The sequence below is a fragment of the Onychostruthus taczanowskii genome, unplaced genomic scaffold (genome assembly GCF_017590055.1).
Source record: "Onychostruthus taczanowskii isolate IOZ18803 unplaced genomic scaffold, ASM1759005v1 scaffold5, whole genome shotgun sequence".
In the NCBI taxonomy this organism is placed as follows: domain Eukaryota; kingdom Metazoa; phylum Chordata; class Aves; order Passeriformes; family Passeridae; genus Onychostruthus; species Onychostruthus taczanowskii.
This window is the reverse complement of record NW_024502568.1, coordinates 1276723-1418679: the sequence shown is the minus strand read 5'-3', so window position 1 is coordinate 1418679 and position 141957 is coordinate 1276723. Positions and strand designations below refer to the sequence as shown.

General features: G+C 41.4%; 7 protein-coding genes across 14 annotated transcripts in view; 3 read left to right on the top strand and 4 right to left on the bottom strand.

Annotated features, from left to right (window-relative positions):
* ANTXRL (ANTXR like) overlaps positions 1-12559 on the top strand; it is a 56893-nt gene extending 44334 nt beyond the window's left edge. The window contains exon 18 of the mRNA XM_041415647.1: positions 8516-12559. Coding sequence (XP_041271581.1) covers positions 8516-8746 — 231 coding nt within the window. The 3' untranslated portion in view covers positions 8747-12559. The remainder of the gene's footprint in view (positions 1-8515) is intronic.
* A 9760-nt stretch (positions 12560-22319) lies between these two features.
* Positions 22320-35140, top strand: LOC121341754 (annexin A8-like). The gene is made up of 13 exons (XM_041415558.1): positions 22320-22496; positions 22608-22654; positions 25924-26014; positions 26278-26372; positions 27459-27572; positions 28315-28405; positions 29000-29079; positions 29684-29743; positions 30245-30338; positions 32091-32186; positions 32432-32490; positions 33334-33456; positions 34772-35140. Exons 2-13 carry the CDS (start codon positions 22634-22636, stop codon positions 34826-34828), a joined length of 981 nt encoding a protein of 326 aa, XP_041271492.1. The 5' UTR covers positions 22320-22496; positions 22608-22633; the 3' UTR covers positions 34829-35140.
* A 21623-nt stretch (positions 35141-56763) lies between these two features.
* NPY4R2 (neuropeptide Y receptor Y4-2) lies at positions 56764-67053 on the bottom strand. Its single transcript, XM_041415943.1, has 2 exons — positions 66922-67053; positions 56764-61121 (listed from the first exon to the last, which is right to left on the bottom strand). The coding sequence occupies exon 2, from the start codon at positions 61003-61005 to the stop codon at positions 59872-59874; it is 1134 nt and encodes a 377-aa protein (XP_041271877.1). The 5' UTR covers positions 61006-61121; positions 66922-67053; the 3' UTR covers positions 56764-59871.
* A 13621-nt stretch (positions 67054-80674) lies between these two features.
* Positions 80675-84022, bottom strand: LOC121341706 (beta-microseminoprotein-like). Its single transcript, XM_041415484.1, has 4 exons — positions 83981-84022; positions 82846-82954; positions 81512-81617; positions 80675-80804 (listed from the first exon to the last, which is right to left on the bottom strand). The coding sequence occupies exons 1-4, from the start codon at positions 84020-84022 to the stop codon at positions 80675-80677; spliced, it is 387 nt and encodes a 128-aa protein (XP_041271418.1).
* Positions 84023-90852: 6830 nt separating this feature from the next.
* On the bottom strand, positions 90853-94626 carry LOC121341705 (beta-microseminoprotein-like). Its single transcript, XM_041415483.1, has 4 exons — positions 94557-94626; positions 92731-92865; positions 92234-92336; positions 90853-90982 (listed from the first exon to the last, which is right to left on the bottom strand). Exons 1-4 carry the CDS (start codon positions 94624-94626, stop codon positions 90853-90855), a joined length of 438 nt encoding a protein of 145 aa, XP_041271417.1.
* Positions 94627-96279: 1653 nt separating this feature from the next.
* Positions 96280-100603, bottom strand: LOC121341937 (beta-microseminoprotein-like). The gene is made up of 4 exons (XM_041415914.1): positions 100499-100603; positions 97897-97996; positions 97480-97582; positions 96280-96623 (listed from the first exon to the last, which is right to left on the bottom strand). Exons 1-4 carry the CDS (start codon positions 100499-100501, stop codon positions 96494-96496), a joined length of 336 nt encoding a protein of 111 aa, XP_041271848.1. The 5' UTR covers positions 100502-100603; the 3' UTR covers positions 96280-96493.
* A 6115-nt stretch (positions 100604-106718) lies between these two features.
* LOC121341669 (WASH complex subunit 2A-like) lies at positions 106719-141749 on the top strand. Of its 8 annotated transcripts, none has more exons than XM_041415406.1 (31): positions 106719-106834; positions 106929-107033; positions 107455-107619; positions 109131-109196; positions 109901-110074; positions 110736-110829; positions 111211-111269; positions 112051-112098; positions 113380-113484; positions 114006-114093; positions 115284-115352; positions 115739-115851; positions 116634-116706; positions 117534-117590; positions 119484-119648; positions 120250-120383; positions 122131-122223; positions 122739-122843; positions 123761-123877; positions 125278-125441; positions 125870-125972; positions 126741-126836; positions 127942-128124; positions 129700-129828; positions 130039-130134; positions 132335-132451; positions 134034-134096; positions 134781-134993; positions 136736-137338; positions 137949-138123; positions 141266-141749. In XM_041415406.1, exons 2-31 carry the CDS (start codon positions 106929-106931, stop codon positions 141400-141402), a joined length of 3909 nt encoding a protein of 1302 aa, XP_041271340.1. In that variant the 5' UTR covers positions 106719-106834; the 3' UTR covers positions 141403-141749. The 8 variants fall into 8 exon arrangements, with proteins under 8 accessions (XP_041271340.1, XP_041271335.1, XP_041271339.1 ...); XM_041415401.1 differs by having other exon boundaries at positions 126741-126926; positions 127936-128124; XM_041415405.1 differs by having other exon boundaries at positions 125870-125981.
* The last annotated feature ends 208 nt before the right edge of the window (positions 141750-141957 follow it).

The following is a 141957-nucleotide window of genomic DNA, read 5'->3' as shown; positions in this document are numbered from 1 at the left end:
AGCCATTTAAGGACCTAGAGAAGCATTGGTGATAGCTGTATATGTTTCCAGACTCTACACAAAGAGGCAGCCTGTCTGAGTGGTGGGCCAGGATCTTACAGTTTTTGCTAAGGCAAGGAAAAATAATAACCATTTCCACCAGGAATCTGAGTTTCCATCATTATTCTGTGCCCTAGTCAGGTGAATAACATCATGTACACTATAATCCCAGCTTGCTCTTGAGAGACAGTCAAATAATTCACTCAGGAAGGCATGATGACACTTAATTGCAGTTTGAGCAAGATCCGTTACGGTCCTTTGTGCCCTAATTTGCTACTCCCAGCAAGCCACCAATACCTCAAGGCTGAGGGTATTGCACCCAGCAAATGTTTGTTGCCTTTGTTGCTGTGCTCCAAAGCCCTCCCCATTCTAGGAGATGGACAAATGCAAAAACCTCTTCCCTGGAAACACCAAAGGAAAGAGGAAAATCTTCTGCAAACTAACTGCTGTTGTGTTTTTTTTTTTTTCTTGAACCACATTTTAGTCTGGTCAGCATTCAAGTGTGGAAATGTGTGGTGCTGTGGTTAAAACAAGGGATGTGAGTCACAAGTCCTCAACTTGTAAATACCATTTTTTTTCTCCTGCATAACCTTGAGTAGATGACATGACCTGATGGTGGCTATCCTCGCTTCCTCTACTCTGGGACCCTCATCCATAAAATCTGTCAGGAAAGAGGAAGGGAGTAAACCATATGTGAGTGCAGGTTTAGGTTAAGATATTTTTCTGAGGTTTGGATGGGTTTTGGTCTGGTCATACTTTAGGATTCATACTAAATGTAAGGTGTTACCTGATAGGCCTTAAGTTTGGTTATGTCCAGTGTTACCCTTCTGTTCCCTTTGTCACTTTTGCTTTTGTAGGGCTCAGAATCAACAGGCTTTGTTATGGATCTGCACTGTGCGTTAGCTCAGCCACAGCCTCAGCAAGGTCCAAGACATGTGATGTTTTGTGCATTCCTGCAAGATATCTTGTGACTCTGGCCATTCTTTCAGGAGATGTCTGTAGCCCATGGCTGCATTTCCTTGCTCAGGCACAGCTGGAAGCAGATTGCAATTTCCTGCTGAATGGAGTGTGATGCATATTATTTGAATAGCCCTGTCTTCAGTATTGGGGTGGGCTCTTCACATTGCTTTCCTTGTGTGCCTAAGCTGAAAAAGTGGTATCAGGCATGAGAGAGCTGGATGCTGGGCTTGTGTTCAGCCAAGTTTATTTTGCTGAAGGGTACTGGTCCTAGCTTAAAAGTCTGATTTCCCTGGCTGAGCTATTCCTCCCTCAGATTCCTCGTTATTGTCCACTTTCTCCAGTGGTAAATTGGAAGCAGCCCCTTGTCTTCAGTGTGTTCCTGCTGAACAGACTGCTCCCAGCAGACCCATCCCTTGTTTGAAGCAGTGCTGTGCACAGCTGGGACTGTGAACTGGGGAATAGTGTCTGCAGATGTGTGTCTGGGAAAACTGTCAGTACTTGATTGTATTGAACTCTCAGTATTCTGATAAAAGAAGCTACAGTAGGCTGGGATAGTGCAGCTATTAATCTAAGTGCAAAACAGCTCCTGTTTTAATTGCCTGGTAGAATTGAACACAGTTTTTCCTATTACTGTCTTTATTTTGATTTAAAACTGTTCCTTTAGATGGTCTGTAAATGTTTTTTCATGTTAGTAGAATTAGCTGAAGTTGAAAATATACCCTTGAAAAAGTCAAAAGGTGTCAATTTCAGACACCTTTTCTGTCTGAAACTCAAAGATGATTTGAAATGAACAACATGTGTTCCAAGCCTGAATTAAACTTATTTTGACATACTTGTTTTACCTGAAAAATTAAGACTTTTGGGTGCTGCTGACTTTTCCTTAGTCCAGCAAGTGAACTGAAAGATGACTTTTATTGCTGCTGTTATGTGCAATGCATGCCATGCGTCTGTTTATGAGTTTGCCCTGGCAACCTACCTCCCTTGGTCCCTGGGGGATCCCTGGATGGGATTATCACACATTTAGTGTCAGAAGAAGAGCTCCTGTGCTCTCTCATCCCTTCCCCACCCCATAAATCCTATTTTCTCAGCTATTTGGCCCCCACAGCCAGGGTGTCTGAGGGCATACTGGACTTTGAAGGGTTTTTTTTTCTCCCAGCTTATTTACAAACAAGGCTGGTCCCACTTGGCCTCTATGAGAGCTTTTTGGGCAGCAGTTCGGCCATGTCTTGGCCAAGGCAATAGGTTTTGTCCTGAATGTGTCAGCAGCCTAAGGAATTGCTTAGCTGTGTGTCACTGTCACCATGTGCCCAGCTCCTGGCCCATGTGCAGGATCTCGTTGTTTGGGACTCGGGAGTCAGAGTTCGTGAGGCAGGGATTAACTTCCTGTGCTGTGTCCCCATGGTGCTGCTCCAGTGAGCCAGGGTTTGTGGGTGGTTTAGTTTGGTTGCTAAAAGGAGAAAAATCAGATAAGAGAGTTTTTGTGGACTTTGTGAAGGATTCACATCTACCTCAGCTGCTTTTAAATATCACTATATCACTGCCCCTTCCTGGGTCAGGATATGTATCCTGTTTAAAGTTGGGTTACCTCCCACATCTTAAAGCTCAGCCTAATTCCTTTTGCAATGAGCAGCACTTTGGGTGAGCCCAGTAGGTTACACCTCTTGGTAGCATCACTTTGCTCATGCTGTGCTGTAAACAGAGTTTCCTGCTGCTGCTAGGATCATCCTTGTGCATTTGCATTTTGTAATTTTCTATTTGAATTTATCTGATGTGCCTAAGGGCATTACAGGGTCCTCACTGTTACAGCGAGTGATTCACAGCCCACAGTGCAGTGATTTCCTTCCTCTCCAATAACTCCGTCATAGAAGTGAGGGAGCAAAAGTGATAGGAGTTTAACTTAGGAAGAGGCCAGGTAATGCACTGGGAAAAGAATGGGCTGAACGTATTTTCCTTTTTAAAAGCAACACAAAAGGAAATAATTACATTCTTATTGCTGGACACTGCCACTTTACTGGACCTTACTTTCAAAACCCTCTTCTCTTCAGTCAACCCCATTTTCTCTTATCTCTTCATGGTTTTGGATTACCATCATTATAGGTGTCAGTCCTGAGCTGCCAAATATCTTCCCAGATATTGTTATGTATAAGTGAGGACGTATTAAACTGGAAGATACGCATGAGAGTCAGATTATCATGCAAACATTTTAACTTGATGATATTTAATGTTTTGATTTGAGCCCTGATAATCTAAAGTGGCTTCATATAAAAATTAAAGACAATTTCATAAAATAATTGTTAATGGTTAATGAAATAACCACCATATAATTAATTTTGATGATTATAATTTAATAATTAAATAATATAATTGGAAAATAATTATAAATTACATATTTATTAAATTGAAAGCGTGACCAGTCACCTAAGTGGTGACATGGGAATATCTGGCATTTCCAATACTTTATTTTTCAGCACAAAAACAATATCTGAGTCCCAAATGTAAGAGCCGGAGTTAATAAAAGTTACTTGTATGTGCCTGAAAACCAGGCAGCCTTGGGTTTTACGTGACAAACTGTTTCAGCAGCTCACTAATTTCTAGCCTGTCTGCTGCAGGGTAATCAGTGCAATTCCCAGGAAATCCATGAAGGTTTTAATGAGCCATGACATGTTGAGTGCACAGTCAGCGTGAAGCAGTGCAGTGTGAGGAAGCTTTTGGCAAAGGCTGATGCTCACAGATCCTGGCTCCTGAGGAGCCAGCTGCTAATCCTGACACTTGCCCAGGGAACTCAAATATTGGGAACTCTGTACCACCTTGCTTCATCTCTTTCACTGTACAGGTGTTGTATCCATAATCTACCTCTGATAAATAGATTTGCCAAATGAGTTTCCCATACTGGCTGGTTTAGGATATTCTGTTTAGGTGTTTCTGCTAAAACACTCTGGTTCTTTATTAGAAGACAGGGTAGTCCCTAATTTTGCCAAAGTTCAATTTTTCCAAAAGTCACTGATCTTTAAGGGTGTCTGTCTCATTGTTTTCTGGGTCTGTGGATCAAAGCCTTGACTTAGCTGAAGTGATCGTGACTTTTTGTATATGCTCCCTCTTGTGGTTTTGTAAGTAGCATAAAATCTGAATCTGTTCTTCTGAGATTTAGAGCTACATTTTTATACTAAATTATTGAGAGATATTTAGGAAGTGAAGCTACATGCTGATGCACCAGGTCCATAGCAAGCTGGCAGACTCATGCCAGAGATAAACATAGGTAACAAAACTGGAGAGAGAGCCCAAGGAAATTACATTCATTTTGGATTTCAGCATCCTAAATAACACTAACAATAAATAATTATTTAATAATTAAAATTTCAATAATATTATAGAACTATGAAAATTATTATAAAATAAGAAATAATAATTTAGTACTTCCTTACTGGGAGCAACTTCATTTTTAATTTGGTAGTCTAGTGTTTTGAATGGCCATGCTCAAACTTTAAAGAACTTACTTTAATCCATTCTAAAATGCAAGTATCATATTCTTAAAAGATCAAAGACAAGAAAATTTAGTGAACTAAATTAAGCTAACTCTTTTTTCAGTCACACACCTCTTCAAATCCAAATTGCAGCACTCCATAAGCCAAAATAACAGGGAATGGAAAATCAAGCAAAATTTATAACAGGAAGGATGTCTTTTATTAGGTCAACTAATGCAGCTGAAAATAAGAAACAGGCATACTTTTGTGTACACGAATACTGACATGCACAGAGATGAAACTGGAATTGATTTTTGCTAAACACCAATGCATGTATTAAAATGAAGAGAGAAGAGACTACTACTGGCAGATGGCCTGGATTTTTAAAATTCTTTTTCTGAAGTGCTGCTAGTATCATGGGTGAACAAGACTTCCCCATGGCACTCTTTGAATTGCCTGGATTCTTTTAACAGTCATTTCTGTCAATTGAAAACTTGCTGAGCAGTAACTAAAGATTTTGGGGAAATGGGTGCTGGGGAATGATGTAGTGAGCACTGTGATGAAGATAGCCCAGCAACATGATGCGGTGGCTTTCAGGAGGCTCCTCCCTTCCTCCCCCCCTTAAACCACACACAATAACACATCCTAGGTGGTCGAAGAGACTTTGCCTAGAAGTACAAAGTGCCTGAATTGCACATGTGATTGTTACACTGGAATAAAAGCTGGAGCTGGGACAAGGGCAGATCCCACTGCTTCAGTATTTGTACTTTTTGAAAAGCCAATTTGGCAAGCAGCATAACGAGACCCTAACAAGTGGATGGACATATGGGGAGACAAAATAATAGTGCATTAGGAAGGGGGTGCAGATGTGATCTGCAGCAAGGGCGTAGCTCCATATGGCTCGTTGCTGACCTTCGGTTGGTGCCTGAATGGCTGTACGCGGTGCGGGTCGCGCCGTCAGAGCGGGGCCCGGCCAGCCAGGGCTGGGTTCACACACATCATCTGCCTCCTGGAGCACAATAACGCAGCTACCGACAGCTGTGGTGCCTGAGATCATCCTGGTACTGCTGCACCTTGCAGCTCTGACACCTTCCCTGAAACACTCCGTGAGTTCCATGCTTCTGGAAAAATGTATATCATTACTACTACTAAAGTGGTGGTGATTAATCCCTGTTAATCCTCTGTGCAGGAAGAGCAGAGATAAGTGTGCAGGATACTTAATTTCTGTCTGTGTTCCCAGGGTTTAAAAGCCCTTATATGCTTTTGGAAAGGAAATTACTTAATTCTTTCAAGCAGAAAATATTAAAAATCCTGTGGTTAGCATGTTTATTGGAGAAACATCATGGATTTTTTTTATTTTAATAAACTAACCCCAGAGGGATGTGCATGTTAGGTAGAATAACAGTGGCACTCGGTTATAAGGAGACTGTGATGGGTGGAGGGCTTAATTCTTCAACCTAGAAATCCTTTGACAAAATACACTTGATAAGTCCAAACTATCACTTATGATTTATTATCATTTGTTCTTCCCTTTCCCTTTTCAGCTGTTAATCCTGACACTGACTTAGGGTTTGGCCCCATTTTATCAATGGCTGCTTGAAGTGCTCAGGAGGATTTGCTCCAGTATTCACCAGAAGTCTTTGATATATGAGATTGCAGGCTAACACTGATAATCTTTTGTGAGGAAGTGTCACAATACATACATCGATCATCCAAGCCTCTATCTGTCAGACTCTCCCAACTCAACCGTATTTTTCATGACACAATGCAGCGCATGGCCTTTAAATTACCCATCTGTCTGACAAATCAGTGAGTGTGGCAGAAACTGGCAGCAGTTTGACGTCGCCTATCACTTTAACTGAAGTGAAAGTAATGCAAACAGATTTATGGGATCCCCTTTGATTATAGACTATGAATATATTTGGAATTGATGTTTGTGAGAGAGACACAGAGGGGCAGGAAAGGCTTGTAGGCAAAAGCACTAGTGTTGGGTTTGCAGCTTAGCATTTACTATGAGGGAGATTGTTCTGTCCTAAATTTTTCCATGCCCATATGGTACATCTCATCTGAGCCCCTCTGACCTTTTTCCTTTTTCATTTTTTTTTCTTTTATCCTACGTGATTATTTAGCTGCTCTAAATTCATAACTTTATAAATATCAAGGCTGAGTTTCTCAAATGAATTTGATGTTCAGCTGTTAAATGTATCTGTAACATTCATTGCATGTCAGTTAATATGCTGAATTTCCAAGTGGGCTCTGAATACAGTAGAGAGCACAGCAGAAGACAAATACCTGGCAAGGATGGCTGCTTGCTGCAGAGCTGGTGAGGGCTTGAGTTCTGTGATGGAGTAGAGCAAAGCATTGACTTGGCTTTTTTTGATCCAATGGTTTATCTTTGCAGAAGTAACCAAGGCCTTGGCTTTTGCCTTTTGCCTCCATTCAAAGGCTCTGGCCCCAGTATAGTATTGCCATGAACCTGGTTCATAACCAAAGTCTGGCATAGCAAGCCTGGATTTTTAGGAAGAGAATTGTATCCTACTCGTTGACACTGTTGTTTAAGTGTAGTGGTGAATTTTGATGCTGGAAGCTGTGACAGAACTACTGAGTGTGTCTCGTGTGTAGGCAACAACATGCCCATTCAAACAACTTGTGTCTGCAGCTGAGCTCTGAAAGCCCAGAGCCATTCAGTCCAAGTAAGTGGTAGGGTGGTACCCTTTGGGTTTTAGGACATTTGCAAAATCATTTTCTGAGCTCTGGAGCTTACATAAGCTTCTTTTGAAATGCTGCTTGCCTTTCTTCAGAGAAGCCGTAGACTTAAGTGATTCCTCTCTCTTTAAAGAAATAGTTTTTATGAACAAAGGTGCAGGCATTGGAAGTCACTCAACAAAACAGTTGAGGTTCTGCTGTGATGGCTTTTGCCTAGTTTCCTGAGTAAATTGTGATTTGTGAGTTTGCCACGGAAACTCAGCCCATTTTCTAAACACCTTCAGAGTTTTCTCATGCCAGACAGCACTGAGCCAAGAGAATCAGTGACTGATGTGGGTTTTTGTATTCCTGCTGCCACAGCTATTGGTGGATAAGTTTTCTATATTCGGAATCCTTCTCCTGAATTTGCTCCGGGGATGTTGTCGTAACCTTGAGCTGAATTTAGTTTGTTGATTCTAGCGTGCAGCCTATCTGAGGTGCCTTACTGAGGTTGCCATGTAGCTTTTGCATTACCTAGGAGACTCTAGCTGCTTCCCACAAGAGAGGCTAGGTGGTCTTTGGGGTCTGTCTCTCTCTCTCTTCCTGTCTGGAGCTTGGTTAGTGGGAACCTATGCAAAGCTCTATTTTGGCTAAAGGAAACCCTGATGTATGTGCGTTTAGCCCCTAGCTGACTGGGACATCCCCAGTGCTTGCTTTTTTTTCAAATCCAAGCTACTCCTGGTTTAAAATTTCCACACACAGTGCCTCCATCAGGTCTGCCTGTCTGCATCCTGCATCCATCCTGAAAACACACTCATTGAAAAGCCCTCTGTGCAAGTCCCACACCTTGCTGGTGTTTCTGAGGGGGGCCACATCTACACTGGAGCACAGAAGACACATGTACTATCCCAGTGTAATGTTCAAAGCACGGACATCAGCCAGGCTAGGATCTCTTTGAAAATGAGAGCTATGGATTGTCTTTGCTAATTTTGTTGCTCTGGTATAATCCTGTATGAGCTTTTTTCAAGCACAGCTTTGCAGTCAGGGATCCCCCCAAGGCAGGCATGACTTGGGTGGAGCTGTTGTTTTACGCATGCTCTGCTCTAGTAGCACAGCAGAGAGCACATGTGAGCACAGTTCCAATGTGGTCCTTTTTGGTTTAAGCCAGTCCTAGGCTATTGTCTACAGGCAGTAGCTCTGAAAATCAAGGAAAGTATGAGCTTTAATACATCATGGTTTGAATGTAATTTCTAGGACCCAGTCAATGATACTGCAGGAAATGTAGCCTGACCTCTCTGCTTATAGTACCTTTGACTAGCTACTGAGTAAAAATACCTGCTTTTCAATAATTAACTTTTCTTCACCTCTAGGGAAGATGCATAAACTTCACCCGTGTGAAATCGGATGGGACCTCTGCCCCTTACAGCCCACCACCGAAGCTGCCATCGCGCGACAACGCTCCCCTCAACAATGCTCCAAGGAATCCTTCCTCTCCTGTGTCTCTGCAACCTCCTTCCAGGCAGCCACCTCCTGGACCACCTCCATCCCGAGCCCCTCCTGGACCTCCTCCTTCACGCCCACCCCCACAGCCCATGGCTTAGAGTGCAGCAAAACCTGATCAACACATGTCTCTTTGCTGAACACAGCATATTTATTGAGTATTGGTTTACAGTCAAAGATATCTGAATTTGTTGCTGGTCAGCAAAAAGAAAAAAAAAAAAAAAAAGGAAAAAAAATATTGCCAAGTGTCAATTTTAGTGTATGAATATATTTATACCACACGTGCTGAGTAAACATTCAGTGGAAAGATTCAGAGCTATGGGGTATAGAAACAAACCAAAATTATCATCTAGATACAGTAGCAGCTTTTGTGTGTATACTTCTGGAGATCTATTTAGATAGGACAGTTGTCTGACTTGGTGTGTCAGATCATTCATTAATAACTGTAGCCGGTACTCGTGCATCAGTGGCTTTGATAGCTGCCGCCTACAAGTTGGTTCAACATAGTTCTTTGAGGAATTTGCTTTTTTTCCCCCAACAGTACTGCATCCAGATGTTAATATGGATCAACAATTGCAAAGATAACTTTCTGCCTTTGGTTCTGCAAGTGGAATTTCCATGGAAGTTTTAAGAGGCCTATAACAGTAATGAGGTAATATAAGACTATGTGCCAATAATCTATCATAGAAGAGGGATGTTTTTTTCCCCCTGGAAAACCAGTTTTGAGCCTGCCATCTCTGCATATGTTTAGACATGGTTGCATAGGATAACCACTAAAGGTGAGATACTCTATCTAAAAATCCAGATTTTGTACAAGACTTGAGTCCGTATTTGTCCCAAGTTCAGAGGAATTTTGTGAAAAAAAATTTGGTTTGGTGTTTAGTTTTTTATTTACAGAAAGAGTAGTCCAAAAGGAAGCAAACATACATGGAATTTGAATGTAGATGCTGTAGTAAGCAAACAGAATGTGTTATTTATATCAGCAGCAATGAGGGACTGATTCTATTGCTATTTGATTGGATAAATTTTGTTTTGATCTTACTGCCAAGAAGAATTCGATCCTTTTGTGATTAAAACATAAATTCCTCTTTGAGCAGCTCTTTCTTTAGACAGTTCAGATCCCACTAATATGTAACCCTGCAGTCTACCTGTGGCTGAGAGGCATGGTGTGAAGAGTGAGTATGAGCTTCTATCCCTGTTTGACATGCTTGGCTGCTCTCCCGTGCCCTCAATTCTGGGTGTCATCAGAAGGCGATGTGAGCGCCCACACAGAGGTGGAAATTTATGACGCGGGACTGGGCCAGCCCATTATTAGTGTTCACTGAGCAATACCTGAGTGGGTTGTGCCCAGAGCATTCCCTAGTGAATGAAAATAACACCTGAGCTTGCTTTTTCTCCACCACTGCCTATTGTATTGGAGAGGGAACCTATGCCAGTCTGCTTTGGCACTGGCTGTGTTTTTAGGATAGTTGTAGAAATAATGATACGTTGCAATATGACACAGCATATACCTATTTCTCCATCTGTGTGTGGGTGTGTAACACATCACAGTAGTTATTGGCACATAAGTCTAGGATAAAACGCTAACTGTATTGTGCAGTTGCTTCAGATTTAAGACCTTTTCATGCAGTTGTTGCAGGCATATAAAGTTGTACTGGTACCAACAGAAATCAAGCTTAATGTTTCCAGTGGGAGGCCCACTTGCAGAACAGCACCAAGCTCTCATCAGTCTATGCTGATCACTGTGACATGCCGTGTGTATACAGCTGAGGCTGTCAAACATGACTCAGAAGAACCACAGAGCCTCTTTCTCCTCTTGCACTGCTCTGCTCTCTTGAGCTTAGCTCTTACCTCATGTACATTGGTGCAGGTAGTGGAATCATGGTTGTGAGTGCCAGCTGGCCTTGGAGCTGTTCCTAATTTAGGCCAGAGCCAGCAAAGCACTTCTGCATGTGTTAAAATGTCCTGCAGGTCAAGAGAAACTTCCTTATGCTCTGTAGACCTGTGACTTCATTGTGATCAGAAAGGAGAATTGGGATGCACTCAACCCTATCCTCATTCTTTTTAGACACTTGAATAGGGTCTGCATAATTTGGTTCACGAGAATGGATTTCTGTTTGGAGGGGAAAGAAGAGTATGTGTGTGTGTGTGCCTGTGCTTGTGTCTGGGAACTGCAGGGTTTTGTTTGGTTTCTCTTGCTTTACAAAAATTGCTTGAGAGTTGCACTCCTGTGAATAGAAAGGCCTTTTGCAGCCAGTGTGACACAGAGTCATCGCCTGTCTCTGTTTCTTTCAGCTGAAAGGTGACACGAAAACAACTCCTACTTTCCACTGCAGTTCTGGTGAAACTGTTTTTACCCCAATGAAAGGAACTGGATGACTGCAGTGAGAGGGCAGGAGGAAGGGCGGGGGAAGATGCTTTGCAAGCAGAGATCATTGATGGGCTGGTAATATGGAAACCCTGAAATAACCTTGCTGGGTCTAAGACCATTTATAATGTGTATGTACAGTGAATCTAACAGCTTCTCACGTTGGTTGTGTGAGGATAATTAGCCAGCAAATGCTAACTAATTAAAATGGCAGAGAACAATAAAACTTTTACCTATGCCAGGACAAAACAGGGCATTAGAGCTTTAACTTCTTGTGGGGCTGCAACAGACCACTGCTCTGTAGATGCTGTCTCTTATCAGCAGGCAGCAGTGAGACTGAAGCAGTGACTTCGTGGGTCAAGAGTTAACTTGAGCTAATGAAAAAGCCTGGGAGACAGATTTTGTCTTGTCTTGCACCTGTAGAGGTCTTGGGAGAGGTGAGTAGAGTTGGCGATTTGCCCTCACCTTCATGTTGGTGGAATTTGACTCCCTTCCAGTGACAGCAGAGGTGTTGGCTTAGGCAGGGCTTGTAACAGTCACGCATCCAACATGCCTGTTTTTTGCAGTTGAGGAGAATATTGGTCTTTGCTGGAACAGTCAGTCTTGCAAAGATAACACATACTAACAATTCTGTACAACTTGCAAGTGGAGCAGGAATAGGAACATCTTAGGCTTTACCAAATCCCAGGTGAATGGATTCATGTATGATACAGCAGGAACCACCATGGATTTGAGAATTAGATTTGGCATAAATGGAGTTTCCTGCTTTCTCACTCTAAAAAAATTAGGCATTTGGTGTGTAACTCAAGTTTTGGCTGCAGCCTCTGTGACAAGAGCACTGCAGGTTTAGTTTGCTGGTAAAGCAGGAAGGGAAAGTGAACTTTTTTGCCTTAAACTGAATTTTCTTTGCAAAGGTGGGAGCAGTGAATATGCTGCACTGGCTACAGAAAGGCCTTTTGGTTGTACAGAAATGTACCCATTTGCAGTGATTTAAGGCACTGTAGCAGCACAGTAGGAGAAAGTAGTTGTTATTTTATCGTCTGTTGAGCTTGATCCTTACCTGATATAAATCAAAACAGACCAACTGAAATCAAGGCAGTAATAATTGGTGTCCATCAGCTGAGAAATGTCTGAAAATAAAGGGACAAAATCCCTCTAACAGGCCTGTTGTTTCAGTGTTTGCTTTGGCATTCTTGTATATGCCAATTGTGATTACAGTTATTACACTGCTAAGAAATGTTCTCATGTGGGAATGATTCCCATGTATTTTCCAGTGTATAGCACCATTTGACTTACAAGAAGTGAATATCTAATGCTTCCCCAAATCCTAGAGGAGTATGTGGATTCAGGAGACTTTGGTCTCACACTTAGTACAGATGTGAAATGACACAAGGTGCAGAGCAGCGAGGAGGGAAATTCAGTGTGTTTAAACCTGATGCAGAACCACATTGATCAAAGCACATTTATGGCCATTTTTCAAGTTCAGTGCATGTGTTGCCATCTGTGGGAGTAGCCTACAGAGCAGACGGTCCTAAATAAGGAAAAATAAAAAGGAAAAGAATCGGCTTCTCATGTGAAAGAGCAACATAACAACGAATGACATTATTTTGTGAACTGTACCAGTTCAAATGCATGTGCACCTGGTGCTCGTAATGCTTTTTGGTCTTGTTGGTCTTCAGACAACATGATCAGTAATATACTTTCTCTCTTTAATCATTTGCTGTTTTTATTGTTTTTACTTTGGGTTTTTTGTGGTTTGTTTGGGTTTTTTTTTTAAGAAACATTTCACTGAGTAAACAGCCCTACTTCTGTAAATATAGAGTTTAATTTGGAGGAGACAGCACACTTCTGGATGTTACTGCTGGACAGTTATTTATTAACAGGGGCTCAAGGTGAATAAATAGAGGTGGCTCAGGATACATGCATGCAAGTGTGATAATGCAGTATAGCATTTTCAGTTCTCTGTAATTTTGGGGCAAGGGGAATTTTTGGGTCATCCTAGTTTTTTTAGAAGTTTGTTACAGATATACCTTTGAATAATGCAATAGAGATTCCTAGCATATAACATGCTTGAACAAATGTGTAGATTACGATAGATTTTTTTATTTGGGAGATGAGGAGAAGGGTTGTGAGGGAGAAATGTTTTAGGAAATGTTTTCGTTTTTATGGGGGCAAAATGTAGTGTATTCAATTTCTTAATTTTTTGTTTGTTTAGAAAGATGTAGTGTTTTCAGAAACAGTGGGGATGTGGACTGATCCACAGCTGGGGCATGGAGATGTGGAACAGAGGAAGCAATAAGATTTTTGAGGGATAGAGAAGCTTTACATGGGGGTGTGGGTTTGTTACTGGTACATGTGGTACAAATTTCTGTAACTGACATGCTGCTTCCATGTTATAATCATGTAACTTCATGCATTTTAGGCACATGCTCCATTTTTCTGAAAAAACCTTGCAAATGTAATGCCTGCATGCAAATGTGGGAGATGTAGCCAAAATCTTGTAATCCAACATAATGTAGTCTTAATGGCTTCAGAATCAACAATAAAAGTGCTTACTGGTTAAACACTATAAAGAATTTTATTGCAGGGTCATTTTAAGAGGTGATAAGCTTCTCTGTATCTTCTTTCTAATCTGCTCAGCCACCTAATAGTCAGGAGAAGAATGTGGAGTTGCGCTGTCAGAATTACCATCCTTGACTTGCTGCTAACTTAATTAGAGACAAGAGTATGTTCTGTGCCTCAGTTTCATGTTTCTAGGCTGGGAATTTCGATCTTTGTCTAATTCAAAGGTAAGCCATTGTTTGAAACCAAGTAGAAATGCTGAGTAAATTGAACTGGACTCGGGGTTCAGACATTCATTAACCCATGGGGTAGAGCCTGAAATAATTGCTGCTATCTTAAAGAGGAGTCATAGAACGCAAAGACATTAAGTAAAATCCATGCAAGATAAAATGCCAGAGCACAAGACTTTAACAAAGAGAAATTCCATGGGAAATCCTACACTTCTGAAAACACTGGAGTCACCAGGCTTCAGACAGAACTACAGATTTTCAGTCCCTCTCTGCTTCTGATGTTTCCTCTGTATCTGTTCCAGCCCCATTGAGGAGTGGGGGTGGAGGGCTGGTGGACATAAGGCAGGCAAGAAAGTCAGCAGAGGTAGGCCACAAAAATCTCCAACACAAGCAGGCTGCAATTATGGGTAGGCAAGGCTGCTGCAAAGCTGCTGAGCTGTGGTGCGCACTCAGTGTGCCCAGCATGGCAGCCACAGCCCTGTGTGCAAGGGAAAAGGAAGCCGGTCTTTGCACACACATAATCCCCTGAGCACATGTGAGCTTCATCTGCAAAAAAAAAAAAAAAAAACAGTGGGTGCTGAATTTTGGGGCTCTGGTAGCCACGTGAACTCATTGCAGCAAAGCAGGTGGGAGCTGCGTGGTGCCCTCTGGGCAGCTCCAACTGCCTGAGCTGCTAATGGGAATTGAAACCCTCAGCCTGGAGCTGTGCTGTTCCCTCATGGAGGCAGGGGCTCTGACAAAAAGCCTGGCTTGCTCTCACTCTGCACCCCAAGCTGGCAAGACAATAGTCACCCAGTATGGTTTTGTGGCCTTCGCTCTTTTTTGTTCTTCCATCTGCTTCTTACTCAAAAAGCAGGCTTGGGCTCTTGGAAGAGATCAGATAAACAAAAGTGGTCCTGCAGCCAAGGCTCTAGGCATTTTTATGCTGCATTAACAAAAACCCTACATTGGCTGCAGCTGTGGCTGCTTAGGTTTACACATGCCTGAGACAACAAAATTCAGACTTGACCTGAACTTTCCCAGAGACTGGGAATGCTCAGGTCCAGGTCTTTGGTTATAGAATTTTCTACAAATAGCCTCTAGTGCTGATTTAGAATTTTTCATCAAATGTATTTCACAGTCTCAGGAGTGGCATTTATATGTTCACATATACCAACCTCTACCCTGTCTGCGTGGAAGTCAGCAACAAGAATTTTTTTGGCTTCAGCAACCTGAGCCAGGAATGGAAAAAATGCTCTTTTCCCCTCTCCTCTCATTCCTTGAGAAACCACAGGCAGAGCATGTTGCCCATGCTGGAAGTTGTCTGGCCTTTGCTGTGTGAATGTGCTTTGCTCTTTGGGATAGGACTCATCTGAAGTTTCATCTGTTTCTATGACAAATTTCCCCTTTTCCTGCACATCAGAGGACTTTCCTTTTTACTGCACAGGAGGCTGCACTGGAGTTTCCTGGCCAGGTAACATCACTGATTTCTGACTGCAGCTCGAACTGTGAGGTTATGTATGATATGAAAAAGTTCTCCAAAAGAAAGCTTTCCTGCTGAAAACTTTTGCCTGTGACATAGATTGAGAAATCTTTCGTTTTAAGCTTTCAGAAATGCATGATTGCATGGGTCAATACTTCACTGAAGGTCCTTAGATAAGCCCATCTGTGTCTCAGCCACAGATGGTGAGTGAGAGGTGACTGAAGTGAGCTCTCCTCACACCAGCCTATCCCTGCCATAGATCAGCTGCCTTGCCCTTCATCCACACTGAAATCCTGGATCTTGCTGAGCCTTTGGGTCATGATTCTGGAGTTCAGACTCTTTCTTCAGGGTAGAAATAGGTGCCCTGCAGAACCACCCAAGGTCCTGTGACCCAGAACACCTCACACTTTCCCCTCTAATGGGAGAGGGAAAACATTAAGAGCATGAGTTTTCCCAGTGAACACAGGAGAACAGCTGTCAAGCCATAGTCATGCAATAAACACCCATGTGTTTGCCACAGGGTACCAAATACAGCAACTCTTGCCTTACTCATGATGCCTCATGCATTGTTAGGGTAAAATACTTAGTGCCCTCAAATTTTTGTAGTCTCTGTTTTTTCCAGTACATAGAAAGATGTTTTGAGGAGGAAACAGGAGTCTCAAGATTCGCCTTCATCATCGAAGACATATTTGGCCAACCAAAACCAAAGGAAAAATATGTCAAGCATATGTGGCAGCTCAGTCTCTTCAAAAACACAACTGTTCCTGCTTTGTGCCTCTTTCCTTTTGCATCAAGAATATCTTAGTTATCAGTGAATGTGCCTGGGGGTAGAGGTTGGTCCTAGTTCAGCTTTTTTTGTTGTTATTTTTGTTTTGGTTTGTTGGTTTTTTTTTCCCCTGGATTTCTGTTGCACCTCTGTAAGGTGTGTTTGGATCATCAGTGATAAAGGGATTTCAACATATCAGTGAGGCTGTTGTTTCCAACTGGGAAATGCTGCAATGTCCTCAGCAGCCAGTGCCTTCAGAGGTAGTTAAAAACCCTTGAAAGCCATCAGCACAATGGTAGACTTGGCTCTGCTATAGCTCACCAGGAAACTCCAGCTCCAGGAATGCAAACATCCTGTACCTGAGGCATCAGGAGTGACAGTGTCCTATCTACCAGGACAGTGAGAGAGACTCTGGTGAGGTCTGTCTCTTCCCAGGCTAGCAGGTATGGTCAGGGACTACTTGTGCCTTGAAGCACTTACTCTTCTCTATGGAAAAAAGTGGGCAGGGAGAAACTCTAACTCTGCAGGCTCTGGAATTTCCCAGCTCTCTCTCTCTGTTTCTACCAATATTAATCATTTGTATTGCCTAAGTAACTCACAAATGAAAATGTGAAATATCTCAGTTCCCTCCAGGCCATACACAGGAGCAAAGGAGCAGCCCTGCCTCTAACCCAGGCCAGCTGGACCCAGCATCACCCTGGGAAGAGAAGGCAGGATGCTCCCAGGTGCTCTCAGGAAGTGTCTCTGCCATGGTCTCCTGGAAGTTCTGTCTGGAGGCTGAGGGGCTGAGGTTTTGCATCCCTCATGGATCCTATTCTCCTTTTCCTGAGCCATGCAGGGGTGGTGCTTGTCTGCTACCCAGGGGTCGGAGCTGCAGCCTGCTGCTGCCAACAGGGGCTCTGAGGGGTTGATGGAGCACCTTGGGGCTCACAAACTCTGCACAGTTGTTTCTGTGGAGTGTCTTTCCTTCCCTCCTGTGAGGTTGGTGCAGGCCAATCAAGTTATGGCTGTTTCTCTGCCCTCCATTTGTGCCTCAGTTTCCCTTCCTGCAAGGACAGAGCCCAGCTCTGGCTGTTGGAACACTACAGCTCAGCCCTCCTGGCCAGGCAGTTTCAGCAATTGTAGCTATGGTGACTGCTCTCAGACTTAGCAGCTGCCAGCTTTCCTCTCTGGGTACCTTTGCAGCAACCCCTGGGGCAGAGGCAAGAGGCTGGAGAGGCTCCTGGCCAAGGAGCCTCTTGTGTTTGGCATTCTGGTATTTTTGGTAGTTCAGGAGCAGCCCTAACTTAACAGCAGGAAATAAGAGTAAAACTATCCTGTCAGTGTATCTGCAGCCAAGGAAAGTGCATGATGCCTCTCCGCCAGGGCTGGCCTCAGCAGCCGTGGCCCCAGGACAGGGAAGGAATACTTCATGTCTCCTTGCTTTTGTTTTCCTTTGGCAAGATTTTAAGATGCCTTTTCTACATCCTTCAAGAGAGATCTGGATACCCATTGCAGTGTTACCTGTGTGACTGGCACGAGCACACTGACTTGAGTGGGGTGCTGCAATTCTGCAGCACTGGGAAGAGAACCAAAATCAACCAAGAGGCCATGGATGTTGCTCAGCTCTGACATAAATAACTTCACTGCCATCAGTGAAGTGTATGTTGCTGCCTTGCTACAAACAGCTGGACTCAGACACATCCAGGAATGTGAGCAAATTTTTCTTTTTTGCTTTTCTGTTATGTTGCTCTGTGTGAGTCTGCCTCCATCACAGGGTCATTTCAAACAGCAGGACTGCATTTAATTGTGTACAAACACCTGTACTTTTTCCATCAAGAAGCACACAAAAACCAATTCCCATAGAGGCAGCTAGGTAGATGCACAAAATACTTTACAGCCAAGCATTCAAAGACTTGCTGAATGCTGCCTACCACCCTCTGCTGGCATGTGAGCTCCTGGCATCTGTCATGTCCCCATCAGACCCAAGAGAGCTGCCTCTGACCATTTTTATTCAGAGGGTGCTTACTTTGTTGGCCTTTAGGGTTAAACAAGTACAGCAATTGCCTGCTTTGTGTGGGGAACGGTTGTTAGAGCAACTGGGAGGAATTCCTTGGCACCAGCACTAGCTAAGAAAGGAATGAGAAGAAAAATGCTCAGCCAGAGTCAGTGCCAGAGCAGAGGCAGGGCAAGTGTTGGTGCCTTGCCCTGACTCTCCCACCTGCAGCAGAGTGTCCCTGGGCAGCAAAGCTGCTGGGAAAAGCCAAGTCCACACCCTTCACTAACCTCTGGGCAGAGACTCCACAGCACAGGCACCACTGACACTGAGGTGCTGAGGAGAATCTAGCCCTGAGTTTTTACCCTTTTTTGTTCCTTCTGTAATTGAACACGCCCCACAACATGCAATATGAAATTTCTTTTATGCTTGGCTCATAGCTGCTTGTAGTGGATCTTCAAAAATTAAATTGTGATAATGATTTTCAAATGGACATAAACCTATTTTGGGGTCATTTTCACTGTGAAGTATGGTTCAAAGGCACCAGAAGAAATGGCAGGGTGAGTAGTGACCTGACAAATAGTACAGTTTTGGCAGGACTCTAAGAACTTTGTTTTTGCATTACAGATGCTCTCCTTGCTCTAAACTGCTGCCTTCCCCATCTGACCCCTTTCCCCACCCAGCTGACACCTCATTCATAAACAGACAATAACTTTGTTTGGATATGCTTGCTGGCAAATTTACACAGCTCTACATTTAGAGATCTGATTTCAGGTGAGGTCATTAAGAGTGCTAACAGGAAGAAAAGGAAGAACCGGAGGCAGGGGGGTGGTAGAGGTAGGGAAGTGGAGCAGCAAAAGGTAATGCTTGGTGTCTGCTCTTGTTTACACAATGGCTAAAACCTGCAGGATGAAACTCCCATGGTTTCACAGTGAGAGTGTGAGCCTGTCTGCAGGCATGGCAGCTGCTGCAGCAAGGGGCTGGGCTATGACCCTGGAAGGTAAGGCCAAGTGCTGTTAGTAATGGCTATAAAGCTAAAAGACTTGCGTAAGGGTAATGTTCAGATCTGGAAAACACAATACTATGTGAGTTTGGTCTTTTATACATTAAAAAAAAAAACAATTCTGACATTTGCTGAACTGGGTCCTCATCAGAGCTCCAGCTCTACGTGGCTCTGCTTACTGGGTCGGAGAAAGGTATCCATTTTGTAGCCTTGTAGCAGAATACCCCCCTCCTGTTTGGTCTAAAGGCTATGCTCCTCTTCAAATTTAAGTACTTATGCGGTTATAGTATTATTGCTTTGCCCAGCAGTATATCTCTGTGTTTGTTCTGCCTTTTCCTCAATGATTCCAATTGATTTCCAAGTTCCTGGCTGAAAAAAAATCAAACAAATGCATACTTTGGGATGAAATTCCCAATGGACTGTGCTGTTTTGTTAGTCTTGAAAAGATTTTATTAGAAGTGAAAGCCATGAAAGGAAATTGCTGAGCATTTGAGAACCTGGTTTCCACAGGTTTTCATGTTCCAAAGAAATCAACTCTTGGTCTGAAACTTTCCAGGCATAGGGCCAGACTTCACAAACTTCTAGATGGAAAAGGGGGCTGCCTCTATACCCTAGAAGACTTTAGTCATCCTCAGTCTAAATTAAAGCATCCTCTATACTGCTGTCATTCAACCTACAACAAACCTGCCTGAGATTAGTGGTAGCAAAAACTTCTTAAATTGATGTCAGTCACGCATCTTTCTAAGGCTATTGGTACCTTTTAAACCTGATTATGATTTCTATTCCCTTTGTGCTGGCTGAGTACATATTGGGGCAACTCCAAAGTCAGTGATTCAAGCTTGGAAAGTCCCAGGGTGGAGTCAAGAAAAGCTAAGTGTACCGGTCCCTGCTGCATTTTGTCTAGCTGAAAATTTATTTAAACTAAATAGGTTAAAAATGCAAACCCAAAGCAGATTATGGTGTAAGATGCTGTTCTGCTGGAGATTGCTGCCCACTCTTACTGGCTGACAGCTGTGCTGGGTGTGTCAGCAGGTGTAGGGATTCTGAAAGCCTGGAGGAGGCCTGTGGATGAGGTCTGAGAAAGAGCCACTGTACTGACACACTGTGGGTGCCTGCAGCCATGGCGTGACTGACCCACAGCCCAGGCATTCCTCCTGCAGACAGATCAGAGATAGGCTGCATTTTGTGGGGTACCAAAGTACACTGCGGTACAAGCACACACAATCACTGTCTGAGACAAATTCTAACCACCTTAATATTATGTTGAGCAGACTTTCTCGACAGTCTGGTTTGTGCATTTGGGGTTCACCTTCCAAAAACAGAGTAGTACCTGAAATGCAGGTATGGCCCCTGGGCTGGGGGGCAGTGTCAGGTTGAGAAAGCTGAGCTTGAGAGAGTCCATGCCTCACCTTCTGCACCTTTTCTAAAGAGCTGCATGTTTCTGAGGGTAATCACTGAGCTATGTGTGAGGTTGTGCCTTGCTCTGCTTACTGGTGCTGTAGCAGCTGTTGTGTCTCCGGTACACCGTAGTAAAGTCCATGAACCACAGATAAGCTCTCTCACACAGCACAAGTGCTAAGGGGGGGACAAGAACTGCAATGAAGACAAATCTGTTCATGTTTACAGCTGCTCAGGTTAACTATGTTTGCACAAGCAAAAGGGGTACTGGGCTGCCTTCTGCTCCACTAGCCTGTGAGTGACGAGTGCTCTCGTTTAAATTAAGTCTGTGCAGCCTTGCTCTGAGTCTTGCAGCATGTTTCAGGCCTTTCCTTGCCTGTCCATATTGATTAAAACCTGGCTAGTGTTTCTATGCATTAAAATGCCCTGGTTTGTCCCTTCACAGCCTTTTTATTTCATGATGGCAAGAATGACCCCTCAGACATTTTCCCATTTGCTGTCTGATTTGGTCTCTGCTGCCCTCTGTGCCCTATGGCTGTTTGCTGTAACTCTGTGATTTTCTGCCTAGAAGGGCTTCTTTGTCCTTGGAGTCCTCAAGAAAACTTATCTCCATGGCAAGCTGACCAATTCTATGCCAATAGAGGGAAATGTGTGCGTAGGCATCAGATATTGGGATCCGGAAAAAGCAGAGGCACCCTGGGTGCAAAGGCACTTTGCCACCCCTGGAGGAGGAGGCCTGAAGGGACCACTCATGAGCTCTCATTGCAGTGTGCTGTTGGTCAGCCTGCCTCTCACATGTGAGTGGGAACAAAGCCAGTGCAGACCCAGCAGCATGTTTGTTATACCAAGGGCAATGCCATTCCTCCTTCCCAACTTGCCCTTGCCATATGATGGATGTGTTAGAGGCTAGGGCAGCTGGCCCAGCTCATTCTCTTGGGAATAGCCAGGGCAACTTCCCAGGCCATCAGGGGCATTGCTGAGTTAAGTGAAATAGCAGTCTGTGGGAGAGAAATAAGAGAGGCCCATAGTTTGGTGTTTACCCAGCATCCCACGTGGGCATGTAAAAGTGGAAGGCACAAAACTCCTATATAGCAAGTGTGAAGATATAGCTCGTGGGAATGTTTCCATCAGGGCAGCTTTCCACTGCAAATAAATAAATAAATGCTGGCATGGGTAGATTCTGACAAAAGTCTAGACAGGAAAATATTGCTACAACCATAAGGTATTTCAGATGATTTCACAGAAACATTTCACCAAATTAAAGTATGAGAAACTGTTCAACTCAGTTATATTTCATTTGAAAAAAGAGAAGTTTTGCACTCACTGCTGTCACAGCAGCTACTGCAAGCCCTATGACACTCAGCTGGGGTTGTCATTACTCAAACTTGTTAGCCTTAGATGTGTTGGCTCTATGTTATCCTAGAGAACATTTGTGACTCATGCTGTGGAAATGTAGGATGGGGGGACCTCCTAAGTCTCTGTACAATCTGATGGAGCTCCACTGTAAGGTGTAGGACATGGATGATGTGGGGTTTGGCTGGGTATGTGGTTTGTTTGGTTTGGAAATGTTTTGGTTGTTTGGAGTTGAGGTTTTTTAAATAAGTTTTTGAAGGGAGGTAGAGGAAGGTATGTTATGTTTCTGGAGTCCTGTCTGGCAGTGTTCCAGATTAGCAGAGATAGAAAGAGTTGGTAATAGTGAATGGCTTATTCAGTTATAGCTGAATTCATCTAGTCTCTTTCATGCTGAGAAATTACCTGGTTGTAATTTGTACATTGTATCTGTGCCAGAGGCCAAAATGTTAGCAGGGAAGGGCGTGTATTGGGAGAAGCAGTGGAAAAATTACAATGAGTCAACAAGGTTGAATTTAGGTCTCCTCACAAGGGAAGCCTCGTTTATTAAGCAACTCTATCTCTCCCTGTGAGATCATATGTGAAAAACAGGTTGAGCCATGTGGGAGGGTGTTGCCCTGTGGAATTTGTAGATAAGGATGCTTTATACCTGCGTGTGCCTGAGAGGCCAGTTACATTCTGCGGCTTCCAGAGGGAACGAGCCTCCAGAGGAGTACAGTTATTCCATTTTTCTTGTGGTAAGTTTATTGAAAAGAACTTTTGTTTCTTCCTCTCCTCCCCATGACTCCCTTCAAATCTCAGATTCCCAAACTTTGAGGTGTGATATGTGTGGTTTTCTTCACCAACAGACCCAGGAAACGCTACTGAGACCGCAATGGCATGGTGGAAGGCCTGGGTAAGTAGAGGACATACTGACACTCTGAGGGTTTTTGGCACTATAATAAGGTAACTTATAAGTTGTATCAGGCACTGTGTGGGAATGAACAGTTTCCTTTAAATATGAGCAAGACCTTAGACCTTTTACTGTTCTTCTGGCTGTAAAATAGCATTCAGCACTTCAAAAACACTGATGAAGGAGGGTGTTGATATGATTGCTGGCTATAGAAGGAGGAGCAGATCCTAACTGTGTCCTTAGTTGAGAGAGGTGCAGGGGGTGTTTATCTCTCTGTATTCATGGGGAGATGGTACCATGCAACAGCAAAGTTACAGAGCTAAAGTCTGCAAGCTGTGAGCTCCTTGTCTGCTCCCTTGTCCTGGGACAGTGAGTTCAGGGCACTGGCCTGTCCCCATTTTTGGTCCCCTGTTGCGCTGGCAGGCTGTGGTCACAGAGAAAGATATGGTCAAGCCACAATTTCTGTCTTTGGTGGGTTTTTAATATTGCAATAATAATGTGTCTTGAACAGCTTGTCTCTTTGCCAGGAGCCAGAAACGCTGTATATGTTCTCTTGTAAATGCTTGTGGCTTTGAGAGGAATGTGGCAGGATGGGGAGAAGCTCATGGGTGTGCTGAGGCAGCACCTGGGGTCTGGCTCAGACCAGGCAGCAGGTAGCCCTGGTGATGTGCCAGCCATTGCAGCTGCCCCATCAGCCTCTGTGGGAGGCCAGGTTTACTCCCAGGTCTCAAAATTTTATTTTTTTTTCACCAGAAAGATTCAAATTGTAATCTTCCTTCTGAGTTTTCTCTGCCTCCTTATTTCCATTGAAAGTTGGTATAATAATATGGATGCTTTTCCTGAGCTTGGAGTAGCTCTCACTTATTTTTTTTTTCCTTATGGATTACCTATTCTCTTCTACCTCCAAGCTGGAAATAATTTGTAAATTAGAGCAAGAAAGAAGGTACAGTGATCTTGTACTAGTTGTAGGGGGTGGAGGCATGAGAAGAAAATGAGAGGTCCAAAGAAGGATGGGGAAAAATTTTGGTTTTCTAAACCCTTAATTAAAAAATACAGTTCAAAAGCAAAAAGAATGAAAAAATGTGAAACTTTTTCAGAAAATATTGACTGAACAAATTGCAAACAGTAACTCAACCTGTCCTCAGATCCCAGCTTTTAAAAAAAAGGCTATTATTTAGGTTTGAAAATATTTTGGTAGTAAAACTTTTATTCCTTCTTCCTTTCATTTATAGGTAAAACTTTTCACAGCATCAGCTGTAAGGTATACTGCTTCTGCTGCTGTCATGCCAATTATTTCTATTTACATGAGTACAAACGCCTTGAGTAGTTTCAGTTAGGGAGTTGTAGGATTAATTCAGCTAGGAAGCAAGACCAAAGTGAACAGGGGTTCTCTGAAAAGCTGGTGCAATTGTACTTGTACTGCAACACAGAGAATGTGCACAGAGAATGAGGTGCATGAGTGAGTCACAAATGTGCTACTCGAGCCAGGAAGGGCTGTAACTCTTTATCGGAATTAGTACCAAAAAAGATCATTGTTTAATTTGTTTCCACTGCCTCCAAATGAAAGCTCAGCTTTGTACTCCCTCTTTCACTGAGTCACCAGGCATGGGTCCAGGATGATTGGGGGTTTCTTCACAGGGCCCTTGCATGCAGCTGGAGAGGATTGACCATCCTTTTTACAGCAAACTCAGATGGATGAGTCTAACCCGGCTGCCCAGGGAAGCTGTGATGGTGCTGGCCATCTTGGCAGAGGGCTAGAAAAGGAATACTTGAAATGGTCCCCCCAGTTCAGCCAAATTCTCCTAGGCCTATGACAAACTGTTGGAGGTGGCAATGCCATCTGCTCTGTCACTTTTTTCTGCAGTGACAGCTTCCCCTCAGCCTTAAACTTGCTGCTCAGTGACCATTTGGATTCAGAGCTGCATCTCCTGTGAAGTTTCCTGTTGACACCATTTGCTTCACAGCTGCTCTTTCTGCTGGGAGCAAGGTGTGGTACTGCAGGGGTGTCTCTGTGCTGGCTGTAAAGCAAACTTTTCCAAGTCTTGCTGATTGCTGAACATGCTGCCTCTCTCAATACTCCTCATTGTCAGTGCTCCATGCAACTGTGCCAGCAGTATCCACTGCTTCTCTTTCACATGGGAAGTAAGAACAGAAGGGATTTGCATCATAGCAGGAAGATGATGGTGGTCCATGTTATGTAAGTCAGGTGGGACAACCCTAATGCTTCCTTCTGATTTTTATCTCACTGTGAAGCCATCCCCATTAAAATATTCATCAGGTCATACTGATATCATTAGTTTAATATTAACCCTGCCTCTAAAGGCAAATTTATGAGAATATAGTAGTTTCCAACTTAAATATCCTTGCTTCTGGGAAGAAGAAAATTGTGTCTATTATTGTAATAAAGTGATGATGATTCTTCATGCCTACCCACCCAAATACTCCCCTATTGACAGGACCAGCTTGTGATAGATGTGACAATATATTCAAGCCAGTTCCTTGACTACCAGCTTTGTTAAATTATGCCTGGATTCTGGTTGATGGTCCTACTACCTTGTGGTGACTAAAATAAGTCTCAGTGTGTCTTTTACACCTTGGGACTGATACTGTCAGCACCTTAGGGATTTGTTAGGAGGATTATTGTGCAGCTGTATCTGATTCTCAGTACAGGGAAGAATATCAAACCTGCACACTTCCAGATGGATTTCTTCCTTCAAAGTAGTCTTTTGGCCCAACTCCTTTCAGTGGTGATGCTCCCTTCTTGAAACCAGCTGTGCAAAAGTGCAGCAGCAGTAGCTGCTGAAAAAAATGGTCTGTGAGAGCAAGACAATTTCAGAAATTCAAAAAGCTGTCTAAAAACTTCCCTGCACCAACCCCCTGAGAAATGTAGTATGGTACAATAGTGTCCATGCTATGAAGGTCTGTAATTAAGGGGTGAATAGGAAAGTCCAGTCTATTACAGTCTGTGCTTTTTCTGCCAGACTGCCTGACCTCACAATGCTTGCAGCACTGTCAGCCATGCTTTGCACTTCATGTTCCTGCCAGCAGCAAAGGCTGGTACAGGCAGGTGGGAACAGGAAACTTGTGTTCTATTTTCAGAGAAACTTGTGTTCTCTTTTTGCTCTGCTGAGAAACTTCTGGCCAGTCTCTCCTATTTTCTGTGACTTCACCATGTGGAGGATATAAATATCATTAATGTACTTTTCAAATACTTTTTCTCCAGCTGGTGAAAAGCAGTGGTGAAAAGCCATGTATTTTTCTTCTTCTTTCAGAGTGAAGCAGAGGGCAGGTCCGTGGCAGGTGCTTTAAATTTTAATGCTGCACCTGATGCTCAGACTCTGTACAAGGCCATGAAAGGGCTCGGTGAGTTGACTCCAACCATATATGTAAATTCTATGGTCTTATAATTGCTAAGTTGAAATCAATTCCTTAGGAAATTTGCTTCCAGAGATATCACTTCTTTTTTACTGTGAAAAGCTAATATTAAAGTTTCCTTAGTATGTACTTAAACTTCTGCACAAAGGCAATGAACCAGAGAAGGTTGTCTGAATATTCAGATTGGGATTTTGGACCAGTCTCTGCTTATTCTGTGCACTGTATTTATGATTTATTGTTGCTTTCTACAGGGACTGATGAACAAGCTATAACTGATGTCCTAACCAAGAGGAGCAATCTGCAGCGTCAAGAGATTGCCAAATCCTTCAAAGCACAGTTTGGAAAGGTTCTCCCAAAACAAAGCCATATTCAATCACTGGTTTACTGCATGCAGGATGTAATAAATGGGCGTACAGTTCATCCTGAAAGCACGATGCAAACTATATGCAGGCCTTCTGCAAATAAGTAGACTAATATCTATTTATAAGGCCTGTGATGAATGTGTAAAATTAATGTTTGACCAGGAAAAAAATGTTTTTCTCCTAAAGATTAAATTCTTTAAAAAGGCATTTTGACCAGAAATACTTTTGTAAAATCAGTCTTAATTTGAAGTGAAGCTTCTTATTGATTTGAAGCTGTAACAAAAATTGATACTTGTCTAAGTGACATGTTGAGTAAAATATTGGTCTGTTTCAGGCCTTTTTAAATGTCAAAAAAGTTCAATTTAAAGACTTACTTAATTACACTTGTTTGGAAGTTCCATGGTTATTGACAACTATGTTTTCCTTTGTCTCTCTTCGTTTTTTTGACAAAATCTTACTTTTATTGGGAAAGTCTTTTCACCAGCAGACTGTATACCCTCAGCCCTACTGTGAGTCTTCCAGGAAAGGGGACTGCCATGCAAAAGCCTAAGAAAGGGAAGCAAATATGGGGGTGGTGGGTATGGAATAATGGATAAATAGAGTGCTTGCATCCCACTAAAACAGAGAGAGTCATACTCTAGGAAAACCTGCATTATAGTGAAAGGGAAGTTTGAAGTGTATCTTCAAGCAGACTGCAGTCCTGATTCTGCAAATGTCCTGGGTGCAAGTCTATATGCAGGCTTTGGGAATCTCTCTGAATCTACACCCTTGCTCAGTGCAAGGCCTTCAGCTACCTGGTTCTGCTCAGTGAGTTAAGCAGGGCGGAGGAAGATTTGCTGCAGGATTAATTATTGAGAAAACTCGAATATCAAGAAAACAGGGAATGTGTAAGCACCTAGACAAACCCCATTTTGGAGTTAGGTGCCCTTTTCAGTCTCAGGACCTTTTTTAATGAACTATCAACAATGCTATCATTCAGCTTCATTACTTGGGCCATGGGGATGGAAGCGGCATGTGCAATGATCCTGTGAGTGTGTTTATGTAACCATGTGATGATGCACATTTGACAGGATCTGATTGAAAGCCTGAAGTCTGAATTGAGTGGCAATTTTGAGAAGCTCATTGTAGCTCTCATGTACCCCCGATTCAAGTATGATGCTAAGGAGCTGTATGATGCCATGAAGGTAAGCAAATTGCATGCTGATATTTAAGTAGTAGCACAAATACAGTGCTAATTTCCTGTAATTGTGCAAGTGTTAATAACTGGACTGTTACATGGTTAAGTTTGTTATTAGCAGTAGCCTTTGAGAAATACTTAATTGTACTATTAATATTCTGGGGGAAAATGCCGCTTAAATATTTATGGCTGTAAGAAAGTTTCTGTGCATATGTGACTCATAGAGCCTGGGAAGGCAACAACAAAACTAAATTCACACCCAAACCTGCTGCCCTGATGCCGCCAGCTGAGCTATGAAACCTTTAAGGAATCAAGGAGTGGTGGTGCAAGGGCCAGGCTGGGGTCGGCTGGGATCCTACCTATTGATAATCTATCTTTACAAGTTTCAGATGCAGAGTGGCCTGTTAATATAGTATAAAGATGGACTGAGTAGCCAAGCACTGGTCTCCCTGCGTTCCTTTAATGCTGTCTGTTGTCAAAAATCTGACTCCAGAAAAGCATTGAGGAAATGCAGGGTTACATAAAATCATCCTTTACAAATTAGGCACCTTGGTAAAAGAAACCATGTTCAACCCTAATGTGTTTTGTGTCTCCAGCTTTCATCACGATGGTTTCTTACATCTCAGCACACAGCCTGACTTTGCTGCCATCCAGCTCCTCCCTTCACCATACTTCTCTAACAGTAAATCACCCTCCAGGACTAGATGCCTTTCTCCACCTTTATTTCTCCACTGTGTTTTCTATTATAGGGCGTGGGAACGAGGGAAAGTGTTATCATAGAGATCCTGGCATCTCGGACAAAAGCACAGATCAGGGAGATAATCAAGGCGTACAAAGAAGGTAAGTGCCTGAGGCTCAGAATTCTGTGGTCAGAGCACAACAGGAACAGCGCACTGTCAGCAAGAAAATGGCTTTTCTAAAAGAATTTAACTCTTAAATCAACAAGCTCTGCTTTCAGCTGGCAAACAGAACATGGCTATGCTGAGATAATTTGAAAATCCCTTTCTAGGTCTTCATCCAGCTGCAGCCAAGGGTCAGCAAATTACAAATTTGGTTCAGTTCGGGTACAGAGTATTGACAGAACATAGACAAAACTGTAGCTGTGCACTTGGCTTTTCTCCCCATTAAATAGATGGGAATTTATCAAATATGTATTTGTAAATATTTTATCTTGTTCATCCCTTCAGCTATACCTCTAAAATCAGCTCTGAGTTTATTTCTTGGGCATCAGGGGAGCTAGTGACTCAGCTGGATGCAAATGCTGACCTGGGCATCACAGAGGGTGTGAGCTGCTCTCAGCTCTGCTTTTTTCTTTAATGACCCTCTTGCCCAGCGTCAGGCTATTGTGTGGGCTTGGGTTACTGGTAATATCTTGACTGTATCACCTAAATAAATAACAAATCCTTCTCTTATCCTTCTCTTTCCCTTGGGCAGAATACGGTTCTGATCTGGAACAAGACATAAAATCGGAAACAAGTGGCTACTTAGAGCAGATTCTGGTTTGCCTTCTTCAGGTAATGCTTGAGAAGAGAAATGAGGGTATAAAGATCTTCACATTTTTCCCACCTTTTTTTGAGAAACATGCAATAGGAGAGTCAGTACAGTCATGATCACCAGATAAAGTGCGGAGACAACCATGTCACTTGGACTGGATCTGTTTCAGCTTTGATGTGACTGAAGCAGGGAAACATCTCTCCCTCAGCAGCAGTAAGAGAGCTGGGAACTTACAGCCAGCTCTCCCACAGAGAGACACCTCACTTTCACACGTGTGTAAAGCCACTGTACTCTACAATGGTCTTAAAAAACACTAGGATTCACCACTTTTCCAGGGTCTGTGCCCTCAATGCTGAGTGCATTTACCCTACCACATTTTTGGAATTTTCCTGCCTGGTAGCAGAATAACCAAACAATTTTTTACTCTGCTTCATATGACTGATTTCAGCACCTTTCAGTGAAGGAGTTAGCACTTGTGTTGTCTGAAATATTAGTGCTTGAGTACTCCACAGAAATAGATAGCTGAGAGGATAATTGATCTTTGATCAGAATGAATGCTCTCATCCTTATTTATGGAAGAATCTTCATGAGATATAATTGTTACCCTTCTTTTTCTGCTCATAGGGTGAGAGGGACAATGCCACCCTCTATGTGGACACAGCCCTGGCTCTTCAGGATGCAGAGGTACTCTCAAATACCTGAGATCACTGATATGCCTGCATTCCCACTTTCTTGAACTTCAGAGTACTTCAGTGTCAGCAGAGGGTTGGAGTCACAATAATTTGGGGTGGGGTTGTCTTTAAGTAACTTGGGGTTCTTCAATTTTGCCTGAACTGTTGAGCTCTGCCTTTCCAAAGAGGAGGGATGAGGCCTGGGCTTTGGCTGATCTGCTTTTGATATGGGTATGGTGGAGTAGAAGAGCAGATAAAAGGGAGGAAACCTCAAGTATATTGTTGGCTGTTCCAGCTGCTGCAGGAGGAGTAGAAAGGATGGAGATAGTGGATGTTTCACTTGTCTAGAAGACAGAAAGGCTTTCATAACCAGCTGTTCTAGGAGACTCTGGTTCACATGGTGGTTTCAGTTACTCCAAACCCCTTTACTCCAGCCATGCCTTCAGCCAAACTCTGTTGTTTTACCAGCTGTACACACAGAAGAGCTCGCTAACAACTGTGTGCTAAATTACAGGCTCTCTATGCTGCTGGAGAGAAGATACGGGGCACTGATGAGATACAGTTCATCACCATCTTGTGCAAAAGGAGTGCCACTCACTTAATGAAAGGTATGGAGCAGAGCCCACATTACCATCACTACACTCCCAAGCCTTCAAAATCAGAAATTACCCTAGCCAAGAAGAAGAAGTGGGGCTATAGATGAGAGACATGGTAGTCAGAAATAAGTACCTGAGCCTGTTTTCTAATTCCTGGTCACCCAGTAACCAAAAGCTCCAGCAGGTTTTGTGAAAGATTATGAAGATTTAGTTGTGCTGAAAATCAAGTGGCCTTTCCGGGAGTCCCTATACAGTGGTGATAACTGGGTAGCTGTTTTTATAAACCCAGGGAGTGACTAAGTACCATTCTAACTAGGAGCGTGTGGTGAAAATACACGTCCCCTTGCATGTTGGTTCCTCTGGGGAAAAAAGAAAAAAGTCACTACAAAAACAGCTGGTTATTTGGTGCTGGAGAATCACAGGGTGCAGCCTGCATTTCTGCCCCAGGTCCTTTTGTGGACATCAGAGGCTGCTGGGAGGGAAGACACAAGCCCTGCTCCACCTGAGACCTCAGCTCCCCACTGTCCATGCAGCAGAGACCAAGCCTTGTCATCTCAATGCTTTTGAGGCATAACAGATTTTGTTATGCTGGCTGAATCTAAGCATATCAAGAACTGTGTGAATCAGGGGGACCTGAACTGATACATTTAGTCAGAGATAAATTAGATATGCCTGAGCATTTTCGAAGCTGAGGTCCTCTGCTGTTTCTATGCCCTGAAAGTCAGCTCCCCCTTGTGTTTCAAATTCAATCTCCCAAGGTCACTTAAAAAATAAACAAGACAAACAAAAATAGGTGGTCTCTATAGTATTTGTCTGTGTCTGTCTTTAAGAATTGAATTTCATCTTGTTGTGATAATGCAACCAGTCTTTTGAACCTACTGTGGCACTGAGCAATTTCTTCTGTGACACAGCTGCCTGTACCTATTTGTCTTTAAGATCTGAGTGTAATTATTGCAGCTTTGCAATAATTTGTTTTTAATAGAAAGAGTAGTTTGAGTTAAGAAGTTTGTATCCATCTGTCTATTCTGTATTGTTTCCCCAAAGTGTCTTGAGTGTTAATGATCTTGAATGCTGAGCAAAGTTTCTTAAGATGTCTATTGCATTACATAGCAGTTTTCCTTCTTTGTTAGTCCTAGAAAGCTAGGAATAAAAACAGATATCTGTGTTTCTGAGCCTTGGAGTATCCAAAGTGTGTAAGGCAAGCAATGGCCCTGTTGCTGATCTTTTGTTACTGTGGGAACTCAAATCTTAGAATCTGAACCTCTATTTTGCTCATCTTTTCTCAGTTGTTTTTATTTTAAATTGTGGTTGAAATAACTTTCCCCAAATGGTATCATCATTTTAAAGTCCATGAGCTGTGAACTGGATAGTCCTACATTTAAGTTGATTTTATCTTGGCTCCTGAAGCTAATGACATCAACAACCAAAGACCAAAGGTGTGCCTAACTTTGTTGTCTGCTTTATTTCTTGGTTAAAGACAGCTATAAAGGGTCAGATTTCCACAAAAACTTGAGTGACAGAAATTACCTGAAGTCAGGGAATTAAGAACCATGAATGGTTTGGCTTTTTGTAAATGTTAACATCCATCTTTGTAGCTGATTTCTGATGTTGCCTAAAGCCTCCTGAAGCTGGTGCAAATGTGGCTATTGCTTTTGCAGGATCTGTGTGTTCATATTGCCACACAAGTAATGCCTGTAAATATTGCGCACAAAATGCCTTGAGGGTTACTTGGTAAAAGATATAAGTTCTTTGTGTTTCAAACAGTGTTCGAAGAATACCAGAAACTGGCTGGTAAGAGCATAGAAGACTCTATCAAGAGTGAAACTCGTGGCTCACTTGAGGATGCCATGCTGGCTATTGGTAAGTAGTGACCTTTCCCTTTGCTTTGTCAGAGTCTGCTGTGTTTTCTTCTGCAGCAGTTGACTTATATTAGATGGGTCTGCTTTATAAAGGTGTCTGGTATGAAGTAAGGGGTACTTCCTGGATAAGATAAACTCATATTCCAGGAGTACACTGAATTAATGGAAAGCATGAAGGATCTCAGTCACCTCCTGCGCCGGGCTAGAATTACCATTGATTCTTACTGAACTTTTTTGTATGCCTAGTGAAATGCACCAGGAACATCCATTGCTACTTTGCAGAGAGGCTGTACAATGCTTTAAAGGTAAGACTCTTCATTGCAACACACTGGTTTTCATACAGTCTTAACTTGTAACCTGGCTGCCACCAATTCAAACTAGAAGAGCCAAGGTTTGGTAAAATTCAGCAGGTTTAGTGCAATTGTTGCAAGTAATAGCAGAATCCTTTCTAACACCTTGAGTAGAAAAGTACCCTTTAAACTCAAGATAACAAGGGACTCTGGCTTTTCTGCCTTAAGAGCCTGCAAGGAGCCCAGTCCCACTTTCAGGAACACAGAAAAAAGAGGCTTTTCTAGGAGGTTGTTTATGGTGAAGACTTGCCTTCCATTTAAACAGACTGGAACACAGTATTTTCTTTTTAGGAAGCAATTCTCTCAATGGCAGTATAAAATGAGAGTTTCAAATGGGGACACATAAAGTGTTTGCAGATTGTGCCCCTGTAATACTTAACTGGTATGTACAAGATATCAGCTCTCCAAACCTTTTGGAAAGCTGAGATAACAGTTTTGTTATCAGTGTGATCTTAATTTTCCTGTGAGTGATTAAACAATATTGGTTGAAGCCAAACACTACCTGGAAGATTCTGCAGAGGGACACTGTATTCATTGCCAGCTCCCACCTCTTTAGCATATTTGCTTTTGCATTTGACATGTGCAAAACTTGTGCACACCTCCACGGTGGGCTTGTGGTGTTGGCAGTGGCCCCTGGGAGGGGTGTGAGGATGGGCCCTCCAGAAAGAGATGCAGATGTTCCAAAGAAGAAGTGCCAAGTGGTGTTTGAAGGCTGACTCCTCTTGCCCTGGGCTAGTTTGCACAACTTATCCTTTGAACACCCAGTACCATCACAGACTGCTGTATCTGTTGTTCCAGGGGGCTGGCACCGATGATGGGACTCTGATAAGGGTGCTGGTTTCTCGAAGTGAAGTTGACCTAAATCTTATAAAGCCTGAATTCAAGCGTATTGCAGGAAAGACTCTCTCCAGTATGATTTTGGTAAGCAGAACCTTGATATGATGTTCTCAGCCATTGCATATATTCCTAATCTTTCCAGCACTGTGGGATGCTTCCATGGTTGTTGGCAGTAACAATTTCATTTCTGCTATGATCATGGCTCTCCTTCACTAGGCCTGTTAACAGCTATGTCCTTGAGAGACACATATGTCTGAAAGGTGAGCATATGCTCTCTGTACATGACTTGGACAAAGCAAACCTAAGGAAACACTGCACTAGGATTTTCATGGACCAGTCTCTGTATCCATGCACTGCATGCTGTTCTAGATGAATCTAAATTAAATGAATCATTCCTTTTATACCTATCCCACACTGCTGTGCCATATTCTCCTCTCTCTCTCTGCCATCCTTAAATACCTCAAGCCAATGCCATCCATATGTGTCAAAATAATGCTGGGGTATTTTGTTCCTTTTCCTGTTGTTTGAGGTTTTTTGCTGGCTCATGTCAGGTGAAAGCTTGGTCTACCCTGTGATGAGATAGGTTCAGAAACTGAATCTTGTCAAGCTTATTGTAGCATTTGAGTTTCAGTTCCAGATGAATGTGCCTCCCCTGTTAGTGCTGAAATGCTGTTTTTTACCATTTGTCCCCAGGACTTTGGGACATTCCTCTGCCCCTTTGTAAATGGCACAAAAGCCCTGTCCTTAGCCATCCCTATGGGAAGTCTGGTTTGTAATGAAGGGCCCTTCTTATAACTGACACTGTCAGTGTCTGTCATGTTGATTAATGATCAGTCTTCAGGGGTCTGTACAGAATATTAATTCCTTCTGAGAAGTGGAACTAGCTTTACACCTGTCACCACAAAACATTCAAAGGGAGGAAACTTTCTTCACTAAGTGAATATTTTGTGTAGTGCTTCTAGACCAAAATGATCACATTTGTGGCTTTTTTTAAAATGCCATGTGCCAGGGCTAGCTATAGTGCCTTTTCCCTTCCTGTAGGGAAGAGGTGCTACATAAATACCCAGGGACAAAACATCTGAACACAACAGGTTTGCTTGCTATCATTTGTGCTGACTTTGTGCTGCTCTGTGGGACAGAACCTTGATCAATTGCTCACCTGCATTCCAAAGGAAAAAACTGGACTTGATGAATGTTATTTCAGGTGGTAGCTACAAGCCTCGTTTCTCTGTTCGCTTTTGATGGTGTGTCAGCTGGCAGCAACTCTGCTGAAGTCTGACTTGCTCTTTCCAAAGTCCTTTTCCTGTGTGGGCATATTCCACAGACTGACAACGTCAGCACTTGGAACGTGTAGAGGAACTTCCATACTCACCTATTTTTTACTATTTTCTCCTGTCAGGAGGATACCAGCGGCGATTACAAGACAGCCTTGATGAATCTCTGTGGCAGTGACTGACAGACTCTAGGAGGAAGATGTTGAAAAGGATACAGAGAGAAGATTAACAGTGAACAAGGGTCTGAAAATGTACTTGTAGAAAATCTTTCCATTGATCCAAAGGTGGGGGAAAGAAGATCAAATTAATGGCTGAGATATCCAAAGCTCTCTGAAGGAGGTGGATGCCCATTACATATTGAATGCTATCCACTTCCTAAGCAGTTTTTCAAATGCAAGGGGGAATGTTAATTTCTTGTTTCCATTTTGTTCTTTGAAATTTTCCTTCTATTTTAACCCATGGTGAAGGATGGCACTTTGACGTGGAATTAAAGGTTCTTTTAAACCCTCTAGACCTGTTTCACAAGTCTGAACAACCCTACAAAGTTTGGGCTGCCCTGAAGCCGTGCTGATTTCACCATGACCAGCTGGTAGAGCGGCACCGTTTGATGCTTGAAGGATGGGTCTGGAAGGAGTCCCAGATATTAATGAGGATTTAGGACATGGGTCAGAACAGAGAACTTAGTGCCAGAGGCAGTAGTTAGCAGCCTTATCTAGAGAACTTCACAGGGAGCTCCCAAAGGAGCAGTGAATGGCAGAGCCAAGCTGGCTGCAAGCATGTGAAAGTTGAAGGCTGTGTGCCTAATTTCCTTCTTGCTTGTCTGTTGGGGAAGAGCAGCAAGTTCAGGTCCCCACATCAATGTCAGACCATGGGAAAATTAAAACTGGCATGGATGATTTTGTTTCGGTGAACACAGGATACCCTGCCCATGAGAACAGACCTGTTTCTGCTTCTGGTGTGACAGTAACTTATCAGCAGTCAGTGGATGCCCTCCAAAATTGCCTCCAACCCCCATGAATGCACCACCAGGGGGCTGAGTGAAGTCCCAAATGTGGACAGTGACACAGAAAGAACAGTCTGAGAAGTTTGAGAAGTTCAGGTCTGCTTGACCACTGGTTCTCCATGATTAAATCAATCCTTTAAATGTAGTTACAAAAGGCTTTCAGTAAATATGTTCAGTAAAGGAGCTTTTCTGATCAAGTGAGTGAACTTTTTGGCTGAGGGGTGCTCCCTTCCTTGCACTGCAAAGATTAGCAGGAGTCAATGCCACGAGAGTGGCAAGTTCAAAAGGTCTTGGTGAGTCTAGGACAAACAAGGGTCCTGGGGTCAGGGCATCAGGGTATCAAGGGTATCACACACCTCAAGTGAACACGAAGAGGAGGTTTCAGTCCCCCCCCAAGTGCTTGTCTTTTCAGTGATATCCCTGTTTGGTCTCTGGCTGAGCATCAATGTGGGGGATTCTTCTCTCAGTTTTTGAGGGACATGGGCCAGCTGTGGGCACCAAAAAGGACGGGGACTCGCATGTCCTTTCTGCTGGTCCCACTAGCTTTTTCACAGTCACTTGTTCTAATTGACACCGATAATCAGGCTTCCCCGTTTCGTTTGGGTTTGGGTTTTTTGAGTCTGTTGGGGCCTGTGAGCGCGGTGCGGGGCCTGCGGCCGCGGCGAAAGCCGTGCTTACACCCCCCTCTGCTGGGAGACGGGCTGCGCGCAGCCGGCCGCGGCACCGGCACCCTGGGCATCCCGGGGCAGCCCGAGCACCCCGGGGCAGCCCGGGCATAGCCTCCGGCATTTTCCCCCTTGCCCCGCTCGCGCTCTGTCCCAGCCGCCGCAGAGCCTGGCACGGGGAGCCGCGTTCCCTGTCCCTTGAGGAGCCAGCTCCGGGGCTCTCAGCCCACAGCCCTCGGCACGGCTACGGGCTCTGCAGCGAGGCACTCCTCCGGCCAGAGTCGTGTGAGGAGGTTTTACTGAGGGTATGACCCATTCTGGTGTGTTTGGGGTATTATTTTGGAAGTAATGGGAATCTGTGTCTGCCTGAGCAGGAAACAGGAGTGATTTACACTGCTGCACCCACAACACCTCTGTTTCCTGGAGCTGGACAGGCAGCAAGTGAAAAGCAATCCCAGCTTTGAGGGACATAAAGTCTTACTAGAAAAGCCTAATGAAAGCTCAGCTCTTCAAGCATATTTTAGTTCAGAGTAGTGTGAGGATTTATATCGCTTCAGAGCATTTTTGTTATTGTTATCACATTACTCAGATCAGACGTTGACTTTTCTTGTTGGCCTGTGCTTAACACAGTGGGTGTGGGTTAAAGCTGTTTCACTGTGATTGTGATCCCAATTTATTAATAACAGCCGGGGAGATGTAAAGTGAGTTGCCAGAATGCTCACAGGAGATCAGTAGTAAAGCTGGAAAGAGGAATAACCAGGGGAAGCTGATTCTATCACTGTAATTGCTGGGAAACAAAACAATTGTAAAACATCAATGAAGATTTAATTACATATTGATTGCTGCTAAAATGTTCCCTGGGTGAACAGGTGCTTTAATAAATCAGGATCAATTCCTAAGCTGTTCTAACCAGTCTTTTCTAAGTGCAAATATTGACTTAGGGCCTTTCTATTCATTCACAGTTTTATTAACATGATTTTATTGCACAAAAATCAAGATAAAAGCTTGGCAAGGAAAAAGTAACAGGGGCAATGTAAAAAATGCTCAGGACTGGTGCAGGCCTCCTGCTGCCTGTTTTCAGCCTTTTTCTTCCTCCTGTGCTCCAGAAAAACTCATGTGCAGGGAGTCTCCAGGGACAGCACTAATGCCACCTTGCTGTGTTCCTTGGGTGGCTGCTCTGTGTCCTCAGACGCAGCACACACAGCAGGAGCTGTGCTACAGCCCCGGGGGTGTGGGTACCTCAGCTCTCTGCTCAGCTCACACCCAGGTGTACCTAGGAATAGCTGTCTCCAACTGTTAGCTCTGTTCCTGAGACCTGGAAAACTAACAGAAGTCTGTTCCAGATAGGATGCTGATGCACATACTTCATGTTTAACCCCTGAGAGTTTCTGTTCCAGAGAAAGCTGACCTCATTTAGTCTTGCTCAATTCTCGCAGAAACCCAGAGCAGATGTGACCTGGAACCCAGGAGGCCAGCCACAGGCAGACTTAAGAGGTGTGTCATCACTGTGACTTCTGGAGAGAAGAAGAAAAGATTCAGTTGGTTTGGCTTCACTTGTATTTCTATTTTGCAACGGTTTGGAGTATTTTTTGAATAAAATATGTTTAAGTGTTCAAACTGAGGTTAAAAAAACATAGTTCCTGTCAGGAAGTGGAAGAAGAGAATAGCAGATATCTTAGTCCGGCAAAGTGGAAGATCTCTTTACCATCTCCTCATGGTAAGGAAAGTGTTTCAAGGGCAGGAAATAATCCCTGAGAAAGATGTTCAGTCTTCCTTTTTCCCTGCGGTTTCCTCAGCAGCACTCAGAGGCAACCCTGGCTGCTGTACTGTTGAGCGGGGCTGGGGTGGGGCCCGGCCAGGGCCTTGCCTGGGGCATCTCTGAGGCTGCCTTCTCTGAGAGCTGAGGGTGGGCTTGCCAAAGCACAGAACAGCACAGTGTGTGGCCCGGGGAAGGGAAGGTGGGCTGTGCTACCATGGATGGCTCCACTGTTTGTTCTGGGCTGGGCTGAAGGGAGGCTCAAGGGCAGAGCACCCTCAGTCCTGGGCAGATGGGAGCCCTCCTGAATGGAAATGGCTGATTATTTTTTATTCTTAAATTAATAAATTAATGGTAAATTAGTGTTGATATATTAATGTAAAATGCAGTTTTTAGATACTGCTTGCCACAGATATCCAGATGGGGTAATGAAGTCTCCTAGTGTTATGGTTTATTGGCTGGCTATCTTGAAGCAGCCTGTTTTTCTGGCAAGGTGGCCATCTGACAATAAAATATACACCTTCCTTGGGAATTACTGTGTGGAATCTCCTTTGCTGGGAAGATAGCAGCAATCTATAAGATGCTAAGATGGGAGTATGCCAAAGTCCTGTCAGTCTTTCCTTCAGCTTCTGCCTTGAACCCAAATGCCTGAGCTAAGTCCAAAGACTCTTCTCTTCTTTAGTGTCTGGGGTCAATAACTGCAGAACATCCCTAGCCCAAGATGCTGCAGCACCAAGAGATGCACAGCACAGCAAGCACTTCTCCTCAGACCACATGCAAACAAGGTCACTCCAATTCCCCATCTCTCCCCTCACTGCAAACATTACTGGCCTTGTAAGTAATTATTGTTCAGTCTCCTGGTGTCATACATTTGAACCAAAAGAACTCATCCCTGAGGTTCCAATAAATTGCCAGTAGTTTTTGTTGTTCACTAAGAACTTTATGTTAGGCTGCAGAAAAGAATTAATAATTTGGGGTTTGCATATGACTGTCCTTTGGGAAGACAGAAACAGCCAATCCTGAGGACCTGAGCTCCTGTCTGTTTGGAAAGAAATATTATTTGTTCAAGCTGAGTTTCTGTTTCCCCAACATTCCTTCCTGTTACAAATCTCAGTTAGCCATGGTGTGTCAGTTTCATGCCTTGGACTTTTTAGAGGCTTAGTGTTGGCATTTCTGACTGAAAGGTTGTGCCCAACACTTAAGAGTGTCACTGTATGGGAGTTCAAAGTTCACAGGAACTTCATCCCCTAATACTTTGCATACTTCCAGTTGCAAAGGAATACTTATGGTGATATTTTTCTATGATATAGAAGTCGTATGATACATCCAAGTATAGTCCTGAGAAAGCTTTTCTGCATTTCTGGCTAGACAAAAGTACTTATTACAAAAGAAACACAGGTGTCTGTAGGTTCTGTACATGCAGGAGCCTAACATTTGGAGAAATAAATAGCTCTGGATCACATAGAGGAACCAGTACTGTTCTTTCTGTGGTAATGAAGAACAGGATATGTTGTAGGCACAATATTATTAATAAATAGTGAGCAATGCAATATGAATCTGTAATTCAATTTAGGATTTCAGCTGAAATTGCTCTTTGGAATTACAGATGGCAGTGAGCTCTGAAATTGAATTACAGTCCAAACAGGAACTGAGTCATGTGTAGCAATGGTCTAGGGAAGCATAGAATCACAATCAGCACTGGGCAAGATATTATTGGCAGTACTATATTCACAGAAAAGAAAGGCATTTGGTGGACATAAATTAAATTTAACTGATCTTATAAATCAATGTGAGGTAGAAAAACGGGGGAACATTTACATCTATTGATTTTAAAATGGCAACTTTATTTTTAAAGCTGATTCAAGCTGAAAAACAATTATTGAAAGGTTTCATTAATCTGAAGCTTAAACATGGCATTTTGGAGGGGAAAATTTTAATATTCAGTTTACCTGAGAACATAATTTTTATACTTTCTGAAATATCTCCTGAATTTCTATTTTAGTTGAAGCCAGAGAACCACAGTTTTCCCCTCATTTCCTCAGTTTAGCCACTAAGCCGAAAGGTCCCTTGTTATTTTAGCCAGAATAAAGGCTGATGTTTTTCAAAAAGGAGGGGAGAGTCAGTGCTTTAAATGTCACTAGCAATCTTCTCTAACAGAAGAGGTCAGTGTTGGGGGCCTAATTTCTGAGTTTAAACAAATCACTAAAGGTTCAAACAAGAAATAGGACAAATACAGCTAGAGCTGATGTCCATTTCTAGCCTTGCCAGAACAGAAACAGCAGCCCAGGTTGCCCAGAGAGGTGTTGGATGTCCCATCCCTGGGAACATTCAGGTTGGATGGGGCTCTGAGCAGCCTGATCTGGTAGAAGATGTCCCTGCTCATTGCAAGGGGGCTGGACTGGATGGCCTTTAAAGGTCCCTTCCAAATCAAATTCTGTGATTCTGTGGTGAGTTCACTTGTTCCTCACTGCTTGTCCCCTTCTGGGATTGAACGAAAACCCCTGCACAAGACAGTTTTCTGGATTTCTAAGCCACAGCTGTGTTACCCTGAGTAATGTGCTAAGTGTAAAAGCCACATAGAGATAAATCTTTACTTCATGGTACTGTCTGTAATGAGGCTAAATTGATTAATTTCAGGAAAATATTTAAAATCCATTATGGAAGCTGTTAAATAAATAGAATTTTCAAGCAGTAAAGCATAAGATTATGTTCTTCTGAAGCACCAGGTATTGTCTATGGTTAAATTGGTGAGCCAATATGATGTACTTTTTAAGCACCACAGTAAGTCTATAGATTCTCTCTCTTTCATCTAAATCATGCTGTAAGAAATCCACAAGCATAGTGCTTGTCTCCTTTCCTGCCAGTCTGGAAAGACTAGTCAGAGAAGGCAGGATGCTGAAAACCAGGCTACCTTCAGACAAGAACTTGACAAGGTCATCTGTCTTTACATATGTAATATATTTTCTAGCATCTGGCTCCCAAATAAAATTATATCAGACAAAAACTTAGAACTGTGGCTTTGGGTTTTGGTGGAAGATAGAGTGAGTAGTCTCTTTTTATATCAACCACTAGGCATTGCAACTTTTTTCTGGTTTCCTGGTGAACTTTTTGCATGGTTCTAATAATAGGTCATAACTACTTTGTTGAATGTTTCAGTGACGGTAAACACAGAAAAAAAATATTGTCTAGAATACATTGTTCCTTAAAGCTCTCTCACTAGTTTAGGAAAACTGTGGCTAAAAACTGTGGCATTTGGATGACCTTCCTTTTGCTGTTCTCCAGCTAATACTAACACTCAAATCTAGTATAAATAAAGGCAAACATTAGTGATAATAAACTCTCAAATTCAGTCACTGGTTTGTTTATAGCTAGGTTGGTACTTGAGGGTTCCAGTGCAATTTAAAAGGCAATAAATTGAAACAAACTCACTTGTTTTGGAGGCTGTTTATGAACCCTTTTAATTTGGTGTCATATTCATTTGGGGAGAATTAGATTATCCTATTCATTAGATGCTGTGGCCAGTGATGAATGGAACAACATTCCACATCAATGGCATTAATTGAATCCTTGCAAGCACAGATAATACCCCTGCAGGAAACAGGAGAAGATGGAAAAGTTCTCCAGAGTAGGTCTGCAAATACTGCAGGGATGAGGGAGCACTACTGGACAGCCAAGATAATTGGCAGCAGTTGAATGCTTTTCATTTTTTGGTGAGACTCCTTAAAGAGTCATTACACTCTTTGGGCATACAGTTAAAATTGATCTTCGTGGTGCTGTGGGCACCACATATCTGACACAGAACCAAGGAGGGAGTACAGGTCTCCTAAGCTGCAGGATTGTGCCATAGCTAAAGATTTTGCCTCAGGAAGAATTTATTTCAGAGGGAAACATAATCAAAAAGACTGGCAGGCCTTTCAGCAAAACTGATTTAAAGCTCAGGTTTGTAAAAATACCCAGATGATTTTCTCCTAGCTCATCAATAATACATGCTTGGATCTGTTGAGGATTTTTCAGAAATGTGTCGTCCTTCCAGGGAGCATGTCCTATTGATAGAGCCATAAGCCACTGCCAATTAATAACTGCCAATGCACTGTTCAGGAATGAGCATGAGCTTTTCATGCCAGTCCTCTTTGATTCATGCCTCCGCTATGATTCATGCCAGTCCTCTTCCAGATGAGCAGCTGTTTTTTATGAGCAAATTACTTTATTGCCCATGAAAGGTGAAAACAAGCCTGAGACATTGATGGGCTTTGGTGCAAAGAGAGTAGAGACTTCATCAAAATCTCAAACTTTGCTCCCTCACATCTCAGTGGCACAAAGCAGTGAACAATGGCAAACTAGGTAGAGGCAACAGTGCCCTGAATGTATGGGATCCCCCCAAGACCCCTGATATGACCTGTGAAGTCTCTGTATTACTGCTGGATTCTTCTCATCACTGATGTGCTTCCAGTCAACAGGCAAGGAACAGGTGTCCTCAGCAGTGTGTGCACTTGAACAATTCTCCAGGGAAATTCAGGAACAGTAGTTGGAGGGATTTTTCTGAAGGTTCTGATCACATGCCCCAAAAAATCTTGCTGGTAAAACAAGAGCAGGAGGGCAGCACATGTCAGGAATGGCGATTACTCATGCTTAAAAAAGGAGGTACCAGAACTGTCCACTGGGAACAGTGGTGACTCTGAGCTCTCCCACAGCATGTCCTCTGCCGCAGGCAGTAAGTAGTACCTCATTTTACTGAAGTAGAAACACTGGGGAGTGACCAGTTCAGGGTCAGCAGTGGAACAGCAGGGATTAGGATGCAGCTCATCAGAGCCCCAGACAAATCACCCACCTGACAACTCCACGTCTTCTCACTGCTTGTGCTGGGCTATATATTTTTTCTGACCTGTATTCTCAATATTGCAGTCCTAGGAAAGTGCTCTCAGCCAAGGTCTCAAAGAGGTTAAAGCAGTAATATCCAGAGAGGGAGTAACAGGGGCATCTATAAAACTAACCATTTCAGAGCACTAATTTCATCAGCAAGCTAATTGCAAATATTGTATCCAAGAACATTTCCAGCCATCTGCAGGAAGGGGATGTCACAGTGCTTGAAAGGCATCTTGTATTTATGATCGTGTCTTGCTGATACATAAATCTGGCGCAGTGAATTTTGGATGTCATTATGACAATCATGCAGAAGAAACATACCTTGCTTGGGAGATATTTACACACCACCTTTATTGTGTTATCTGAATAATTCCTTGTGTGTGTAAAATCCTGCTACTTTTCACCTCCGGTTTTGAGTATAGAACTGAGTGAATACAGAGACTGTTGCTAATCCCTATGGCAGGACTTGACTGGCCCTGTTGTCACACAGTAAAACTGTGATCCTGCAAGGAACAAAATTACTGGGCCCAAGGCTGATACTCTGCCAAATGTTTTTCCCTCTTATTGTGGATCCAGATAAATATAGTCTCAAACCACTTTTATCAGGCCACTTCAGTGTCCTGAGTGTCAAAGGGACCAAGAAAAGGTGTGTGTCTGTGCCCCATTCTGAGTAAGAACAGCAGCAATGCCAGGAAGGTGGAAGATTGAGCTGTCCCTATGCTCTCTGTATTCTCTGTAAGTTGAAATTCTCCCTTCCTAGAGCTGGAGAATGTGACAGGCACCAAATATACTCTGCTGGAAGGTAAATTATGTTTATAAAATATATTGGGCAAGATTCACTATGTGGTACAGTTTAGTTTGATTTTTGATGCTCTCTGAAACTAGCAATGTTGTTTGAGCTCTAAAGGAACCTACCACCCCACTGGATAAAGAATTTGCCTTTCAGTCTACTTGGAACCACCAGCTCTTGATGCTTCTTGCTCCCTGGGAACCGAGTTTTGATGTTTTGACTGTCTCACATAACTCTAAACCATCTGTATTTGTAACCACTTCTTTTCAGGGATGTGCATATAGTGTGTAAATAAATTTAATTGTGCTTACCTTTTTCCTCCTGTGCAGAGGTGACTTGTAAGGACCTGACATATGAAGCTACCTGATGAGGTGGGAATGTAACAAGTAATTAAGCTTTCCCTTCCACTTACCTGTTAAATAGTTATATGTCTACATACAGACTGGAGATTTTTTAAGTTGCAAGCCAAGGAACTTGGAATTTGACACCAGCACTTTGCTGGTCCTACTGGTCCTACTTTGCAACAGCCAGCAGCCTTTTAAAGAGCAGCCAAAATTATTTTTAAAAATACTTCTTTGTGAGTCAGTTTAATGAAGGACATTGTCCCACTAATCCTTGTTATAACACTTGTTATGGCACTTCCCTCACCTGATGATCAGTAGAGATATTCTATTGTGAAGTTTTTACAAATTTGTGCCAAGACGAACATCTTTCCAAGCATAACATTTCTGTCTTGAAGATAGGGCAAAGCTATTACATCCAGGCTTAAGGCTAAATAATCCCAGGGGTCAGACTGAACTTGCAATGTAGTTCTTAAAATATTACCCATTTGCTACTAGAATAAATCAGTTGAAGAAAACACACTTCTGTTTCTTGATAATTTTAGCATGCAGCTATCAGTGAGACCTTGATGTCATGTGTGAAGGGAACAGAAACCTTTCCCCAGAAACAGCTCACTTTAGAAGCATTTATTAACATACCAGTCTGGACTCCAATCCTGGTAGACGATTTGTGTAGATAGATTCAATGCTAGGACTGAGCACCATGGATTTTATCACAATTCTCTTGGATTTCTGGTGTACAGATAACGTCTTCTTCAGATCGCAACCCAGGGTTGGAGCAGCTACACAAAATATTTATTATCCACTGACTTTAAGAAGATATGTAGAAGCTAAGCAATAAATAAATAAATGTACATGTATCAAGTGCTTGTCAAAGTAAATAGACAGAAGTAGATGCTGAATAACAGCATTTTGAAGTGACAGAGTTGGACATCTCATTGCAAACCCTGGCAGATCACTGGGTTCCGCTTTTCTTATAGTGTGTGATTTCCCTCAGCTGGCTCCACGGAAAAAGCTGTGAAGGAAGGCATGTTGTGGCAGTTTTGTGTTCCCCTTGGGATGCCCTTTGCAGCTGCAGTGTGCCTGGAGCCCTGGGCTCTGTGGTTTTCAAAACTCTAACCCTACTATACTCTACCCAAGATCTGTACTGTGAAAATCCAGAATTTTCATGTCAATATGAGGACACAGTCCTAGAAGTGTTTTTCCACTGTCTTGACCATGCTCTGGGAGCTGAGCCTCTCTCATTGTTTAGGGTTTAGGCTGGATGGTTTTTCAGTGTGAGGTCTGCTTCTCCTGCTCTGCACTGCTGTGACACAGGCTATGTGATCAGAAGATGTTGCTGTTACCTGGGGACACCAGAAGTTTTTTTTAACACTGGTGTATTAATTAAGGGTGTCCTAGACCTGCAGTTGTGAGATTGGTGATTCTGGTGACATACAAACTGGGACTAGATCATAAACTCTGTATGTCTCTAGGTACTCCTGTATGTACTCTGTATGTGCTCCTCCCAGCAGAAATGCTTCACAGAGCTAACCCAAGAGGTGAAACTGGTTGAAGACATTTAAAATAAGCAGCATACAGTCACTCAGTCTCCATAGGCAGAAAATCTGAACCCAGCTCTCTGAAAAAGGAATAGAAAGCCCAGTTCATGCGGGCTGAGGTCTCAATTCAAGTTCTGAGGTTCTCAATAAAGTTTCTTCTAGTCTTTCATGCCCCTTCCCAAGGCAGTCACTGCAATAACAACATTCTGTCACAGTAGCAGGAGGAATAGGGTCCAATTTTCCAATGGTGTATGAAGCAGGAAGGAAAATTTGCCTCAAATTATGAAGCTCTAACAATTTCACAGAAGGCCTGTTAAAGAAAACAGGCATTACGTTTTCTAGCGTAATAATGAAAATGTTAGCTTTTGTCTGTCCTACAAGAGTGCTATTGATAGGACAGTACTTTGACCTTTATACTGTGAGACAAACACTCTTTGGAGAAAAAGCAGCAGATTTGCCTTATTAGTGGACAGCATTCTTAAGGTTAATTCCAAATTATGAAGTTCCTTTGAAAATGAGATCCTGAGTTAAGGACAACATTCTAAGTAGTCATGGAAGCACTTAACAATTAAAATCCAAGCAGAACAGTAAGTGGAAAAGGACCACAATTTTGACAAAACAAGGGTAATTTGTAACACAGATGCACTTGTTGTTTGTAGAAAAAACAACCTGCTTGTTCATGCCTGAGCTCACAGTTCAGAATGCCACAGTGAAATGAAGAATTAAATAACCTGCTAAGTGGACTTCAGGATGGTTCAAAATTGCTGATACCTGGATGGGGATGGAGCTTTGGCCCAGCTTCCTATATGATAATGAATTGGCAGAGGTTGCACAAGGGAACACTGTTTCATTGACTCTGATGGTGCTCTGCTACTTTAGAGCAGCTAAACATCTGCTTTTAATTTAAGCAGATGTTAATTCCCTTAGGCTGGGCAAGTCCTTGCTGCCTGGAAATAGGCTTTTTTACATAAAACATTCTTCCAGCCTCCCCTGCTGGGGTAGCTCCACTTCATCTGTCATAACCTTCTCCCTACTCTCATGATTGTTACAAGGTTTTATTACTACTTGCAAAATATTGCCCCATGTTTCACTGAAAGTAGCTTTTCAAGAACACTGATTGCAGTTTATTGTGGACACCTGGGTATAAAATCACCACCTGAGGCATCAGGCCATGCAATAATGTAACTTTGTGTAATTCTATCTTAGGCAATGATTTAGGGGTGGTAGGGAGGGTCTCAGATGACTTGTCCTTTGTTTTTTCTTATTTGAGGAACTGGATATGAGGCTGACAGGTTAGTTGTTTGGGAAGATTAGTCTGAAAAGAAACAGGGATAACTGCCACATAGAAACTAGTTTAGCCTTTGCTACTGAAGTGCATTTCCCCATGGTGCTGTTAGTGTTGGAGATCTAACTAGAAGTTCTTTAATGTGTTGTTAATGCTCTTTTGATTTTGGTTTAGGATTTTTTTGTTGTTGTTTTGTTTGGGTTTTTTTGGGGGGTGTATTTTTTTTGGGGGGGAGGGCTTTTTTTTTGTTTGTTTGTTTTTTGGTTTTTGGCGGTTTTTTTTGTTTTGTTTTGTTGGTTTTTTGGGGTTTTTTTTGTTTAGGTTGGTTTGGGGTTTTTTTTAGTACCCTATACTGAGACATTTGTTACTTATAGAATTATTTGTCTTGTGATCTGGAAACAGCAAGGTGTATTTCTATTCTAAAATAAAAAATTTCTGCTTTTACCTGAAGGGAACAGAAAGCAACTGTTGTGAGCTGCTTGAAGACATGTTAGTTCCTTAGCCTAGGATAGAGATATCCTAGGGAATCTTGCCTGCAGGTAGCTTCTGCAAATGTGTTTTTTTTTTCTTTGTAATATGTCATTGAAGGACATATCAAGGCATGGAGAGTTAGCGACTTGGAGGCTAAAATAAAGGAAGGAGACTTCAATCAAGGCTAGAATTGAGATTGCAGCAGTCAGTCAGATATCACAACTACCTGGCAGCAGAGCAAAGGACTTAGAGGGGTGGTCTATATCTGTCCTCTGCTACAGAACCAGGTAAGTTTGTTTACTGGCTAAACAGGCTTTTATTCTGAAAGGTTAACATGGTTAGAAGGTACCTCAATGAAAGCCTTTCAGTTTCTAGTCCAGACTTAGCTTGGTTTTTTTTTTTTTTTTTTTTTTTTTTTTTGTCTTAACATTGCCCTTTTACCTCAACTGCTTTTTCTTTCTGATTTAATTTTCCTGATGCAGGTACAAATGTCAATTGCATCTTGAACAGTGAAGCTCTTTTAATCATTTTTGGTATATAGATTGGCTATTTCTCTGATCCTAGTAATCTTACTTTGCAGCCTGTGCTGGTTTCTGTGCTATTTCCTCAGTGTGGGTCTCTGTGTTCTGCCTTACATCCTTGTATAGAGTCACTCTTGGCAGTAATTGCAATTATTTTGCTCTACAACACATGCTCAGGTTGCATTTGCACTTCTGAGGACAGACTTGTGTTGGGAGCTCACAACTGAGAGGATAACATTGTCATCATCCTCCAGCAGTGACAGCAACCCTTGGTTTCTTCAAAAGGCACTATTGTGTTTTAAAATGGTACCTCAGAAGTATTGTAGATGGGCATCTCTCTTGGTACTGTGGCGAGCAGTACCTCTGTGCAGCTTGTGCACTTACATTATACATACTCCTGAGCTTATGCAAGGGTCAGATTCTGCTCCTCAACATTATGGTGTCTAGCTTAAAAACTCTAAATCCACACAGTATTGAACTGATATTGAATTATTAATAATATAATAATCTCTATAGCCCTCAATTGCTCAGACACAACAACAGCAGGACAATAAGGAAAGAAATAGGGAGTTGTTTTATGTACTCTCTGGAATAATGGTTTGTGGTAGACTTCACAAATTTTCCTGTTCAGTGAGAATTTACCTTATGCTGATGACTGCTAACATTTATATTCATTCAGTTATTGTCAGCTGACCCTTAGGGGTATGGGTTTCATGTTAATTCCTTGCTTCTGCTCTTTTGTCATTAGGAGGCTGAAAAAAGGTAATTTTAATTAGTAAATATATATATATTATATTTGTTTATTCAGCTCTTATTACTTACTGAGAATTACTCAACATCTTTTCTACAGTACTGTGTAGGACAAACTAAAAATAATGAGGTTGTCCTACTCCAGTGTGATCAAGAGAGGAACTAAGCCAGACGAATACAATTAGGCAAGCTGGAGCATGAACAGCATCCAAAACACACAACTGGAATTCCCTCTGGCACAGTAGTCCTCAAGAAACATGCCATACATTCACAATAACTACACAGGGTCAGAAGCTCAGCTTTACAGCTCGTTGGAGAAAACTAACTTTTCACACTAGTACTTCTACCAGACTCTATCTGGCTTCTTGTTCTGCACTCTCCTTGGTATTTTAAGTTGATAAAAATTCCATTGTGGCAGTATAAGAATCAGACTTTTTTTTTTTTTTTTCAGAACTTAGAAGGCAAAAGTTCAGTGTGGGGTGCTTTTCCTCTATTTAGTATGGAGCTTAAATATTTGTTAGAAGCTTCTATAAAATACCCTTTTTGGTGAACTTGTGATAATGGGAAGCAATTGTAAATACTGCAGCAATTCTGCTGAGATCAGTCAAAATACTTCATCCAAATTACATGCTAAGTACCTTCTGCTTTATCACAACATTGTCTGCATTGTCAGTATGGGGCAGAATTTTTCATTTTCCTGCTCTGAAAGCATGTCTAGTTCTACTTCACATGGTTAAGCAGATGTTGCATTTCACCCAAGAGCTGGTTGCTTTTCAATACTGGATAAAGTGGTTTCTGTAAATAAGGCTTGCAAAATGCTTTCTGTCTGAGCAGAACTATGGGCCAGTTTTTATTACATGCTATTATTATAATTATAGGATCTTTTGCTTAATCAGGATATGCTTAATTAGGATAGCCATTTAATTGGGACATCTCCCAAGGAACCAATTTAGCTTAATGTTATTAGTACTATCTAAACAGGGCAGCTTAGGAAAAAAATTTGCTTTTAAAAAAATAGGACCCCATCAAAAGGAGAGACAACCTGGTGTTTTGCTGGTCTACTGTGTCCAGTCCATTTCTCAAGGAGCTGCAGGGATGATCTCCTCAAAGTAACACAAGACAAGCACAATCCTTCTGTTGTGAAAGTATCAGACATGACCTTCACTCCCTCTATTGGCTGCCACCTCCTTATACCAGAATACTCCAGCAAATGTGACCCAGGAACTTCATATTGTACCCAACAGAAAAAAAAATCTGCCAGATATAAATGGCAGAATGGAAAATGCTGCCAGATGTTAATCTTGAAAATGTTTTCAAGGATATGAAATAAAGCAACAATTTACAGGTTTTGAAAGGAGAGTTGCTTAGACATTCCTTATAAAGCTGTTGGTCATTGAGATGTTTTATTAATATTTTAGTAAAAAAAAAAAATCTATTTGTCTATCTTCGGTTTTGGAGTCAGTATCATTGTGGTTATACATTCAGCACTGTCCAATGAGATACCTCCACCAAACAAAATCTTCCGTTTTAAGGAAACAAAGTCATGCAAGTTAGGTCTAAATTTCAAGAAGTTCAAAGGCAGTATATTTGGTAATAAAATTTAAAACTCCACAGCTGTCAGCAAGCTAGTGTGATCCTGGATGGGTAGTATGAGCCAGCAGCTGAACTAGGGCTGAATTTTCAATATCAAATACTAGTGAGAAACTTGGACTGAAAGAAAGCTAAGTAGAGGACAGATTTCCAGTAGGTAAACCAGTCACATCCCATTGCAATTTCTGCAGACATGTAATTGCTGTTGGTTTTCATGTGCTGAAGATTTTAGCTGAAGACAGTGAGATGAAGCAGCGATGCAATTTGCCTGGGCACAATGGCAGGACTGGAACAAGGTTGGCCAGGGCAGTGATGGAATTTCCATCCACTGAGATATCAAAAACCCCATCCAAACATAGTCCTGAGTGTCTTGCTTGTGGCAATCCTGCTTGGGGGGAGGGAGGGGGCGGTTGGACAAGATAGCATCAAGAGTCCCTTCCCTCTTCAGCTGCTCTGTGTTTCTGTGAAGTTTCTGGTAGCAGTCCCCTCAGTACAGGTAAAGTACACATCCAGACACTGTGGGTTTAGTTAGGCAGAATGTTGACTTTGGTGGTAAAACTCATCTAAGAAATCCCAGTCCCCAACGTTCCCCCCTGCATTTTTTTCCTCTGTGTTTTTTTCCACTGTCTCTTTATTTGTGATGATGAAATTCTTTGTAAGGTCACTGCATTAACTGGATCAATGATAAGACAAAGTTAAAAATAACAAACTAGAGCTTTAAAATATTTTTTTAAGTCTTATTTCTAAGCTATGCAATTTCCATCTTGTATAATTGCACACTGACTTATGCTGTCTCTTGCAGAAAGCCAGACTATATGTTATCTGATGTTAACTAACTGAAAAAATCATACCTCTGTCTTCAGGTCACTGTACATTTTGGGTGCTCTTCTTATGGAGCTAGAGCACACAGAGCCTTTACTTTCTTTAGGTGCAGCTGAGGAGGTCTAATGGTTAACCAAATAAGAATTAAAATTGCATGAAAGCATATCTATCAAGTTCTGCACAGGTAGGTGTTCCTCAGGGGCTGGGTGGTTCATTAGTACTACTGAGCCTGCAAGAAATAAACTCATTCAAACTAAGTTAATTATAAAATCAAGTGACTCCACAAGAAGGGGAATCATTTTAATTGTTTCAGTTGTGTGACTGCCCATACTTATTCAGGTCACCTTGTACATCCCCATCTCCTTTCCAGTGCTCTTACCCCTGAGTCTGTTCTGGATTGAACATGCTGGAGCTGCAGTTTTCAGAGATTTAGGTATGGTTAAGGTGGAAGTGGATTATTGATTAGTGTGCTGGTGTAGGACTGGGTTCAACAGCTGCTCAGGTACAAGCTCCCTTTGTGACTTTAGCATGTCACCTTGGAGCTGAATTTAATATTAGATTTAGATGGAGCTTGGGCATCTACACTCCAAAAAAGGATCCTCAAAGCTCTGCCTAACCTTAGATCTCTGCTTTGTGTCATTTCCCTGATCCCTCTGAAACCCTGCTCTGACCATGTGGTAATACTCTTGGTTTTGTCACCACTGATGAGCCATTCACCTTCCCAGTCTCTGCTGCTGCCTGGAGAATGGGAGCTGCCCAGCCTGTGCCTCCCAAAACCCTGCTGCATCAGATGTGCATCAGCAGCTTGGGCAAGGCCATGCCCTTCCCTGACAGGACTGCTGAGCAGCTGATATATGGGCAGTGTGTATAAGGCCTCTACTCACTTTCCTGCACAGCTTCTGCAGCAGCAGAAAGCTGTATTTGTAGCACACATAGGTGAACAAAATTATCAGCCTGTGTCTTCAGGGCTCTGAAAAGAGGAAGGTAAGGTGTGCACCTACTTAATTTGTTAGTGTATTCTGTTCTCAGAAGTTAGTTATCTGCACATCTCTGCTGTGTGGTGTGGCAAAGAGCAGGTCTGTGGCTGGCTGCACTGTGAGTGTGTGTGAATATCCATGCATGCCCTTGTGGCATGTAGGAAAACATCCAGTGGTGTCCAAACTCATGTGCTCCTGTAGGTGGAAATTAAGAGTAGTTGCCTACACGTAATTTCTGTGCATCCTCATGGCACTGGGAGGCCTGGAGTTTATTGTAGGAGATAACTGCTGCTGGCAGTTATTTACAATTGAAGCATATTAACAGAGGATGCAACACAGACATTCTTTCCTAACAAAGCAGTGATTTGTAAACCTCTATTAAAACAGTTGACAGTGTTTTCCTGAATAGATATTATAAATGCTATTAAAAAAAAAAAAGTTTGATAAAGAATGGATGTTCCTGGAAGCTGGTACCACTTATTGACCCCATACCTCTTAGTAATTTGTATTTAGTTATAAAAGGATATATTAAACTGTGTTTGCTCATAGTATAAAATAGGAGATTGCTGCTGATAAGTATGCTTAAAATAAGCACCAGAGTGGTTCTTTTCATTCCCTACCTTTAATAACAGACTATACAGACAAAAGTGAATGCAGCCAGTCAAGCTGATGGCTGAATCATAGCAACAGCATCAATTGATTTGTTTCCAAGTCTAAAAAAAACTAATAAAGACTTTGCATGATCTCCTAGATACAAGAGGATTATGGTTAATGTCTTAAACCTGTCCTTTAAGCTCAAATACTCTTTCTGTGCTCAGATGCTGCCTACTATCTCTTTCAGGTGAATTCTATTTATAAAAATTGATACTGAGTTAAGCTGGTTGAAACAAAGGCACGTTCCTTCTTATTAAACTAAAGAGAAGCTATCAGCAGTTCAGAACTGCCACAAGCCATACCATTTACCAGTAAACAGCAGTGCACCCATGTGTGCTTTGCAGTGTTTATCACTACTGTTCCTTTTTGTTCTTTCTAGCGAAACTAATGTGTTGACCTAGGAAGTACTGTGCGCTAGAAAATTTACCACCAAACCACTCTTATTTCTCACATAATTTGAAGTAAACAATTTTTTATTGCATTCAACCTGTTTGCAGAATGAGGGACTGGTTTTTTGTTCTTGTTAGTTGTTGTTTGAAATTTTTCAAAATAAAAAATCTATTTTCTTGAGTATCTATTTTTAAAATGCACTGTGTACATTTGTTCCAAAGCCCAGATCCTGAGAAACTGTGTTTATCATAGGTCTTATGTATATTTTAATCCTGGAATGCTGTGCATACTGTAGTTCTAACCAATTGTGGTTTGTGGAAAACTGATCAGTGAAAATGTCATGAAGCACAAAACCTCAAATTGTCCTCACTTAAACCCTTAACCTTTGCAAATCTGTAATGAAATATATTCATTTTGTAGTGCAAATAATTGATCTTGAGCTGGATCAGGGGTTTGTTTGCAAATACTTTACCTGTTGCTCTGAATACAGGTAGAACACTTTCTTTTGTTCCAGCTAAGTAATTCCTTGCTTCCTTCCCACAAACAATAAGATATTCCCTTATTTAGGAGTGTCTGTAAGCCCAGATGCTGAATGACACTACAATGCCACGAAGCTTTTCCTTGCTGTGCATGGAATACATATTCATCCTCTCAAGAACCACCTTTCACAGACCATTTCTGAGGCAGAGGAACTGTATTAGCAGTTTGTAGGTTTAACAGAAGGCCTTTTTGTCTGCTCAAGGATATGAGTTTGCCTGGTGGGAGGCTGTGCATGCCTGTGTGTTGTGTCATATGCCGTGTGGGGCTTGTGGAAATGTGGGTTATTATGAAAGGACATTGCGCAATGTGGGACCGAGTGGCCGCATGGATTTCAGCACACGCTGAATCTTAAATGGGACCTGTGGTATTAGTTCATTTCACCAGCTTTAAAAACCTTTACCACAGTGCTAGCCAGCTTCTGCTATTTTTATAGCCTGGGAGCCTTCCCAAAACATAGCCCTGGGGGTACATGTGCGTTATGCTCCTGGAGCAGTCTGCGTATTTGTGAGTTTAAACAAAAGTCTTTGCTTGACTGTGTAAATTCCTTCAAGTTTAACATCCATGTTGACCATAACTTTCCTGTGTTTTTCAGCTCTCTGCTGTGAGTGCAGGGTCTTTTAGAAAGTGGTTATATTGGTCTTTAGGACATCAGGAACTTTTCTACAATCTTTAATATAAAGAAATATATGGTGCATGTAATTAATTTTAGTAATTAAGTCAGCCTATCAAGCAGATGAATCAATGCTCATTAGCTTACTAAAGGCATGGCATCGGACAAGTGCACTTTCCATGCAATCACCTTGTAGAAATGGAATCAAGACAAATACTTATGAATGATGAAGTAGTATTTGCCCACTAGCTCCCAACAGGGAGGATTCATATTCCCGTAGACTGGATAAGGAACACAGTATACTATTCTATGGGAATATGAATTCAAAGGACAGAATTTTTTATCTGTGAATTTAAGAACAAAACCTAGTCCTAATTTAAAGAGTTACAGTGCAAGTTCCATGTTCTCTGTTAGCTATCTTTCTGCTGTCAGTTTGCATCTTGTGATATTCTTCTAAAAGTTCTTATTCATATTATTATGCCATCATTTTATGTGTACCATGGCTACTTTTTTTAGTATTATATCTAGTAATGTGTTGCAATTTCTATTGAGCATAATACTTCCTATTATATGTGATGAATACTATAGCACTATTTAACTGAGTATTGTTTTACAAAGGGGTGGTGGGTGTCATTAACTAAAGTTCTTTAAAGAAAAAACAAAAGGTAGACATCTCTGAAATTAAATTTCAACACAGGTTTCCATCATAAATCTCTGTGCTGCTACTGGGCTTTATATAGGCTTTTATTGGAAGGACAACAAAACAATTCTGACTAAGGCCTAATGAGCATTGTCTGGCAGGAAAGGCATTGTACAGATGTATGAATCTCAGACTTATTCTACTTACGACTTCCTGAGTTCAAATAAGTGACTTTATAGAGCAAACTGAGAAAGGGAGGGAACATCATAAAAGCTCTGTGGATTTTGATGTTCATACAATGTAAGTCCAGATTACACATTGTACTAAGCATCAACAATTTACATTGAAATCAATACTGGCATGTAAATCAGAGCAGTGTTTGATTGATAAGAAACTCAAAGAGAATGGTCTGCAAAATGAAATGCCAGGTGATCTTGTGAGAAGACACTTCGGTCAAAGCAAAAGGATCTCTGAAGGGGTCCTCAGGTTATGACATCTTATTTCACAGTAATCTCTCACTGAGTGTCAGTCCTCAGATGTGTGTGCACTCTGTGTTTGCACACAGCAAACCCACGCTGCAGATGTGACTGATGGCTGTCACAGCATTGCTGCCAGCCCCTGTGGCAGCTCATGCCACACGCCACCATCCGAGCAGGCAGACGCTGCTGTTGCACTCTTCCCTTGTGTGTGCAAGTGTAATAAACCAAACCTGCTTATAGCACAATCTGCAGTCATTTCTGGTACCTTGGTTTACTTTCTGTCAAGCCAAGTAACCCAGTCAGAGAAATTTACTAATACTTTTAACCCAGTCAAAGTATTTTATGAAGTTCAGTAAAATTCTGTTAAATATCCCACATTGATTTTCATCCCAGCAGTGTCAGTTTCTTTCTGGCTGTGGTTCTGGTTGGGGTTCAGGACACTGTGCCATACAGGACCCAGCTTCTTGTGCAATCTGAAAAGTCTGTGAAGATGATTTGAGTTCTGGCATCAGAATATTCCAATGTTCCATGTTTAATTTTTGGTACTTGCCTGTCCTCCATTGTCAGCCACACTGCACCATTGTCCTTTGGAATGTGTCAGATGGTTAATCCTTCACACATCAGTGGCACTTATTACACCATACACTTGTTTTCTCTTAATAAACACTAGTTGAGGACTAAACCTTATGTATTTTATACTTTGAAGAGTAATACATGATTTTACAGAAGCAGACACAGAGAAGTGACACAGACAATATTACTTTATTTGTTATTATAAGATTCCCTGTAGTGTGCTATTTATATCACAGAATAAGTTGTTCTCTTGCTCTGAAAATCTTACTGTCTTCTTAAAATGTATCACAAGAGGCAAGATTATGAAAAAGTTTTTTTTTTTTTTTTAAAGGCAGTGTAAGGTCTTAAAATTGTAGGAACTCATGATTTGCACAATTCCTGCCTATTTCTCCATCACTGCTTTTGTGACTCAGTAGCAGAACTTATAAAGAGTATACCCAAAACCATCACTGTATACAAGGAACACAAAAATGCTCAATGCTTCTTACACATTAACAGTATATGTTATTTACAATGGATAAGAGGTATGTAAGCTATTTCTGTTCTGTTACCTTCTGCTGGAACCAAAGAAACCTAGTCTCCCTTGGCCACATAAAGCCTCAAATTGACAAATAAAATGGCTCTTTCAACTATGCAGGCATAGTTCCACCCAGCCTTGTGACTTTGCCTTCAGAGGGAACAGGGAACAGTTGCTACAAAAGTTCTTTAAAAACTAACAGGGTATTATCCTCTACTGCATTTGTGCACAGCAGCATAAGCCTTGGTGTATGCACAGAATGAAGGATTGGTACAGGCACCTTTCCTGTTCAGTCCTTTGGTATCTAGATATATTTATTTTTCTATGTTTTCTGAGGATTGGTACAGGCACCTTTCCTGTTACATGTTCAGTCCTTTGGTATCTAGATATATTTATTTTTCTATGTTTTCTTTAAAGTTTATTTAGTTACTTAGGAAATTTTAGAGGCTGAAAAACATGTATCTCAGGATAGTAAGTAGATGGATAGATTGCAGCTGGTTGGGAGTTCTGAGGATCTGCATTTTTGCAGTTAGATGTATGGGTGCAGTTTGGTGGCTTTTAGTGTTTAAATCCTGTCGTTTATCCAGTCCAAAGTCAGTTAGCAATAAACAGTAGTTGACTCCAAACTTGACACTTTGCTTAATCATGAGAGGAAAATAACATCCGTTCGTGTTTGTCTGTGTTATTGTAAAGTTGGATCTGCTTGCTTTATGTATCCACTTGTGTTCATGGAAAAAAATGGCCACGTGAATTACAGTTAAACAGTGTCAGATCTCGCTCATATTTCTACCCTCTGCAGGAAGAACTCGGGTCTGATGCACAATGCCAGTGCAGAGCTCTAGTGGCAGGTCTCTGCTACACTGTAAGGACTTTACCAAAGAACTAGTGACAAAGACAGGTTCATAGAAGTGCAAATGTTAAAGGTAATTTTGTTTCCATTCAGACACTGGTGCTTGAAAAGTTATATACTTAAGACCATGTATCAGCTAATTTTCTGTGTTTGTGTTTAGCAGAGTATTCTTACAACAGCTTTACAGACAGCTAGCTAAATGCTGGAATTCTAACAAGTGCAAAAAACAGGCAGAATTACTCAATTACTTAAATTGATTCTAAATGCAAAACAATGACAAAGTTGAAACAGTAATTAAACCCTGAAGTAATACAGCACAGTTTTGATATAACTCACACTGATTAGGAGGAGCTGCTGTGTTTTGTGCTACTCAGCGTCCCATGGTGGTTTTGGCTACAGTAGCAAATTTCAAGATGCAGCTAATATAAGAGTCCTCTTGTTCTGTGTTTTTAGTAGACTCAGTGTCCAGTCTAGAAATTACATTGCATGCAAACTAATCAAGAGAAACAACTTCTCAGCGTAGCAAGTACCAAAGAAAATAAAAGAAAGCTGGTATCCGTTTGAAAAAAAAGCAAAAATGTCTTGTCAAATAGTTGAGGAAGATACAAAAGGTAATCATACACCAAGTCTCTCACTAAGATATACAGGTTCTGGCCAGAATTACAGGGGTGGCTGCATCAAAAGAGCTTCTGCCTTAAGATTCTGCACACAAGAATTCAAGGCCAAACATCAAGTGTTACTGCTGAAATCTGTGCACCCAGCTCATGGCAAGGGGTTAACTTTTTTTTCTGCCAGCTGGGAGTATGATAGCTCTTGCTGCCTTATAGGGCTTAGCTCTTGGCCTCAGATACTCTGCTCAGCATCCATATTCCTGTCAGTTCATGGCATGGGAAGAAGTCCTTTTCCTCACCTAGCTTTATACCAATTTGTCTGATCAGAGATCTGCCAGCTAAGGAATTAATTACTAGTTACTTGCATAACTATACACTGGATGTCTTCAGCTCCATGCAAACCTATTGACTGCAACAAGTAATGACCGCTTATCAAAGCGCAATTCATGTTGGAAATTATCTCAGCTGACCACCTAGTCTGGTCTTCTGCTAAAGTTAGTTTAGCAAATCAGGCCAGGATATGCTTCGGTATTTTGTTAGCATTAAAGTTGTTGGTCTCCTTTTTGCACTTGCTAGCTGTTTTTTGGGGTTTTTTTTAAAATCTGTACCTCAGTATGGCCTTCTTGGGCATGCCTTGGTTTCTCAGTAGTCACTGAGCAATTTCTCTGGCTCCAGAGATTAAAAAAAGTTTATAGTTTGTAGGTCTCATGAACAAAGGCTACAAATAACACAGTTTTGAAAAAAATATGACCTTCATTTTACTAGAGCAATTGACTGTACTACCTATGTGGCTTGGCTTCAGCCTGACCTGGATTCCACCTGTGTATTTTCATTGACCTTCTATTGATTTGTTGAAATTCAGCTTCACCTGTGTTGCTGATGCCAGTGAGTGGGACTGATATCTGATGTCGGGTTTTATTTTTTAAGAAAACTCAAAGTCTCCATGCATATGCTTATTTCTTTGGAAGTATAGCCATTCTGGAAACACATTATTTCCACAAACAGGTTTTCATGCTCAGTCTGACCTTCTGAATTAGATACTTTGCAATATAAGTACCAAGAAGATGCTGAAGCAGAACGTCATGTTGCTACCAGGTCCTGGAACAACTCCTGTAATCTGGCCATCTCGTACCATCATAGCATGAAGCTGTAGCATTGCTGAGCTTTGTGACTGACAGCAGCCAGAACTGACTCGTTTCCATGTAGATCTACAACTGTTTTTCATGTGCTTAAAAACAGTTCTCAGCATCATCTCAATGCATTCTGAGTTTAATCCATTGAATAACATTTTCATTTGCTGCCATCCTTCATAAGTGACTGTCCTCTTTACATACCAGGGTCATTGTTCCTTGTCTCTACTTGCAAAGGCAATGACTTTTCTCAAGCTTATGGCAGAGAGTGAAGTTTCATATAAACAGGCAGTTGTTTCATGTGAAGATCTGAAAGATTACTGTTACTTAATGGGCTGTGAGAGGTGGTAAAAAAATTGATACTTACATAATTGATATTCACAAATATTTACAGAACTTGATATTCACACTCTGTTCCACTGGTGTGTCAGCTGTGCATAAAAATCTTACTAATACTGGAAAACTGAGAGTCTTCTCCAACACAACTTTTGGCAGCCTGCGGTGATGAAACTGGAAATCTGGTTTTCTACTGCAGCCATGGTAGAGATACAAGTTTTGCTGATTAACCCATGTCAGCCTCTGTGCACCCACAGCTTAGTCACTGATCTTAGAGCAGCTGCTTTACATCATCTTGGTCTTCTCAGTGTCCGTACCACCTCAGTGACATGAAAAGCTTGTGCACCACAGCAGCAACTGTGAACATTTAAGACATTACTTTCTTTGTTCTTCCAAAAATCAGGTAGCGATGGCTTCCTGTTCACAACCCAGCTGTGGCATCACCAGTTGCTTTATTATTACCCACAGGTAATAATTGATGTGTGATGTCAATGCACCCTTCTGAAATGTTTTCTGCTGGTTAGATAGAATTGTGCCTGCAGTTCAACATCAGTGACCCCTTGGAAATTTCAGTCTGCATGGTGGATAAAGGCAAATGATCATATTCTTCCATTGAGGCAGTTACTGAATTATGCTGGCAGCTCAGAATCAGTGACTTCACTTCTTTTTTGAAATTGCTGTTTAGGAAACCATAGATAACAGGGTTGACACAGGTAGAAGCCATAGCTACCAGGTGGCACAATGAGAAGATCAGGTTGTGGTGGCAAGGCGAAATGATTTTGTAATTCCAGTCCACGATGGTGTTGAAAACATGCAGTGGCAGCCAGCAAACAGCAAAAGCAGCAACCATGGATGCTAGCAAGATGTTTATCCTTCTCAGCTGGACTGCTCGGTTGCTGTACTCACTCTTCTCAAACATGTCCTTTCTCTTCTGCAGGCGTAAGTAGATACGCAGGTAGCAAAGGATAATGAAGAACAGAGGGATGCAGTATTGCAGGAGCAGTAAAGTGGTAGTGTAGATAAGTTTGTGCTGCTCAGAAGGCCAAGAGTTGATACATATTGCCTTATCAGTGGAAAAATTCATGAAGTGTGAGAGCTGCTCATACAACTCATTAGACAAGACGGATGTGGTCAAAAAGGGTAGGGACATGAGACATGCTAAAGTCCAAATCACTCCAATTCCTAGGTAGGCTTGGGAGGTATTTGGCCTCCAGCCAGTTGGATTTATGATGAGCTGGTGTCTTTCCAGAGCAATAAGGACCAGGGAAAGGATTGACACTGTCACAGTTGTGCACTGAGTGAAAGAGGTCATTTTGCACATGACTTCCCCAAATATCCAGTAGTCCATCATGGTGTAAACAACAGTGAAAGGCAGGCAGACAAGACACATAAACAAGTCTGAAATTATTAAGTTGAAAATTAGGATATTGGTGACATTTGCCTTTTCCTTCTGTCTGGCAATGACAGCAATCAGACAGATGTTTCCCACAATGCCCAGAACAGTCTCCAAGCTGTAAGAGGTGGCCAGAAAGACAGTAAGGTCAGTGATGTTCATGCACTGATTGGAAATGTTCATAGGAAAGCTTCTGCTTGAGCTCCAGTTCTTGTTGATCAGGAAATGAAAAACATCATTAACAGCCCTTGTCTTATTCATCTTGAATCCTGAAATATTTATCCAAAAGGGTGGTAGTCAAACACAGTCTGAGTCTTCTGGAGCCAGCCTAAAAGCGTTATATCTGTTCTGTCTGGCTGTGGAAGGTTTGGGTATGTCTGCAAAGGAAAGGAAAAGAAAAAATATGTTTAGTTATGCTGCAAGAAATTAGTCAAAAGGGTAAGGAGGGAGACAGGGAAGCAAATGCCAGGGATTTTGTGTATATTCTGCAGCTCCCTCTTACACAGTTTATTAGATCATAAAATGAAGCCCTTTGCTACACTGTGGTATGAAAGTCTGTGCAACTCTATTGAATTATGAGTATGTTTATTCATTGTGAGGTTGTCCCATGGATTTAAGAACATCTTAACTTCATTATTTCTCTCAGTGCAGTATCTTGAACATCACTAATGCAGTAGAGTGGTGATACAAGAAAACCAGATCAAAACCCACTCAGGGTAAAATTGTGTGCAATTCTGGTTTTGCACGGTTCTGATCCAAAACTGGGAGGAGGACATTGTGAAGCTGCATTTACCTTCAGCTGTGCTAAATATCAATGTGCAAAGCATGGCATTTTAGGTGCACAAAGCCAACATTAAAATACCTTCTGTGAAATGCATTTGTAATTGCAGCCAGAACTCACATTTGTGCAAGACAATCACCATGCAAAAATGCAGGCTCATTCTCTGGAGGGATATCATGGGAAAATTTGTAAAAAGTCTAAAATAATTCAAAATAATTTCAACATTTTCCAGCTTCTACACAGCTGTGATAGGTCATGGGAACTGCAGTCCAAATTTCTTGCTTCCTCATTCCAGATGAACTCCAGTGCCCACGAAGCATTGATATCTCCCCTAATTGTGACCATGACAGGGTTTATCAGAAATACAGTTCAGTTCCCTGATTTTGGCTTTAAGAGTGAATGATTTTGATAGTGTCTTCTAATTACTTCTGGGAAGATTTTTATTGATTCTTCCTCAGCATAATTTTGCTTTTTTTTTTTTAACAAATCTGTTTTAAAAGCATGTTCTATCTGCTAGATAGTGTTCTTGCACAGACAGATAGGTCTGCTTCAAACTCACTGCTGCCAGCCATGAGCTGGGACTTTCAGTGGGATTCAGGAAGCCAAACCCATGGAGTTAATCGGTGCTGTTTACTTTTGGAAATCTCAGTCACAGGACTGCCTCAGCTCTCTCAGATGACTCCTGTGAGCCATAGCAAAAGCCACTTTATAATCCTGACCCTCGAGTCCAAATCCTCTGTGTCCAGGAATCAAAGAAAAAAAAATCTGACCCTGCTGGGAGTTCTCATCAGGCCAGAGGCAGTTGCGTGCTGTTCAAGGGATTGTAGTATGAAAAGTAAACAAATACTCGTAGAATGACACTATTTAACCACTGCATGACACTTTCCTCCTTACATGTCACTCAAGTTTGTAGGGTGGTGAAAAATGTCTGAGATTCAGAAAAAAAAAACAACTGATCATAGAATGAATACATAAGCAACATGGTATGGTGAGCTTATCACTTCAGTGAGTAGCATTTATTGCTGAACAACTGCATGCCTAGAGATAACCAGTACTGTACAAAAAGCTATCCTATCATTTTCTTTGCCTTGTCTTTCCCATTATGAATTTTATTGTTTTCTGGAGATGTTGCCTCTCAGGACCTAAAGAAAGGAATAGCGTGCAGTAAATAAAATTATGCTTTGGGATCATTGTTCTGCTTGATCACCAAAAATAAACAAGTACAGTAAATTCTTTTGTATTTTGCTAGACCTGTTGATTTATCTAACTCTATCTCTCTTTATCTTTCTGTCATCTATCTGTATCCATCTGAGGCAGCCAAGACAGTCACACAAGCAAAACATATTAGCTCTTTTTTTCTCAGTCTTTCATTTCCTCAGTAGTTTAAATCTTAACTAAAGAGGAGCAAAGAAAATTCTCTAAATTGAGGATATAGGCATGAATCCTTCTGTCCACTCATTTTTGTGTTGTTGCCTAGTCCATGTGAACAGATTGATACACTTTCTGGAAGAAAAAGAAGCAGCAATGGTGATGTATGGATTCCATGTTGACATATGGGGAGGGTATGGTGGTCTGTTTTAGTGCAAAAATGGATATAGAATGAAAAACCTTCAACCAGCCCCATAATTTTTAATGATTGCTGGCCAGTGGAGATGCTGCAAGCAAAACAGGATGGGCAGCCTGCAATATTACTTTGTGCCAGTCAGAAGAGATAAGTCCTGGCATTTGGACAGGACAACCAGATTTTGCTGTAAACAAAACATGTGAGCTTTTCACTATGGTCCCAGCCTCATGTCCTTAGCTACAGTATCCTCAACAACAAACACATGGTTCTCTTTTGTTGCTTGAAAAATATGAAAATATGTGCAGTTATTACAAACATCTGTGTCCACAGAGTAAGCCCTCTCAAGGGTCCCAGACACTTTTGAACATGCTGAAACAACAATGAGAACCAATAATGCTGAAGGGAAAAAAAAAAATAAAGTGGTGGAGCCACCTGAAAAGCAGAAGCCAGATCCCACAGGTTTATGGAGCGCATTTCCAAGAGAAATAGCCAAGACTGAGTGCGGCTGTGTGTTGGTCACTGATGGTAAGTGTGGTGGGGATGAAGAGCATCTCTGAAGGCTCTGCAATGTGTGTTGTTGGGTTAGGAGCTCCCTCTCTTTTAACACCTTGCATTCTGTGGTATCCCCCATCAGATGAATGGCAAAGACTTCCTGGGTATTCAGTCTTATGGTGCTGCCCAGAGGTAAATAAGGAATTATCACCCTCTTATCACAGATAAGGGGACTGTGAGAGGGAGATGGGACATGAGTTGTGCAGTGTCTCAAGAGAACCTGTGATGCATTATGAGGTGCTTTAAACCACCTGCCAACCTGATGTCTTGGGAAAAATCAATGCATAGATCACCTATGTCTGTAGTGTTCTTTAACTCTTCCAGCAACCATAATGTAAAAAGCAGTCCCAGGAAAATAGAAAAATAATTATTGCAGTGATACACTGCAATATACATGATGCATATACGCTTAGGCATCCTATTATGGTATCCTTGGGTGGTGGTTCCTCAGGGATAATCACTCCCAAGTGATGTGTTTGGCTTTCAAGGTGCTTGGTTGCCATTCGGTTTATTCTAAACCAAGAGCCAGTAAAAAGCAGTGTGTGCATATTCTTTTTAGACATTTGAAACAAAGGTGAGCTAATACAGTGAATCACCAGTGCAGTGGGAACAGGGGTGTTAGTTAGTCCCCTCATTGCATTGAAGGTTTGTTTATTACCCCAGAAAACATACCAATGAGATTATGATCTAAGAAAAAAACAGCTTTTTTCCCCAGAAAGTGAAGCAATATTTACTTGGCTTGTAGGAGTAACAAGTATATCTCCTAAATCTGTTTGTTGAGGGAGAGAGATTTTTTGCTTGTTTTTTGCTCATTTGTCTTTAACAAAGAAAGAGGAATCCTGTTCAGTACTCTTAATGAATATTGGGAAAGAGTTCAGTAACAAAAACTAAGATGTTCATGAGAGTTTCTTCTCTAGTTAATGCAGCATGAGACAGCTTCTCTAAAAAGCAAGCATCACAAAAGTCTGCAGTAAATTAACAGAATACAGAAGAAAGAAGAGAATAAGCTTTCAGAATTAATCTAAGTTCAGTTCCCTACATACATCTTTTGTAGACATTTATCACTCTTCTATTTGTCTTGGAAGCAAGGAAGAAGAGCAGGCAAAGTTTAAAAGGTTTGTCTTGGTGAATAGCACAACCTTCTAAAGTAACAAATGTCACTCAGCTTGTCTCAAAAAAAATAAACCAGATTATCACTTGTCAGCTTAAAAGTCTTGCCCCAGGGCATTATCCTGTATTTCCCAGAAAAATTCCTCAAAGAAAAGGGAATTCTGCCGAAATGAGTCAGGGAAGAAAACAAAACCCTCAGTAGGTTTCAAGGAGACTGCTAGACCATAAGTGGCTTCAGGCAGTTAATGCATGTGTGCTCTTTTGAGAGACCTCTGGACTCAAAGACATCCTATGAAAACCCCTATAAAAGCTTTTCCTGGAGGCAGGATAAAGCAGGGGACTGCTACAGGTGCTGGGCTCTATGTGCCCACTGGAAAAGGGTGGGTCATTTTCACAAAGCTGATCATGATCATCCACTGCCTGTAATCAAATAACAGTCCCAACAGTTGTGATGGACAGTGGAAGCCAATTTCCACATCAGACATTAGTCAAAGAAAAAAACATGTTTGCAGTGTCTGGATTCATTATCTGGTACTTAGAAGCACTTGCTTATCTGCCCATGAGCCTTACTAGTTGTTCAGACCACTGGCTTTCAGTCCATAAGACATTCGGAGAGAAGCAATTCCTAAAGACAAGAAGTGATTGTATCACTTATTTAAAGAGTTACAGCAATTACTGGGAGTAAAGCTGCCTGTTGTCTGCTAGGAAAAAATAAAAAAAGAGCAATGGAAAGGTTCAACAGAATGCCGGAATTTATATTACAGATATTAATTGATGTAGTGGGGACTGACTGACAGTGGTATCACCTTTTGGCTGCCAATAACATCATCCCAGTAAAGTAGATTTGGTCTGTTTAGCCTTACATACTAAAGAAAAGTTAAAAATCACTTTACAGCTTCCCAGGAAAGCAACACTTAACTAGAAGAGAAAACATGTCACTGAGTTTGCAGACCTCCCACAACAGTGTTTAATCCATAAGGGATCCAGTACAGTGAAAGTTAATGATGGACTCTTCACCTCTTTTTAAGCTTTGTATTGCAAAAATATTGGGAGAAACTATCTCAGGTCATTGAAAAAGCTATATAGGATAAAAATTTCTAGAACCTGCATACTTAGGGTATAGAAAAACTTGTGTATATTAACCGTAACATAAGGGGTGGCATAAATATCAAGGAAAGGGAATTCTTTCTCTCCCTCTCACATCTGCATGTTTTCTGAGGGAAACCTTTTGGAGCTTATTAAATTCTGCTATGAGTTTATCTTCTCTGATCCTGTAGAAAGCAGGGAAATTTTACAAAAGCATTTAGCCCAACTTTTTATTTTCTGGTTAAATTCGTAACAACCTTACCAAAGATATGGAGCCAGCTCACAAAGGTAAAATGTGAATAGTAAATCAGCAGACTGGAGAATGGTAGTTAGTCCCTGGTTTCTTAAGATTAATGGCTTTTGTGACATGTTTGCTACCCAAGAGAAAAAAAAAAATACATTTTTGCAAAAGTGATCTTTACCAAAGGAACTTTGTGACATGTTTGCTACCCAAGATAAAAAAAAATACATTTTTGCAAAAGTGATCTTTACCAAAGGAAATGGTGAATCTGTAAAACATTGCAATGGGCACCTTAGCAGAAAGTCAGGATATCTGTAGAGTGATGCGTTGTATCCTGTCTGAAGCTGCATTGATTGTGTAAGGACCAAGAAATCTCAGGGATTAGGAGATAAGAAGTGTTTTCCAGCGACCAGAGGCACCCAGAAAGGTTCTTTCTGTCACACCACAGGGTGGCAAGGATCAGGATATCTGGAGAGTGATGCGTTGTATCCTGTCTGAAGCTGCATTGATTGTGTGAGGACCAAGAAATCTCAGGGACTAGGAGATAAGAAGTGTTTTCCAGCGACCAGAGGCACCCAGAAAGGTTCTTTCTGTCACACCACAGGGTGGCAAGGAGCACACTGAACTGCAAAGGCCCCCAAGAAGCTGCCATCTCCCTCTTGCACCCCAAAAGGTTGCAAAGCTTTGCTCAGTAGATACAAGAGTTGGGCCTTTCATGACAAGTCAAACAGTCTTCATTAATCAAACACAGTCACCTGGTTTTTTAACAATAACAGATGATAACTTTAATAAAGAGATGTGAGCTCTTGACAATCTGAAATAGATAATTTAGAAAATTCTTACCAGTTACTGATGGAGAGACTCGCTGCTGTTGGTGGCATCTCTGTTCGGGAAGAAAGCAGAAATGTTGTAGAGTGAAGTAAGACGTTTTGTGTCCTTGCAATCCAGGAGAGAAGCTGTGCTGGTTGTTTCTGTAGGTAATTTGGATGGCATCTCTCTCCCTCTCCCCCTCTCTATCCCGCCCTCTGTCCTTCCCTCCCTTCAACTTAGCCAATGAATTCTGCCTTATGATTATGGTCTGACTTTGAAGTTCTGGCTCCCTCTGCTGTTGTATAAATATACAAATTCTAGGGATACTTTCAGAAAAGAGCTGTGAAGTATCTGAAGCATTGCATGTCCCCATGCTGCACTTGATAAGTGAAAACAGGGAGACAAAATACAGACATAGAACCTAATCCTGTTCTCCTTGCTAAGGCAAGATTTCTATTGGGCTTCAAAGAGAATTTTGCCTCATACTTAGGAGGCCAGTACCAGTTTTCTCAGATTTTCCATTCCATCACAGACAGATGTTGAAATATTATTTTAGAAGGGTGCACGCTAAAGTCCTTAGATTGTGATTGGGGATAAGACACACTGTTACACAGGAAAAGAACTCAGAAATAAAAGAGCATTGAGAAAGGTGGAAATAAAGTGGGGAAAGGGGTTTGCAGAAGTGCCAGATTTCTGTGATTTTTTTCTCCAGGTCTTTCTCATCAAAAACCAAGGTAGAAATCAGAGTTGCAAAAATTTCTCTTACACTGGGAAAATGCACAAACAGAATGTTTCCAACAGCTATACCAGAATAACCTAATTTTGGTCGTTATATAAAAATGGTTTTAAGCTATGATCAGCTACATAATCAGTCCAGTCCATAATGCTGTCCTGGAGCCTTTCTTCAGTTGTGATAAGCAGTGGTAGCAAAAAGGTATTTTTATTTGCAGAAAAGTAGTATGTTAACAAAAATAAAGTGTTTCAATATCAAAATAAGTGCAAGCTCATGTGAACTAAACTAAAAGTGAAAACAGTTTTTCATTTATACTGTACTTTTTCTTTCATTTTTTTCTGGTAACTACTATTACAGATGTGATTATCTACTTCAAAAGCTTAGCAGACAGTGTTCATCATTAGAGAAATAAGCAAAGCAGAAGTAGGGATATAGGGCATTTTGGCATTTCTCATGTCTTATGGTGCAGAGAAGCATGGAACTGGAATATACATAATGAACAGTGTAAGCTGGACAGTTTTCCACAGTTAATGATTTTTAAATTAGGGGTTGCTTGAGCTGCTTCTTATTTTGTTACTTTTTTTTTTCCCAGCCTCCTTTTCAGAGGCTTTATTTACCAACTAGTTTGAACCAGCACTCCATATCCCAACATTTCCCCTTCACCCAGGCACCCAGAAGGAGATGAGCTTTCTGATCTGGTGATGGAAAAGGACATGCAGGCTATGCTCGGCATGAGAAAGCACCAGCCCACACAGATCTTGAGGTTCTGGCCAGCTTTGCAGGAAGTAGAAGATTCTTCCTATTTTACTGGAGACAGAGAAGCTGAAATTATTTATTTGGCTGGCTTGTACCCTTCTGTTTCTTTCTTAATTTATTTATCGTATGTTTATTTGTACTGCTGTTCAAAGCATTAAAGAAAGGGGAGGAAAACCATTAGGAAACAGACAGGCATTTTCCTGAGGGATATTTGGATTTGTGGAGCAGTTCTTCTGTTCCCCTCAGCTGCAGCATTCCTTAGCCAGCCTTGCCTCCACACCTTCCAAACATTTAAAGATATATTGCACCACTTTTATTCTCTCAATTCAGACATTTGGGCAGAGCTTGCAAGCTAGCAAATAAACATCTGCTCTCTTCTTAAAGTCAGTAGAGAACAGCTGTATCACGGTTCCTGAAACACTGCTCAGGGCTCTGCTGCTCAGGGCTCTGCTGCCCAGGGATCAGGAAATTACTTAGCCACCAGTATCTTGCTATGTCATCTGGGACTTGACAGATTTTTGGGATGAACTTCTCTAGCCAGGTCCTGGCCATTTTGGTGAGGTGAATGGGGCTGCACTAGTGTCCTGTTACACACATGTTCTTTCCACAACGTATCCAAACTGCAGGATGAAAATGCTCACTATTTGTAAGCTGATGTGGAATCAGCACTTGGGTCATTCCAACCCTGCAGACATTCGTAGATCTGGGACTTACATGCATCGGCAGACATTGAGCGCAAGCCAAGAGGTGCAGAGGGGCTGGAGCTGCGAAGCAGCAGCTGTCCAGACTGCAGCATAGAGGGGACAATACTGCAGTTTCCCTGGAGTGAGAATAGCAGCAGCAAGACAAAGATGCCAGTGCAAATATCCTCAGTGCGTCTGGGTTCAGCACCTTGCTAAAAGGGTTCTGGTACTTGAGCTGGCTGGTTTGTGTCTGGTCCTGGTTCACTTCCCAGTGGGAACTACTGAACAATAGTCTGGACAGAGTCTCTGTGAGGATCCCAGAGACTTGAGAAATGAACAAGAATATTTGTATGAGGGTGCATAATAATGGAAATTCCATATTGAGAAGCAGTGTGGAAGTACTGTAGTCCCAACTATTGCTAGTTAAGTACTGTCAATGGACCAGTCACACTTGTTTTTGATAGGGGATGGGGTAAAGAAACTGCAGCTGGCATGGCATAGGGCTGCTCTAGTTCCCAGAGAGCAATAAGAAGCCTTGTTTCCATTCTCCACCCACAGCACGTGCTCCTGTTGTGAGAAGGCACTGGAGAATTGTCCTACTTGCTCTGCAGCTGGTTACAAAAACAGCTGGACTCCATGTAGACAACACCTTTCAAGGGGGTACAGGTGCATGAAGAAATAGTCCTCTCTTCTCTGGCCAAACGACTCCTTCCTGCAAGTGGTTGTGGTGACAGCAAGGCCTCTACCAACCAACATTGGGTGTAATTGAGCATTTCCCTGCAGTGACAGGATTGCCACAGCAGTGGGGGATTAGAGCTGCACTCTGGATGCTTTGAGGGTCTCCTCAGCATTCCTGTGTCAGACCTCCAGCCATATCAGCCTTCCTTGATGGAGCCCTGATACTCTGTCTCCTCCTTTTCTCTGAGCATGAAATTTCAGAGGCCAATTCTGCTACAGTACATTTAGCAAATCTAATTGTGTTCCAGCATCTGGAGTCCTGCTCTCTCTGGCACTGCTAAACAGTGAGCAAACAATATCCATAAAGAATAGTACTAGGCACTTGATGACAAAAGCATGTGGAGAAAATGTACCGTGGAACAGTACATAGTCCAGGTGTATGCTAAGTTTATGAGGGATACATGGCATCCTTGCAGATATTTCACAGAAGTTTGGTTTGGCTTCATTTTGTGAGAATCTCTACGTCTTTCTGAAGAAGAATTGCTATTTCAACCATTATCAGTCATCCTCAATTTACTAATAACCTTCATTCTATGAGGGGAGCTATGAAACTGATCTACCTTCACAGGAATTTTTCTGAACTGCTTAAATGATGTTCAGAAAAGTAGGTAGGCCTGTTACTCAGGGGTCCCTAGACAGGCCCTTATAAATGAATCTGGCATTTAGGATGCAGATAGCATAACCTCTTGTATCCTCCTCAAGTTGAGAAGTGAGGGCCCCTCTGATGTCTGTTCCTCCCAGACTGGTCATGGCTCATAGCCAGGTGTAGGGATGTCCATGGCATTGGTCCCAAGAAGGCACAGGGGATCATCGTCAAAGAAAGCTGCTTCTTGTTCTAACTAACCCTGAACCCCAAAAAATTCTAGAAGATAAATTTTATTTCTCATTTTATCTGCTTTCTGGAATCTCCTTATTGATGGTTTTTTTCTGATAGCTGGTAAGCTGTTTTCCTTATTATGTGCAGGTTTTCTGCTTGTATGTTCTCAGCATCACACTTTAAATAGACCATGTGATTGTGGTTTTTTACAGCAGATATTGAAAGAAGTTGTTGTTTGCATCAGATGAAATATTTAATTGTAATACACTTCAGGAAGGTAGAGGAAAGGCAGATGAGTAAAAGCACTATGACGTGAGTGTTGAATAAACTGAACACACTCAAATTATTTGTCTGGGCCTTTTAAGCTGTACAGCACTCTTTTTATAATTGCTCTTAATATTGTATAAATAGATTTTATAGGATATTTCTCATATTAACTACTTTTATGGACTTTGCACTAGGCACAGTGTAATGCCTGAAGTCTACAGGCTAAACATGATTTATAGTCTAGGTTTCCTATAAAAACAGCTTTCATGCAGTTGTTTGTCAGTGGACTTTGATCGAAACAAGATTATTGCAGGAAATTCTACCCTGGTATGGAAGGCTACAGAGCTATTTATATGGCACTTCTTTGCAGTATGTTGGACTCTCAGGCATGGGATTGCCATTTTTGTAATGTACCAGTCATCTCCTGGAGAATATGTTCCTTGTGCATCTGCATTAATGGATTGACCTACACAAGGCACCAAGGGGAGGGGAGGCTTTCAAGGGGCTGTTTTTCTGGTTTGTTTCATCCCATTCTTCTAGTACACATGTCACTGGGGGAATGTAAATAAGTGTAATAGCATAATGAGTCTGTGTGTCCGGCAATAACTTATATAATACCTGTTACTTTAAAAGCCAGATGATTTCCAAATCCATAATTAGATTTACAAACATTTATAGACACCATGAATTCTTCTGTTTTCAAGGAGACCACTCAGTGACTACAGTGATTTGATGTATGTGAAAATGTATTTAACTCTGGATCCCAACAGGAAAAAAGCCTGTGATAAAATTTGGTTACAAATGTGTGTAAGACAAACCACCTAGTCAGAAATGAGATAGATATGGCACAATTAGAGCTGTGAAAGACACGAAGCAAGCTCCTTTCTCTTGAAGCCATGCTGCTTGCTGCTTTCCTCTAAAGGAGAGATCCAGAGTGTATTCAGCTTCTGGGGTAGGTGTGAAAGAGGAGAAATACATCCTGTGGTCTTATCCAACTCCGTTGTAGACTTTGCAACTTATCTCAGGATTAGTCTTCTTCACCACTCGGATGGAACAGCTCTTCTTGTGGAACAGGCCAACACAGTTCACTCTGTCATACTTCTTGGGGATTACAACCCTGTCATTGAGAAAGGCAAAGAGAAAATCAGCAGCTGAGGCTCGGTTTGAGAAAGATACTCACTGAGCTACAGCCATCCTGAAGCAGCCATGGATTGACTTGGCCTGTGGATATACATAACAAGTACTGTGGGTTAGGATAGGAGAAATACAGAGCCCATATTGTGGCTGTTAACAGACGAAGTGATTTCCCAACTTTTCTCTTGTTTAAATGCAGTTCTCACTGGTCATTCTGTTAGGGATTAGTATAAATTCCCACACAAAGGCAAAGTACGGATTAATTCTGTCTTCCCCCAAACTAAAACTTTCTTGATAATAAAAACAATTTACAGAGTGCTGAATCATCTCAGCATGAATGACTCCCAGCTGGACCTCTTCTCAGCACAGGCCAACTCCCTCCCACTTATGGCTGAGAAAAGCTGGGAATATTTCCCTCTAAAAGTTCCTTGGATTGTAGTCTTCCTCACTTTTATGGGATTCTTTCCCCTTCCCCTTAAAAGAAGGATTTTTTCTAGTCTTCTGGCAAGATAATAATTTCATATCGCTATTCAGGAAGACACAGCTCTCCTTGATGAGTCACTACCATCCATAGGCAGAAACACACAAGAAAGCAAATTATCAGCATGTGTGTCCTGTTTGGATAAGGAGGAAATGTGGGCTCTTGACAGAATGGCAAGTATGTTAGAATATCGGAGTAGATGCTTGCAGGCAGGTCAGTGGTTTGGTGCAGAACTACAGAATCCCAGAGGTTTGTGTGTTGTGGGGTGTTTCGGTATCTGTAGACAAGCTGGTGAATAGAAGGACCAAGAAAACAGAGGCTAAAGGGAACCACACACCTAGTTACTGTCTGAATCAAAAGAAGGACTGGGTGATGAGCAAGAGCTGTGTGCTGGGAACACCCTGTGTTTCATTATATTTCTTCCCCAAAAAGTCTGTGTGATTGACCAATTATTCTGCTGGTCATGATTAGAGCTAACTGGGAAACAGGAAAAGGAGTTCTGCTCTCATGAGTACATTTCAGTACATGCTTTCAATGAGGTTTTTTTAAGTCTGAATATTTCAATCAGTTTCTGAATAAACAAACAACAATTTGGGTGAACTTACAAGCTGCAGCAAGTCATTGCACCCATCCTACACCTGCACTGGAAACAATCTTCATTCTTCCACACCGCACCAAAAACATAGAGGTTTCTGTCTGAAAGGCACCCTGAACGTACACACCAGAGAATAATAGTCAGTAAATCAACAGATGTAGGCCACGCTCTCATGTTTGTGGAAAGCAAAGCACTGATTTCTGTAGAATCACACCAGGGAAGAGCCTAACCCTGTGCTTTGCCCACAAGTTACCCTGTCTTTGCTCCTGCGGTGTGCATGAGTGTACAACAAGGCATGATCAAATGTTGCAACAACATACGGATGCATGTTATTCTGCTGTAGCAATGGATCTGAAAAACACCTTAGCTTATGGCTACAGGAGGATATTTCTGCCCTTTCATATATTCAACACACAGGTTTTGATTTTATTTTCTCATTCCGTCCTCCTCCCCAGTTCTTACAATATTTCAACTTGCACTACTAAACACAATTTCAACAACAGCTGTCTTGTCTTTGCTTTGATTTTACTGTCAGGTGCCCCCTTCAGATTAATCAATGCTGCTTAAAAGTACATGGGGTTTTGCCACATAGGCAAGTACCTCAGTTATACATCAGCCCAGAGTGTAATTATTGAATCTCTCAGTCCAGAGATACCTCTGGGTGGGTTGATTCCTGAGTAAGCAGCTGTTTGGATCATTCCTCAGCAAAGAGCATGTTATGCTATTCCAGCACTTCTAAGAGAAAAAAAAAAACCTTTGAATCTCTAAATTAATGTTTCAGGGATGTCTAATATATTTGCCATTCTTACCATATTTTCTGGCTGGTCTAAGATAACAGCGAGCAGGAACACACAGAGTTCTTGAGAAGAGAAGGATCAAGCAAAAAAAAAGCAAGAATTTCTAGAAAGAAAACAAGAAAAATTTTTTATAATTAAGGTTTTTTTTTTTTTTTCAAAGATCTAGCATAGAGTTATGGATCAGTCCTACTATTCCAAATAAAATCAAATATAAAAATACTCCCAGTGTAAAAATATTACATACACGCACACACACAAAGCTGATAACTTACCATACTTGCATGGGCTGCTCACATATAATAATGAGGAGTAGTGTCTATTTATATACAGTGAGGAAACAATGTTCAGTGCAAAGGCAGGTGATGTAAACGTGCTCCCAATGGGCACTCTAACCTGTTCCAATCATCCATCAGAAGGTGGCATCTCAAAAAGTCTTGCAAAGGCTCATTTTGTGCACTAACATACTTTGGCATCTTGAACTCCATTGTGCTGGTGTAAATCTGAAGAAACTCCAGCAGATACACTGGCTGCTCTGCATCAGCACTGGTGTCAGTGGAGAAATCTGACCACCAGAAAGCAGTGCCTCCAAAGCTGGCAGGCCATCAAGGACCAGGACACTATTGTTCAACTGACCTGCTGTGAGGAGGTACAGGACAGGTCATTCATACAGTGCAGTAGCGTGGAAAGTCCACTGTTCTCAGCCTGATTTATAATATTTTCAATTATTTTAAATGAGACACATTATGTCCATATTTAGCAGGAACTAGCTGTAGTTATGTATCTCTCAGCTGTTGAAGCAAAGCCAGGCTTGGGCACCAGAGGCAGATCAGCATGACCAGGTAGCACCTTTTTAGCAGCAAAAATGAGATGAGATGTGTATTGTCTCAGTCCAGAAGCCATGCTAAGGACTGGGGAAGGCAAAGAAAGAGAAAGTTCCAGTTTTATTTCACTGTATGCATGTCCTGCCTCAAACACAGCTGGAATCAGACACCAAAGGCAGTGTTGTTTCTGCAGCAGTAAAATGAAGACGTTTCTTCAATACATATCTTAGCATGGGTGTCCAGGTCTTTGTGACATTAGACTGTTAAAATACCCAGTATGTGAGGTTGCCTCTCAGAACCAGCCAGAAAAATTAGCACGTATCACTGTGGCTACATTAGGGCTGCAGGGATTCAAAGCTTTCTGAATTGGAGCATAGGCATAACAAGTTTCAAAAGTTGCCAGAGCATTCCCCACCTAATGAGTTGCATTAATTCCATTAGCATGGCTCTTTAACACACCTGGCTTTAATTAGGCCCTTGATTGGTATGCCTGAACTCATTAGCTTCCACTGATTGACAAACAGCAAGAGGAAACAAAGCTGCACTGAAAGTGGTTTTGGGACAGAAGGGGAAATGGTGGAACAAGTGTGGTCTCCTCAGGAATTTGGAGTCAGGTAACAGTTGTGGAGGAGGTGGCCACTGTTTGTTGTGACAGAAGATATGAATGATTCTTTATTTGTTTGCATGAACTTACCAAGAGACTTTAGAGCTTCTGTTGTACTTTGCTTTTAGTTTTGCAGTACAGCTGTCAAGTTTTGTTACCCTTATGATTTTGGTAGATCGTGCTCTCTGTGTGCAGTTCTGCAGCAGAAAACAGTTGTGGTGTCTAATGATGTGCTTTGAGGAAATACTCTTTTTCTGTAGTCTTTAAATAAATTAATTTCTCTTTCACAGGAATTATCTGCTCAAAGTAACTTGTTAGCAAAGGCAACAAGGTGAAAACATAACAAAGCTCTTATACTACTGTGAATATGGTTTTATTTTAATTGAAACCAATTGATTAGGGTCTAATATAGCAAGAGGCCAGACCCACTTCCTCTCTGTCCCTGCGATAATTCTTGACAAATCTTGTGCTGTGTCTTGAAGAAAAATAAGTGTTGCAGTGGAGAATATCTCCAATAAGAATATAGTTGCAGGAAAATGTAATAAGCAATTCTGACTTGAAGAGCATGGTGGATTCCAACTGATGCTCTTACTTTAAATTATTTTCTAATTAGTTATCCTTCTCTCCTTGAAGAGAAATAACTGTATTAATAACTTTCATATAATTTTTGCTCTTTCTCGGATAGGCAAATACATGTATATGTGTAAAATATAAAATAGGACACTTAAGTGTGACTGAGGCTAATGCTTCTAGAGATGCCTGTTAGCTCTACATCCTGAAACTCAAGTGTATATTAAAGTGTTCTGTGTGCAGTGTCAAAAAAAAAAAAAAAAAGGCAGCTTAAAGCATCTTGGATGAATTGAGAATAAAAAACCCCAAATGCTCATGGAAGCCTGAAACATTGAGTGAATTGTCTGTGGGATCAGGAGCAGAGAAGAGGCTGAACCTGACTCTGTTCATCTTCTTGCTGACCTGCTTGGACATTTCCTCTTGAGACAAACAAGGTTTTCCATGTCAAAAGATTAAAACAAGGAGGAGAGAGGATTGTCTGTTGTGTAGTTGTAAATGAAGTTGTCTTCTGGGGCTGGAATGTTAAGCACAGATCCTCTCTTAAGGGAAGGATGAGTTCTCACAGCCTAGGTGATGGCTGGGAACGCTGAGACACGGTGCCTATGTCGGTTTGCTGCTTTCCTTCTGTGTCTTCTCCCTTGGGCTCTGTTGTGCTGGAAGTGCTCAAAGCCCAGTTCTATCCACACTGACTTAGGTCAATCAACTTCCTTTCCTGGCTTGTGGGGGAACAGCAACAGTTAATGTGCCTCCCCTGCTTGAGTTCCATGAAGCAATGAGAGGAACATCCAGCACCTCCTTTCCCTGTTTGCCTCGCTCCTACGTCTGTCAGGACAGTTGCCAGAGTAAACTGGTCCAATCATGTAGTGGTTTGGCTAAAACAGGACTCAGAGCCCAGCCAAAGAAGCAATTCTGCCCTGGGAAGATTTTGACAATTAGAAGGATCCTGTGTTTTCTGAGGAGAGGGCTGGAGCTGGAGGGACTGGGCTCTGTGATTCCCCCACAAATCAGAAGGGTGGTGAGATGGTGGCTCCAAGTCACCAAGGCTCTGACAAGGGTCAGCTTTGTGATTTTATTACAACTTGTCCACATTGAAAACACTTCTTCAGAAGACTTTAATGGCTGTAGACATGATCTGCTGGATGTCTATTGCTTTACCCTGTGTTTCAAAACTGCATGAATGTATTGCTTAATTACTAAACACTATGGTGGGCCTCAAAATTAGGTTAAAGCACAAAAATAAATCTGACCTGAATTCAAAATGGTTCATGTCAATCTGTTTTAGAGAAGTTAATAAGGGAAACTGATATTCCTGTTGGCTGTGACAACTGGCTGACTCCATTTTTAGCTAAACTCATGGGAGTGAGTCATTAGGTGGACCCCACACCTAATGCTCATGCAGCTCTTGGGAAATCAAATGAAATTTAGTATTTTCCCTAAAACTACGACCTGAGTGACATGGCTTTTTTCAGTGAGAAGAGGGTTTGCTACTTATTAGGGGTGCTGCAGCAGAAGTCTGGCCACCACTTGTGCTGTGTGATACTCTCTCCCCTCTGTGCAGAGGATTCAAGATTGGCTTCCTGATGCTTTTACATTATGCAAAAAGCACAATGCAGTTTATCAGTAGTCCTTAATGGAGATCTACTGGAAGCATTGGCTGTGCAAAAGCAATGAAGCCTTGGAGAAGTGTAAAGAGCATGGGTCAGTGCTTGAGACCTCCTGCAATAAATAAAATGTGAAAACAGAATTTTGAAAATGGGGAAGAAGGTTAAAGTAACCCAAGCTTGCTGTGTGTTTTAGATTGGTCATATGACTTGTGTGTTCTACAGCTTCATGTATATACCTGTCATAAAGCAAATCAATTCCAATCAGTTTGACCCTTAAATAAACAACAGCTTGACCCAAGGAAACATGCACACAACATTAGATTCTAACAGAAACTTTCAGGCTTTGAAAAGGTGCTAATGCAAGCTGTCCTGCATACCAACAGAAGAGTTAACTAAGAGCAAAGTTAACATGCAAAATTCTCAGGAATTGAATTTATCTCAGATTTTAAAATTGGCATAGAGCAGAACATGAACTGAAAATCTATGGCTTCCTTGGTATGCATAATGTAAATGAGATATGTGCTTTCTTGTTTAAGTTGGATTTTCATTGTAAGATTGGGGCAAAAATCTTATTGGACACAAAACATGAATGGGTACAAAGCTATTAAGCTTCAGGTGATAAGCATTGTTTAATTGGAAAACTTGCCTCAGAATTATATGTGTTTTCTGGTGTTTGATTTAAAAGCTTTGGTAGGCTAAGTACTAGATTTCATTTCTAATACAAGAACACCTTTCCAATATTTAAAAGATTTGCCTTAAAAATACTTACTGTAAGAGGAGGGCCAGCTATCCAAAACTGCCTCTCCTTCTAGCAGGAAAGCTGTGCACTTTCAGGAGATGAAAGGGAAATTTGGGGCAAGAGAGCACACAACCTGTTCTGCTCTGCCTGGAATTTGCCCCTCAAAGTTCTGCTGAGCCTCCTAAACCTTGAATCTCACAGGATAGTGGAGGAAACTTTCCTGTGAGTATTTTCTTTCCACTCTGTGAATCTAGTGTTGTTATGATCTAAAAGTTTTGAGGCTGGGGGATGTATTCTTTGTGTGGGACTGTAGCTGTGAATGCTGAAGTAGAGAAATACCAAGGCAAAACATAACTTGGCAAAAGTGGGAAGTTCAAAGCAGACCTTTATACGCTCTGTTTCTGTTTTTTCCAGATTTGAGGGTTTTGTTGTCTTCCCATAGCTAGACTCCTTGCTACAGAAGGGATCCAGGTCCCTACTGTGCTTCTGGTGCTCCAAATCTAGATGTAATAGATAAAATCATCTGTTTCCATGTTGAAACTTGGAGCAGACAAGAAGAGAGAAGAGTGCTCTGTGAGGTGTTTTGGGTTAGGCAAGACATGAACCTTTCCTATTTTGTCATAGCAAACAGGCTAGATCCACATCTAAGAGGACTTGGCAGATGGTGGAGAAAGGCGCTTGGGTGGATTTAAAATGCGATTAAATAGCTCTGGATTGTGTAGGAGTGTTGCTTCAGGCTGGCTTTTCTGGAATTTGGGTGCATATGCCTAGTCAACCTGGAAGTCTGTTGCAGACAGAAAGACATCTAAAGAATGGTTTGGATTGGAAGGGACCTTTAGAGGTCATCTAGTCCAACCCTCCTGCCAAGAGCAGGGACACCTTCCACTAACCCAGGTTCTCAAAGCCTTGTCCAACTTGGCCTAAAAGACTTCCAAGGATGATGCATCTGCAAGTTCTCTGAGCAACCTGTTCCAGTGTCTCACTATCCTCATATTAAAGAATTTCTCCCTTGTGTCTAATCTGAATGTAGCCTCTTTTATTTTAAAACCTTCACCCCTTGACTTATCACTGCCTTCCCTGCTAAAACATCTCTCTCTATCCACACTGCTCCCCTTTCTGTGTCAGCTCCTTTGGTGAAAATTAGAAGGAGCAGTCCTACAGTTTCAATGCACCAGGGTGGAGTAGTTTCTCAGAAATGATTTTCAAGTCCTCTAGCCTCAGCCCTTAAGTGCTGGAGTTTGTGCTAGGCATGGTGTCATAAGAAGATGCCTTCAATTATACTTTATCTTAGAACAGGCTTGCAAAGGGTAGTAAACAGGTTCACTGCCCAGCTGCAGTGGGGACTATGTGTCCCAGCAATGTCACTGAATGTGGATACAATCACAGGACAGCAAGGATTCAAAGGAACCACTGGAGTTTATCTGGTGAATCATGAAGTTAAAGCCAGTACAAGCTGAGGTTTGCCTTTACCCTGCAGACAGCAGGACTGGGCACTGCTCATGAGGTATATGCTCATTCTGTAATTTGAAACTATGAGCTGTGGAAGCATTGACACACTTTCTCGTGTGTAGAAATAGAACTTGGAGATGCTCATAGTCATGTGTGGAAATTAAATAAACGTGCTATAAAGATTATGAAGCTGTGCCCCAAAGGAGAGCTCATACTGGCAAGTGTTTCCCTCTCAGTTACTGTTTGTGGATTTGCTGAGCTGCTTCCCTGTCTGAGCCCAGTCACTCCATGCAGCCACAATGCTGCCTATAGCCCAATTAAAAACTTTTCATTTTTAAAGGGTTAATCTGAATAAAGGACTCTTTCTTTCACTCAGAGTTCAGGCTGATGATTGGGTCTGCTATGCTCTCAGTGTAGTGGAAGAACAGTACTGGATTACACTGGGTAGGTGCTAGACCTTGCAGTCCATAGGCTGGTCTTCAGGAAGCCTTAGAGGACAAAAGCTAATCATGTAAGACATTGTCATAAAAAACAGAGCATTCAGAAAGATTTTAAAGAAGCTTTTCATTTTTCCCCATGGTTTTTGGAATTTTAATTCTTTTGGTTTTCATCCTTAAAGAAGAAAATAAGTTACATGAATTTCTGATGCTTTATTTGATTTTATTTTAGCTTTAAGATATAGGTGTGCACAGATTATAGAATATGCTCCTTGGCACTGAAACATGACCAGAGAAGAACACTCAGCATCTACCAAGGATGCTTTAAAATGTCACCTTTAATGACTGGCCTCAAAGAAGGAACAGGTCAGTTCTTTTTTCATGGTGAAGCATAAGGCAGAGAAACCAAGGGAGATTTTTGTGAGTAGATACTCAGTTTCATTACATGTTGGGTTTTATGAGTAGATTTCACTTAACATTTGCATTTTTAGCGGTTTTGAATTTGTGAGAGAACCATCAGAACAATAAAAGGAACTATTCCCCCAATCCACCATTCTTCTGCTACCCCACCCATGTATGGACGGGGCATTCTTTTGAGTGATCATCTTTCTCCACTACTTTATAAGAGCAAGTCTCCTTGTTGAAAATCATTTCACATTTCTCTTCATCATAGTCGACTGGTCTCATGTAGCTGTGGTTGGAAAAAGAAAAAGAGGTGATGAGACCAAGAAATAAGCAGCTTCCACTTGAGGTGGCATCTGTACCTTTGATATGAAGAGGCTATACTGAGGAGGCTTTTGGAAGCAGAAAAGGAAACTTGCACAGAGGTCCTAGCTCAAATGTTACTTAGCCTGCTGTGTAAGCAGGATGAAGGGAGAGTTGTAGTTTTTCTGGTTTGATTTACACCCAAGGGATGTTTGTTGTGCTTATTTGCTATTCCAATATTACTGCTTCTTCTCTTCATCCATGGTATGGAACTAATATTGCATGACTGGCTGAGTATCACTATGGGAAAAATTACAGCCAAGGTACCTTGAGCTGCTTCTTAGAGGAAAGTGAGGCAACATGTGGCTTTGGGAAGATCTGGACTAGGATCAATAGAAATTTCTTAGAGTGTTCTCTCTTGAATCGATAACTTCCCTGATGTTTTAGCCCTGAGAAGAATTAAATTCTCTTTTTATTTTAAATCAAGAATTATTTGTTAAATACAACCTCTATTTTTCAGAGGAATTTCTTGCATGTTTAGTGAGGATGGTGTTGGATTAATGCATAACATTATCATAGGAACTGAGTGGGAGAAGGATTATTGTTATTTCTCAGGAACTCCTGGGCAAAGGGAAGTAAGTTGTGCTGTATCACAGCAGCAGAGGACAAACCCCACTGCTGCTCTGAACTCACCTAGTGCAGCAGCCAATTCCAGTCTTGGAACAGGAGCAATCATTGCAGTTCTCAGTCCTCCACCTGGAATCAAATTCATGGACCTTTCCTTCCTCGTCAAGGCAGCCTGAAAATGTAGTGTATGAGCAGTCTTCAGTGTCAGACCCATTGCACTAACAGCTGTTGCATGTACAAAACGGGTGGGATCTTTGCTGGCTTTTTGCATTAACATCCCTCTCTGCCTAACACAGAGGTTCCCCAACACAGGAAGCAGGGTGTGCTACCCTAATGCATGGAGAAGAGAGACCTGTGTCCTTCTGTCTCCTGAGGTTCTTAACAGCATGGAGTTTCCTGGTGCAGTTCATCTTCAAGTATGGAATTTGAATAACCCAGCAGAAAGACAACTAGACACAGACCTGGCCAGAAATAAAAAAGGTTTTGACTTTCCGATTAACACCATCTCTTGTTGACTCCTCTTTAAAGCAAGGCTACATCTGGTCAAAAAAGTTTTCCCAGTCCTCAGCTGCAGGAAGAAAGCAAATGTTGGATGTAAAGTTCCTATTCAACAGTCACCGAGTAGACCATAGGCCTCCTAAATAACTGTCCTGGAAAGCAGAATTTTATGAGAGCAGAACAAGAGAGAGTGGTGGGGCTTCTAGGTTGTGTCTTCGCCTATAAATGTTCTTTTCTTTGGCAATGTTAACTCATTTCTTCAAGTAGTAGCACCAGCTTTCCCACGTAAAGCTGTATTTTAGACCACTTAGGGTTTTTTTGCATATTGGCACACATCAACTCCTGTTGTGCCCAAAAAATAGCATGCTTCTCTTTTGGGAACTTTTTTTCCTGCAGCTCCACTCATCTGTAGACTGACAGACTAGCTGTGTTCAGAAAGGGCAGATGCAGACTCAAGGGATGCAGCCACTCTGCTTTCAGGAATTTGTTTTGGGATATAGAAACAAGACATGAGTATACTGCTGAATGGTGCTGAATATTTGTAAATCTGTTTCCTGTTTTATACTGACTACCTACACTTACCCTTCTCCCTTCTCTGATTTCTAGATCTGATTCCATGGTAAAAATATGAGTTACTACTTCATGCCCATGAGTGAACTAAAACTGCGCTACTTCCCTGGAAAAAGATCATTAGTAATTTGGTCTGTGTGAAGCTCCCCAGATAACTTGTTCTTTTAATAACATATTATAATATTGCTCTCCATACCCCATTTCCCTCCCATTTCCCTTTGATTCCTCTCCTGTTTCCACTTATTTCTAAATTGTGATGAATTGCACAAAATGGACAAATCAAGCAGTCATTCTGATGATGTTTGTCAAGTTGAGGGCAGTTGGCTTCTTACCTACAACCACACCGTTAGACATCCCTGGCTTGAATGGCATAACGAAACAAGAAGCATCAGACAGTGGCATGCTGATGGCAAGAGCAAGAAGGCAGGCCAAGATGGTGTTCTGAACAAGAAAACAGAATTCATATCAATCCTTCAATAGCTATTAAAATGTCTTGCTGATAAATAACAGGAAAATACATTGTGGTTTCAAATTAAAATCCAATTGTCTTTTGCAGTTTAGACACTTTAACACACTTATCAGGAATACGGAACCATTTGGAAGAAGCAGAGGCAGAGCATCACATGGGAGGGGAAATAATGTCTGTGTTTGTCTGTCTTTCCAAGTTGTTAGGATCAAGCATTGACTGCTAGACCCAGCTACTGTTTGAGAAAAATGTGTGTTCTATTCCTCTCCATTACCCATTAAATTTTCTAGTCCTTTTTTTTTTTATCTATAGGCTTGGTCACCAACTGTTTTGTCCACTAACCTCACAGTTGCAAAAACTTCTTTACTGCAGTGTGTAGAATGTTTCACCCTAATATTGAAGGATTAGGAACAAGTGAAATAACTTTAGCTGAAGTTAAACACTCAAGTCTTGACCCTGTACCTTACTGCAGGTGTCACAACCTAGGTAATTCTATATTCTGTGACCTTTGTCAGTGACTTTTTTCTGAAAATTCAGCTGAAGTTTCAATATTAGTTTGAAATGTTTGAAGGGTAAGAGAAGAAAGGTAGACCAAGAATAAAGAACCACATACACATACTGTACGTAAGTGTGTCATTTCAGACAGTAGGACTGGTGACTTATAAAAAGAAGTCATTCCTGAGAGATGAGAGCAGGCAAATTTAGTGTTTCATTTTGCAGAAGAGAGGTTAAAACTCACAAAACTGCAAGAGAGTGACAAAGGAGTAAAAATCAAGATACCTTTTTTTTTGAGTTCAGCAAAGCGTTCAGATATTATCCAGACTTTTCACCTCAAGTTCTCACCTGCCTTTGCCTCTCTTTGACTCGCTGTCATAACACAGAATTTATACATTCTCCAAGTTTCTTAATGTGCCAAGTACTGAGATAAATTCAACAGAATCTCCTTTAAAACCTATAGCAACATACCATGGTCTTTTACAGCACAAGATGTAAGGACTCACCATTCTTGCAGAATTATGAGACTTCCAGAAGGGAGATGGCATGTACGAAGCTCATCTTCTCAGAGACCTTATATAGAGAGGGAATTTGTGATAACAGCCCTTGAGCAAACTGACCATGCATGTCTAGCACCAATGAAGTTTCGGCAAAATGACTTCATGGGGTGGACATTAAGATAAGGCAATTACACACAGGAAGAAAAGTTTGTTCTAACAGACACTGGAGAAATAGGTGTGGCTTTTGTGCCACACCAGAGCTGGGAGGCAGTTACAGGAAGCACTTTTCAAGCCTAGAAGGAATATTTAGCACTTGCCCTGAGAAAACCATTAGAGACATGATGGTTGTCTATCACAACAAAATTGCATGCTTAGTTTCAACCATCTAGGGTTTAAAACGTGGGTCCTAGATAACCATTTTCTTCCTTCTTCAGCTTTCCATCATGTAGAAGATCCATAAGCTCAGGTCCTCTGAGAAGAAATAAGCATTATATATTTTATTTTTTAGTTCTTGTAACCAGGGAGAAACTGTTCCTTTTCTGCAGAGGCTGGATATGTCAGGGGCAGACATACTTTCCAAGGACAGTAATTTGATAGCAAAGAGGTCCACTATGGTCCCCTTTTGCTTAGCTTTCACCTACAAGGTTCAAGTATTTCAAACTTTGTGGCTCTTCTTGGTGATGAAGTTTATCCCTTATTACCAGAGCTGCACAGTTTGCAAAACCTGAATTAATTACTCTGACTGCATAATTGTGGTGACGTCTTGTGTGGTGTTGGGAGTAGAGGCTGAACTCCAAGCTGGGTTGGCTACTCCACATCTTCTACTCAAACTCCAGAGTTGAAAGGTACCTCAGGAAGTCCATGAGAGAAGGCCAGAGTTAGTGCAATGCAGGTCACAGTGAGACCACTACTTCCAGTGACATCTTTGATGGCTTTCAAATCAGTAAAGTGGGTAAATGGGTTTTTCTTCGGTTACTAGACTATCCCTTTCAGGATGACAGAAAAGAGATGAAGTGCTTGCTGGTGTTTGATAAAGCTGTGACAATCAGCCTGTCTGTAGTAAGTTAGACTTGGCAGTGCTGATTCACGCCCTGCCCTGGAATGGAGGGTAACTGCCATACCCTTGACTCCTAATCAGTGGACATGTCAGCCCTGGGAATTTCATTATTGAAATCAACAGTCCACATATCCCCTTTGAATCTCTCAGAAATACGTATGAAGCCAATGAACAGCACTGGGGTTTGGGATATGTTGGTGTTTCAGACCGTATTCGTTTTCCAGTTAAAGGAGAGGGGCAAAGGCACAGTAGGATAGTGAAGTATTACACCCTGATCCTAGGCCAAAGCTGCCTTTTGTGCTGGCTGCAGTCAAGATGGAGAGAGTTCACAGTCTCCCTTCTCATGTCCTGCTCCTGTACTGCCTGACCTAACTGATGAACATCTGTGAGATGCCTAAGGATGTGCCCTAGCTTTTCATGCTGGCTCTTGGTAACATTTAGGTATTGAGAAGTAATTTCCTCTAGGCTGATGATACTGTGGGAAGTAGCATAGAATCCTGCTCAAGGTATTGGCTCCTGATTGTCCTTAAAGGTGATCTGGAACAAATGTTCCATGATATTTTGGAATAAAAGGATCATCAAATTGCACTGTATTTATTCTGTTAAAATTACTGAGCTATTTATTTTTTTTTCTTCTTGTGTGTTGTGTACTTGGCATGCAATATTTTGCTACTCAGGCATCCTGCAGCAGTTCTTGTATGTGAATAAAAATTATCAGTTACATGGAAATTTGTGATACAGATGTACTGGAGTGAAACTTAGGGAATTTGTTACAGCCAAAATGAAAGAAAAGACAACTTTTTGGGTTGGTGTTGAGTGACAAAGGATGTGCTTGTTGCTCAGCTCTGAAAAACCTAAACATCCAACCAAAATGCTGGTATATTTTCTTTCTCAACCTTCCAGACTGCCCAGCTGCTCCCAGTGCAGGACCTTCCCTTGTTTCCCAGGTGCAAGCTATGCAAAGAGCTATGGAGAGGACTTGCAAACAGTTTTCTTTGGACCACAGCAGAGAGTAACCTGCCTAAGCCTGAGCAGTTTTAAGGGACAATGAAGAAGCCCTTTTGCACGATCTGTAAATTCAGAGGAACCCAGCAAAATGCTGTGGTGCTGAAAACACTTAGCAGCAAACTCTATGAGGATAGTCCATTCATGTATTGATAATCTGGGTCATTTGTGACCCACATAACATCACATTTCTCCATGTTGTTCGTGTACAGGATGATAGGTGCCTTGCATGGGTGAGGAACAGGTTTGTTTAGCAGATGTTGCTCTGTTGAAATCTTATATTGGCTTCCCAACTGGCTAATTTCTTACTAAAAACATTCTAAAAATATCATTGCTCTGCCTACTTCTGTGCCTCCTTTCCACTTATTCTGGTGGATGGAGCATCCTCTTTCTTCCTAAGGCAGAGAGAAATCTTGGAGACTGTCTTGAAGATTTACCTTGCTATTTTACTCTAGTCCTTCTTCTGCTGCGGTTTCTGGTTACATCTCACTGATTACAACAGAGATAATCCAAGTAATGCAAGATGACCAACACATTTTTTTCTTGTATGTTTTAGTGCAAGGCAATCAACAGAGGAAACACAACATTATTTCAGAGCAGTCATGTTATTAAAACAGCCCAATAATCTAGCTAATATCTATGGACAACTCAAAGCTAGAAGAGGTGTGCTAAAATGAAAGCAGTCCAAGAATCTTGTTTCTTAGGCCAGTATTTCAGTACTATTGTGACATTCTTGAGAGGGATCAAGAATGTGAGGTTTCTGTGTGGGAGAGTAACTGCAGGAGCCCTTACAGCAGTTTGTGTATCCAGTCACTAAACCCAGTAGGTTGATGATCACTCCTATTGAGAGGGGAAGAACAAGAGGAAGCATGAAGCATTTCAGCTCACAGATCATAAGTAAACATGGTTTTACAAATAAACTCTTCTTGACATTAAACTGACAATGCTATGTATAATGTACATGGGCTTTACTGTATTAAAGTGTATGTATGTATTAAAGTGTATGTATGTATAATTTGCTTTACTGTATTAAAGTCTGTCACATTTGTGTGTAAGAAAGGATAGCTGTGTTAAGGAAAGGCACATGCAAACACGAAAATATACAGTGCACTGTTTACACAATAACATATTGTAAAGGTGGTAGAAGGAAGTTTTATCTTGGTGGGAACACTTTTCTTAAGTCTGAGGTTCATATACCCACAAACTTCAAAGCCTAGGCCCTTAGATCTCTCCCAGGACAGGAATTATCAAAGAATTGTAAAAATTTTATAGCAAGGTACACAGGCACTGTGAGTGATTTGTCCCAGATGGCAGAGCAGAAACATGAACTGAAACCTCAATTCAACATGGGAGACCCAAGCTTGAGACAATAACATAATTTCTTCTCTGATCTGAACACACTTGCCTTCTTCCATGTGTAGCCAAGTCCCATTCATGAGTCCAATTTCAGTTTTAATTCAATGCAGTTGCAGTGGGATGAGAAACACCTACTTTTTTATCTTGGTGTAAATGCATTTTTAAAACATGTGATAATTTCTCAGCTAACCTGGAAAATCCTGAAAGATCATGATCTCAGGATGAAGGGTCAGTGCTAAGCAAGGGACACAGGGACAGACAAAAAGATCTAAAGGGCCAATCACAAACACCAGGCCACGCTGCAACGAAGCGACCTCCATCTCTGAAGTGTGGGCAGAACTGAGGGAGATGGCCACAGATATTGTACCAGCAAGAATAAAAGTCCAGAGGCAGTAAATCAAAATGAACAGGAGTGGCAGATTCAGCAAAAAAGGTATCTCCAGCTTATGGGAAAAGCTAAATATTCTGCACTTCTACCTTCTGTCTCAGGATGTGCAGGAAAAAAAAAAGTCTTAGAAGTATTGAGTGAACCAGAAAAATGACAGAAAAGTTTATTCCACAAATTAAAAAAACCCCACAGTGATTCCAAACACAATTTGTTATCTTGACCCTGCAGCTGATTAAGCAAATGAAAACCATATATGTGTGAAAAAGACTTTTTATGGAGCTGTGACTTTAGGAATTAGCTATAGGAAGGGTGGCGGTTTGGAGCATTGCTCTAGCTCTGTCCACTAGTGCCCCTGCTTTTGTGGAACTTACATGGTGCAACAGTGGACACTGCTCTGACCATGCTGGCATTGGGAGCATGCCTTTGGTGCTCCAGGTGGTAGCAAATTATCTGCTCTTTCATCTTGAACAAAAGCTGCCCATGCGTGCACAAAATGAAACAAGGCTTAACTTCAATTTCATACCAACAATTATTTAGTTCACCATCCTTTAGACTTATTTCTGGGGAAATTCAGTTAATTTTGTGTATATCCCACCTACACTATACTTCAGCTCTATTTAGAGAGCATGAGCTTTTTTCCATTTTTAAAACCTGTTAGTTACTGATTCCATGAAGACTAAATGCCATGGTTGGAAGTTATTGCTGCAGGACTCTGTTAGAACAGACTGGGATGGTGAGGACAACCACAGAATTCTTCAGCCAAATTCAGAGGATATCTTAGCTTTTGGGACCTCTTCTCCTTTTTCTTTGCTGTTTTCCCCTGTAATGTGTAAAATCCTGCTTCCTGCCATTTCTTGTCCTACACCCTGCCTGTGCAATTGAGATAGGCAGGAACTAGAACAGAACACCATGACAGATTTTGTGACTTGCATCTCTGGCAGGTTTCACCAGAATTATACTTGGGCTGTTTAGTTTGTAATGACAGTATGCACTATGCAGTGGTGTGAAGAAGTAAGCCCAGGAAAGCCCTGTAAAACCCCCACATGTCTTGGAATACTTCTTGAAAGTAATTTATCACTTTCAGAGTGCAGACTGGGGCTGAGAGAATTCCTTCCCCCTCTTTAAGAAAGCAAAAAGGAATGGCCACCTGAAAAAGGGTAGAAAATGCAACAAATTTCATGAAATTTTTTTCACAAAATGACAGCTAGCATTTTATTTTTGAAAGCCTTAAAATGTAAGATATGCTGCAGATTACATACATGTGTGGTATTGCCATGATTCTTTGATCATATAGGTGTCAACAGATTGAATTTGAGTGCTATAAAATCTTTAGAATCTGAAATTTGGACTTTGACAATAATGGGTTGTTTCTAAGGAGCTTTTGTATGGTATAACCTGTGGATATAAAAATAGGAAAAACTTATTCTCCAGTGTTTTAGCAACACAAAAATATTTCTCATTTGGAGAGGAAGTTCTGATGGGATTTCTAAGGAAGTTACCAAAATTCAAGAAGTTTTTCTGTAGCCATGATATTATGAAAATCCTTTGCTGGGATTTTTCCTCTCCTGAGAAGCTGAGGAGCCTCAGGAGAGAAATGTAAACAATTACTATCTGCTGCTGTGGAATGCAACAGGTGCATCTGTGATTGGTCCATGTGGATTGTTTTCCATTGATGACCAATCACAGCCACCTGTGCCAAGGCTGTGAGCAGTCACAGGATTTTTGTTATTCTATTCTGTTCTGTTCTTGTTGTAGCCTTCTGATTTCTGTTCTTTTAGTATAGTCTTAATATAGCATTTTAATATAATATTTAACATAATAAATCAGCCTTCTGAAATGGAGTCAAGCCTCGTGTCTCCACACACGGAGAGGAATCATCAACATTTTTCTTTAGTCTCATTTGTGTGAAGGACAGGGAACAGAACTAGTACCTCTCTCTTTCTGCCCTACACATTTCATTAATTGTTGGTGGTGCGTAAATAACAAAAAAAATTCAAAACAGAGGATGAGTGACATATTAGCCTGCTTTCCTGCAGATGGATAATCTCATGAATAAAAAAATCCCAAATCAGTAAAAATTACTTGTGGCAATGTTCTTGAGCATTTCCCAGCTCTGAGAAAGGGAGATTAAAGACTCCTGAGCTTCATTGCTAAATTATTTTTATTTAGAGGGAAAAAAAAGAAGGAAGTTTCAGTATAGGCAGCTACTCTAGTAATAGAAAAACAAATACAATTGCACATTGAGACTAAAAAATGTCTTTTTTAAAACATTTATATGCAATTTCTGGGTCTCATTGAACACAGTTTATTCTCTGGAGCCTATGAGGCAAGGCTCTACATTTCCTTGGCCTGGTAAACCCATCAGAATTCATTTTCTTTCTTCTCCAGTATCAGCTCTTGTTTGTGATGAGCTGTTCAGATTCTGCTTCAACTACAAGTGGTGGAGGAGGTGCCCTTTCAGTGGAAGATGGGCTTCTCCACCCACAGATAACTTCTGGAAGGGTGTGCTAATCACACAAATACACTGGTTCTTCCCAGTCCCAGAACCAAAAAGAATATATTCTCAGGAGATACAAAGCCTGTCTTAGATTTCTTTTCTTGGTCATTTATTCACATTTTTACTGGTTCTGCAGCAAATCGAAAATATTCTTACACTAAGAAAGTCATCTTCATCTGTAAGAAAACTGGCACCCAGATTTTACAGAAACTCTTGGGACCTTACAGGTAATAAGGCTCTAAATAAAAAATAAATAAATACAGCTTGAACAAGGGAAACTAATAGAATGAAAATCCTACTTAATTTAAATGTTACATAAACATCTATAAATCTCTTAAAACACAAAGTTTTAACAACTAATATTAAGAACATGAATATGACCTTTTGCTAGAAATTAGATACTCTATCTCATTATGCATCTTGTAAGCTGAATTAGGACAATTAGGAGGTTAGAAGGCAGCTACTGAAGTGCTCGCTTTTATGAGATTTTCTCATGTCATCGTGCTTCTCTGTGATGGCAAAGCATCTGTAGGAAGGAGAGGAATTCCACTATGCAGAGAGGTTTGGAGCAGGTGTTAGCCCACAGCAGAAAAGGCAAAACACACCTTTGAGGGGTCGTCCTTCTGCACCACGTTATACTCACAGCGCTTCTTGTTGAAAACAACTTTACATTTCTTTTTGTTGTAAGAAACAGGAGTGTGAAAGCTGTCAGGGGCAAAGAGAAAGCAAATGTTAGCTTGAGAGCAATAAAAGTTTCAATACTTCAGTGATTATAGCTTGAACTACTGCTGAGAGAGAGAGGTCAAACTATGGCTAAGGGCAGCTGAGCTAGCTTGAGTACCACAGAGCTGCAGCTTCCAGAGCCTCAATTGATGCCCTGTGCACTGCACCGTGAAGATGTGCCAGGATGCTCAGCACTAGCAAAGGCACTTCTAGCACAGCACTCTGCAGTGACATAAGCATGGCCTTGGCATCTTTTCTCTTTTTCTGCCTTTAATTTTTCATTATTTCCAGTTTGCACAGGATGTGGTGGCTGCTCCCTGATAGACTGTGCCACCTAAATAAAGACAAAGATCATCATCGAGGTATTTTGGGCCATTGAGAAAGCAGCAGGAGGAAAGGAGAATGCTGCAGAAATACTTCAGAGCAGAGCCTTGTCATTCTACATTTACCATATTCACCTAGAAAAGCACTTCAGGAAAGGGGTTCAGATCACCATAAGCTTGTCACCATGATATTTTCTGAAAAATCTCTTTGCCAGAATTTTTTCTTCTGAGAAGCTGAGAAGCCTCAGAAGAAAAGAAAAACAACAATTATCTGCTGCTGTGGAATGCAACAGGTGCATCTTTGATTGGTCCATGTTGGTTGTTTCTAATTAATGGCCAATCACAGTCAGCTGGCTTGGACTCTCTGATAGTCACAAGCTTTTGTTATCATTCCTTTGCTTTCCTTTCTAGCTTCTGAAGGATCCTTTCTCTCTATTCTTTTTTGTATAGTTTTAGTATAGCATTTTAATATACTATAATACCATAATATAACAAATCAGCCTTCTGAAACATGGAGTCAAGATTCTCATCTCTTCCCTCATCCTTGGACCCTCAAACACAACCATACAAGCTCTACAGGGAAACTTCACTTAAATCACCTACCCCCACTTTCTCAGCTAACGAAAGACAACTGCAGTGAAAGAGGGGTTCACAAGTTCCTTAAAAATGAAAGGCAAGCACCAACTGGATGTGCCTGGAAAGGCTTGTGTCCACTCCCAGTCAGCAGAAAATGAGCAAAGGCAAACACAGCTAAGGATCCAAACAATCGAGAGCTGCATGTGGCTTTCACTCGCTCTGTGACATGGGTGAGAAAAGGCTCTCTTGTGTCCTCACAAAGCCATCTATCCCCAGCAATGGAAAGCTGTGGTCATCCTACAGGCAATGATGGTACCAAGAAGTTCAAACTTACAGGGAGCAGCATTCCATTGCACCTGGACTGCAGCCACATTGGTAGCAATCTTCTGTCCTCTCAATGTGTCCAAAGGGATACAGTTTTCCTTTCCATGTACACCCTGCATAAAACAGCAAGAAAACAGAACAGGTTCTTTAAACCACCACCTAAATGCAGAAGGGATTAAAAATTATTTCAGCTTTTCTGAAAATGTAATTCCAGGAAACAGTAAAGTACAAGGAATTGGGTTTGACTCTTTCAGCTCCTGAAGGAGCTCCATGTGCTGGAATAGCAGTAGCAACCTACCACCAATTTCAATAATGTTGCTTCAGCCATACCCAGCCCAAGGGAAGGCTTTGTTTTTCCCCTACTTTTAGCACCTTGCTGCTGGTGCCCCCTATTTGTGTTTTTCCAGTGTCTTCCCCCTCCCTTGCATTTTGAGCTCTTCCTGGCAGCTCCACAGAGAGCCAATTTACCACAGAGCAATCAGGTCAGAGGATGCTCCTTGTTTCTACCTCTGTAGGGCTTCCCTGGAACTTGAAGTACAGTAAAGCAGGATGCATCCCCCAGGGTCACCATGCTGCCCACTGAAACAAGGAAAGCCAGAAAGCTCTTCTGTAGAGAGAAAGAAGCAAATGGTAATTTCTCCCCTGTTTATGAATCAACATACATTATAGACAATACTGCCTCCTCTGTAGAACCTATGCCATTCCTGAGATGCTCATCTAAGGCACTTCTTGATGTCTGTGCCTTTGCAACTACGTGAGCACAAATCACAGGAGAAGCAGGCCATAGGACATTGTTGCTCTATTTATCATTACCTAACTGTTGATTTAGATTCTGCCTTTGGAGGCTTGAAGAGCTGGAACAGGACACAATTTGGGGGATCAAAATGAAGAACAGAAAAAATACACGGACAAAATATACACACTTTTTCTTAGTAAAATGACAATACTTTAAACTGTACTTCCCATTTTTAAGTGTCAAAAGCATGGTCCTGTATGTTTGCAAAACTCTGAATGTTTTCACAAACATTTCTGAGGAAAGAATAACAGCAAGTGAAAGACTGAGAGGTATCTTTTAATTACATTAAAATATATTATATTTTCTATATATTTATATTTATTATATAATTAATATAATAATGTTATAATATATTTCTATTTTATAATATATTATAAAATTATATTAAAATTATATTAAGATATAAAAATTATATTGTCATTCTTGCAAAGAATTCCAATGCCAAGAACAAAATTCACAGAAATCTTCAAAGAGGTGTATTCCTCTTTTGTATTTTACAGGTTTGAAATAAAATATAGCCACATTTACACATAGCTAAAATGTGTAACTAAATGATTCTCTTAAATGCTCCCCTTTTGCAGTTTTAAAGCAAATGCCTATCTCTATCCCTATTACAAAAAAACCCAAACCAATCTAAACCTTTAACTTACCATTGTGGAATGCTTGGCTTCCAAAGAGCTCTAAGTTTCCTGAGAAAGCTGAAGTTCTTTATGTGGAATCAGAGAGCAAATATTTTATGCTGCCTTTATGTTGTGCAATTCAAGTTTAGGTGGAGGGAAAAAAGCCTGCTCAATGCAAATGCAATTATTTTGCAATATTCAAAGAATTCCCGGCCTTTTTCCAGCTGGCAATTAGAAAATGTTTGGCTTTGCAGAGCACTGACCTGGGTAAATTACTGAGTCCAAAACTTTGTATTCCTCAGAAGAATTATGATTAGAAAAAATGCCTTTCTGATGGAAAACAAATATTGATAGCTGAGCTGTAGACAGTATTATCCAGCTAGGTGCTTTTGAGGTGGGGCAGAAATGCATGCAAAATCCTGTCTGCTATCAGAGGGCTGGAACATGCTGAGTAGTGCATTAGGTGTTAATAGCAAATGGAGTTTTTGCCAGATCTTTGCATCCTCACTGTTAGTGCTGTGGTGAGCACTGAAAGATAACCAAAGGTGCTTGGCCACTACCAGGATCAAAATCTCCTAACACTGAGACCTTAGCTGAAGCTGGATTCCATTACAACATCTCATTCTTTTCCACTAAAATAAGGTGGAGAAGATATAAGGTAATCAACTAATTTTCATAAATTACAGAAGAAATATTTTCTCACCTTATTTGTGAGGCTTTGCTAGGGAAAAAAATTTGGAATTCTGAAATACTTCAATGTCACATGGCACAGCTCCAGGCTACAACAAGCTGGATATTAATTTTGGTGTCTGCACTTCTCAATGCTTCACACTAAAAAGTAATCCATTAAGAAAATCCAAGTTTTGTTATTAATGAAATTCTTTACTTATACAAATAAAATTTTAATAAACGCATACATTCTGAAAACCATATTTTCTCAAGAATCAGTTCTGTGATCTTCTTAGGTAAGAAGTCTTTGATCTCCATGGTCAAAATACAACTTCCCTTAGAAGCTGTGGCTGTGTTTTTTCTCTAAGCAAGAACATTGCTTCAGCTGCATCAGCTGAGGCTGTGTTCTGTGTAATTTTGACATGAAGTAGCATAAAAACTAAAAAGTCATTCAGAACAAGTTTCAAAACTGTTTCTCTCCTGCAGAACACAAAACCCTTCTGGGCAAAACTTACTTTAGAATGTTAAGCAACATGAGAATGTTTGTTTTCACATGCTCCATTTAGAGGAATGATAGGATGGAATCCGTGAACAGGAGTCAAGATTTTAAAAAGGCAAATGTGAATGCCTATACTGGAAAAAGCTGAGCTGACTCTTTAGTCTGGCCCCTCACATTTTTCATCTTTACAGGAACCAGTTGTACAGAAACACAGAGCTATGCAGGCTGATATCCAGCCTGCAGCACAGAGAACTGTAAAAGGTCAAGTATGTAATACCAGTGCCTGCAAAATACTTGGATTTTTTTCCCCAAAACAAGGTATGTTACTTGCAGGTTTTAGAAATCTTTTAAAAAAAGTCCATATACAAATTACCAAAGCCAGAGAAAATACACCCCATTATATCTTTCTGATTTTAACAATGGCTCACAGAGCTTGAGATAGATTGTCTTGTGAAGGAAATACCCCTGCTGAATAAATGTAGATTGACTCTTGATTTGGGGCCAAATGAGGGTCCCTGCACTAAGAATGCTCAGCTGTGTGTAAACTCATACTTCTACAAGACCGCAGATTTGTTGTGATCATGGAGTTTCACTAAGCAATCCACTTGTTTTGGAAGGTGTGTTTCCTTCCAAACCATGGAACAGTTAACTCCAGACTGTTGTGGCTTTTTAATCTCCAATTCTGAAGCAGAGAGCTCCATGTAGAGGCAGCATGTAACAGGGTTTTTTTGTCTGGTCTCATATATGTGGGCAGATTTAGGACACTAGGCATTGCCAGGAGGGAGATTTGATTTCCAAGCCCTGCTTTGAAGCTGAACTTCAATCCCCTGTGAATGTGGGGCATTGTTGTACTGAAGAGACAGAAGGCATCTGCATTATTAGTACCTCAAGCTCTGCTGCCATGAGGAAGCACATCTCCAGGGGCTTATCTAGATCTCTTTTTCAAAGTGGACAAGAACCACTGAAGCAGCACAGTGTGTGCAGAGTTTCAGCATCAGGGCTTTGCAGAGGACAAGTCAGAGTACCAGAGTTTAAAGTTTAACATTGCTTTAAACTTCAGGTCTGGTCAGAGTGGGCAATGGACGTGAACAGTCACGGCCAGTGTTGGGTGATGACATTGATGAAAATAAGGGGGAAAATGGGAGAAAGAGGATGATGATCTCTCATCCTCACTTACTTTTTGAGGGCACAGAATCTGCACAGGTCTTACCAAAAGTCCATGCACACTGAATAGGAGCCATTGTACAGTATGTCCCACATAGTACATCACTTCAAAATGATCATGGATTTTGACACCTGGCTGAGAGAAAACCTGTAAAGCCTGACAGCAGCTTGTGCCAGGCTGCTGGTGCACAGCATGTCAGAGTAGAGAGCCAAATGCATTTCTTTGTCAAAGAAGATGGCATTTCCCCATGTCACTGCAAAGAACAAAAACATCAATATGAAGCATTTATGGATGTTTCATCTCAATTTATTGTAGTCAACAAATGCAGTAATGGCAGAAATGTGACACTCTGTCTCATTATGCATCTTGTAAGCTAAATTAGGACAATTAGGAGGTTAGAAGGCAGCTACTGAAGTGCTCGCTTTTATGAGATTTTCTCATGTCATCGTGCTTCTCTGTGATGGCAAAGCATCTGTAGGAAGGAGAGGAATTCCACTATGCAGAGAGGTTTGGAGCAGGTGTTAGCCCACACGAGAATAGACAAAACACTCCTTTGAGGGGTCGTCCTTCTGTACCACATCATAGTCACAGCGCTTCTTGTTGAAAACAACTTTACATTTCTTTTTGTTGTAAGAAACAGGAGTGTGAAAGCTGTCAGGGGCAAAGAGAAAGCAAATGTTAGCTTGAGAGCAATAAAAGTTTCAATACTTCAGTGATTATAGCTTGAACTACTGCTGAGAGAGAGAGGTCAAACTATGGCTAAGGGCAGCTGAGCTAGCTTGAGTACCACAGAGCTGCAGCTTCCAGAGCCTCAATTGATGCCCTGTGCACTGCACCGTGAAGATGTGCCAGGATGCTCAGCACTAGCAAAGGCACTTCTAGCACAGCACTCTGCAGTGACATAAGCATGGCCTTGGCATCTTTTCTCTTTTTCTGCCTTTAATTTTTCATTATTTCCAGTTTGCACAGGATGTGGTGGCTGCTCCCTGATAGACTGTGCCACCTAAATAAAGACAAAGATCATCATCGAGGTATTTTGGGCCATTGAGAAAGCAGCAGGAGGAAAGGAGAATGCTGCAGAAATACTTCAGAGCAGAGCCTTGTCATTCTACATTTACCATATTCACCTAGAAAAGCACTTCAGGAAAGGGGTTCAGATCACCATAAGCTCTTTAGGGAAACTTCACTTAAATCACCTACCCCCACTTTCTCAGCTAACGAAAGACAACTGCAGTGAAAGAGGGGTTCACAAGTTCCTTAAAAATGAAAGGCAAGCACCAACTGGATGTGCCTGGAAAGGCTTGTGTCCACTCCCAGTCAGCAGAAAATGAGCAAAGGCAAACACAGCTAAGGATCCAAACAATCGAGAGCTGCATGTGGCTTTCACTCGCTCTGTGACATGGGTGAGAAAAGGCTCTCTTGTGTCCTCACAAAGCCATCTATCCCCAGCAATGGAAAGCTGTGGTCATCCTACAGGCAATGATGGTACCAAGAAGTTCAAACTTACAGGGAGCAGCATCTAGTTCCACTTTCGCTGCAGTCACATTGGTAGCAATCTTCTGTCCTCTCAATGTGTCCAAAGGGATACAGTTTTTCATTGATCATACAGCCTGCAAAACACAGCAAGAAAACAGAACAGGTTCTTTAAACCTCCACCTAAAGGAGGTGCCAACTCCTGAAGGAGCTCCATGTGCTGGAATAGCAGTAGCAACCTACCACCAATTTCAATAATGTTGCTTCAGCCATACCCAGCCCAAGGGAAGGCTTTGTTTTTCCCCTACTTTTAGCACCTTGCTGCTGGAGTCCCCTGTTTGTGTTTTTCCAGTGTCTTCCCCTCCCTTGTATTTTGAGCTCTTCCTGGCAGCTCCACAGAGAGCCAATTTACCACAGAGCAATCAGGTCAGAGGATGCTCCTTGCTCTTACCATCTTTGGCCTCCCCTGGCTTGTGAATTGTACTCCAGCAGGATGCATCCCCCAGGGTCACCATGCTGCCCACTGCAACCAGGAAAGCCAGAAAGCTTTTCTGTAAAAGAAATACAGAGCTCATGCCATGCATTTTAACCACACTAATTAGCTCTGTTTTCAAAAGCTGTCACTGAACCTGAATCAAAATTAGAAATAAAGTTATGTGCACTTGAAAAACAGTGGAAAAATTATATTGAGATATTTCCTTGCATTTTTCATTTAGGTGGGAAGATACAAAATGGAATGATATTACTGTGTCAGCAGCATCAATTCTGCCAAAATACAGTCTCTAGAAATCACACAAAACTTCTATACTATTACAAAATTGAAAGCCCTGCCAAGATCTTGTCAGTGCTTTATTTATTGCCTTTGAGTCAGCTTTAGCTATTTGTCTAGCAAATCTTTGTTGAGCATCCCATTGCTTCACTTCTGGGTACAGCAATTGCTTCACATTTTGCAATGGAGAGGAGATCTGAGCTCTAAATCTATTCCAGTAGGGTTTTGGACACAGGTGGCTGGTCAGGGAAGAGATAGATAATTGTGTGTCTTTGAGCAAAATTCGAGTGCTGTACATTGTACTTAGCATCACCTGAGCCATCTTGTCAAACCATGCAGACACAGGCTGGGACTTGACACAGGACTCATCTCCTTCTGTCTTGAGGGGCAACAGCTAGGCATCTGTAAGAGGCTTTAGATACATCCCCTAGGACCTGCTGAACACCCAGAACTTTTTCTGAAAAAGCCTGCATGACTTTTTTACTGGAGTAGAGAACTAGAGAAGCGGGTGAGAGCACAGGTTTATTTGGATGGGTTGCTCCAGCTGAATAACTTAAAGGAAAAGTTTAGGAATAGCCAGAGACTGAGAAGCAATGGAGGAAGTTATTTAATTTTTCTTGATAACACTTGCAGACTAATGGGAAAGAACTTGAAATGAGTAGATCTTTCCATGTTACTGTGCTGAACTTTGGAAGATATTGCTGACAGTGTTGCTGCTTGAAACTGGGTTTAAAGTAGCAGTGAGAGGCTTGGCTTACTTGAACCACAATGCCATAAGACACTGAAAGGTTCTGAGCCTCAGGCAGGGGGTGAGCCCATGAGAAACTCCTCTGTCTGCTGTGGAAAAAACTTGGTATTTTAATCCTTGATTTCTTGCTTTGTTATGGGACTGAGTGACATTTGAGGTATAGTGAAAGCAAGGAAGAGGAGGGTTTATGGAGTGGTCTGGGAAGGGGGTAATGCTTCCGTTTCATTGTGGTTCTGTGACGTGGAGTTCCTGAGGTTTTAGGCTAGAACAGAGACAGTTGTCATGCTGAGCACCATAGCCAGAATGAAAGATAAAGGGAAAGACTGAAACTCTTAAAGTGTGCTATTCCATGGTGCCTGGGTTAGGTGCTTGCAACAACACAGATACTCCATGCCATGTAATTCATCTCTTTATAGAAAATATAAAAATCCTTCATGAGTTGTGCTGTCTTGTGTTAATATTTTATCATTTTTTTCCCTCCAGTATTTTCCTTATCATGCTATTCCTGGAAATGCCAGTCACATGAGCTTGGGAATGCTCTTCTCTCTAAAGATCAAAGTATAAGACCTTCTACTGAAACTAAAAACAAACAAAAGGGGAAGTCTCTAATGTTCAGTCAGGTGTCTGAATGTGCTTTATGCTGCAACAAGCAAATGATTTGTCAGCTAAATAACACAAACTGGGCAATAAAGTTTAAACATAGAGATAGAAGCAAATGGTAATTTCTCCCCTGTTTATGAATCAACATATTATAGACATACAATACTGCCTCCTCTGTAGAACCTATGCCATTCCTGAGATGCTCATCTAAGGCACTTCTTGATGTCTGTGCCTTTGCAACTACGTGAGCACAAATCACAGGAGAAGCAGGCCATAGGACATTGTTGCTCTATTTATCATTACCTAACTGTTGATTTAGATTCTGCCTTTGGAGGCTTGAAGAGCTGGAACAGGACACAATTTGGGGGATCAAAATGAAGAACAGAAAAAATACACGGACAAAATATACACACTTTTTCTTAGTAAAATGACAATACTTTAAACTGTACTTCCCATTTTTAAGTGTCAAAAGCATGGTCCTGTATGTTTGCAAAACTCTGAATGTTTTCACAAACATTTCTGAGGAAAGAATAACAGCAAGTGAAAGACTGAGAGGTATCTTTTAATTACATTAAAATATATTATATTTTCTATATATTTATATTTATTATATAATTAATATAATAATGTTATAATATATTTCTATTTTATAATATATTATAAAATTATATTAAAATTATATTAAGATATAAAAATTATATTGTCATTCTTGCAAAGAATTCCAATGCCAAGAACAAAATTCACAGAAATCTTCAAAGAGGTGTATTCCTCTTTTGTATTTTACAGGTTTGAAATAAAATATAGCCACATTTACACATAGCTAAAATGTGTAACTAAATGATTCTCTTAAATGCTCCCCTTTTGCAGTTTTAAAGCAAATGCCTATCTCTATCCCTATTACAAAAAAACCCAAACCAATCTAAACCTTTAACTTACCATTGTGGAATGCTTGGCTTCCAAAGAGCTCTAAGTTTCCTGAGAAAGCTGAAGTTCTTTATGTGGAATCAGAGAGCAAATATTTTATGCTGCCTTTATGTTGTGCAATTCAAGTTTAGGTGGAGGGAAAAAAGCCTGCTCAATGCAAATGCAATTATTTTGCAATATTCAAAGAATTCCCGGCCTTTTTCCAGCTGGCAATTAGAAAATGTTTGGCTTTGCAGAGCACTGACCTGGGTAAATTACTGAGTCCAAAACTTTGTATTCCTCAGAAGAATTATGATTAGAAAAAATGCCTTTCTGATGGAAAACAAATATTGATAGCTGAGCTGTAGACAGTATTATCCAGCTAGGTGCTTTTGAGGTGGGGCAGAAATGCATGCAAAATCCTGTCTGCTATCAGAGGGCTGGAACATGCTGAGTAGTGCATTAGGTGTTAATAGCAAATGGAGTTTTTGCCAGATCTTTGCATCCTCACTGTTAGTGCTGTGGTGAGCACTGAAAGATAACCAAAGGTGCTTGGCCACTACCAGGATCAAAATCTCCTAACACTGAGACCTTAGCTGAAGCTGGATTCCATTGCAAGAACTCTCTTTCTCCTCCACCATAATAAAAAATTCCTCTCAATTCAAAACCCTGCTTTTACTCCTGTGGAACTGTTCTTGCTTTGACCTGAATAGTTATAGTAGATCATATGATCAGTTTTAAATGTGCACTTTCCCAAAAAGTGATAAACTTCAGAGTGCTAATCAAGTACTCTGCGTTCTCTTGCTCCTACAACCTCTTTTCAGAAAGCACTATCCACCTGTGGCCCTACCTACATTTAAAATACTTCACTGTAGATGCTGCCAAGAAATTTGAAACTTATTCCTGTGGGAGACTTACCATCTTCAGGAAATTTAGCCTATGATTGTAAGATTTAGAGACTGAAAAAATAAGCTGAATCATTTGGGACTTTTTTTTTTTTTAGAGTAAATGAAATACAGAGTTATATGCTTTTCAATGACAGCAAGAAAAGTTGTCATTTTTGACTCAAACTAATTTGACCCAAATAATTCAGAGCAGAAGAAATTAAAGTACAACACAACAGAATTCCACGACCTCCCTGGAGGAAATGCTAAAGCTGAAGTCTGTGCAGGTTTGATAATTTTTTAGTAGGACATAATTAATGAAAAGTTCCTAAGCATTCAATTGTCCAACTAAACACCTGACTTTTGGGTTTTTTCTGATATAATCAGTACATTTTAAAACTTCAATTTGATGATAGTCATGTTTTCATTGAAAAAAATCAATATATATCCTTTCTCATCCTTTGCTTCTGGCATGGTAGATAACAGTACTTTATCATCCAGCTCTTCCTCTTGTCCCTGTTTACAGTGTGTTGAGTCAGCTTACAGCTTTTCTCAGCTGAGTGCAGCAGTTTTCATCTTCAGTTCTGTAGCACAAATTTATTTTCATTCATGCCACCCATTTCTGCATAGTTTCCAACCTGACAGTATCTTATTTCAAATCTGAATATAAAACAAGGTATGAAAGCATGTAAGTGTTGTGGGAACAACCTCAGATAGTATGAAGGACATAATGCCTTTCCTGTATATGTATCCAGGCTCCTCATCAGCTGTCTTAAGTACCATATTGCTCTAGATGGAAGACACTTGCTTTCCATCCCTAAATTCTTCTCAGGGGCACTGTTGTTAATACAAATTCTATGCTTTACAGAGTTGTTAAAAAGTCTTATTCCTCCAAAATGAAAAACAAAACCCAAAAAACTATCTAAAGCATGAACCAAGTGAGCACAGTTTATTCCACCATTAAGATGACCAGACTTATTTATTACTGACCAGACTTATTTATTACTGACCAGACTTATTTATTACTGACCAGACTTATTTATTATTTGGCACATTAAGTATTGTTTGCAAACACTACCAGTGATGATTGTGTACCTTTCCCCAGATGTCTTTCATACAAGTGTAGAGAAACTGTGGGTGATGTGCAGCATCCTGTGTCTTGTACCACTGTGAAATCATTCCCATCCTTTCACCTGCCATGTGCAGGCTTTGCTACCACCAGGTCACCCTGGGCTGAACAGGAAATTTGGTGCCAGTTCTTTTGTGGCTTTTTGATAGAGACCTCAAAGTAAGACTGGTTTTCTTTCAAGGTGCTTGTTAGGCACAACACCTTATTCTTCTGCCATGATTTCTTGCCAAAGATGCTGGGGCCCTGCCAGCTGTGCTGCAGGCTGTCTGCTGCAGGCTGACACTTCTGGGTGCCTTTCTACATTCTGCCTGAGGATACATAGATCTTGCTTTAAAAGAATTTAGTCCCTTCCTAAAGTCTTAGATCTGGCTATATCTCCAGTGAATTGCTCTTTTCAGTACACTTTTTTTTAAGGATAATTGCTTCCATAGCACTGCACTATTTTCACCAGGGCATGCAGAGTTCTTAACAGGGAATTATAGGAAAGATGAGGAGGGCAGTGACAGGACAAGGGGTTATGATTCTAAAGTGAAAGAGGTCATGTTTAGAACTGTTATTATGAAAAAATTCTTTACTGTGAGGGTGGTCAGACAGTGGCACATGTTGCCTAGAAAACTTGTGGATGCCCCATCCCTGGAAGTGTTTAAGGGCTGGCTGGATGGAGCTTTGAACAACCTGGCCTAGTGGAAGGTGTCCCTGACAAAGGCCAGAAGTTGAAACTAGATCATCTTTAAGGTCCTTTTCAACCCAAATCACTCTATGATTTGATGTTCTTACCTTCCATCAAAAAAAGCTGGTGTCCTCGTGGTGGATTAATACTCAGTGAGAGAATAAGTTTTTTGCAAAGTTCACTCCTGATTCTATAGAACTTACATACATCATGCAGATACATATTTGCACATTAAGTCATGCAGATAACTAAACCTTCAATATGTTGGAAACACAATCTTTAGCTTAAATAGGTTTGCACATACTTGAAGAAAGCTGGAAAACTCCCATTAACTTCTGCAGCATTCAAACTAGCTCTTAGGGCTTGGGTCAAGCAAAGCACTAATGTATACCCTAGTCTGAGCCCTGTGGACAGTTCCATTGTCTGCAGTGGAGCCACTCTTTGTTCTCAAGCACATGCTTCATGAAAGGCTTTCCTTTCCTAACCTGGAGCACAAGTTCACAGCCATCCTGGCTCTATGTTGCTTTATCAACTATGATACCTCAATTAATATGAGAACTTTAATTTCTTGGTCTGTTTACAAAAGTGGGAGGGTAGCACTGCTACATCAGTCCTATGAGTTTCAAAGTTTTACAAAAAACTAAAGTAGAAAACCATGGGACTGTGATTCAGGACTTTTTTTTATTATTATTTCTTCATTCTGATGCTGACTTGATGCATGATTTTGGGTGACTCCCTTAAGTGTGTCAGAGATTTCAAGTTTCAGAGCTTATGACCTAGAAGAATTCAGAAACCAGAGACAGCACAGAAGTCAAGTTTCCCTATTCCTGTAATAATGCCTATTCTCCAAGCCCATGATTTTACCACCAGACATGAACTTTCCAGATCAAAGAAGGATCAAACCACAAACCAATGAAGTCATGTGTCCAAGTCCACATTCATTTATAGGGTTAGCTGTTGTGCTGTGGGTTTAGCTTTTCTCCCTTAATTTCCAGTTACCTGTCCTGAATTTATCAGACTGGCTATTTTTTTTACTGCTTGCACAGCTTATTGCAGTGAACTTATTCAAGTTCAAATAACTTGAATCAATATAGCATGGTCTTTTTAGGTGACAAGAGTAATCATAGTTGCTTATTTCTTAGGAGTTATAATTAATTATTTATAGGAAACCTGATTTTGAATTCCCTGAAATGAATAAATACACTAATAGGAAAGCAGTGTGTTCTGTCATTGCATTAACCAGCAATGAACAACAAGCAGAGGGGGAAGTTCCTCTGGAGATTTCAGACTCCTGTGCTGGTCCAGTGACAGCACATGCACTTAGTTCTAGCTGTTGATACTCCTTTCTACACTGTGCACCAGAGTCTGAGGCATCTTCAAGCCCTGACATCGCTTGTCACCTCCAAGACTTTTTGCAGCCTGCAGATAATGCAGGTGCTGGGACTATCTCTTGGAGAATGAGGAATTCTGGAAATTGCAGGGCTGAACAACCACATCTCTCTGCCTCTATACCAAGATACACAGCACTACTGAGAAGGAGAGCAAGGATTGGCCAGGGAAATGAAGAACAATGCACAAATTGTATTGGGGTTCTTTCCCATGGAATGCAGAAGCTTAACTTTTAATTGTAATTTGACTTTTTTAATGTTTGCATCCTGTTCTAAGGTTATAAAGACATGTTTACTTTCTGTTAGCTATTGAGAAAGCTCGCTGTGGTATTCTCTTTACCTGGTAAATATTTGTGAGTTTAACCAAGTGCTAAGGCATGGCTTCGTGGGTGTCAGAGACTTCAGCCCTGTACATTCTTATATGTTCTGGTTCTTAATCTGCAGATTAGTCCCTGATGACATATGTGATTTTTGATACATAATTTATGTCACATAATCATTTAGAGAGTTCTGAGGGGAACAGCAAGATCCCCTCAGTGATTTTTCTTGCTGCTTTTCTCCAAACTTTAAATGAAACCTGTCCAAATTTCTCTCTAAAAGGAATTTTAGGATTAAATGCTTTTTGTAACCCTGTCTGTAATGTTTAGGACAGGACTCCTAGAAAGCAGATTTTCGTTGTGCCATTCATAGTCCTCTTGGCTCAGGGACTGGTGTATCACAAATAAACACCTTCCTCTAGGAACCATTCAGGTTCTAGGTAGCTGTCATGCTGAGTTTTTCATGGAAACTCATCTGCAAGACCCCCAGACCTGAAGCTGCCTAGTGCTAAGACCCAACATTTTGCAGCATCAGTGCACAAAGAGCACACAGATCTCATGTTTTATAATGCACGAATTTCTGTGAAAGTAGAGCTTTGCGTTATCAACAAAGGGGATTCACATGTCAGTGAATATGGAAAGTAACAGAAGGCAAGCTTTTCAGGTTGATGGAATGTTGCGGAGGAAGAAACTGCAACAAAATGCTAAAAGGCATTGAGAATAATTTTATATTTATGTTTATATTTATGTGAAACTAGCCTAGGCTAGTATTTTTCTACTTGTCCTTTGTTACTTCCTGTTTTATTATCAGTATATTAAAATTATTTAAATTCTACTAGGTTTGAAGTTCTGAGCCAGTTCAGTAATGGTGTCTTGTCACAGAATCAGAGAAAAATAGAGTTGAAAGGAGTATTATGATAATTTGCTTTTAAAAGTTTCTGTGTCCCTTACCTAGCAATGTATTTCCAGTATCTGAATGTAGCTATTAAATCAATAGATAAGAACTTGGAGATCTTGCATGTTTTTTATTTGAGAACCCTAGTAAGATCAATCAGTGCCCTGGTTCCTCATGAATGGTATTAATGTAGTCAAGTGCAATAAATAAATAAACTCCGTGTGCTTAATATAAAGGTCTGATTATACCAATGGATTATTTAGTTTCCACGTGGAAGACCAGGTTATTTTATTGCCATTTCCTTTCTCATGAATTCACTTGTAATAAAGAACATATGAAATACAGTGGTATGATAAGGCTTTTTAATCCATTGGAAAAAAATAGCAAGAAAGGGGGAAGTTAGTGGGGGTGTTTAATTTCAAAAGGCCTAGGGATAATTGAATTCCAGTTCGGCGATTTGCACTGTGTATTTGTTCATGTTAGTGTGTTTTCTTCCAGCAGATCCTGGAACTCTGGCACTGGTTTAGTAAGACTCACAGTTTTAAAGCTAAGATTTTACTTGGCTCAGGGTAAGCCTTGCACGTACTTCAGTAAGAAAAACAGGAGGGAAGGGTCGGTTTTTCCTCGTAAGCGCAGCACCAGCAGAGCCCGGCGCAGCGCGGTGCGGCTCCCCCGCACCCTCCGGGAGCCCGGCCCTCGGGGATGGGGGACCGGGCCCGGGCACGGCTGCGCCCGCCGCACCGCGCTCCTCCTGCCGCGGCATCCCCGCGGCGCGGGCACCACCGGGCGCGACGGGACGGCACGGGAAGGGACACAGCGGGACGGGATGGAACGGGACACGGCGGGAGGTGACGGGAGGGGACACGGTGGGGTGGGATGGGACGCGGTGGGATGGGAGGGGACACGGTGCGATGGGAGGGGACGCGGTGCGATGGGAGGGGACAGGACGGCACGGGACGCGGTAGCTCCGCCCAACCGCCCGCGCGCTCCTCCTGGCTCCCCCTGCTGGCCCTGCGGTGCGCGCGGGAGGGGCGGATCACGTGAGGGCGCTCAGCTGACCGCGGGGAGCGGCGGCGGCAGCCCAGGGTGAGCGCCGGGGCCGGGCCGAGCCAAACCGGGCCGGGCCGCTCGGGAAGTGGCACCGGCGGCGGCCCCGCTGCTCACTCTCCTTCTCCCGCAGATGAACGGGGACGTGGCGGAGCCGGCGCCGGTGTGGGAGCGGCCTTGGTCGCTGGACGAGATCCGTAAGAGCAGCCAGAGCTGGTCCTTGGCCTCGGACGCCGGGGTGAGCGCTGCGGCCGGAGCGGGCCTGCGCCCGGCCCCGGAGGGGTGCGCGGGCCGCGGCCTCCCGGCGCTCGGGGCCGTGTGCGGGGCCGTGCTGCCGCCCGCTGGCCGCGGCTGGCCCGGGCTCTCGGGACGGGCCTGCCGGGGAGGAGCGCAGCCCCCGGGCCCGGCGGCTCTCTCCTTGCTTTAACCCTGCGGTCCGGGCAGGAACACTGAAATGAGGGGTTGGCTCGAAAACGGAGATGCAGAACGAAGTGGCTGAGACTTGGTCCTGTGTGTGTGCGCGGGAATGGTTCAGTCTAATGTGCGTGTGTTTCGGTCCTCAGTTGAAGTGTATGATCAGTTCTGCCTGTCTTACAAACGGCGCCAAAAGGAAAAAGAGTTGGATGCTGACTATTGCTTTCCTTTGTTGTTGTAAACAGCTCCTGCATTTTCTACAAGAATTCTCACAGCAAACCATTTCCAGGACACACGAAATCAAAAAACAGGTGGACGGATTGATCAGTGAGACAAAAGCTACAGACTGCCGCCTTCATAATGTCTTCAATGACTTTCTTATGTTGTCCAACACACAGTTCATAGAGAATGTGAGTGTGTTCTAGTACAACATCAAACTTGTACTTCAGACATTGTCATTGTCTCTTAATGTAGTGTGGAGAACTAACTGATTTAGCTTTCTGGCAAGTCTGATGCTGATTTAGGGATGAAATGATTTTAATTGCGTTTTGTTAAAAGATATCCTAATTCCCTTGAGAGTGATGCACTAGCCTGTACTGGCAGGTTCCCTTTGTCTTTTCAGTGATATCTTCCTTCCTTGCTAATACACGACCAGGAGATCAGAGTTTTGGTTTTAGAACTGTGAATGAGTTGGGAATTCTGGGATGTCTTGGTTTATCTTCACAAGTTGCAGGAATATAGCATTTGTCTGCACTTACCTGTCTAAATATGAGGCATGTTATAGACTGCTGTAAATTTGCTTAGTGTTGTTCTTTTACTCTAAAAGCATTTGGTATTAAAGTTGTTGGCCTGCAGGCAGTTGTCCCCTTCATGTGGTCATGAAGAGCATGTTTTCTGGTTAATATTGCCACTTTATAGATATCTCTATTTTGAAAGATAAAGCTAGACTTGAAAGCATGTTGCAACATTGTATCACTGGAAGTATGTGTCTAATTAAGATGGAAAGCTTTAATAGTATTTCAGATTTTTGGAAGGTTTTTAGCTCTGGGTTTTTTCAAGTGTTTTGTTTTGATCAGCATTATTTCAGGCCACATGTGTCTCATCATGGCATTATTATTGGAAGGGTGGTGGCAGAGGAAAAAATGTAAAACTGGATTTATATTCTGGGGGATTTTTGGTGGTAGTGAGTTTTTTCAGTGCTGCAGTGTCTTTTCTGACCTAACTTGGCTGTTCAGCATAATGATTCTGCTGAGAACAGTTTGCATCAAATGTTTTAAATCTCATGTGCTTACAGCTGTTTGTTCCCAAATTAAGGTGCACAGAAATAGGTCTTCATTTCTGATTCTCATTTTAGTTAGTGAGAGATTTGTCTCTTCCCAGGGGATAACTGCATCTGTGTTTGAGATTTGGATTTAGGTTTGGAGGTTTCATGGAGATCTTTTATTCCCCTTTTTCTCCTTGTAGCTGTTCCTATAAAAGAGTGCTAGATGTCAGGTATCATCAGAACAAACTGAAGGTTGAGGGTTGTTGTGAACCCTCTCTGTGAGTATGGAAGGAAAGCTACTAAATGACAGAAAACTAAAGGAAAGTAGACAGCCTCTAAGTAAACTATAGGTTTCACTCTGAAGGTGTCTAGAACAGCTTTATGTGGGGAAGGTTAACACAGTGCATTTTTTATCATGTTCAGGTTAGTCTGTTAGCAGACTTGAATTACCTCAGTGTCATTGAGAGGCTGCCAATGGTACCTTCAGTCCCAATGCATGAAGGTACTTGACATCGTCCATGGCTTCCTTTTTTAATGTGTAATGAACTAATGTGTAATTAATTACATATTAACAGCGTACTTTGTGGTGGTACCCATGGTTTAGCCCCTGTAGTAGTACATTGTTCTTACATGAATTAATTTTGCTTGACTTTTCAGAGAGTATATGATGAAGAAGTGGAAGAGCCTATTCCCAAAGCTGATGTTGGAGACAAAACAGAACAGGTAGTTAATTTCAGCTGCCTTGAGTGCTGTCAGTATGTTTGCAGCCATTGTCTACCTTCTCATTTTCAAACTTGCTTTGCTTACATTTACAGCTTACAAACCAAACTCCTTCCTTTCTCCTTGAAGTCTCTCTGTTGGATAGTGTATATCACTCAGTCATAAAGTTAACAGTGATGTTGGAGGCTACTACAGTGTGTGGTCATCTGTTAGGGCCTCCTCAAGCTCAGTACCATATCCAGCAGACAAGACTTATATATTGATTTTTCAAGTGGTTATGCATGTTTTTTCAGCAAGGCCTTGGGCATCTGTACTGGATTCACAGCTAGTAAATTGGGGAAGCAGAATCTGACTGAAATAATTCCTAGGAATAAGTACTCAGAGAGCTTTATATGTGTGTATATATATATATGTATGTATGTATATTACAGTCTAGATATATTATGTTATAAATGTCCCCATAATAGTTTAGGAACACAAGTAAAACAATACTGTGCTTGTGTGGGTGTTTAGAATATCTCTGTTTCTGGAGTGATGAAAATTAATTGAGTCAAACAAAAAAAAAAATTCTGATTGTCCTTCTAATGCACATAGTGAAAAAGCTTTCATTGTGCTAATTTAAAATTAACATTTTGTATGTGTGTGTTGTGGTAAGATTGAGTCTTAAGTAAAATGCAGTGAGCATGTGTTTTTTTCTGTTACTAAAGGAAAAGACACGGGAACAGAAAGAAGCTGATCTAATCCCAAAAATTCAAGAAGCAGTGAATTATGGGTTGCAGGTTCTGGACAGTGCATTTGAACAGCTAGACATCAAAGCAGGGAACTCTGACTCAGAAGAGGAAGAAAGTAACGAAAGAGTGGAACTGATACTTGAGCCAAAGGTACAGGGACCTGTTCTTGCTGGGTTTGTTTTGCTTTCTTGGACTTGCTCTTTGCTTGTCAGCTGTATTACTGCCTTAGTGTAAAACTGATGTTACCTGAACCTGTTACCTAAAAAGAGGATTTGATGACTCCATCTGAAGTAGTGCTCTCTGCTGAGCTACTCCTTTTGTAACCTGCCTGTCTTGCAGTTAGGTTAGCATTAAGGTATGGCATCTTAAAGTTAGTTTAATGGAATGAACTTCACAGGGAAAGCCTCAGTTCTGTGTGGGAGTGGGACATATAAATTTTGTGCTTTTTAGGTACAAACCATATCTTTATAGGTTATTTTTACTATCCCAGTAATTAAAAATCCAGGGTCCAGGTTTTGGGATAAAACTCACGCCTATAGGTCTTTGCAAGGATATTCTTCTGTTAGATGGCATATAGAAAACAAGTTGGGACTACACAAATAGAAGTAGCCACTTTGGTTGGCAGTGTTGAGAGGAATAAACCTCAGCTAGCCCACCCAGTTGTATGTTGACTTGAAGCATATGTTTGGTGGGACTTGGGACAAGCTTGTGTCTTCCTTGAGTTAAAACAAGGGATGTAAGACTTCTGTCTTTGTCAGCCATGTAGGGTTGTTCGAAGATGTCAGAAAGACCTGATGTTGTCTCTTTCCAGGATCTCTATATTGACAGACCTTTACCTTACTTGATTGGCTCTCAGCAGTTTATGGAACAGGATGATGTTGGCCTTGGAGATCTCTCTAGTGAAGGTATATGCTGAAATTATCTTTAATTTCTATGCAAGTAATTAGTTCCTAATCCAAGATTTTTGACTGTTTTAAATCACTGCTTTGGTTATCCTGTATGCTGTTCTTTCATGGTTAGATGCGGGCTGTAATTAGCTGGGGAAAAAAATGTTCATCATGCTGTAACAACCACGTTTCCAGTATACAAAGCAGTAACTTCTCAGTTACTTGTGCTTTGTGTATTGGAAATGCAAGGTGTTAAAATTTCATCAGCTTCCAAAGCTCTCTCAAGCCACTTTCTACCCACCTGAATTTTAGTTTTCTTCACAGAGTCTTTAGGTGGCTTAGATGGTGACTACATTGTTCTGTGTCTGATGTTAACTTTTTTGTTTCCATTTACATTAGAAGGATCAGTAGATAGCGATCGTGGAAGTGTAATTGACAGTGAAGAGAAGGATGAGGAGGTAAGTGGCAAGCACCAGCATTCCTTGCATGTGAGGCCATTGACTATCTTGCTTTTTGATGTTGGCTCTCAAGATAATACTGCACGATGTTTTTTCCCTGTGTTGGTTGTGATAAATATACTTTGATATTGTTCTTATGCAGTGGTTTCCTCTGCAGCTTCCCAGAGGAGCATTTATGAGGTATTGGCTCTAGCTGTTATTAAAGTAGAACACTTGAAACTGAAGTGTTTTATTCCACTCTAATTTAATTTTGTGAAGCAAATCAGATTCTTATCAAGAATTGCATTTATAGGAATGCAAATCTGTAAATTACAGTTACAAAGAATGGGATGGAGACTGACAGGAACAAGTTGAACAAGTTTAAAGCTTTAATGGACTGATCTCCAGGCTTAGCCTCATAAATCTGCTGCACTGGAATATCAGTTTCTCATATGTTTTCCCCACTTTGGCTGGGATGTCCCTGCTTTGTAACTGTGCTATGGAAGCAATCCCTTTCTCCTGAGGTGTTTGCTTTTGGTGTCTTTGCTCACTTAAAGTGAAATCCCTTTTGAGTTAGTTGGATGCTGTCACAATGGAGCCTGCTGTCTTTGCTGAATTAATGACTTTATAGAGAGCTCCTGTTGTACAGATGGTCAGCAGTGGGGGAGCAATTTCTTGGTCAGATCATGGTGAGGAGATCTGAATGTCCAAACTTCAGCAAGTTCAGAGTTTCTGAGCCCTCTCCCTTAACTACTGGATGAAGTAGTGTGTGATATTTGTCTCTGGGTCTCTTATGTTACAGGAATCAGATGATGAATTTGGAAACCCTAGTGAAGACGACCAAAAGACGGTATGGTTAAACACTCTGGTACATACCTGAAAGAATTCACATTTGTGACACAGTGAGCATGCATGAAAGAGCAGATGAGAGCTCTAGACAGCTGATTATTAGCAACTTTGAGGCCTGATTTGTATGAGTTTTTATGGGAAGGTCCTGAGCAGATGGTGGCACCATGTTCTGAAAATGAACCTGGGTTGGGCTTAAAGACATGCTTGCAAGCTGTCATTAGATACAGAGCCTGTGTGGGATGGTATTGCCTGATACGTGTTTTCCTCAGGAATAGCTTGGGAGACATGGGAGTTCAAAGAATTTACCCAAGGAAAACTAGGCTTCTGTGGGTTTATTTGGTTTATAATTAAAAATCTAATCTTGCTATGCAGGAGGCAAGGAACAATACAGTTTGAGTATTACTTGGAATCAAAGATGTGAACAATATTAGATATTTGAACAGCATATCCATTTGGATAATGAATGAGGAGGGAAGAGAAATGTTAAGATGGAAAAATTCAAGCCTGACTTTAGTAATTGGTTTTAGAAGAAGGACTCCTACCATATTTTGATGTGCTACTGCAAAAGACTTTTAGGTGGGGATCCTCAGTCTGGCATGATATATTGCAAAAAGAGCAATGTTGCAAAAAGCAACCCTTATTTAATCTACTTATTAGTAAAACTGTGTTGCAAAAACACTCAGATGTTACTTTAAGCTGACCTTCATAGGGTAGCTTTGTATGCCTGATATATTTTAAGATGAGCAATTATCTTTGTGTTGTTGGTGATTTAGTTCAGTTCTGGGCGCTTGCCTGTGCCAACCCCCAGCTCTCATCCAGTTCACTTCATCTTTTTCACCCTCTTATTGATGTGGCTGAAACCAGGATGTGAGCATGTAGTGTCTCTCATTCTGCTGTGCACCCTAAGGACAGAGCAAGATGATACAATTTTTTACTAGCTGATCAAGGAACACTAGGGAACACTTAACACAGTGTTCTTGTGCTAAGACTAAATACCAAGGTCTTTAGTTTGTGTATGGTAGTGGTACACACCTTGTGAGGGGAGCCTTTGTGTCCTCAGTTGCAGCATTCAGTAACAGGGCACAGGGTTGGGGTGTGCTAGAGAATGCAGCAACTCACTTGGAGCTAGAAGCACTCCTTCTTTACCTTTCAAAAGCTTTGAAGTACTCCAAATTGGCTCTAAGTTCTCATCCTTTTTGTAAGTTTGATTTGAATATTTTATCTAAGGAGATGTAGTTTTGTGCTTGTTTTGTAAGTGAACAGGATATTAATTGATTTTTAGAGGATAGCCCAGATGAGTGATGAAGATGATGATGATGGCTGTGATCTCTTTGACTCTGAAAAAGAGGAAGACGAAGATGGAGACTTAGATGAAAGCACAAAGCCTGTGAGTAATTGCTGCCTTCCTGGAGTGGGAGATCTAACTTCCTATAAGAAAAATCTGTCCTTAGAGTGATTATAGTGGTAGCTCTCAAGTACCTGGAATGGAATCCTGTAGGAAGTGCCTCCAAAAATCCTGAGTAGTCTTTTAACAAGATTGTTAAGGTGTTACCCCTTGAAACTCAGGGATTCTCGCACCTTAAGAAAGTGTCAAAGCTGTCTTTCAAGAATATTAAGAAATGGATTGTTGCATTTTTGTGAGGTAAAAGCCTTTTGTTTCTCTTGCTTACAAAGCAAGGTGACATTAAAAAGTGTGTTCATCAGGACTAGAAATTCTGAGGATTTTTTTATTCTTGATGCATGCCTAATCTCTGCTTTCTTAACAGAAAGCTGTATTGCTTCTTCTGAGGGCTTCAGGCAAAGTCTAGACAGGATACTGTACAAGTGAGGCTATAGAATACAGTATTTATAATTGTAATTGCGTCAAGTTGCTAACTGGATCTGCTGTTATTTGTCCCTGCTGCTCAGAAAAAGAAGAGGCCAACATCATTTGCAGATGAGCTGGCAGCCCGAATCAAAGGAGAAGTGCCAGTCAGACAGGATGAAGAGTGTTCGTGTGAGTTACCTCCCAAGTTTTGAAAAGTGTCTGTGCAGTAATGGAGGACTTGTGAAAGTGTGGGACAGGAGATTGTGGGTAACAATACATGAAGTTACACAGGTCTGTTACTTGAACATCTACTAGGTAAAAGCATGACCAGAGGAATTGCAGACACTGTTTTGTGCTCTGAGTAATTCTTTGCCTATAACTCAGAGGACTGAATTGGAATTCACTGAGAGTTATAGTAGGAAACACATTGCTTTCAGGTGAGACAGGTCACTCTCAAAACACACAATGTTGGAATTGTTTACTTTCCAGTCTGATTCTCCCTCTGCATGTTTGACCACACGTGCTTTTTCCTGTTTCAGGTAAGTTTATGGAAGCCACTGGTCACTGTGGTCTTTCTGTGAGCTCTACACTAGAAACACCTCAAGCAGTAGATTGGTGTTTTCATGTGGTGGGAATTGTTTGTTTTCTTTGTGGCTTAAATTCAGTGTTCTGAGGAAGTTTTCCTTGCTACTGTCACCTATGATATTTTAGGCTAAATAATGCATTTACTTTTGTATTGCTTTCAAAGGCAGAAACATCTCAAGTAATTTAGTCTTGCAGCAAAGCAGCAGTTGAAGATAGCTAGCTGAAGTTGAGTTGGCAAGTGCTTGTGAGGCTGCTGTTGGCCTGTAATATTGAGAAGATGAACAGACAAGAGCTATGTGTACATTCTTGCACAGTTCAAACTAGGTCTGTTGATATCAAGAGTATAAAACCTACCAATTTAACCTGTTCAGTTACAGGGAAATCTTCCAGTCATTGAAGTAACCTTGTAAGGCCAGAGGAGATAAAACTCTGGCTTTGCTTTTGGTGGCTGAATGAAGGCAATAATACATCTGGAGCCATTTGAGATGCTCAGAGGTTCTGCAATGGTGTGGAACCTGTGCAAAGCTGTGTTGCCTTCTGACACCTCAGGTGACGCTGGTCTGCATGTAGACAATTGTGTTGAACCCCTAATACCTGACAGAATGATTCTGTTAAAATTTTAAGCACTAGTTTTAGAAACTGTATTTCGTAGAATTGATTCATCAGGCTAATTCATATGAAAGCACAGAGGTCAGCTTGGTTTGTTGTTTTTTTAGATTCTTTTTTTGCTATAGATTGATCTCAGACTGTAAGAAAAGATGGACTAGTTTTTCATTGAAACTTTCTTCTTAAAGCCGTGTCATCAGAGACCAAAACAAGGAAAACCCCAAAAGAGAAGAAGGAAGTTAGAGTTCCATCAGATGGTAGGATATCCTTCTCTCTTGCTTTTGAATTTTGGGCTGGACTGTAAGATAACACTTCAGAAGTCATGGCTTTTGCTATAGAAGTCATGGCTTTTGCTGTAGAAGCTGGGTGGTGAATATGTAACATCCTTCATCCTTCAAGGTGAATATGTAAACAAATCTAGGTTGTGATGTGCATGTAAAGAAGGCTGGAAACAATGAGAGTTCTTCCTTTAATGTGGCCTTCTGCAGCAACCGCACAACCCAGTCTGTCTTCAGCAGCTTCTCTCTGTGTCATGTTCATGAGAGCAGATGGAACCAAAGCAGTTTTTATTTTGGTTGACTCTAATTGCCTTTCCTGAAACTTGATCAGTCTTACCAAAGCTCGTGTCTCTTATACTTTCTAGATGAAGATGATGACATCTTCAAGCCTCCTAAACTGACTGATGAGGACTTCACACCATTTGGTTCAAGGGGTGGCCTCTTCAGTGGTGGAACAGGCCTCTTTGATGATGAAGAGGTGAGAATGCTGCAGATAGTAGAAACTGAGTGTTTCCCCCTTTTAAAAACAAAACAAAAGATCCTTAAAAATCCCCACCTGTGGAAGACAGAGAGGACAAACAGCATTTTGTTGCTCGGTAATATTGTGGAGTAGCATAGCTTTTCAGTGGGGAAGAACTACACAAGTGACATACTTAGGTTCCCCTTGGTACGATGTCCTCTCTTCTGCAGTAGTGCTGCTGAGAGATTCAAGTGTGGTTCAGGCTCTGTATATTGTTGGAGATTGGTACAGGGCACTGCAACCTGAACACAGGAACAACAGTGGGAGTGTTCTGCAGTGTTTTTGAGCTGTAATGTATTTCCCTGCACATATGTTTTATCCACATGAAGTTCAGGAGTACTTTTATGCTTGCCCTGATCTGAATTTTTCCCACAAACCTTACTGTATAAACTTCAGTAGGAAAGCTTAGAAGGGTATAGTCAGGACCTAACCATCTGTGGATTAATTAGTGTAAGTCCTTGAAGATGTGCAAATAAAAGGTCATTCCTTCTTTTCAGCAAACAGATCATTAAATTAAATTTTAGAAGAGTGCTGCTTTTCTGAATGTATGCGCTCAAGTTAACACTTGAGTACCTAGGTTTAAGTCTGTATTTGCAGACATCCTTTTGAGGAAGGAGTCGTAATTACCTTCTCTGTCTTGGCTTAGAAGTGAACATTCAGTATGGAAAAATCAGCATCTGTAATTTCCTACAAAAATAAATTCACCACTTCCCCCTCTTTGCATTTTCATCTATGAGCAGAGTGATCTTTTTGCTGAAGCACCAAAAGGGGAAGAATCAAAAGAGAGAGAGGAGAGAGTCCCAGTAAGTGAAGGTAAGAACCAACAGTTGCCTCCTGTAGTCCTGTCTATGCTGTGATTTATTACTGCTAGCAGCTAGGCCATTTGTTCCCAAACTAGAGAGCCTGGTGTAGCAATTACAGAGCAAGTCTCTTCTCACCAGTCTCAATAGAGAACAGCTGTGTTGAATTTTATGTGTGTGTGTTTGCTATGATGTGTTACACACACCTGCTCTCCTAGAGCTGAAAGGATATCCTTACTGCTGTTGGCAGAGCTCTCTGTGTGCTGGGTTCCTGCTTCTCAGGTGTACTCTGCAGGATCCACACTTGTGGGTTTGAGAGGAGCAGAGATTTCTTCTTGCAGATTAATTCACATGAGTTTCCCATTAGGTGCTTATCAAGACCCTTAAGGACTCTGACCCTTAAGGCCTGTGCAATACAATTCTGTATTGCAGAGCTTTTATTGAAGCACTGTATTTGATGAATTTTCAGATATGTGACTGAGCCATTATGTCTCATATATGAGACTGAGCCATTTTGTTTTGAATGTATTGTGTTGAAGTGGTTTAGAGTGTGTGAATGTGAACTATTGTAAATAATGGTGTATGTAAACTTGTAATGTGTTTGTAAGCTTCAGTGTAGTAGAGCTGCTTTCTGGAGTTTAAATGGAAAAAAAATGGACTGTTACGTATAATTGCAAAAGCCCAGAAGTTCAAGAAGAATGTGTAAAGGGTTCTGAGCTGTTAAGAAATAAAAAGCAGCTCAGACAACTTCTTGGATTCCTCTTTCTGTGGTAAAGTTCTGAAGGCTTTGACAGCATAAAATAAGTGCATCCATTTGTATTGTACTTCCTATGATTTCAGCATCCTGTACAAAGTCCTTAAAGAAAGTTCCTGCAGGTGCAGTATTTCTGTTTCCAGGTATGATTTATTCAATAGCCAATAATTCAATAGCTTCATGCACAAAATGCTGTTTTCTTTAAAACCTACTGCTGAGGTTTTAAAGAAAAAACTATCCAAATACAGCAGCACTGCATTGCTTGATCATGTGCTTAATGACAAATACAGATGCTTCTACCATGCTAAGCCTAAACTGCAGCATGTTTTGTGGATAATATCAGATTCTGGAGGAGCTCTGAAGGTAGGTGTCACTGATGGCAGATATTAGCAGCTGTCAGCTTCAAGTGTTGTGCTCTGAACTTTTAAGAATGTGTGTCACTTCAGCTGATATTATGCAGCTTAATTCTGCTGTGCATGCAGTCACAGCTTCCACCTGTAGCCTGAGAAGGAACTGCATTTTGTTCTTTCACATTTTATTATATTGCCTTGGGTTAGCAGAAGAACAGTTTAAACATTAAGTTCCTGTGTTAAGACCAGTCTTGTTTTTCTGGTTTTGATTAGGAGGATCTGAATACATGGGGAAGAACCAGATCTATAACTTGGAGCTAAAAATAAAAAATTGTACTAAGATCTCTTTTTCTTATCAGAATCCAAGCTGATCAATGAAAAGAAACATGTCACCAGTTGTTTTTGAATTTACTGACAAAGATTGCTGTCAGTATGCAGGCTCTTCACTTGACTGAGGTACCTGAATTTTAAGTTTTGGCCTTTCTTAAAGGTCTATTTTAAGACTGGCTTCAGTTAACTGTGACCTCAGCATAATTTTTAGAGGAGGAAGTACATAAATACCGACCAGGGTCAAAGATATATATCAACAATGGGACTTCTACATAATTGTAAAACTCAGTAGCAGAGTTCAAAATAGCAGATGTGTGGGATTTTTTTACCCTTTCTTCCTGGAGGTACTGTTGTATAAGCAGTGAGTTTATTCTTTAGTTGCTCCCTCCCAATAACTTGTAGACAGGCTGAAGTCACCAGAGAAAAGCCAAGATTGAGGCTCCTTTGCTATTCCAGTGAACAGTTTGTTTAGGAACTCAATAATCTTTAATAAATAACCAAATTTTGTGGCTGTATTCCTGTCAATCCTAAGGAACTTTATAATTGCATAATTAATAAGAACCTGCTGCCGATCAAAATTTATGAGGTCTGCTGACTTAACCAAATAGCAGTTGTTCTACTTTCTGTCGAACTTTCATTCAAGTATCTCCCCACCTCTGTCTCATTTCCAAGCATCTGTGAAGCCAAAAGACAGGCTGAGGCCATTAGGAGTGTTTGCAGATGGTCATGCTCTCAGCACTGAGGCTGGACATTTCTACACAGCGGCAGAAGGAGCAGTTGCTCTGGCTGGCTCTAGTCAATTGCTGCCATAGCTGGTGCGTGCAGGGATCTCGTGGCCAAAGCCAGCCTCGTACTGCAGCACGGCTGCTGGGCTCGCATGGCCAGTGTGCCTCCTGGGGACAACTCAGTCACCTGTCCTTCCTTCTCCCCAGGCACAGCACCATGTTATTGGGCCACAGTGCTGCACTGTACTAGTCAGTAGAGTAGGATTCTGGTTTGGGAAGTCCACAGGGGCAGCAATGTGGGACTACTGAGTCTTCTAGCTCTGTTCCTGGAAAGATGAGCTGTTCCTAGGGAAGCTCATGGCTTCCCTAGAAATACTCACTGGCTGCTGTTCCTAGGGAAGATGAGCAGGTTTGAGGAAGAAGTGGCTGCAGTGAGCGTGAGGGGCTGTGTGTGACTTGGCTTTATCAGAATGTGTCTAGCTAATGCTTTTGATGTGGCACTGTTGCAGGAGCGCCTTAAAAGTTGCTAAGATGGAAATTATACCTGATGTCACTTACTATGGCAATTCAGCTTTTTGGTAACTCTGGAAATGTTATTTTGATTTTTATTCTGCCCCCATCTGACCTGCAGGAGGAAATGGTGTGTTTAGTTCCACTGTAATTGGGGAAAAAGACAAGAAATCTGCAGCACGGAGCACAGAGAAAACTCCAAAACAACCTGGGAAAGTTGTTCTATTTGATAATGATGATGATGATGACTTCTTTGTGGAAGCAACTAAAAAGCCTCCAGATCCAGGTACCTCTAAATGTTTGTGGTGAAAGATTAAACACTGAAGGTCATCAAAATTCAAACTGGTAGGAACCAGTGGGTTATAAAATTCAGACCTTCGTCACTGTGACTTCTGCTTGGGTTTTGGGAGATGGTGGTTTTGGTTGATTTTTGGTGTTCTGTTGTAGAGGGGTTTTTTGTCATTGGTAATTCTTTTCATCAGAGTGACATGGGGCTGGTTGGTTTGTACATGCTCTCCCCTGACTTCTCTCTAAGCATGCTCCTTCTACCACTAGAGCAGTATCTGGACTTGAGTCAGGGAATTGGTACAGGCTTTATTCACACAGCCTTGACTCTTTGAGCTCAGCATTCCCTATTAGCAGGGTCTAGGCCTGTGCTAAGCCAATACAAAACACTGCCTTTAGAGGTGCCAGCTGGCTCAGTTGCTTCACTGCATATTCTGTCACCAGTGCTTTCAGGTAAGTGGTGTTTCACTTTGGGATCTTCTCTGGCTTTTTCTCTCAAAGACTTCAGATGTTGGTCATCGTTAAACAGTACGGTATCTTTTGAGACTCTTATCTTCTGTACTGTATTCCTCATTCCCTGTTGGTTTTGTCTCTTTACGTAGTCAAGTCCACAGCTGACCTATTTGAAGATGATGAAGAAGGTGATTTATTCCAGGAGAAACCTGCCATTCCGTCTGTGGTTGCTGGCACAACTAAAGAAATGGAAAGCCATAGGGAGGCAATTGTGGAAAAAAAGGTAATGGCATATAAATTGTTTAGCTGAGGTTTTAGGAAGAGTTTCTAGTGCAGTTGAAGCAGTCTCTATATATAACACTATGAAAGTGATATATTTATGAAATAGGTCTAGGTTCATAGGGTCTTCCATAATTTAGTGCTTCAGTGGTCCTTAAATGCCTTTTGCCTTTTAAACATTGGGTTTATTTGAGATTTTTATTTGTGTGGGCATTGATTGAAAGAATCTTATTAAGGCAGTATTTAAATGAGAGCAAAATTAAAAGCTTCTGATAATAAAAAATGTTTATGAATTTCATGGCTGAAATGAAACCAGCCTGAGTTGCAAACCTTTGGTGTCACAGTTCTGTGCTGCAGAAACTGTCTGCTTTTCCACCAGCCACTGACAGCAACTTAACTGGTAACCTACAGCTTGTGTGTATTAGGGGAGAGGAGGTTCTACCTAAGCATTTACAAAACTTGGGGTGTTTAATTTTTTTCAGCTGAAAACTCCTCTGAGTTGTAGAAAGCTCTGAACATGATACTGAGCACATGCATATTTATGTGAGAGAGTTAGGAGAACCTCCTAATACCCACTCCACTTTCAGAACAGTACCTTCAGGAAAGTAGTAATGCTCTTTGTTTCTGTAGTAGATACTGTAAATACTCATTTTATACGTTTCATCCAATGAGTATTTGAACATAATTAGCTGCAGGGACTCTTCTCCCCTCTGAACTGAGAGGTACAGTGCTGGGGATATCTAATGCAAATTGCTGTAGCACCTTCTCCACATTGTCCTATGAGAAGCACCTGAGCACAGGGGCCAAAGCCAGCTTCTAGTTCTGCTGCAGTGCAAGAGAATCCATGCTCAGTGAAGCAGGAGTAGTGAGAGGGATCTCACAGCACTGGGCTTTCCTAGGGAAGCGGATGATGACTGATTCAGCAGCACCCCTCCCGCTCAGTCAGGAAGAGAGGGCTGTTTTATATTCCCAGCTTTATGACAGTAGTGCTTGGGTCTGGGATTGTTCTAAGTTTAATGGCAATATAGCTGGTGGCAGGCTGGGGCTGTGCTGTGGTAATACAGGAAATGATGGCTGGCACAAACTGCCCTTGTCCTTTATGAAACACAGCTCATTAAAAGAAACATTTTGCTTTAGCTTCTGAGGGCTGGCATGAGTTGCTGCATACATTCTTCTGCTGAGAAGGGTGGTGTGGCAGAGAGGAGGCCTGTGGTAAGACCTGCAAGTCACTTGTGAATAGCACATGAGTTTTGGACTTCAGCCCACGGGTGACAAGCTTGGCTTCTGTCCCTTCAGCTGCTGGGATTTTGCCATCAGCTTTCCTCTTAGCAGGGATCTGGGGATCTGTCACCATTTAGGAAAGGTACTTCCCAGTTTAGTGCCCGCCCCTCTCTCCCTGGGGAGGGCTGAAAAGGGGAATTCAAGGCACAAAAGGTAAAGATCAGGGGTTGAGATGAAACCAATTTACTTGAAACAGCAAAGAGATAAGAAAGCAAACAGCAACAGCAGCAATGCTGATGACAGAAGGTACAAAAAAGAGGCAAATGGTCCCTCTGCTTCTGCCACACTGAGCTGCCTCAGAGAGAATGCTTCTCCCTGGAAGAGATTCCCTTCCCCCTGTCCCCAGCAATGACATGAGGTATAAAATAACTTCTGGGTCCTTGTCACGCCCCATCCTGGCTACTGCAAAAAGATGTGTCAGCCCACTCTGAATCTAAATGGGTGCTGATGCAGTCTTTTTTGTCCTAAAGAGTCAACTGTCTTCAGGTGAGGACTTCAAGCCTTTGTCTGAAACGCCTCCAAGAAAACAGAGGGGCCTTTTCTCTGATGAGGAGGATGCTGAAGTGAGTATTTCTTTGAGGAATTCTTACAGAGAATCCCTACAGAAATCCTTGGAATCTCAGTCATCCTGACTTCAATCCACTCGTACCTGGGGACTCTTTATGCATTTTGTAGTATTGGGAAATCTGACGTACATGCACGTACTCTCAGCTGTTCTCAAAGTTCCTTCTTGCTCCAAGAGTGAAAGCTGATTGTTTTCCCTGTCTTCAGGGGGTTAAACATTAGTGGTACACACAGGCATAAATTAAAAGCCTGAAGACAGGAAGGAGCAGCAAATTAAGAGTAAGAATCGTTAAAGACTGCATATGTTTCATTTTGGCTTTCAGCTAGCAATTAACCTGCAAAGATGAGGAAAATCCCTGTGCAGTTGGAAGTGATTGGTACATCAGATAAGGCATCCACTACTTCACAGACATTCTAAACATATTTTTTTATAAGGAAAAATATGAATATCCCCTTTAGAGTTCTTAAACATATGGCCTTGCTTTGCAAAGTGACATTTCTTTGGTTTGCACAGGATTTGTTTTCATCAAGTAAACCTGTGAAGTCCAAAGCTACATCTCTCCCCACCAGCAAGTCCATGACAAAAGCTCCACTTTCCTTATTTGATGATGATGAAGAGGTAAGTACCATTTCCTGATACTGCTTGTGTGGGGGAAGCCACCTGCACAGGCTGTTGCAAAAGCAGCAGGAAATATTCAGAAATTTACAACACTGGACTTGCAAATGGAGCACTAAATTTCTCTTGCATTGTGCAGCAGTTCTGAGCATGTGGACAGCACTGTGGAGAAGAGTGGGAGTGGGGAATCCTGCAAGTGCTTGAGGTCTTTTAAGTAGTTGATAGTCAGTGCATTTCACCTCTGGACCTAAGCATGAAGGATATTATCCCTCTGACTGATATGACTAGAGAACCTGAGCAGTAGAACAAATATGAGCTTCAAGAAGCTGTTTTATCTTAAACCTGTGGTATCTGTCACATGACTGACTTGTTGCTTCTCTTGTCATGGCTGTTGAATTCCTTTTTTATCACTCTTTAATGTGTAAGAATCGTGACTGCTAGTATGGAAACAGAGGTCAGAACACAAGTTTATGCAAGAAACCTTAAAAAATTTGAATTAAGGTGTGCTTTTTTAATCTTTTTACCCAGCAGTAGTTGTTTAGCTCACTTAATGCCTGTCTTCAGAATAGGATTCATTCTCCATTTCATTATACGGTTTAGAGACAGTGGCCCATTGTGTTGGCTGCTGTACTTCAGAATTGCCAAGTGGTAGTTTTTAGCTGCTGGTCACATCTTGTGATGGAGAATCTGTGAGCCAGGCTATGTGCTAACAGGCCATCAAATGCTGTATGTGTAGAATTCCTTGTAAGAGAATATGGTGTTAAACTTGAAATTATCTTCAAAAAACACCATTTCTGTATCCTACTTACATGAGAAGTGGATGACAACAGTATCTTGTGTGCTGATGACTTCTCAATGAGCTTTTCATTGTGGCTTTGGCTTTTGATTTTTTATAATACTATATTTTATGTTGTTTTAAGGATCTCTTTGGTGTGGGACCTGCCAAGAAGCACCAGGAAAAGCCCCCAGAAGAGAGAGCAAAACAGTCAGGGCGTCTCAAGAAAGCTTCCAGCTTATTGTTCAGCAGTGATGAGGAGGTACTGAGGAGTGAGATTTGGTTGAAAGTGGTTACTGGGCTTTGTGCTGAGCAAAGCATAAAACTTTTGGGAAGGGAAACACAGACCAACTCTGCTGTGTCCACATGCTATATCTACCCCAATCCCTTGACTTTTTTACAGCGAAGGAGGCTGATCCTTGATCCAAATTTTCACAGGATGTAGGTAGTAGAAGTCATGTGGAAGAGAAAATCAGTATTTTCAATGTAATTTATAGAAGGTTTGATAGCAAGTGAAGACTGTTGCCAACAAATCTGACTTAAAAACACTAAAAGAGAAAATAAGTTTTTTCTTACTGCTTTAAATTCTGTAAGGAAAGTTTAGCAGTTCTAGATAGTATGTATTGAGGTTTTCTTTGTTTTGAGGTGGGTTTCTTTTGTATGTGGCTTTGTTTATTGGAATTTTTATTTGCTTAAGTGTTGGTGGCTTTTTTCTTTGTTTGGCTGTTTTGCTTTTTTAAATCTAGGGATGGGAAAATAATACATAAATAAGTAGGCTTCCCATAGAGCAGCCCTCTTCTAGGGATGGGCTAAGTATTGTCCTCCATCTTAAATGAAAGCCAGAGGCACTAAAGTAAATTAAAAACTTAAAAATTAAAAACTTGTCTGGAAACCTCTGAATTAGCTCATATGAACAGGATCCAGACTCTTCTTAGTCCTCCTGCCTCTCAAAATTACTCTGTTGCATAGACTTTATTACTTGTCCTGTAATTGCATGTTTAGTAGACAACAGTAATATCTTTAGATGCATTTTTATCTTAATGTAGAATAAACCAAGTTCAAATTTTGTCATGCCTTAGTCCCTTTCACAAAGAGGACAAACAAAGGTGGGAAACTGGGGAAAACCACTTGAAATGCTGGGAATAGCAAAACAAACAAGGCAGAAGTATCTTGTCTAGTGTGTAGGTTTGAATAAATGGTAGATGTGGGTGGAGGTGGGTGCCGGGGGGAGAACAGGTGAAGGAAGTAAGTACAGCATTGAGCACTCTAGTAGAGGTGTCTTGGGTGTATATGTGGTGGGGTTTTTCTCTTCTTTCTTGTTTTCTCATACATCAAACTTGCTAACTATTTAAGTGACTCCAGTCAGGTTCTACTGAGTGACCCTGCTCTTGTGACACTGCAGTTGACACTGACCTCAGTTGTCAAGAGCAGCTGTAACAAAATGTGTGTACTGTATTTTGCTGGATTAATACTGTGTGCCAGAAGGTGACCAGGCCCTTTGCAAAGCCTGAGCAATGTCAGATTACAGTAGCTAAAATGCAGGCAGCTAAGTATGCTAGTAGAGAGATGAAAGGACTGCCAAGATGATGAAGTGTTCCTTATAAAGAAGATTGCAAAGTGGCTTTGACCAAGACAAAAGAAAACTTGTTACTTCTTTTTAAGGAACATTGGAATGTCTCCAAGCCAGCTCCACTGCCTTCTGAGGATGGCCGAAAAGAAGACCCTGCAAAACCAGCTAGCACTGTCAGTCAGGCTAAAGATGTGAAGACAACAAGCCTCTTTGAGGAAGAGGATGAGGAGGATTTATTTGCAATCACTAAAGAGAGGTGACAGTCCTGGGAGGGGACTGGGGAGGCATTTATTCAGAACGGCCCAGCAGCCCTTCCAAAACCAGATGGACCCAGGCATATTGCAAGTGTTGGTTCCTGGTGCTGTTGCTGAGGAGGAAGTAGGGGTATGTGAGTAGGAAGGGGCAGTGCTGGGCTCTTTGTGTCTGTGGCAGGTCATTCTCTTTGCCACCACTGAACTGCCCTTTCCGTTTCTGTGCCAGTGATATTAAATCCTCTTGGCCTTTTTTTATCTCCACTTCTGCAGAAAGCTTTAGACAAGAAAGTGTGTTAGAATTACTGGGACAGTGATGAAGCCGAGTGCTGTGTCTGGGAACACTTGCTGCGAGTGATGGTCCTAAGTGATGTTTAAACAGATGCAGTGCATGGCCTCTGAATCTTCCACTTTCTTCCTTCTCTCACTGCAGCCAAAGAAAGCCACAGAAGCCATCATTGTTATTTGAAGATGATGATATTAATGGAGAATCATTCTTCAGCTCCCAATCAATGCTACTTCCTTCAGCTGCTAAGGTTGCAGTGGTAATTCCCCATTCTTTTAAAACTAACATGGAACACTTTGTCATTTTACAGTCTGTCTTCGTTGTTAGGTACTGAATATAAGTCTAACTCACTTTACACAATGCTAACTCTAGCAAATTGGGAATGGGAACAGGGAAGACTGAACTCTTACATGTACACTCTTACTACAATTAGCCTAATAGACTTCAAAATTTTCTTGACCACTTACCCTAAATTTGTTTGGTTTATGCTAAAAGCCCTTCCTAAGGATGTTCTGAAAGCTCATCCATTAAATAACACTAAAAGGAACAGATAGCTTACTGCTGACTCAGTAGCCAGGGTTAACCTTTCATGCTACCCTACCCATGATGATTGAGATGTGTAAACAGGCTTCCTACTGGCCCTCCCTATGGTGTGCTCATGCCATCCTCTGTCTTAGGCTAAGCTATAAGCTTCCTCTGTATGATGTACTGCCTGTCAGGTTGTGCTTTGGAATTGAGAGGATGTGATGCAAGGGTTTAATAGATCTGTATCTGTAGTGGGGATTCCTGTACATATGCTTCCTGGCACTCTTCAGCCAGATTCAAAAATTCATAATACTGGAAATTAAAAGTCACAAACCAAAATGTCCCATGGGAGGAAAACAGGAAAAGTCAAGTATGTTGCCAGTGTCCTACACCTCTGCAGTAGGCAAACTGAGACTCTGCTATCCCACAGCAGCATACACTTTTTATATATAACCACTAATGCTGTGTCGCCAACATTCTCCTAATTTTGCAGGAGAAAGTAAAACCAGTCCAAGCACCACCTACCTTTAATGAAGAAGAAAAGGAGGAAAAGGAAGATCTGCCAGATGGAACAGTGAAGTCTAAGCAGGTAGAAGATGCATTGTGGTCTTCAGAAGAGCCTGGAGTAGCTCCTGTGCCTCGAGGAACAGATGTTGCAGGGCAGCAAACAAAGGAAAAAGTGAGGGATTTTCTTACATTAATCTGAAGTTTGGTAAAAATTCAGTTTAAAAAACACACAATGAAATAGTGCTGCTCTGGCATGGAAATATTTTTCTGAATTGGAGGAAAGAGTTCCTCTGTCTCCATTTAGCTAAATCACTTGTCAGTCAAACAGCAAATTGATTAAATGGCATTTAAAAGTTGTTTCCTGACTGATGTCCTTGAGAGGGATTGGGGTTTTTTGGGGGGAAGGAGGTAGGCAGAATCTGTTTTGATTTTCCCTCCAGAGTGGGTTGGGTACATGAACAAAGCTTTCCCTTAAAACATAGCCTATATTAATATATAGATTTTTCTTCAAGCTCAGTAACTTTGTTTCACCATCACCATGTGTGATGATTTATAAAGTGATGAGTGTTATTATGGCCTTCAGGATTGTGAATTTCTGCTGGGCAATGCTGATACAGAACAGTATTGATGAGTATTGAGTGTATTATTGCAGAGGTTTCAGCAGAACTGATCTTGGGCATAGTCTTACTGAGTGTTGAGGAATTACAGCTGATGAATTTCCATTGTAGTTCTTACTCTTCACACTTTTCCTGAGCACAGTTAAGGTTCTGGTAGTGCTGTTCACTCTAAAGTATCCGAAGTGGTATGAGCTAGATAACTCAGAGATAGTGGCAAAGCTGGTTGGTGCAGCCTTGTGGTGCACATACAACCTGACAGAAGAGATGAGGAGAAAACCTTATGCAGGAAGCTGCTTATCAATAGTGCCATGCGGTAGGGTACAGGAGGAAATTTGTCTTCCTTTCAGAGCTGAAAGGTGTGTTCTTTTCTTTCAACTGTCTCTTGCTAACCTGCATATTAATATTCTGTCTGCTTGGGAAAAATTGCTTGAGTATGGTTGCCTGCTTGGTAATGATTGCAGAACTCTGACTACTGCTGGTTTTTAACCAAAAAAGCCTAGCAGGGTTTTTGGGCAAACTTGAAATAAATAACAGGCTGATGTGTTACTTTTTTTTTTTCCTTTGGTGGAGCCTTTTACAGTAATATCTTCAGAGCCAGCTGACAATTCAGATCTGTTTGCAACATCACCACCAGCTCTGGTGAAAGATGTGAAAGGCCAAGCTAAGAAAGTGTTAAGCTTATTTGAGGAGGAAGAAGAGGAGAGACTGGAAGATGATGATGGCATGAAAAATGCACAGAAAGGAGTTGTTGTGGTGAGTGTAAGGATGTTCTTGAACACTGCAAAATGGTATTTCCATCTCTGCTTTTCTAGGCAAAGTTTTGTGTACATTTCTGATGTTTCGGTGCAACTACTTGATTTTTGCTTTACAGAACTGACTCTTCAGGTAGTTCTCAAGGTCAAAGACACTAGGAAGTAAAAGGATGTGGAGTTTTAAGCCTTGTGGTTTATCCTTTTTTTTTTTTTTTTTTTTTTTTACATTGTTACAGTTTGCTGCTTGGTACATGCCTTCAGACTTAGGTTCAGCAATAATTGTCTTAATCCTATGTTTACTTATTTTTTTCAAGTATGTGTATTCATTTTTTAAAAAAGCTTCCAGCAACCGTATTATTAGTCTAGATTTTCTGGTATAGTGTGTACCATCACTTGGAATTTTCAACAGCAATATCCTTGAATCTGTGGCAATATTCTTGTTTCTACTTGATGCAAATGTACTGAATTTTTTCTGTAAGTTTAAAGTAGTGTCAAAAGGTATATACTGTATACTACAGTGTACCACAAGGTTTTGTCATCTTAGTGTGACAAAAGGTTAGGAGAGGGTGTATGGATGAAAAATGGTGTACTGGAAGTTAAATTTATGCAGCCCTTTGGGGTTCCTGGAGACTTGAACAGCAATGGGTAGAATCAAGCTTTATTCTTATGATGACCACTCTTGCTGCCTGGATTTTGTGTCTGGTGTCATGGTACTGGACATCCAGTCATGCTCTGAGGAAGCATCCTTTAATTTTAATTGTTTTATTAGAGACAGATGAGTGGTGAAACACAGATATGGGCCTTTACCTGGACATTTGAGTGGGGCCTTTGCCTTTGCACCTGGGTGCCTGCAATGACCACGATCATACACAGGCATTGGTTTTGGTGCTGGAGCTGATACTTATTACTTTGCCAGGTAATGGAGGACTTACAGAGGGATATGTGTAACTTCAATCTTCCCCCCAGCAGCAAATTTGAAAGTACAAGTCCTTGCCAAAGGCAGTATGTTCTGTTCTTCCATGTGGGTGTTTGCTTGCTTTCACAGGAGAAGAACAGGGAGTCTAGCAACAATAATAGCTTTACAGGCCTTTTGTTAAAAAAAAAAAAAATCTGTTTTTTAATTATTCTTTGAAAATGTTGCTTAGGAAGATGACCAGGAGATTCTTTTCATTTCACTACCATGTCCTGCATCCTTAGCTGAAACTTCTGAGGCATAAAAGTCTTACTGGACTATAAACCTTAGTGTACAGTCATGATAACGTACTGAAAACTTTTTGTTTTCCTCTTGAAGGAAGCTTTACAAGTAGATAGTAGCAGCTTGATCTTCGATCAGCAGACACAGATATTGTGCTGAATGTCTTCTCATTAAATTGAACAGTAAATACAAATATTTACATTGTGAGTTTTGCAAATTTGGTCAAAATAAAACGTAACCAGCAGTTAAAGTTGTATTTTTGTTACCAGTACAGGGCTGTAGTGTAGCCTCAGTGGAATTGTAACCTGCCTTATCATGAGGCAAATAACTTCCTCACAGAGGGGGTTTCTCACTGTGTGGACCTTTCTCCTCTCCTTCCAGGCTTCTGAGAAAAGTACTGGGCCCAAAAGCACTGGGGTCTTTCAAGACGAAGAGCTTCTCTTCAGTCACAAACTTCAGAAGGACAATGACCCAGATGTTGACCTCTTTGCCAGTCCCAAGAAGTCAGTGGTAAGTTTAAAGCCCTCCTCTGAACCTCCTGTTTAAAAACAGTCTTTGAGGTGTTCAGTGTACTGATGTTCCTCATTTGGACACAGCTTAGAAGTCACTGATTTCCAGGGAGGGCCAAATGCTAATGTCACTTATATTCTGGCATCATGGGCTGAAAGAGATGTGCTTTGGGTCTGTGACACATCTTTTCTTTATCTTTTGTTTCTTTAGTCTGCAAAACGTATCCTGAAGCCATCACCTGGAGGAGGGCTTTTTGGGGATGATGATGAGGATGATCTCTTCAGTACTGCTAAAACAAACATTCCGGTACCTTTTTTCTAGTGTAAATGGCTTAAATAAAAGAGATTGGAAAGAAGTGTAGGGAAGGGATTTTCTCCATATGTATACCCACAAGAAATTAAGTGACTTTTCAAATCTTTTTGAGAGAACAGAAATGGTCATTGTGACCCTGAAGACATAGGGAGCAAACAGATGCCTTGGGTCTCCCAAGGTTGGGATGAAAGAATTGGATTCTATTTATTTTTGTGTACACCTGGGACTGGCTTAGGTGTAAGAGAGCACACCTGAGCAGAAATCAGAGTAGTAGAGTTTGTTTTGTTTAATTGCTTAACTTGCTAATATTACTTCCCTGTGCTTTATGCATTACTGATGAGCCGTGCTCCAAGAGTTGTGTAATTCAAGTTTCTGCAGGTTGGTTTGATCTCAGGTATGCACAATCTCACCATTGTGCAGTGTCAAAATCCTCATGGTCACCCAATTGCTTTTAAAAGGTGAGTAGGTGCAGTAATGAACTAGACTGTGTTACAGGTGGTCTGAGGTCAAAGCTCTAACACACATTTTAATCTGCTACTTTTAAATACGGTTATCTTAATTAAATTGAAACTAACTTTTACTTTAGTCTGTATTCATGTCTGTAGCTGGAAGTTAGGCTAGAAAACTGGCAATAATTCCTGAAAACAGTTTCCCTGAGGATTCTGGACAGAGTGGTCTTAAGTAATTAGCACTTGGGATACTATATATGGAGCCTGGTTGCTTGAAAACATAAAAATAGCACAGTTCCTTAGCTAGTGTTGTGCTTTTATTTTCTCTGCTGTTTTGTTCACGAGGAAATATGTATGCATTTGAAAGTTTGTTGAAACTCTCGTTATTAATTGTTAGCACAGACAGCAAAGGTTGAGGTGGACTGGAGGAATGGAAGGCCCCTGCTTTGTGGAGCCATAAGTCAATGCCTATTGTTGTAGTCACTTGACCTTGGCAAGATGCCACACACTCACCAAAGCCCCTCCCTCACTCCCCTCTGCACCTGGACAGGGGAGAGAAAATATAACAAATTTATATTTTACATAAATGAGTTGAAATGAGGACTGGGAGAGGTCACTCACAAAATACTGGCACAGGCAAAACAGATTTGAATTAGAGATATTAATTGAAGTTATCTCTAGAAAAATCAGAGTGGAATAATGAGAAGTAAAATAATACCTTAAAAACACCTTTCTCCCATCTGTCTCTTCTTCCCAGCTCTACCTCCTCCTCCCCATGGTGCAGGGAGATGGGAAATAGGAGTTTAGGTCAGTTCATCACATCTTGTTTCTGCCACTACTCAGAGAGGGAAGTCCTTGCCCTAGTCCAGCATGGGGTCCTTCCCACAGGAGACAGTTCCCCATGAACTTCCCCAGCCAAAGTCCATCCCACAGGGTCACTGTTCCACAAGGTGCAGCCCTTTGGGCGTGGCCTGTGCCGACCTGGGTCCCCTACAGGGTCACAAGTCCTGCCAGGAGACCTGCTCCACCGTGGACTCCTCTCCCCTTATTCTGCAGGTCCCTGCCAGGACCCAGGCCTCCTATGGGTTCCCAGCCTCCTCTCAGGTACCCACCTAGTCTGGCTGGGTCTCCTCTACAGGCTGTGAGTGAATTTCTGCACCCGTGTGGATCTCCATAGGCTACAGGGGCACAGCTGCTTCACCATGGTCTTCACCACAGGCTGCAGGGAAATTTCAGCTCTGGTGCCTGCAGCACCTTCTCTCCCTCCTTCTGCACTGACCTTGGTGTCTGCAGCCCTGTTCCTCTCGCGTGTTCTCACCCCACTCTTTTCTGGCTGCAATTATATTTGTGCAATAACTTTTTTTTTTTTTTTTCCTTAAATATGTTATAACAGAGGGGTTACCACTACTTCTGATTGGCTCAGCCTTGGCCAGCAGCACATCCATCTTTCTTTGGAGCCACCAGGGATTGGCACTGCTAGATATGGAGAAAGCTTCTACCAGTTTCTCACAAAATCCACCCTTGTAGCTCCCCACCACTGCTACCAAAACCTGGCCATGCAAACCAAATACAGCTATGCACAGCAGGATCAAAAGATGTGGATAGTTTTCTGTTCAGTTAAAAGCAAGATTTTAAAGATTTTTGCTTGTGTTCTTTTGGGATTTTGGGTTTGTTTTTTTTTTTTTGGATCTGCACACCATGCTTTTTACCCCATTCATGTTGATTTGTGCCCATAATGCTTTCAGAAAATGGCCGAGAAGAAAACTCTTCAGACCAGTGTTGGCCCTTCTTCAGTGAGCAATAACTTAGAAAATGCTTTAAGTGCCAAGCAAGATGAGACTCTGAAGGCAGCAACTACAGAGGCAAGTACTTAAATCTTGTGCCTTGAACAGCATGCAAAGAAAAAGGAGATGTATCATCCTGTTTTAAGTGTCTTGGAAAGATGAAAAATAATGCCTGGATTTACTGGCTGCCATGTTTAACCAAACTTCTCTGCTTATCAGCAGATGCATTGTTAGTAGCAAGAAGTCTAAGTGTTACTGATGTTTTATTCATTGGGCAGACACTTTAAAAAGTTAAATGGCAGTGAAGGGCTGCACCCTACATCCAGTTGTACTGAAAATTAGTTATTTCTTCTTCTCTGAAGTGCCAGTGTCTGTTGGGGTGAATGTGATCTTTAAAGATAGCCTTTCTCAGAAAGGAGATCAGGGCTTGCAGCACAAATCTCTGTCAGTTGAGACTTCTATCTTGGAGTCTTTATGGTGAGTAAACAAGACTGTTGTCTTAATCTTGTAGAATCGAAAGTGTCTGGGAGAGGTGATCTGGACCAGAATTCTGGTCTGTGTCTCACCAGAGCTGCTTGATGGATTTTCTTGTGTACGAGATTAGTTTTTTGTTGTAGGGAGTGGGAGTTGTATTTTCTCCCCTGGACTGAAGAACACAGAGCACGCCTGTAGGGCTAGTAATTAGCATGTCTTCCCTTTTTGTGAAGTGTTCCTTGAAGTCTAGAATCCAGGCTCATCTCCCTGGTTTTTGTAGCTACTGACAAACTCAGACAGTCTGAAACCATTCCTATAGCAGGCTAAGCTAAACACCACATGCAATTAAGTAGAGAACAATCTCCTCAGATACTAGGATTCCTCTGTCATGCTCTCAAGCCCTTCCAACTAGTGTCGTAACTCTCGCAAACTCTGTTACTTCAACCTAGCTGAAAGAGCTCTGGCTGCCCAGTCATACCAACTGCAGTATTACCTAGCTCACAGAACCATGCAGACTACAAACTGAGGGAGAGCAAGCCCTGGGAAGTGCAACTTAGCTGATTTGATTCATTCCTTGAGTCCTAGAATTGACCCAAGTCTTCAGACCAAACAGCTTCTCTTGCTCTTTTAGCGTAGTCTTCTTTCTAGCACTACTGGCCCAGGGTTTTGTTCAGAGGAACACTCACTTCTCTGAAGCTGTTTTTCTTGAAGTCTGAGTGGAACAATTTTGAAGTTCTCTTGGCTTCCATGTGGGCTTCATTGAAGTCTGTAGCCCTGTTACAGCCAGTCACAAAGAGAAAAGTTAGATCATTGCCTGGTGATATGGCTTCAGAGGATTTTAGGGGACAGAATAAGTAAGGAGAGAGAAGGCAGCTGTCCTAGCTGTCCTGGTGATGGCAGTGACCTGGAGAAGATGAATGTTGTTCGGGTACCGTGGCAAATTATAATATTGGGTAGAAGGGCAGGTGAATGAAATGTGGTAGTGAAGATGGGGCCATGGCATGTGGGAAACTGAAACTGAAAACTTAGTGACTATAGCTCTAATGGTAGAATGTGATGATAACAAGGTATCTTCAGAAGAAATTGGTAAGCAATTAGCTGCTTTCTATACATGTATTAAAATGAAAACTATGGTCTGGTTGATAACAACTTGTCAACTTGTTTAATCCAATGTAATTTTGTGCAGAAATCTACAGGTCCTGTTCCCATTAAAACCAAAGAGCCTTCATCTCGGATTGGAAAGCTACAAGTAATTAACTTTACTGGCACTTTAACTTTCAAAAAAATACAAAAAAGAAAATCTTCCTTGCCTCACTGATAGCTTTCCCTGAACCAAAATCTTATTGCTTCCTTACCTTATTCTTGCAACATTATTTTTTTTTCAGATGGCATATTTTTGATTGCTTTTTCTGTATTGCATGTTTGATATTATTTCCTCCTTCTGTTTCAGTCCTGACTCTAAGCAGCACTATTTACTCATGTTGGGCGGGCAGAGGGTGGGCTCCTCTTTGAACTGTTTTGTTCTTAGCACTATTAAGTATGTTTAGAGACTCTTAGGGAAGACGATGGTTATGTCCCCCTTCTGACACAAAACAACTAACTGTCTATATCACAGTACCATTCAAAGTCAGAACCACTGTCTCCTCAGACAGAATATTGAGCTGCATAGGTGTTTGGTCTGGCATAACTTGACCCTGCTGTTCCCGGAGCTCTTACACAGAATAATAGTGTTGACCACTCCACAGTTTTAGTGAGACAGAGCTTGTGGGAGACACAAGTTCTTAGGCCTGAGAAAAGCCAGGTACTTTAGAAGTAGAACTTGAATACCGAGATACACTAGTTCTTGCTGCTTCTCTGGGGGCCATGCCTGCTCTGGAGCAGTAGTAATGTGATCTCTTTTTGTGTGTATGTTTTTGTTGTCTCTGTTTTGTAGGCTAGCTTAGCTATTAACCCTTCAGCCTTACTACCTGGTGCAATGCCTAAGGTCTCCAATATCAAGTCCCCCTTACCAGTGCTGGACACTCCATTACATGAGCCCAAGGAGGTGCAAAACAGTGAAGCCTTCTCTGCTGCAGGAAACAATGAAGAGTTGGGCGTCAGCTTTGATCAGCCCATGCAAGCAGACACCTTGCACAGTGCCAATAAGGTAACCTTGGTATTTAGGATAAGAGGAAGGGGGATTAAAAACACAGTCTGTCCTCGTGCAGGAGTTTGTTTTGGTATGCAAGTTCTGCTAACAGTGGGGTTTATCTGATCTAAATGGGAGTGTGAAAATCTAATCCCCTCTCACTTCCGTGGATCACTGAAGAGAAAGTCTAGCTTAGCACCTATACTTGGCTCAGTGAGGGGCTTTAAAAGTGGTGCCTTTTAAAGTACATGTGTACCTTTTCCAAACACTGGATTTCCCTATTGGTTGAAGGTATGTTAGCATAACATCTTCTCCTATCCCAGGAGACACCAACCTAAAAAAATATTAAAAAGACGTCTTGCTAGGCTAACTATAAAACAGGTTGGAGGCAGCTGCTTTGACAAGCTATCCAGAACACATCACTGCTGGAGGTTGAACTTTACCTCCTCTGTGGGTAAAAATGTCATGCTGTCCTAAACTGTAACTCTCAATTCTTTTTCAAAAGAAATGTTTGTTTTCACACAAAGGAAAACAAAAAGAAGTGTTACAGCTTTTGACGTGGCAAATCTCTGCCTCCTGACTCACTTGTTTTTCACTCACACTTTCTACTTTATGGACTGCAAAAGGCATATTCTACTTAAAGACTTGGTGGTTCTTTAAAAAAATGGAAGTGTCAGCCATGTAGTTAAGATTTCATCTAGGTGCCTGTGATTTTATAAGTTTGTAGGGTTTCCTGAGAGCAGCAATTTAAGATAACTTAAAATCTTAACTTTGATTCTATCTTCTTCTAATGCTGATGAGGCTGTTCATTGCTAGATGAGTAGCAGAGATGACTTGGTAAGATGCAGCAGCCACCAACAACCATGGCTGTCATGACCCCTTAATGACAGATGGGTTTGAAGCTTGTGTATCAGCCTGGTGGATTACTGTGTAGGCATAGTTGTTTCCAATAGCAGCATGTTCCATCATACAAAGCTCTCTATTGTGATACTTTTAAATAGATAGGCCTGCAAAGAATAGACTGCCTGTAGCTGCACATTATCAACCTTGAATGTTCATTTTAGTGTAGTAATGATGCATTTTTTTTTACAGAAGTAATCTGAGAAGAAGCATCTTGGTAACTATACAGTGAATGCTTTTTGTGGCTCAGGTTAGGTGCTGTAATTTTGGCATATCATTGCTTCTTCAACCTTTAGAGTGTAAATATATCCAGTCAAATGCATTTTTTTTCAATGGCTGGAACAAAGCAACCTGCCCAGCATTCTGCCTGCCCTTTCAAAGAACAGTGCATGAAGCAATTAACAAAAGGGAAGAAGAGGTTGGAATGACCCATTTCCTATCCATGTAAATACTCCTGTCCATGTGGGATAGGGGAGAAGCTGTAATGGAAACTTGCAGGGGGCTTCCTTAAAAGCAGCAATTAACTGCAATAGGCTATACATAAAATGAAATTATGTGGAAAATACAATTAGTCATGGCTTGAACTGCACTGTAAAAGCCCCTAGATTAGCAACATAACAGGCTGACTAAGGTATTACCTAAAGCCAAGGGGCTAGAGTGGCTTGCTGAACTGTTGTGACTGTTTGTAAGTGCTGTTGCTTTTGTACACCAGTTCCACTACTGTGGAATGACTAAGGGCAGCAAATCAGAAATCCTGGGTTATATTTCTAAATCTTTCTCCAAACTACTCCAAGCTTGAATGTCCTGTGGGACTTTTTCCTTATGTATGACCCTGCTTTGCTTTTCCTCCTTCCTTGCAGACCAGGATCAGGGTTCCAGGGAAGCGCAGACCCCCTAGCAGAATGGCGCGCCGTCTGGCTGCCCAAGAGGCTGCAGTGAATGAGGAGATGGATGCTACTAAAGGGTCACAATTCTCTCTACCAAAACAGATGTCAGCAGTAGAGAACATAAAGGAGCCTCTTGGTGCTGAAGCAGAGTCCAAGGAAAATGGCTTTCTCTCTAGTTTGTCACTACCAGCTCGCAACAGTGTTATGTCTGCTGGGACAAACAAACTCCTTCCTCCAGAATCCACAGAAAATGGGGATGATCTGTTTGAATCTGAAGATCTTTTTGCAAACAGCTCAGCATCCAGACCAGCTGCACAATCAAAGTTGAAGGAGGGAATGCCAGACAGTATGGCTAACAAACCCATAAAGGGCAGGGAGAAAAAGCCTGATCTGGGTGATCAGGACAGCAATGATCTCTTCCAGCCTGTACAACAAAAATCTTCAACAAAAAGCAGCCCTATACCTTTTTTGGAGGAAGAGGAAGATTCTATCTTCACCTCTCAAAAAACTGGAAAAAAGGAGTTAAAATCTGCTGTCCATCAAGCAGTTGACCCTACTGCCCAAGATATCTTTGAGGTAATGGCTGAACCTGCCACATTGTGTTTTTTTCCCAGGTCCATATGTAGACCCCTCTAATCTAGAGTTAATGGAGGCTTCTGAACAGGATGGGGTGTGCAGGATAAGGGAGTGAAATAAACTCTCTACTGCTGGGATATAGAAATTCTTTCTTTGGTTGTTCATCCCCTAACTAGCAGCAGTAGTTTAAAAGGTGAAGCCTTAACACAGAGCTGGCATGCACTGAATGTGCTGTGACAACATACTTTGCTCAGAATAATAAGGTATTTGGTTCTTATTGTCTGTTCAATTCCCAGCAAGTAAATAACACTTTAAAAAAAGGAATAAAATTGGTGGGTTGGACACTTGATATAGGCCTCTGTGTGCTGTACTTGACCTCTGTATAATCCACTACTAAGGCACTTCTGCCAAGTCACCCCTGAGGAAAAGGGTCTCAAACTTCTTGCTAGTTAGGTTGGCAAAGACCTCTCAGATTGCTGAGTTCAGCCTTTGTCTGATGAGCCCAGGAAACCCTGTCTTCTAAACATCTCAATTGCTGTGTACAGATAATTTGACTATTCTTTTGAAGTGTGTTGTGGATTGATGAAATCTTTCTCTATTTTTCTCCAAGGATGATATATTTGCTACTGAGGCAATTAAGCCAATGACCAAAACAAAAGAGAAAATGCCAGAGACAAACCTGTTTGATGATAACATTGATATTTTTGCGGATCTAACTGCAAAACCAAAAGAAAAGAAGACCAAGAAGAAGGTGGAACAAAAATCCATATTTGACGATGATATGGGTAAGTGTATGTATAAGCAAAATCTTGCTACTAGTCTTGTACTATTGTCCTGAGTTGGATTCATCTGAGATGTTTTAGAACCTTCTTTTAGTTTTTAGCTTCTCTGAAATCTCTGGTCATCTTTGAATTTTAACTTTGGATGAGAACTTTCTAGATTTGTAGAATTAGCATGGCATTAAAGTAGTTTAGGAGAGAGTAAAAAATTGTTCAGAGAAAAAGTTTAATTCCTGTAGGGAATTACTCCAAAAAAGTTTGAGAGACTCATCTCAGGTTGTTGTGGCTCTGAGATTCCATATTTCAATTAGCACAGCTTTTTGTATTGTACTTTCAGATGAGTCACTGATACGAACAAGCTAGCATCTCTGTCCATCCCACCTTCACTATTGTGTTAACTACCTTGGAGCCCATAAGCTTTTTTTTACATTCCTGTACCCAGGACAATTTACAGGTACTACACCTGAAACCAAATGTTTGCTATGTAAAATTTGTTGAAAAAACAGCAAGGAGTAATGTGAAATGATGCACAAAGCGGGCTCCTTTCTTCTCCATCAGCAGAGACACTGAAAGTAATGGGATTCTCAGCTGTGTCTGTTCTTAGGCTCTTCATGTTCATAGCTCTTTGAGATTGCATGTATTTCTTTTCTAAAACAAAATTTCTTATCTAGCTTTGGTTCTTGTCAAGTCTTCATTCCCTCTGACTGACTCAAATTGAACCTGACTTACTGCTGTTTTACTTGGACGGCTGCTAAGCACTCTTGCCTGATGGCTGAAGTCTGTAAATGTGATAGAAAGCTTGCTGGAGAATGAGCATCTTGAGATTTCAAAATCTTCTTGATTGATATAAAAATAAGACTTAAAGGTTTGTTAGGAAGGTATTTGAAATACATATTGTATGTTTTTTTAAAAAAATCTTGGTTTAATAATTTACATTTTTTCATGTAGTCTGTAGTAAGTGAAAGAATTTGCCAAGCAGTTACCCCTTCCAAATACTCAACAGAAAAATCTGAACTGAATGTTGAAAAAAACAGTTGTAGAGTGCAACTTGAAGATGAGCCACAACAGAACCTTTTGCTTGTACTTCCACTTTTGAGGTCAACTCTGGTGCTAGAGCTTTGTGTTTGATGTCACAGCTGATCTTGATGCCTATTGCACCTAAAGCACCCACATCTGATGGACTTCATCTTCTGTAGAGGGGTGACTGTTCAGTGGTACAGCCATAGGTATGCAGCTCCTTAGTGCCCATGGAGCTCCAGAACACCCACAGGAGTGCAGGGAGATGCCTGAAGATGAGGATGTTCCGCAGTAGAGTTGTGGAACTGGCACTTGACTATGTTTCACGTTAAGGGCTGGCTGAAGTGATCGTGGTAGCACTTTTACAGAGCTGTACCTTGTTGTCTTAGAACCTTTCTGCTGCAAATGAAACAGTAAATTTCAGCTGCAGTTTGAGGGGGGTGAAGGCTGCAGGCTGTTTTCTTTTGTGCTACCACACCTTTCAGTCACTAGAGTCCTTAATCACCTTATAGCTGATGTCACCTCTGCCTATCTTCAAAATGGTCACTGAGCTTTCTTGCACTCTGACAAATACTGTTTTCCCTGGGCAAAATTTTTGTGCTCTTTAAGCCTCTTTGTAAAAAATGGAAGTGATACCTCCATTGCTTATGGCAGTATTGGACTCCCCCTCTGCTGTAAAGCTAATCCATGTAATAGCTTCTTGCTTTGGAGTGATGCCAGTGGGGGATTACTCTGTTTTGCTGCCTTTCTAAACTCCTCTTGTGCTGAAATGTGGTCCTGGATTATTCCTGTGTAATCCCTATGATCAGCACAGCAGCAGACACATGCTGAATTGGAAGTACTGAGAAGAGACAGGGAAACACATTTGGATAGACCACATTGTGCTTGGCCTCTGCTCAAGGTTAGGCTACGTGCTGGACTGAAATACTAGTTTTTGTACTCTGGACTAGTAATTCACAGAATATTCTGAGCTGGAAGAGACCCACAAGGATCATCAAGTCTGACCCTTAGATGAATGGCCCATACAAGGATCAAACCTACAACCTTGGTGTTATTAGAGCCATGCTCTGCCACCTAGACTCAGTGGCTATATTAACCTCTATATAACACCCATATTTTCTTAATAGGGATTCAAGACCAGTTACGTGCTATTTATACTGGTCTTGTGAATCACTAGTGATCCTCATATCTAAGGCTTGAAATTTTTTTGGTTTTATACTCCAACTGCATAATCTGAGTATCCTAAATTTCTTAGTTTAGAGTGCGAGCTACACTGTTGTGTACACTCAGGAAACCGCATGGTAACCCCTCAGCATGTGTATGGTAGCATCTTCATCTCTTTCATGAGCACAGTCCTAAACACAAGCAGTTCTAGCCACAGCAAGACTGTGAGCTCTGCAGCTGACACCCAGCTATCTGTGTTGGATGATTTCATTTCTGTGTTTTGTTGTCCTCTGCCTTAAAGGCAGTGTGATATTTTTCCACTTTGTGATCCTAGTTATTCACAACAGATATGGTTGTATTGAGGAAGGTGGTGGAAGACCTTGATTCAAGACTGCAGACAGACTTTTTGAATATTTATCAGGATAGTGTTATAGCTCTCTGCCTCCTTGCATCTTAGCAATGGTCTGTTCTCAGGGGATTTATATTATGTTCTTACTGTGCTGTAGATTAGACTCATGGTTAGTGAATATCACCACAGTAGTTCCTAGCAACTATGATATTTTCCTCTTTGGATTTTCTTTAGCAACAACCTCACAGCTCTTGAATCTCTCAGGTTCCTCAGACACTAATGTTCTAGATAAGAGGGATGTTATCTGGCACTTGCATGATAGAATTTATTGTGGAGCTTTAATTTATTAGTACTTTACAAATGCTTATGAGAGCCTGAACATGTTATAAAATACAAGTATTATGCTGTCTACTAAGAAGAAAAAAAAAATCTTAACGGCTAACAGCTCCCACATATGTCCTTACAAATGCATCCAGAATTGCAAGTAGCAGGAAAGCATTTATTTATCACAGAATGTCCTTGGCAGTCACTGCTGTGTGATGGACTCTCTTGTGTACAATGTTGCTTCTGTTTAGTAGTCACTTCTCATTAAAATCTATTTTTTGTTTCCCTCTTTAGATGATATCTTCTCTAGCAGCCAAGTCAAGATACCTACTCCTAAAACCAGATCTTCCCAAGCAGCCTCAGAACCAAAATCTGAAAGCAAGATCCTGAGCACATTTGATGACCCGCTGAATGCCTTTGGAGACCAATAGTCAAGGGGATGTGTTGCAGAGAAGCAGCCTTCCTTAGCCCTGTCCAGTACTAATACTCTGGATTCTCTAATTCAGTAAAACTGGAATGAGATGAACATGGATATTTAAATGAGATTACCCATTTGAAATGGTTAGTATTCTCTTGTGCTAATCTAATTCTGCTAAATTATATATTTTTTAAAAAATACAGTAACCTCCTGCTATCATGTTTCCATGGTGCCGAGATGAATACAGCCTGTGCAATACCTGCAATGAAGTAATCTATTATATATAGTATAGTTTGTTTTATTGAACAGATCTATAGATAAAATAATTGATAAATAGTAAATTGAGTCTGTTAAACTTGATCTGTCTGCAGGTCTTACTTTCCTCTTTACTTCTTGCTTAGAACGTGTGCATCATGACTTGAAAACTACCAAAACCATTCCCGTGCTTTGTCTGGGTCAGCTGCCACCTGCTGAGCTAGTGGAGGGTAAGGCTGGGTTCAGTACCAGGTACAGCTTCTCTTACGGAGTGAAGCAGTTAGGAAATCTCAGAGCAGGACTTGACATGACC

Excerpts from the sequence above, each read along its gene's own strand:
- LOC121341754 (XM_041415558.1), top strand. The coding sequence starts at position 22,634 with ATGGCATGGTGGAAGGCCTGG. Across the intron at positions 29,744-30,244 it reads TGGCTCTTCAGGATGCAGAG|GCTCTCTATGCTGCTGGAGA; the intron begins GTACTCTCAAAT and ends GCTAAATTACAG. Across the intron at positions 32,491-33,333 it reads GGCTGTACAATGCTTTAAAG|GGGGCTGGCACCGATGATGG; the intron begins GTAAGACTCTTC and ends CTGTTGTTCCAG.
- NPY4R2 (XM_041415943.1), bottom strand. The coding sequence starts at position 61,005 with ATGAATAAGACAAGGGCTGTTAATGATGTTTTTCATTTCCTGATCAAC.
- LOC121341706 (XM_041415484.1), bottom strand. The coding sequence starts at position 84,022 with ATGCCATCTCCCTTCTGGAAGTCTCATAATTCTGCAAGAATG. Across the intron at positions 81,618-82,845 it reads GTCTAACGGTGTGGTTGTAG|GCTGCCTTGACGAGGAAGGA; the intron begins GTAAGAAGCCAA and ends CTACATTTTCAG. Across the intron at positions 80,805-81,511 it reads GGAATTGGCTGCTGCACTAG|CTACATGAGACCAGTCGACT; the intron begins GTGAGTTCAGAG and ends TTCCAACCACAG.
- LOC121341705 (XM_041415483.1), bottom strand. The coding sequence starts at position 94,626 with ATGGAGATCAAAGACTTCTTACCTAAGAAGATCACAGAACTGATTCTT. Across the intron at positions 92,866-94,556 it reads GAAAATATGGTTTTCAGAAT|GGGAGAAATTACCATTTGCT; the intron begins GTATGCGTTTAT and ends ATTCATAAACAG. Across the intron at positions 90,983-92,233 it reads GCAATGGAATGCTGCTCCCT|CTTTCACACTCCTGTTTCTT; the intron begins GTAAGTTTGAAC and ends TGCCCCTGACAG.
- LOC121341937 (XM_041415914.1), bottom strand. Across the intron at positions 97,583-97,896 it reads GCCAGGGGAGGCCAAAGATG|GCTGTATGATCAATGAAAAA; the intron begins GTAAGAGCAAGG and ends TGTGTTTTGCAG. Across the intron at positions 96,624-97,479 it reads GGAACTAGATGCTGCTCCCT|CTTTCACACTCCTGTTTCTT; the intron begins GTAAGTTTGAAC and ends TGCCCCTGACAG.
- LOC121341669 (XM_041415398.1), top strand. The coding sequence starts at position 106,929 with ATGAACGGGGACGTGGCGGAGCCGGCGCCGGTGTGGGAGCGGCCTTGG. Across the intron at positions 115,353-115,738 it reads AGTTAGAGTTCCATCAGATG|ATGAAGATGATGACATCTTC; the intron begins GTAGGATATCCT and ends TATACTTTCTAG. Across the intron at positions 123,878-125,277 it reads TGTTCAGCAGTGATGAGGAG|GAACATTGGAATGTCTCCAA; the intron begins GTACTGAGGAGT and ends CTTCTTTTTAAG.